The sequence below is a fragment of the Malaclemys terrapin genome, chromosome 5, assembly GCF_027887155.1.
Source record: "Malaclemys terrapin pileata isolate rMalTer1 chromosome 5, rMalTer1.hap1, whole genome shotgun sequence".
In the NCBI taxonomy this organism is placed as follows: Eukaryota; Metazoa; Chordata; order Testudines; family Emydidae; genus Malaclemys; species Malaclemys terrapin.
The window spans coordinates 94,298,139-94,442,317 of NC_071509.1; positions in this window are offsets into that span (position 1 = coordinate 94,298,139).

The following is a 144,179-nucleotide window of genomic DNA, read 5'->3' on the forward strand; positions in this document are numbered from 1 at the left end:
GTTATGCATTGATTCCAGACTACGTGCTACTGGCCTGGCCTGGTAAAGTGTCCTACCATGGAGGATGCAATAAGGTTGCCCTCCCCAGAAACCTTTTCCAAAGGCTTTGGGAGTACGTCCAGGAAAGCTTTATGGAGATGTCCCTGGAGGATTTCCGCTCCATCCCCAGACACGTTAACAGACTTTTCCAGTAGCTGTACTGGCCGTGGATGCCAGGGCAAATTAATTATTAAACATGCTTGCTTTTAAACCATATATAATATTTACAAAGGTACACTCACCAGAGGTCTCTTCTCCATCTGGCGGGTCCGGGAGGCAGCCTTGGGTGGGTTCGGGGGGTACTGACTCCAGGTCCATGGTGAGAAACAGTTCCTGGCTCTCGGGGAAAACGGTTTCTCCACTTGCTTGCTGTGAACTATCTTCAACCTTCTCCTCATTATCTTCTTCGTCCCCAAAACCCACATCCCTGTTGCGTGCTACACTATTGACGGAGTCAAAGCACAGGGTTGGAGTAGTTGTAGGGGCACCTCCTAGAATGGTGTGCAGCTCATCATAGAAGCGGCATCTCTGGAGCTCTGACCCAGAGTGGCCGTTTGCCTCTCTGGTTTTTTGGTAGGCTTGCCTCAGCTCCTTGAATTTCACACAGCACTGCTGTGGGTCCCTGTTATAGTCTCTGTCCTTCATGCCCTCCGACATTTTTTTCAAATGATAAGGGCATTTCATCTTTTGGAACGGAGTTCTGATAGCATGGATTCGTCTCCCCATACAGTGATCAGATCCCGTACCTCCCGTTCGGTCCATGCTGGAGCTCTTTTGTGATTCTGGAACTCCATCATGGTCACCTTTGCTGATGAGATCTGCACTCACCTGCAGATTTCCACACTAGCCAAACAGGAAATGAGATTCAAAAGTTTGCGGGCCTTTTCCTGTCTACCTGGCCAGTGCATCTGAGTTGAGAGTGCTGTCCAGAGCGGTCACAATGGAGCACTCTGGGATAGCTCCTAGAGACCAATACCATCAAATTGCGACCACACTACCCCAGATTAGACCCGGCAAGGTTGATTTCAGCACTAATCCCCTCATCGGGGGAGGAGTACAGAAATCGATTTTAAGAGCCCTTTAAGTAAAAAAAAAAAAACAGCTTTGTCATGTGGATGGGTGCTGGGTTAAATCAATGTAAGTCTGCTAAATTCGACCTAAACTCGGAGCGTAGACCAGGGCAGAGTCTGTTAGTTGATCTTCAGGGCACACGGAAAGGCCTCTCTGTTTTCTTGAGCTTTGTTTCAGAGTGTAGATTGAATAAATTTGATGAATTGAGCGTAGTTGTCAATTAATCTTTTGTATATATTTGTCAGGCACTTAGGGAAAAAGGATAGCTATATTTTAATAAAAGAAATAAAAACATAAATGAGACAGCAAGCTAAGATCTGTCTGTGCATAGATATTTATTGTTCAGATTGCTTTCCGTATCAGTAGCAGCCAAAGAAGTTGGGTATTCCCTTGTTTGAAAACAGACAAACAAGCCAGACTTTAGTTATATTTCTATTTCATAGGTTCTCTGCTAATTCTAACAGAATACTAATTATCTTAAGTGGATTTCACAGTTGACAGAGACCTTTGCCAGGAAGACAAGCTTGACATGGGCAATTGAAACTTAGCTAATGAAGAACAGTGAAGTCACCTTTGAGGAATGTTAATAAGTGCTTTGCTTTTTGTAAAAGGTACATCTTTTACATGTAAAGTAACCATAGTAATGTCAACATTTCATTCTGAGACTCCTCGGTTAATTCTGCAGAGGATTATCAAATTACCGTTAGGTTTTGCCGCTCTTTAATTATATTTATTCATACAGCATTCCATCTCTGAGGCTCTGTGGGCCAACCCTGATGTCAGACTGCTGCACACATAATTTGCCTATCACAGCTTAATCAAATAAGTCTTTATCCTATCAGTTGCAGTATTTCAGAATTTTTTTCTTACATTTGTTTTTAATACATTGGGTATATGCATTTTTTTGTCCAATTATTACGCATTTGCTTAGGAGTAGAGATGAGGTTGTAACAACTTGTTTTGTGTGGAATGGCTCTCTCTGAGTGTGAAAACATCTAATAGATTCAGAGATTCCACGGCCAGAAGGGACCATTGTGATCATCTAATCTGTACAACACAAGCCATAGAACTTGTAAATACTTGTAATAATATAAAGGGTGGCTCTCTTTTTTTAAGGTTACTGAAAATACAGATACAACCCTATAATCTCTGGCTTCCTAAATCATAGAGTAACTAAATGCTTGTTGTGCAGGGGCAAGCGTATCTCTACGAATAATACTTTCCTTGTTGTAGCAAAAGTTTCCTGTTTGTCATTAGAAGAACGTGTCTTAGTGTAGTCAGCAGTCTTGGGAGAAAAGTGAAGAACCACAAACCCAACTACCTTCTACGATACGGGTGTGTCTTGTGGTTCATCCAGATTTCATGTGGAATTAAGCTTCTGGTTACTTTTTTCACTTTATAGTGTCATAGTCATAGAATTTAAGGCTAGAAGGGACCAACGAATCATTTAGCCTGACCTCCTGTATATCATAGGGCAACAACATCACCCATCACTCCTCATTAAACCCAAAAACCAAAATTAGACCAAAGTATTACAGCCCTCAAGAGACTAAACAATTATTTGCCAGCCAGAGAACGGGAAGGACCAATGTACACCAATGTCCAAGCCCCTGTAATGGCAGATAATTGACTAAGTGAGATATACCCACATAATACCTATACTCCATGCTGCAGAGGAAAGGTAAAACCAAAACAAGATCACTGCCAATTTGACCTATGGGAAAATTCTTTTGTGACCTCACATGTGGTGATCAGTTAGACTCTGAGCATGTGAACAAGAACCAGCCAGCCAAGCACATGAGAGAGAGAGAATGCTCAGTGCCACCTCAGAGCACTGGCCCACCTCATCCAATGTCCCAACTCTAACCATGTCCACATCTGATGCTTCGTAAGTAGGTGACCAACATACCCAAGAATACAATGGTGATGGGGAATGTTTTTCCTGTACCCTGCAGGTCAGCGGCTGAAGTCCTGAAGCATGAGCTTTAGGAACATAAGATATTCCTATGTTCCTGAAAGGGACCCCATTATGCAAGCCCACTCATAAATTGCTTTATCTCTGTTAAAACTAATGAAGTGTTTGCTTCCACAACGGCTAATGTGATGCTGTTCCAGCACCTCATGTCTCTGATGATTAGAAAATCTGATTTCCAGCCTGAATTTGTTACTGGCCAGTTTATATCCATTTGTTCTTATGCCAACATTGTCCTTTAGCTTAAACAGCTCTTCACGCACCCCCTGATGGCTGTGTAGGCAGGAATCAGATCCTCTCTCAGTCTTCTTTTTGCTAGGCTAAACAAGCCAAGCTCTTCCAGTTTTCTCTTTTAAGATAGGCTCTCCATTCCCCTTCTCACCTGAGTAGCTCTTTTCTGCACTTGTTAACCTTTCTTCAACTTGGGTGATAAGAATTGTATACAGTATTCTAGATGAGGTCTTACCACTGCTTTGTACAACAGCTTTGACATTTCTGTGTCTACAGGAAATGCCTCACTTTATACATCTGTGGATTGTGTTCGCCTTTTTCGCAGCCACATAAAATTGGTGGCGCATTGTCATCCTGTGGTTGACCAACACACCCAGGGGTGTCTCCTCCTCTGTCGTTTCCCAGAGATGATCCCCTATCTTGTAGCAAGAATTCTTATTATTAGACCCTAAGTGTATGACCTTACACTTTGTACTATTGAATTTTATACCATTTCTGTTACTCCAGTGTTCAAGGTCATTCAGATCTTCTTTTATATTATTCCAATCCTCCCCTGTATGGACTATGCCACCCAGTTTTTAATAACCAACAAATCTGATTAGCACACTCCTACTTTTTGTCTCAAGGTCATTAATAAAAATATTAACTAACATTGGCCCCAAGACCAATCCCTGAGGAACTCTACTAGTTCTATTAAGACATACTGTATGCACACTGTTTAGCTAATACAGATTTTCAAAGACTTTTTAAAGGCTGAAAATGGTCTCTTTGCTCATTATTCAGAGGTTTTTTTTTTTTTTCTGAAAAGGCCAATCAGATAAGGATCTCTTTGAAGATAGCAGCAACTTTGAAATAGTCTCTCTCTCTTTTTGGATCATGTCCTACATGATAGCTTCAATTATTTACTATAGGGCAATGGTAAAAAAGTGTTAATTAGCAAAGATGAAAAAGACTGACTCAATGGGAGCTCTTGTTGTTAATGCCTGAGGTGACCAGTAATTTACAGCTTCTGATAGTTTGCATACATGGTGCACAGAATAAATTGGTCTTGGAAAAGCATTTGTTTGTTATATCTTTATTCATTGAATAAAATGATTTTTTTTTTTATTTTTACTTTTTTAATGTAGAGAATTTTGTGCTCATAAAAGGATTAGAATTGACAACCATCAAAACTGAAAAATACAGAACAGGTAAAGCATGGGCAGTGGAAGTACAAGGGCTTGTCTTCATGCACAACTGCAGTGCTTTAGTGAAGATGCTACTATATCAATGGAAGAGCTTTTTCTGTCAGCATAGTTAATCCACCTCTCTGAGATGTGGTAACTATGTCAACGGGAGAAGCTCTTCCATGGACATAGCACTGTCTACACAGGAGGTTAGGTCACTATAACTACATCACTCAGTGGTGTGAAAAATCCATGTCCCAGAGCAACATAGTTATACCTATATAGGTCTGTAGGGTAGACCTGGCCCAAGCTTTCCCCTACTGCCCTACCAAGATGCCTTACCCCTGACCCAGAGAGACCAGTTCTTGAGACAATTCCATTTAATGCCCTTAAATTCTGTGGGGACAACCAACAGTGGTACCAGTCAGTGTCAATTGTGATGGTGGTTTTTGTACTGTGGATAGGTGTCCACTGTCACAGCTTATTTTACATACTATAGAAATTGAATAGCCATCAAATGGGAATCACGAGTAGTCACTGCTGACCTGAGCTGTATTCAAACATGTGACCCATATTCAACAGTTGCTATACTCCACTACCAATTATCTGATCCTTCCATTCCTTTTCATGATAACATTTTTGCTAATCACCTTCATATACATATTTGTCTAATCTTTACACATAACAGGGAGTTTTGCCAATATAAAAGTAACAGAATAACATAAAATTCTCACATGGCTGAGACCTTTATACATATTTTTCATAGTGTTGTTTAAAAAAAAGTATGTGCTAGTCTGGATTCCAATGTCACCTTGCAAGTGGGTATGCACTGACCTGAGACGTGTCCTCGCCTCTATCACTGAATTGCACTTTTTATTTGTAACAATCACCCTTCTGTCCTGTTGAGGCAGCAGAGAGAAAAGGCATGCTAATTTGTGCTTCTTCATTCCTTTCAGGTGGCTGGATGCAGAATAGAATAGATAGATAGATTTTTCCCCACAAAAATGTTCTTAAATGACTTTCTTTTTCAATAAAATTGGGGGGGGAAACATTTTATTTCTTGGGGGGTTTCTCCTCTTTTTTTTTAAATGCTTTTGCCCTTTCCTCCCCTCCCCCTTCCATTTTTCAGTGGTAAAATAAAAAGGGGGGGGCAGAAAAGAGGAGAGAAAGGGGGGAATTAAAATAAAAAAAAAATGATCAGAACCAGACATTTTTGAAAGACAATGAATAAAGAAATAAATCTTCATTTTGAAGATTTAGGGGGAGGGGTAGCTCAGTGGTTTGAGCATTGGCTTGCTAAACCCTGGGTTGTGAATTCAATCCTTGAGGAGGCCACTTAGGGATCTGGGACAAAATCAGTACTTGGTCCTGCTAGTGAAGGCAGGGGGCTGGACTCGATGACCTTTCAAGGTCCCATCCAGTTCTAGGAGATAGGATATCTCCTTTTAAAAAAAAAACACCTTAGAAATAAAAATGATTTATTTTATTTTATTTATTTATGTAAAAATTCAAGTTGATTTCTCTCAGAGAAACCCTGTTTCTTCCCCTTTACCCCTACTGACTGGGGAACTAATAAGCAGTATCTGTTCACTGATCCCAGAAGACGTACTGTTTGTATGAGATCATATTGTAAGTATGTGTATTGGTTTTAGATAAAAACTGTGGGTATATGGCTATATGAAAAAGTATTCTACATTCACTGGTATGGACCCACCTTCCTCTATATGAACCAGCACAATGGCCAGCAATTGGAGAACATCCAATGCACCTCCTTAAAAGCTGTAGTCCCCTTGTCTGCTGTGGGAAGCATTGTGCTTTCCTTCACCTAAAACGTCCAGTGAGGGGTTCAACTCCACATTTACCCTGGAATGGACTGTGCCAAATAGGCACACCTGAGGCAGTAATGAAAAACCTCCCTCATCACCCCATCTCTTTCATCAGTTGTATTTATTACCCTAATGCCACTATATAGCCTGTTGGTGAGAGAAACAAGCTTTCAAGCTTACACAGAGCTCTTCTTCATTCTGTGTAAGCTCAAAAGCTTGTCTCTCTCAATAGTAAAAGTTGGTCCAGTAAAAAATATTAGCTCACCCAGTTTGTCTCTCTACTATCTGAGGACCAACGGAGCTACACCAACTTTGCATATCACTATATATTTTTCTCATTAACGCCACAGCATGCATGAAATTTAAACAGCAGCATCAGTTGCTCATACCTACCAGTAGGTACACTCACTTCAAGAACACACTCACTGCTTCCTTAATTCTTTAAGTTTAGATCTTGCAAGAATTTCAGATGTCCCTCAATTAACACCTTTTCACTTAGCCTGTTTTCCTTGTTTATTTGTTCATTTTGTTGTTGTTTTCTCTATTAATGAGGTACTAATTGATAGTCTCTGTGGTGTTTGTTGTGCTCCAAGCTTTTTTCATCTCCTGACTGAGCTTTGCCTAGCATGAGACAATGCCAATGAATAAAGTCAGCATGAGAATTAAACTAAAAAGAACTTAAAAAATAGTCAGGGACCAACAACTAAAGATGAAAGATTAACATGATGATACTGTTGTCAGGACTTCATTATCACTACTTTCCTAGTCAGAGACAATGTGTGAAAAGACAGAAGGGCTACAAATTTGACTGTCATTAGAGTGAAACTATATGCAGAGCTGGTAGCCCATTCTAAGTGACTGTGGGCTTCAGGACAATTGAGAGCCAATATTGTATTTCCTTAAGAACAGCCCTACTGGGTTAGACCAATGGTCCACATAGCCCAGTATCTTGTCTTCCAACAGTGGCTGGTGCCAGATGCTACAGACTGAATAAACAGAACAGGGCAATTATTGAGTGGTCCATCCCTTCTCCTCCAGTCACAGCTCCTGGCAGTCAGAGGGTTAGTGGATACTGAGAGCATGTCCTTGAATCCCCGACTATCTTGGCTAATAGCCATTGATGGTCCTATCCTCCATGAACTTATCTCATTTTTGTTAACTTCATTATAGTTTTGGCCTTCACAACATCCCCTGGCAATGAGTTCCACAGATTGACTGTGAATTGTGGAAGTACTTCCTTATGTTTGTTTTAAACATGCTGCCTATAAATTTCAATGGGTGACTGATAGTTGTGTTATTTACCTATTCACATAACACTTCCTTCTTCACTTTCTCCACACCATTCATGATTTTATAGACCCCCTTTAGTCATCTCTCTGCAAAGCTGAACAGTCCCAGTCTTTTTAATCTCTCCTCATATGGAAGCTGTTTCATGACCATAATAATTTTTGTTCTCCTTCTCTGTACTTTTGCAAATGCTAATTTATCTTTTTTGAGAGGGGGTAGCCAGAACTGCATGCAATATTCAAAGTGTGGGTGTACCGTGGCTTTACCTAGTGGTATTATTATATTTTCTGTCTTACTATCTGTCCTTCTCCTAATGGTTCCTAAGATTCTGTTTTTGACTTCTGCTGCAAGTGGAGCAGATATTTTCAAAGAACTATCCATGATGACTCCAAGATCTCTTTTTTGAGTGGTAACAGCTAATTTAGACCCCATTATTTTGTATGTATATTGGGGATTATGTTTTTCAGTGTGCATTACTTGGCATTTATCAACATTGAATTTCATCTGCCATTTTGTTGCCCCATCACCTAGTTTTGGGAGATCATTTTGTAACTCTTTGCAGTCAGCTTTGGACTTAAGTATCTTGAGTAATTTTGTATCATCTGAAATATGGCCACCTCACTGTTTACCCCTTTTACTAGATAATTTATGAATATGAACAGTTTTGTGTCCTATACTGATCTTTAGAGGATCCTGCTATTTACCTGTCTCCACTGTGAAAACTGACCCTTTCTTATTACCTTTTATTCCCTGTCTTTTACTCAGTTACTGATCTATGAGATGACCTTCCCTCTTATCCCATGACCTACTTTCCTATCATAATATACTAGTTGACAGTAGTCCACTATTTAGATTGACAGGCAAACTACTGTTAGTTTCTGTAACACATCTTCCTATCCTCCACAAATTTTGACTTTTAATGGTCTGGCATTGTTTAGTTTTATCATTTTAATCTGAAAGGAGCCTGTGTTCTAGAAAGGGATGCTTTTAACTTAACCTTTAATCCCTTATTCATGAACATGCAGATTTTAGTCTCCTAGTAACACTGCTTATGTTTTTTTCAATGTACACTAAAAATAGAAAGAAGTGATGATCCACCAAACTGTGGGCAGCTGCAAGCAGGGCAGTAGCTGCCAGATCTTTTGGGGGAGTGGCAGAAGGTGGCGATCCAGCTTATATCTCCCATCATGTTTCAATTGTTGTCACTCAGCATCTTGTACTTGAGGACAGCAAGCTCTAGATGATTAATGGGAGACATGGGTCCACTCTACACCCAAAGGGCAATGTCCTGCACCTGACAGTGATGGTGTCTAAAGTGCCACAGTGGGATATAAGCGCTATAATGGGATAATCCTACCATCACAAACTCCTCTTCCTCTTGGTGGTCTGCTGCATTCCTATGGATTGCAAGGGGACCAGTTTAAGATATACATTGCTGGGCTGCAGCAAGAGGGATTTGAGACTAATGGCATAATAACTGAAATGTATCATTGTTATGGGATAGTAGCAGATATAAGATTAAGTTTCTGACCAGGATCCACAAATGCATCTAAACCATTAGTGACTCTTGAGCTGTGCTTTGGGACTAAGAAAAATAAAACTAAGAAAGTAAACCTTTGCACTACTTTTATAAGCATGCTGTAAACTAGCTTTAGCATAACAATACTGCATGTGGAAGCTCACTATAAACTAAATTAACCAAAGCAAACCTACTCAAAAAACAAGGGACAGATCCTCAAGTAATATATATTGTCATGGCTCCATTGACTTCAAAGAGAAAACTTCAAAAGGCTCTGTTTTATCCAAGCTAGCTATGAACCAATCTAAATCTATAAAGAGCCACATCAATTTATGTGGTATTCTATTTACACAAAATCCCTCCCCGGGAAATAGGTCATATGGCGGAAGCTCCACAACAACCCTTCATTTGTTCCTGGTAGTGCCATATTGTAGCAAAATGCCAGATACAGCTTGTATCTCTGGTTTCTTGAGTGAAGTTCCAGGACTGGCCAGTGCCCACCTCCAATATTCTATGATCATTATGTTTTCTATCCCTTCCTAGGAACTGCAGTCATGGAGCAGAACAAAGCCAGTTTCTATAGTTGCTGTTTTCTGTTCTTGGCCCACTCCCATCTTCTAGGCTGTAAGACAACACACAAAATATAGCTATTCCCTTTGAGAAAAATGAATAAAAGTGGCGTTAACTCTTCTGATTGCACTGAGAGGGTTTAGACAATCAGGAAACCAGGATCGATAGCATGTAATTTGTGGGTGTCATAACTATAAAGGGAAGGGTAACAGCTGTCCTGTGTACAGTACTATAAAATCCCTCCTGGCCAGAGACTCCAAAATCCTTTTCCCTGTAAAGGGTTAAGAAGCTCAGGTAACTTGGCTGGCATCTGACCTAAAGGACCAATAAGGGAACAAGATACTTTCAAATCTTGGGGGGGAAGGCTTTTGTTTGTGTTCTTTGTTTTGGCAGTGTGTTCGCTCTCAGGACTGAGAGGGACCAGACATCAATCCAGGTTCTCCACATCTTTCTAAACAAGTCTCTCCTATTTCAAACTTGTAAGTAAATAGCCAGGCAAGGCGTGTTAGTTTTCCTTTGTTTTCTCAACTTGTAAATGTACCTTTTACTAGAGTGTTTATCTTTGTTTGCTGTACTTTGAACCTAAGACTAGAGGGGAGTCCTCTGAGCTCTTTAAGTTTGATTACCCTGTAAGGTTAATTTCCATACTGATTTTACAGAGATGATTTTTACCTTTTTCTTTAATTAAAAGCCTTCTTTTTAAGAACCTGATTGATTTTTCCTTGTTTTAAGATCCAAGGGGTTTGGATCTTGATTCACCAGGAGTTGGTGGGAGGAAGGAGGGGGGATGGTTAATTTCTCCTTGTTTTAGATCCCAGGGGGGTTGGAACTGTATTCACCAGGAGTTGGTGGGAGGAAGGAGGGGGAATGGTTAATTTCTCCTTGTTTTAAAATCCAAGGGGTTTGGATCTGTATTCACCAGGGAATTGGTGAAGGTTTTTCTAGGCTTCCCAGGAAGTGAATCCATTGAAATGGTGGCAGCGGAACCATAGCTAAGCTGGTAGTTAAGCTTAGAAGTTTTCATGCAGGCCCCTACATTTGTACCCTAAAGTTCAAAGTGGGGATACAGCCTTGACATGGTGGTAGAGCGGTGGGATCATTTTAAACCCAAAAGCCAGTGAGATTGTTTTTTTCATTCTAGCTGCTTGGAAAGCCGAGCTGGAGGTAGATAGATGCATATCTTATCTCTCTTTGCCTGAAGGCAGAGGTGTTAAGTTTTTTTTAACAAGGTCCTTTGTTAAGAGAAGTGTTCAAATGAGCAAACAAAAGACAGGGTAGAAGGAATTTACAAGCTGAATTGTTTTTTTTCTTTTTACCTCCTCAGGAGTAGCTAGTTAGAAAGTCCCTGTTAACTCAGCAGCAGCCAGAGCTGAGAGCTTTCCAGTTTCAGTCAACTGCAGAGGGGGTGACCCAGCACAAGAAAACAGGAAAATGACTACCAAAGAAGTAGCTAAAAAAATAGAACTGGCCAAACTAGAAGCAGAAGAAAATGAAAGAAAACATCAGAGACTGCTTCAATTAACAAAACTCGAGACACAGCAGAGAGAAAGAGAAGAAAAAGACAAAGAGGAGGCCCACAAGAGAGAGATGGAGCTGAAAGAAAAAGAGATGGAGCTGAAAGAAAAAGAAAGGAAGCATGAACTGGAAGTAGCAAAGGCTAAGCCGGATACAACAGCCCATCCCAACAACCCCTCTCCAGGTACCACTTCCCATCCCCGAAAATTCCCCACCTACAAAGCAGGCGATGATACTGAGGCCTTCTTAGAAAATTTTGAAAGGGTCTTCCTTGGATACAGCATCGCTGCAGACCAGTACATGGTAGAGCTGAGGCCGCAGCTCAGTGGACCCTTAGCAGAGGTGGCGGCTGAAATGCCTACGGAACACATGAACAATTATGAACTTTTTAAAAACAAGGCCAGACTCAGAATGGGGCTAACACCCGAGCATGCCCATCGGCGGTTCAGAGCCCTAAAGTGGAAACCCGATGTGTCATTTACCCGTCATGCCTACCACATTGACAAAAATTGTGATGCCTGGGTATCAGGAGCAAATGATAAATCTCTGGAAGATCTGGTTTCCCTAGTAAAAATGGAGCAGTTTTTAGAGGGTGTTCCTGAGGAAATATAAAGGTACATCCTAGATAGGAAGCCCAAAACTGTAACTGAGGCGGGGGAGATTGGAGCCAAATGGGTGGAGGTGGCAGAAAAGAAAAAAACTAGTAGCAGTTGGAGCGAATATCAGAAGGGGCAAGCCGAAACAAAACCTTACCACCGGGGACAACCCAAGGCCCCACCCACATCCCAAGGGAAACCCCAGACGCCTTCTCACCCCACCACACCAGTCTCCACCAACCAACATCGTCCCGGTGATACCTTAGCAGGGCGATGTTTTAAATGTAATGAACTGGGACATATAAAGGCTCACTGCCCCAAGAACCCCAACCAATTACAGTTCATTACACCCCAATCACACCAAAGATCCCCAAACCCAGATGCCTCTCTCATACCCTCGGAGCGAAGGGAAACCTTGAGAGTGGGCGGAAAGAAGGTTACCGCTTGGAGGGACACTGGGGCTCAAGTGTCAACTATCCACCAATCCCTAGTGGACCCCAAACTCATCAACCCGGAGGCTACAGTGACAATTCAACCCTTCGTGTCACAGTCTGTAACCTTGCCTACAGCCACGTTGCATGTCCAGTACAAGGGCTGGTCAGGAATGTGGACTTTTGCAGTCTATGACAATTATCCCATTCCCTTGCTGCTGGGGGAAGATTTGGCCAACCATGTGAAGCTAGCCAAGAGGGTGGGAATAGTCACCCGCAGCCAGGCTAAACAAGCTTTCACCCCCATCCCTGTTCCTGAGCCGTCCACCAGGGCCCCATCTGTGTTACCGGAGACCCAGACAAAGGTGGTGGAACTGGATCCCCTGCCAACGACTGCAACAGTCGTAGTGGATCCAATCCCAGAGACCCAGCCAAAGCCAGTCCCAGAACCGGAACTGGCAACGCAACCAGCACCAGAACCATTGCGAGCCCTGAGTTCAGCGCTTGCAAACCCGTCTACAACTCCAATGCCAGAGGGCACCAGAGAGCCTGACCTGGCGGAAGTAGCAGATAACCCTACCCAAGAGGCTCAGCCAGAGCCTGAGATACCACATAGTGCACCAGCGGACAGCGGTTCACAGTCAATGGAAACAGCCCCAGCACCTGCATCGCTTCCAGAGGGACCAAGCCCCAGTCCACAGTCCAAGGAGGAACTGATGTCTCCAGCATCAAGGGAACAGTTCCAGGCCGAGCAGGAAGCAGATGACAGCCTTCAGAAAGCTTGGGCGGCGGCGCGGAGCACCCCACCGCCTCTCAGCTCTTCTAACCAATCCCGGTTTGTTGTAGAACAAGGACTTTTATACAAGGAGACTCTTTCTGGTGGGCACCAGGAAGACTGGCATCCTCAAAGACAGTTGGTAGTTCCCACTAAGTATCGGGTAAAGCTCTTGAGCTTAGCCCATGATCATCCCAGTGGCCATTCTGGGGTGAACAGAACCAAAGACCAGTTGGGGAAGTCCTTCCACTGGGAGGGAATGGGCAAAGACGTTGCTAAATATGTCCAGTCTAGTGAGGTGTGCCAACGGGTGGGAAAGCCCCAAGACCAGGTTAAAGCCCCTGTCCAGCCACTACCCATAATTAAGGTCCCATTTCAGCGCGTAGCTGTGGATATTCTGGGTCCTTTCCCAAAGAAGACACCGAGAGGAAAGCAGTACGTACTGACTTTCATGGATTTTGCTACCCGATGGCCGGAAGCAGTACCCTTAAGCAACACCAGGGCTAAAAGTGTGTGTCAGGCATTAACAGACATTTTTGCCAGGGTAGGTTGGCCCTCCGACATCCTTACAGATTCGGGAACTAACTTCCTGGCAGGGACCATGGAAAACTTGTGGGAAGCTCATGGGGTGAATCACTTGGTTGCCACCCCTTACCACCATGAAACCAATGGCCTGGTGGAGAGGTTTAATGGAACTTTGGGGGCCATGATACGTAAATTTGTAAATGAACACTCCAATGATTGGGACCTAGTGTGGCAGCAGTTGCTTTTTGCCTACAGGGCTGTACCACATCCCAGTTTAGGGTTTTCACCATTTAACTTGTGTATGGCCGCGAGGTTAAGGGGACATTACAGTTGGTGAAGCAGCAATGGGAGGGGTTTATGCCTTCTCCAGGAACTAACATTCTAGACTTTGTAAGCAACCTACAAAGCACCCTCCGACACTCTTTAGCCCTTGCTAAAGAAAACCTAAAGAATGCTCAGGAAGAGCAAAAGGCCTGGTATGATAAACATTCCAGAGAACGGTCCTTCAAAGTAGGAGACCAAGTCATGGTCTTAAAGGCGCTCCAGGCCCATAAAATGGAAGCATCGTGGGAAGGACCATTCACGGTCCAGGAGCGCCTAGGAGCTGTTAACTATCTCATAGCCTCCCCCACCTCCAACATAAAGCCTAAGGTATACCATGTTAATTCTCTTAAGCCCTTTTATTCCAGAGAATTAAACGTTTGCCAGTTTACAGCCCAGGAAACAGATGACGCGGAGTGGCCTGAAGGTGTCTACTATGAAGGAAAAAAGGATGGTGGCGTGGAAGAGGTGAACCTCTCCATGACCCTTGGACGTCTGCAGCGACAGCAGATCAAGGAGCTGTGCACAAGCTTTGCACCAATTTTCTCAGCCACTCCAGGATGGACCGAATGGGCATACCACTCCATTGACACAGGTAATGCTCACCCTATTAGAACCCCACCTTACTGGGAGTCACCTCATGCCAAAACTGCTATACAAAGGGAGATCCAGGACATGCTACAGATGGGTATAATCTGCCCCTCTAAGAGTGCATGGGCATCTCCAGTGGTTCTAGTTCCCAAAGCAGATGGGGAAATACGCTTTTGCGTGGACTACCGTAAGCTAAATGCTATAACTCGTCCTGACAACTATCCAATGCCACATACAGATGAGCTATTGGAGAAATTGGGACATGCCCAATTCATCTCTACTTTGGACTTAACCAAGGGGGACTGGCAAGTACCACTGGATGAACCCGCTAAGGAAAGGTCAGCCTTCGTCACCCAAGCAGGGGTGTATGAATTCAATGTACTCCCTTTCGGGTTGCAAAATGCACCCGCCACCTTCCAAAGACTTGTAGATGGTCTCCTAGCAGGATTGGGAGAATCTGCAGTTGCCTACCTCGATGATGTGGCCATTTTTTCTGATTCATGGGCAGAGCACCTGGAAAAAGTTTTCGAGCGCATCCAGCAGGCAGGACTAACTGTTAAGGCTAAAAAGTGTCAAATAGGCCAAAACAGAGTGACTTACCTGGGGCACCAGGTGGGTCAAGGAACTATAAATCCCCTACAGGCCAAAGTGGATGCTATCCAAAAGTGGCCGGTTCCAAAGTCTAAGAAACAGGTCCAATCCTTCTTAGGCTTGGCTGGATATTATAGGCGATTTGTACCCCACTACAGCCAAATCGCCGCCCCGCTGACAGACCTAACCAGAAAGAAACAGCCAAATGCAGTTCAGTGGACTGATGAGTGCCAAAAGGCCTTTAACCAGCTTAAGGCAACACTCATGTCTGACCCTGTGCTAAGGGCCCCAGACTTTGACAAACCGTTCCTAGTAACCACAGATGCGTCCGAGCCAGGCGTGGGAACAGTTTTAATGCAGGAAGGACCGGATCAAGAATTCCATCCTGTCGTGTTTCTCAGTAAGAAACTGTCTGAGAGGGAAAGCCATTGGTCAATCAGCGAAAAAGAATGCTATGCCATTGTGTACGCGCTGGAAAAGCTACGCCCATATGTTTGGGGACGGCGTTTCCAACTACAAACAGACCATGCTGCGCTACAGTGGCTTCATACCGCCAAGGGAAATAACAAAAAACTTCTTCGGTGGAGTTTAGCTCTCAAAGATTTTGATTTTGAAATACAACACATTTCGGGAGCTTCTAACAAAGTGGCTGATGCACTCTCCCGGGAAAGTTTCCCAGAGTTAACTGCTTAACAATTGTTCTTGGAATGAAACATTGTTAGTTTTTATATAATCAGTAGTATGTCTAAAGGTACATGTGTCTTATTAACTCTGTTTTCTCCTAGAACTCCAGGAAGAAATCACAGCCAGTGTGGAACCGAACGTCCAACACTATCTGTGATATGGGGGGCGTGTCATAACTATAAAGGGAAGGGTAACAGCTGTCCTGTGTACAGTACTATAAAATCCCTCCTGGCCAGAGACTCCAAAATCCTTTTCCCTGTAAAGGGTTAAGAAGCTCAGGTAACTTGGCTGGCATCTGACCTAAAGGACCAATAAGGGGACAAGATACTTTCAAATCTTGGGGGGGAAGGCTTTTGTTTGTGTTCTTTGTTTTGGGAGTGTGTTTGCTCTCGGGACTGAGAGGGACCAGACATCAATCCAGGTTCTCCACATCTTTCTAAACAAGTCTCTCCTATTTCAAACTTGTAAGTAAATAGCCAGGCAAGGCGTGTTAGTTTTCCTTTGTTTTCTCAACTTGTAAATGTACCTTTTACTAGAGTGTTTATCTTTGTTTGCTGTACTTTGAACCTAAGACTAGAGGGGAGTCCTCTGAACTCTTTAAGTTTGATTACCCTGTAAGGTTAATTTCCATACTGATTTTACAGAGATGATTTTTACTTTTTTTCTTTAATTAAAAGCCTTCTTTTTAAGAACCTGATTGATTTTTCCTTGTTTTAAGATCCAAGGGGTTTGGATCTTGATTCACCAGGAGTTGGTGGGAGGAAGGAGGGGGGATGGTTAATTTCTCCTTGTTTTAGATCCCAGGGGGGGTTGGAACTGTATTCACCAGGAGTTGGTGGGAGGAAGGAGGGGGAATGGTTAATTTCTCCTTGTTTTAAAATCCAAGGGGTTTGGATCTGTATTCACCAGGGAATTGGTGAAGGTTTTTCAAGGCTTCCCAGGAAGGGAATCCATTGAAATGGTGGCAGCGGAACCAGAGCTAAGCTGGTAGTTAAGCTTAGAAGTTTTCATGCAGGCCCCTACATTTGTACCCTAAAGTTCAAAGTGGGGATACAGCCTTGACAGTGGGTAATCACATCTAATCAATCAAGGTAAAGTTTTGGAACTGTAAAATGTTATTTAATAAAGATATTTGTAAAAAATGCAGAATTTGAAAACAGTAAGAAAGAAAAACAAAGAAAACCCCATTTTGAGACAGAATGTGACACCCTCACATGTGTAGTCCTAATGAAGTGAATAGGATTATTTCTGGGAGTTACTCTTCACTAATGTGAGTAGGGGGTACACAGTCTAGCCCCTTGCTATGTGAATATTTTGTCCAGCTCTCTCTATTCTCATTCATTTTCTAGGCACAATCAAATCAGAATCTTTCCCCTGTATGTACATAGAGGTACTTTTAAAAATTGCTTCATGAACACAAAATGTTTGGGGAAAATGTTATGAATGAGGTTTATAATTAGAAAAATTGCTAAACAACTCTAATTGAGGTGACAACCTTGATCCACCAAGAGATACTGAAATGTGTTGATCCATATCTAAAAGTGCATGATGTATTTCAATGTAAAATAAAATGCAAAGAATTTTATGCAGGGTGTGTGTGTGCATGTGTGATTCACATAAAACATAAAACTAGGACAGCCAGGTCAGTCTTATGTGATCTGAATTACTCAACTAATGATAGTCTTATCCCCTGGTGGTCCTCTAGGCACTACCATTGAGAAATAAAGCTTGTGTAGTGAAATGTGAAGCATTGTGGGAAGCAATGTTTCCATTGCTTCTTTCTCCTCTAGTAAAACTATTTGTGCATCTCTCCCTTTGGAGGACACAAAGTTGATTGCTTAAAGTTGGTGATAAAGCCATAAATGCCTAGAGCAAAAAATTAAACAAACAAACAGGTCACTTTCTGGTACTATTCCACCTACATTTGACTTATGCTTGTAGTTATCTGAAAGTATGCACTTAGTATGCAAAGTAGGGATTTGGTTCTGGTGCAAGCTTGTAGCATTGAATAAAGACCAAGATTGCATTGCATAAAGATACTAAATGGGGTCTGATAAAGTGTTTTGCATGTAGAAAGGACTGCATATTTAATAATAGACACTTGAGAAAAAAAAAGTCTCATCCAGATCCAGCCTCAAAAAGGCTTCTATGCACAGCTCCAGCTAATATTCCAGCCAGCGGACCAAATTCAGTGATGAATCGTGGTCACATGCCACCTGAAGCACATTGCAGATAAACTAACAAGAAGATGTGGTACAAAGCAGCCTCAAAGCTGGCCTAGGTGGTCAGTGAGGGATTCCAATGGCACACTGGAATGCCTGGGTAGTGTATAGCAACTCTGCACTCTAGCAATCCCTGATGGCTATAATGGTACCTTGGGACCCTAGGTTACAGCATCTCTGAGGAGCATAAAGCTACCTTTATGACCACATCAACGGCAATTCCTGCCTGGATCAGTGTTACGAGTTTCATATGAATGAATTTATGGACTTTGTTAGTTTTAAGACTGTAACATTTTAACTCAGTTGTATAAATGTATCCCTATTGACCTTTAGGACTCTCATGTGGCACATTGTGTTCCAAGAGATTATTCAGTGATCAAAACTGTGGCAAAATTTCTATGTGGCTTGTGTAGGATATGTCTAATGATGAATTAATCACTGGAATGGAAATCGGTGGTTGCCTACAAACATGACTTGGTTACATTCAATATGGGCAAACAGGGAAGTTCCAAATTTTTATATAGTTGTATATGTATATGGTGCTTTCAGAAGGGCTAGTTTCTCAAAGTTGACCGAGAAAATGAGAGCAAAATTGATTACAAGGAAAATAGACAGAAAAATGTGAATGAAGACTGGGAGCTCTGGAGGAAGAGTTTATCAGATAGTCAAAAACATGATTCCACAGTTAAGAAACTTTGGCTAAAAAGCATTCTGGTTCAGTGGCAAAGTGAAGGCAGCAGTGAGAAACAAATAACAAATGTAAAAAGGGGAAATAGATATTAGATGTTGTGAAGTGTAGAAAATTGAATAGGAAACCTAAGACTTCAGGGAAAACATCCCAGGCTGGTACAGCAAAGGATGCTAAGAAAGAATTTAAGTATATTAGGATAAAAAGAAATCCTAGAAATGGTGTGAGCCCTTTACTAGATGGAGATGGAAAGAATCGTTAATGATTCATTAAATGCAGAAGCATTCACTAAATATTTCTCTTCTATATTTGAAAAGAAACAGGATGGTGTGTTTTGATCAGATGAGGATGAAATACTTTCCAGGCCATTAGCAAGTAATGAGGATGATGGACAATATGTACTGAGGAAGAACACTTCTAAATCAGTCCACCCAGTCAACTTGTACACAAGAGTCCTACAAGAGTAGGCTGAAGACATCTCTGGCCCACTGTTAATTTTTAATAAATCTTGGAATAGTAGGAAAATTCCAGAAGACTAAAGGAGTGAAAATGTTGTGCTACTATTCAAAAGGGGCAAGTGAGATGAGCCAGATTGGCCTGACATCAATATTAGGCAAAATAACAGAAGAGCTCATACAAGATTCAATTAATAAAAAGTAGGAATATAAATAATTCCAGTCAACATGGTTTTATAGCAAATTGGTTTATTTGACAAGATCTATTTCATTGTGATGAGATGACAAGTTTTGTTGATAAAGGTAATCAGATAGGTGTACTGTACTTGAACTTTTGTGAGGTGTTGATTTAGTACCACACACCTTCTCACTAAAAATATTAGCACTACACAATATCAGTACAGAACACATTAAATGGATTAAGAACTGGCTAACTGACAGATCTCAGAAAAGTAGTTGTCAATGGGTAATAACATGAAATGGGAGTGTTTCTAGGAGGGTTTACACGGCTAGGTCTGACATCATTTTCATCAATTACCCACTAGAAATAAATTGCCTAGGGAGGTTGTGGAATCTCTGTCATTGGAGATTTTAAAGAGGAGGTTAGACAAACACCTGTCAGGAATGGTCTAGTGTGATACAGCATGGCCAGAGGGTAGCAGGAGAGGGTTAGAGGGAAACCTTATTCCCTGTAGAGGGAAGAAAGTTTGCTATAGATTAATTAAAGCACCTGAAGCCAATTAAAGCACCTGAAGCCGTCACCTGATTTAAAAAAAACCCTGTTTCAATCAGACAGGGGAAGGAGTTGAAGCAGAGTGGATTGGTGTTGGAGCAGAGAACAGTTTGAAGGAGTAGAAACAGAGTGGATTGGTGTTGGAGCAGAGAGCAGTTTGAAGAGAAGCAGAGGGAAGTTTGGAGAAGTGCTGCGGTGGGCTAAGAAGACCAAGACCCTAGGTAAAGGGACACCTGGCTTGTGCAGAGGGAGGGCAGGAAGCCCCCACAAGCTGAAGGGCAGGAGAGGGAAGTAGCCCAGGGGAAGGAACCACTAGTTCACGTGGTTTACCACTATCCCTAGGGCCCTGGGCTGGGACCCGGAGTAGAGGGCGGGCCCGGGTCCCTCCCTCTCCACTCCCCTCTCTAGGACACTAGTGGGGCAGTTAATATCCCAGTTCCGGAGCAAAAAATGGCACCCTGAACCCCCCACCCCCAAGAAAAGAGAAAGTGCAAGATCCATCATAGTAGCGCCGGCAATTTGCTACACGTGGTGTGAGAAGTGGGATCTATGCGCTGGGAACTTAAACCAGGGTTAGCCAAAATCCTCCTGTCTGTAAGATGGATGACGTGGTCAAGGCCCTAATACAAGCCACCGCGGCCCAGCAGGAGGCTACCCGGGTCCAAGCAACTGCCCAACAGGAGGCAACTCGGATTCAGCAGGAGACTAATAATCTGTTGATGAGTCAGGCTGCCCAGGACCGAGCCCTGCTGCAAGAGCTGGTGAACCAGATGAAGGCCCTTATGGAGCTGAACCATAACTGCAAAGGGACCCAGACCATACGGGCCAGCCATTGCCTACAGAAAATGACACGGGAGGATGATGTGGAGGCATACCTCCTGGCTTCTGAAAGAGCAGTCCTGCGGGAGGCCTGGCACCGAGACCAGTGGTCTGGTATCCTTGCCCCGTTCCTGTGTGGGGAGGCCCAGAAGGTCTACTATGATATGGCCACAGATACTGCAGCAGATTACCCTTAGCTGAAGGCAGAGATCCTGGCCAGATCCGGAGTAACGACGGCGTTGGAGCCCAGAGGTTCCATGAGTGGCGGTATACGGAGGACAAGACACCCCGATTGCAATTGTTTGACCTGATCCACCTGACCCGGAAATGGCTGCGCCCTGAGGCCCTCAGCTCTGAGAAGATGATGGAGCTCCTGGTACTGGACCGGTATATGAGGGGGCTACCACCAGGCCTCCGGGCTTGGGTTGGCCAGAATGACCCCCTCCACCTATGATGAGTGGATCTCCCTCATGGAAAGACAACTGGCAGCCCGTGAACTGTTCCAGACCAGGCGGGGAGACAAGGCAATCTAGGAAGCCAACCCCAAACCCAAGGCCTCAGACCTTCGAACTACAGGAGAACTATAACGGGGAGGAAAGACACTGAGGAATAGCCCGAGGCCAAAAAGGGACCTGGGGGTTTGGGAAGAGAGGGCTGGGGCGGGGGGCGGCCAAATAGCCCCAGGTAGAGGGTGGCAACCGGAATAAGGGGGCGGTCTTACGAGTGTAGGGAATTGGGGCATATAGCAGCCCAATGCCCCAACAGGGAAGAGCCTATGCAGTGTAATCTGGGGATCACAGGGAGCAATGTGGCCTAATTGGCCTGGTAGGGGTCACAATGACCTCACATGGGTATACAAGATCAGTAAAAATGAATGGTATTGAGACCATAACATTAATAGATTCCAGGAGTGCTGTCATGCTGGTCCCGGGGAAGTTGGTGGGACAAGACCAAGTAATCCGGGCCAAAACCACAGGGGTAACATGCATTCATGGCACTGTAAATTACTACCCCACAATCCCAGTATGGATTGAGATCCAGGGGAATACTACCAGGGTGACTGCAGGGGTGGTCCCCAAGCTCCCCTACCCTGTCTTAATTGGTAAGGACTTCCCTGGATTTGAGAGCTTACTCCCCCCAATAGAGCCAGGGGAGGGTAGCAACCCCCGAGCTGAGACAGATGCACCTACAGATAACCTCACTTCAATGTTTGCCGAATTTGCCCCAGAGTTATTCACATCCCCCATGAAACCCCGAAAGTCTAGGCGGGATAGGAGGGCAGATAAAAGATTAGGGACCAGGATTCTAGCAGAGAACCAAAAAACCTCCCTTGTGGGTAGGCGAACACGTTCAGGAGGCCAGGAGATAATTCAGGTCAGTGAGGACTCGGAGGCGGTTCCTAGCCCAAGTAGGAGCAATCCAGGGGGCGGAGTAGAAATAGGCCCCCTAGAATTAGGTCAGATCAGTACCGTACGTGAGAATTTCGGGCAGGACCAAGCCAATGACCCGCTATATATGAATGTGAGGGAGGAGGTAGTGGAAGTAAATGGCGTACCCGTGGAAGGAAAAATCAAAGGACCAAAGCCATATTATGTGCTCAAACGCGATCTGTTGTACAGGATAGAGCAAATACGATGGGAAGAAGTAGAGCAACTCTTAGTCCCACAGAAACACACAAGGGCAGTATTAGAGTTAGCTCACAGTCATCTATTTGGGGGACATCTAGGAGTAGACAAGACCCTGGATAGATTCCTAAGAAGGTTTTATTGGCCAGGAATACGTGCAGACATCCAGCGCTATTGTGCCTCCTGCCCTGAATGCCAGTTGCATAGCCCCCGACCTTACTTGCGGGCCCCATTAGTACCTTTGCCTATTATTGAAATCCCTTTTGAGAGGATAGCCATGGACACAGTGGGACCATTGAAAAGATGGGCATGGGACCACCGAAACGTACTAGTCATCCTTGACTACACCATGTGGTATCCAGAAGCCATTCCTTTAAGAAACCCCACATCCAAGGCAATAGCAAAAGAACTACTCCAGGTTTTTGCCAGAGTGGGCATCCTTAAGATGACAGACCAAGGAACCCCTTTCATGTCAAAATTAATGAAGGACTTATGTACCCTACTCCACATCCAGGCCATACGGACCTGAGTCTACCATCCACAAACAGATGGACTGGTCGACCGGTTTAACCATACCCTTAAAAGTATCATCCAGAAGGTGGTAGCACAGGACGGAAAAGACTGGGATACCCTTCTACCGTATCTAATGTTTGCTATACAGGAAGTCCCCCAGGCATCCACTGGTTTCTCTCCCTTTGAACTACTATATGGATGCCGCCCACATGGAATATTAGATATCGCCAAGGAAGATTGGGAAGAACAACCTAACCCAGGAAAGAATGTCATTGAGAACGTAACACAGATGAGAGAGCGAATAACTCGAATAACCCCCATAGTACAAGAACATTTGGAAAACGCACAAGAGGCCTAGCGGACATATTACAACCATCGGGCGAAAGTATGGAGATTTCAGCTGGGGGAACAGGTGATGGTGCTAGATGCCGACAGGAGAAAGCAAACTCCTAGCCAGCTGGCATGGACCATATGAAATAGTGGAAGCCATTGGGGAGGTGGACTATAAGGTCAGACAACCAGACCGCTGAAAGCCAGAGCAAATCTACCACATCAACTTACTGAAGCCCTGGCATGACCGAGAGACGTGCCTGGTCATTCGGGAAGCTCCACCCCAGACAGATAACCCACGGGGGCAGGTGAAGATATCTCCAGAGGTAACCCCAGAACAATGAACAGAGGTCATTGATATGATCCAACGGAACCAGGACGTGTTCCACTATGTCCATGACCTGGCCGTATGACACTGGTCCAACATCATATTGTCACCAGTCCCAGAGTAAGGGTGACAATAACACCGTACCAAATACTGGAAGCTAAAAGGGAAGAAATTAGGACGGAAGTGAAGAAGATGCTGGAACTTGGGGTTATTGAAGAATCCCACAGTCAGTGGTCCAGCCCTATCAGCCTTGTCCCCAAGCCTGACGGCACCCTGAAGTTTTGCAATGACTTCCAGAATTTGAATGAAGTATCCCAATTCGATGCCTATCTGATACCACACATTGACGAGCTAGTTGATCAGTTAGGCAAGACCCGATACCTAACCACTCTGGATCTGACCAAAGGATATTAGCAAATTCCCCTGGCCGAGAATGCCTTCTCTACACCCGATGGCCTGTTCCAATACACTGTCCTCTCTTTCGGACTCCATGGGGCCCCTGCAACATTCCAACGACTTATGGATAAATTGCTGCAACCCCATGCCAAGTATGCCACTGCCTATCTAGACAAAATAGTCATCCATAGCCCTGACTGGGAAACGCACCTAGGAAAAGTAGAAGCAGTGCTAGATGCCCTGCGGAAGGCCGGCCTCACTGCCAATCCTCCCAAGTGCGTGATAAGACTAGCTGAGGCCAGATACCTTGGATATGTAGTAGGGAGAGGTTTGGTGAAACCCCAGTGGAACAAAGTGGAGGCAATACAAGGTTGGCCTTGACCAGTCTGTAAAAAGCAGCTCAGAGCATTTCTAAGGATAGTAGGATACTATCGGAGATTCATCCCGCATTTCACCACAAGAGCAGGGCCATTGACAGATCTGATAAAGGCTCGGGGCCCCGAGATAGTAAAGTGGACTGATGCGGCAGAAGAAGCATTTGCAGATTTAAGGACAGCCCTCTGCTGCCATGAAGTATTCATAGTCCCGGACTTCGAGAAGGAATTCATCCTAAAAAGAGATGCCTCGGAGGTAGGGCTAGGAGTCGTCCTTTCGCGGATGGTAGGGGAGGAGGAACACCCAATCTTGTACCTCAGCCGGAAACTCCGCCCCAGGGAACAAAAGTATGCTGTTGTTGAAAAGGAATGTCTGGCGGTAAAACGGGCTATGGAGACTCTCCGCTACTACCTACTGGGGTGGTGATTTACCCTCATGACAGACCATGCCCCATTCCAGTGGTTGCACAGAAACAAGGAGAGGAACGCAAGAGTGACTAGGTGGTTCCTATCCCTGCAGCCCTTCCATTTCCGGGTACAGCATAGGGCCGGAAGCCAACACGGCAACGCTGATGGTCTATCACGACAGCACTGCCTCTTGTCCCAAGTAGCCCAACCCCATGGTGTTGAGTGGGGGAGGGGGAATATGTGATACAGCATGGCCAGAGGGCAGCAGGAGAGGGTTAGAAGGGAGCCTTATTCCCTGTAGAGGGAAGAAAATTTGCTACAGATTAAAGCACCTGAAGCCAATTAAAGCACCTGCAGCCAGTCCCCTGATAAAACCCCCTTGCTTCAATCAGAAAGGGGAAGGAGTTGAAGCAGAGTGGATTGGTGTTGGAGCAGAGAGCAGTTTGAAGGGAAGCAGAGGAAAGTTTGGAGAAGTGCTGCGATGGGCAAAGAAGACCAAGACCCTAGGTAGAGGGACACCTGGCTTCTGCAGAGGGAGGGCAGGAAGCTCCCACAAGCTGAAGGGCAGGAGAGGGAAGTAGCCCAGGGGAAGGAACTGCTAGTTCAGGGGTCGGCAACCTCTGACATGTGGGTTGCCAGGGTAAGTACCCTGGTGGGCCAGGCCAATTTGTTTACCTGCTGCGTGGGTGGGTTCGGCCGATCGTGGCTCCCATTGGCCGCGGTTCGCCGATCCAGGCCAATGGGGACGGCGGGAAGCGGCGCGGGCCAAGGGATGTGCTGGCCGCGGCTTCCCGCCGCCCCCATTGGCTTGCAGCGGCAAACCGTGGCCAATGGGAGCCGCAATTGGCCGAACCCGCCGATGCAGCAGGTAAACAAACTGGCCCGGCCCGCCAGGGTGCTTACCTATGTGCCAGAGGTTGCCGACCCCTGCGCTAGTTCAAATGGTTTACCTCTATCCCTAGGGCCCCTGGGCTGGGATCCGGAGAAGAGGGCGGGCCCAGGTCCCTCCCTCTCCACTCCCCTCCTCTAGGACACAAGTGAGGCAGTTAATATCCCAGTTCAGGGGCAAGAAATGGCACCCTGAACCCTCCCCCAAGAAGAGAAAGCGTGAGACCCATCATAGTAGTGCTGGCAATTGCCACACTAGATAATACTTAGTCCTGCCACGAGTGCAGGGGTCTGGACTAGGTGACCTCTCGAGGTCCCTTCCAAGCCTTTGATTCTATGAAAAAATTGGAGAGGATGCAGAGAGTAGCCGTAAAAATGATTCAAAGACTGGAAAAAATGCTTTACATTGGGAGACTTAAAAAGATCAATCTGCTTAGTTTACAAAATGAAGATTTAGAGTTGACTTGATTAAATTGTATAATTGCCTTCATGGGAAGAAAATAGAGGGGTTTAAAGGGATATTTAAACTAGCATGGGAAGTGGGAAATTCTCCATTTGTGTCTTCAGATAAAGACTAGCTGCTATTCTGGAAGATATGTTTTAACCAAACAAGTAATTTGGCTCAATGCAGGGGAAACTGGGTGAAATTTAATGGCCCTCGATACACAGGAGGTCAGGCTAGATGGCCTAATAATCCCTTCTGGCCTTTAATTCTATAAATCTGTGTTTGCATCATTTAAATTTAAGTTGCATAATAGAGAATCATTTACTACCAGTAGCATTTTTATGTGTTAAAATTACATATTTTGCCCCATATGAATTTGTGTGTGATGTGCAAAAGGTGTTGCAGCAATTCCATAGCTCCCAGCTGTGAGAGAGCATAGGCTTGTAAAAAGGCTCTAAATAGGAAACAATGCATTTATTTATCTTGTCAGTATAGATTTTCTGTATTTATATACAAGCCTGTGGAGAATGTAAGAGTACTTCAGTGTCAAAATAAACTATGCTCAATGACAATTTTTATTGCTGTAAGCATTTAACAAGCATGGCCAAAAATTTCAGGATATAAGTGATATTTTCACTGTTTGAGCATTTCTTTCAAACTTACTATTGAAGGAGGATTTTATCTAAAGTGGATCAACATACAGCAGTCAAGTTGACTAGACCTATTTCCTATTATTCATTTTGAAAATAAATAGCCTAAATGTTACTGCTGTCTTATTTATTTAGCTTTTAATTGGATTACCAATTAACATGGCAATAGTTCCTTACGGCAGAGTGTCTATGTACAATCCATTTCAAGCAAGCTAAGTAGAAAAGGTGCAAAGAGTTAAATTTAACAATTAAATTGTAATATTCAAAATCAAAAGATAAAGATACTAAACATTTCAAAAATTCCATTTAGAAACAAACACAACAATAACTTTGTTCTTTACTGTAAAAAAAAATATTGGCTTAGTTTTTTCAAAATGACTGGTGGTATTGGGTTCCTCAATTTTTGGGTGCCCAATATAAGACACCTTTAAGGGGCCTGGTTTCAGAAAGTTCTGAGCACCCACCCACTGAAAAGCAGGTACCTATGTTTTCTAAATTAGTCATCCAAAAGTGGAGGCATCTAAAGTCACTAGTCACTTATAAAAATATTGTCTCTCTCCAATAGCGACTGAATCATTTGAACGTTGTCAGAAGGTGTATCGACTGTGCTTTAGCATACAGTGCAAAAAATAAAATGAAAAAGCAGTTGTCTGTGACACAGAACTTTAGATTCTGTCCATTAATTGATTCCACTATGACATTCATACATATTATATTTTTAAAGAAACAAATCCTAAAAGTTAGCAAGTACAGATGATTGATTCATAGTCTAGGGCCAGAATGGACTGCTGTGATCAGCTAGACTTACGGTCTGTGTAACAAAGTCTATAGAACATCCCCCAAATAATTCCTCTTTGAATTCCCAATTGGTATTAGAAATGACGGCCCCGGTTCTTATATCCTTACTCAGGAAAAACTCCAGTGATTTCACCAGAATTTCACTGGGGAGTTCTATGTGATTCAGGACTGCAGGTTCAGATCTGGATTTACATTTTAGCATGTTGTCTGGTCTAATGAATAGGACACCAATCACAAAACTTGGTTTACACTCCCATTTTACCATTGTTCCACCATCTGTAAGATTGGTATAATATGTGTAGGCATTTGTAAGATGTTTTGTAAAGGACTATGAATATATTTTATCTTATTAATATTATCTCATTTGCATTTCAGTACAGTAACTACAAAGGTGCAGTGTAACTCAACTTTGAAAGTCCATAAAGCAGTTACAAACTAATCACACACCCCAAAAGCATGTTCGCAATGAAAAGAGAAGTAACACCTAGTTTATGGTCTGTCTGATTTATTGATTTCTGATCTCTTCAAAATATCAGGACAATTAGGGAGAAAATGTTTCTCTTCCATGATCAGATATCAGTGCCAGGATACTACATAGCAGGCTCCTCTTTCCTAATCATCCACATCTATCACTACAGCTTTCTGAGTTCTCTGTCCTAAAGAGGGATGGCTTGTGAAATATTCCAACCTGTCTGGCTGCTGGCAAGTACTTCTTTAAAAAAAAAAAAAAATCCAACCACATTCTGCATCTGTCATATTGCACCATCACTCCAGAAACTCATTTTAAAATGAAAATTCTTGGGAATCATAATATAATAGGCAGTCAGCATTAGCCAAAATGTCTGCCTCTCCACAGAGTAGAGTATGAGTGATTGGAATTTACTTCAGTATTGTAAGTTTAAATTTGTAGTGAATACTGTTTCAAATATTAGATGAAGGGTCAAGCTGCTTTGTTCCCCAGAGTGTGTCTTTGTTTACACGCAGAGGAGAAAGCATAGAGGTGCTCCAAACAGAAGTTATATTTTGTATGATGTAGTCTGACTCTGGGGCCTAATCCTCCATAGGTGCAAATCAGTGGGGCTCCAATGCAGTCAGGGGTCAAAACAATCTACATAAGTTGAAGATGTGGCCCTTTAAATAAATAATCAGGCTCCCTTAAGTTAAATTAACACAAACAAGTAAAAGGTTCCTATTACTGGAATTACCTCTCCAGAAAGTGATACTGTATATGTCACTTCTGAAAATAAATATCTGACACTCAGGAATATAAATATCACTTGATTCTCACGCATAAGTAAGTTATTTCATAGATACAAGTGGCTATACAATTGGGTATATGCCCTATTTGACCCATTTCTAATAATAAGAAAGGTGACTCTGGATTCAGTTGTGCTATGACATTGCGCTAGACACGCTTTATGGTTTGGACACCTTTGTTGTGTGAAATCCAGTTTAAACAAAGAATTATTGAGTTTCTGTCAAGAAAATTGCTTACATGGTAATACACTTATTGACTTAATCAGAAAATGCAAAATGACTGTGCTTTATAACACTTAGTGCATCATTAGACTCAGTATATCCCTTCTGACATATTAACCTTGCTACAATTATGGCAATATACAAATGTCATGATTTTTTTTTTAAGGGCTATGAAGTTGAACAACTTAAAGTTGGCTTTCAGTGGACTCCTACATTGGGTTTTGTTGGAGCTGATTTAGGAACTGTGGACAACTTTATTTGTGTTCCAATATATTTTTTTTAAATGTCTGGGCTCCTCTTCATTGTTTCCCTGGCGTTTTCTCCACCTGTCTTCCTAGGAGCTCCAATTTCCATTAGGCTAGAGATTCCTAAGTATGAACTACACACCTAAAATTTCAAAGTTGCTTTAAATTTCTTCTTCTACCAGGTTTCTCCAAAGTCATATTAACAAATTACATCTTTTGCCCTGTCAGAATTCTGGCATTTGTTGAGGCATCTTTTGCCAGTAAATGTAACCCCCCAGAACTTGATATTATTGTGTGTAATTTTAGACCTGATATTATTGCAGTTAGCTATTTTATGTGTTTAGCTATTTCTAGTTGAAAATTAAATACCATATAGGTAGAAATGTTAGATTTTGAGAGGCAAGGCCAAATAGCTGCATGTTTGCAGTTATGTTAATTAGAATGGGAGGATGGGATAAAGTGTTACTGTACCATTCCTAAAATTGCCTAAAAAACCCAAAACACTTAAAAAACCCCAAATAGTGTTCAGCAAGTTTTCCTTGTGATTGAAAACTGTTGTAATTTTCTTTTCTTGCTGAATAAAGGATTGTTTTCCTCAGATCTACATATATTGAGACAGATTCCTCTACCCTTTGGGAGAAGATCACTGTACTTTTTACACAGATGGAATAGTATAAGGCATTCAGAGTGCAGCCCAGGATCAAGACCATTTGTCTTTACGCTACAGACATTTACTGTCTGATTTTCAAAAACGGCATCCAATTTTCTTTCATAAATAATGTAGGTGCAAATATTTATAGGTGCATATTATTGTATTTAGATATGATTATGTGGTTTTAAAATTTGGTAGCTATCTAACTGCTGTAATCTGAACCCACAATGTTTTGAACTGGCAAAGTTATACCTTCAATTTTCAGGTGCAACATCAGAAGCCAACCAGAAGATCTTTGAAAAAAAAAAATCAGGAACCTTCTACTTTTGACACTTGCAATTATGGATAGGAAAACAAAGTTGGGATAAAATAAGAACCAACACAACAATCTTCTCATGAAGAAGAAATGAAAGAGTACACCAGTGCATATTCATACATTCAGATTATAAAGCCACAAGGAACCATTGTCACCATCTGATTTGACCTCATGTATAACACCTACCATATAACATCCCTGAATTTGTTCCTGTTTGAAGTAGAGAATATCTTTTAGAAAATCATCCAATCTTGATTTAATAATCTCTGGTAATGGAGAATTCACCACAAACCTTGCTAAGTAGTTTACCCTCATTGTTACCTTCACCAGGGCCTCCCAGAGGATTCAGGGGGCCTGAGGCAAAGCGGGGGAGCTGTGGCGCTTGTACTCACCCGGTGGCGGTCCGGGTCTTGGGCGGCATTTCGGTGGCAGGGGGCCCTTCAGTCGCTCCATGTCTTCGGCAGCAATGAAGGGCCCCCCGCCGCCGAAATGCCGCCAAAGACCCGGACCACCGCCAGGCTAGGGCTTGCAGGGCATTTTGGCGGCGGGGTGCCTTTCAGTCGCTACGCATCTTCAGCAGCACTGAAGGGCCTCCCGCCGCCAAAATGCCACTGAAGACCAGGACCGCCGCCGGGCTAGGGCTCGCGGGGCCCCTGTGGGGCCCGGGGCCTGGGGCAGATTGCCCCATTTGCCCCCCCTTCTGGGTGACCCTGACCTTCTTTGCTAAATTGTGTATTATTTCTAGTCTGAATTTGTCTAGCTCCATTTCCATCCATTGGATCTTGTTATACCTCAGTCTGCTAGACTAACGAGCCCTCTGTTATCAAATTTCTCTTCCACATGTAGGAGCTTAAACTATGATCATGCCATCCATTAGCCTTCTCTTGTTAAGCTAAACAGATTGAGCTCCTGGAGTCTATCACTATGAGGCACTTTTCCCAGCCTTTTAATCATTCTCATGGGTTTTCTTTGAACTCTCTCCAATTTGTCAACTCTTCAAAAAAGGATGTTAACTCTAGAACTGAACAGAGCATTCTAGCAGTGGTTGTATCAGGGGAAATCTACTTCTGCTTCCCCTTCCATAAGGGTGATCATTTCATCTATAGAAATACCTTGTTTCAACAAGCAGGCTGGAAAAAGTAGGCATAAAACACTGTAGGTCCAACATTTCCTGGGTATAGTAGCGTATGGAAAGTTGAAACTTGAAGGCCACATTCTACTTTCACTAGTTGCTTTTTGGCACCAGTACCAAAATGCAGAGGTAATGTAACCTCCCTATTTCTCAATATTTCCCTGAATATGCATCCATAGATCACATTAATCCACATAGGTCACAGCATCACAGTGGGAGCTCACGTTCAGCTGATTAGGTCAGGCTAATGGACACAGACGCTTTTCTAATTCCCTGTGTCTGACTAACAGCCTATTACTGTCTATGCCTGTTACTACACAGTGGGTCTGAGCTGAGCAATCATGGAATGGATTTCTGATTACACTCCAGAGTCAAGTCTCATCATAACACTCAACAGAACCTGAACCTGACCATAATTCAGAATTGTTCAATTAACTTGTTTTTTCCCCCAAAATTCTGTGTTTCAATTGGAAAATGAAGCAAAACTACAGAAATACTGTGAGAGCAGTGCTCTTGAAGTACTTTTGGTAATGCAAGAAATCTCAAGAGAAAGCTAGAACCTATCAGATTTACAGGACAAGGAAAGATAAACAAGAACAGAGTAAAAAGTGAATTTGCGAGTACTCTCTTAAAGGTTGTGTAGGTGGGAATAGTTTCTTCCCTCTCACCACCCAAAATAATGAGATCTTGTTTTTACCACCAATACTCTATTTTCTACTGGGGAAATAAAGTGAAACACCATGAATGAATTAAAGATTCACTTATTAATCTTAGCATTTGTGTTTCTTTCCGTTTTTTTTCTCTTTTCCATTCCTTTGCCGTTTTCTCTCTATAATTCCTGCCCCTCTTTGTTGTTCCCCAAAGTTCTCTTTTCTTCACGCACTACCATGTCTGCCAAACTGAGTCCCTCTTATATGCATATCACTGATAATCCATGCCAGCTGCTGCATGGGACATGAAATGCGGATCCTCAGCCTGGTGCCAATATCCTTGCAACTGCTGTCTGTACTCTGGAAAAACTTGCTTGGCATGAACTCTCCAGGTAGTAGGCCATTCCCATAACACCTGCTCTCTTGGATGGGGTCACTAACATCTTTTTCCCCACTGCAGATTTCCTTTACTAACATGGGAACTGCCTAAGTTTCTAGTGTGGGGTATTTCTTCTTGTGACTGATGAACTTAATTCAAGAGCAGGAAGGTCTCCTAATCAGTTTGGGCAAATAATATATCCCTTCCTCACTTTAGCTCACTCTGTAAGTATAATAGTTTAAATAAGATTATAATGATGGACAATTAGCACAATGGGACTGGGGTTCTAGGCATCAATAATAATTAATAACTAGACACAATAAAGAAAGAAGCAACCATCTGAAAGTAGTAATATACTCTTTAGGAAGCGAAATTCAAAAAATGTAACTGAGCAGATATCATAATAGACATAGTGCCCATTATTTAAGCCTTGTGAACAACAATACTGTACACTTAATTTCATTAAACCAAGAATAATGAAAGAAAATTAGCTGACCTTCATATTTCGAGAAGAATGCAATAACTGCATTAATCTTAAGAAGCATTCGTAATTCACCATGGTGATGATAATAGTGTTACATCACTCCTCTTTACAGTACTTGGTCTAAAAGTATATATGTATTTATCCATTATTAAAAACACTTGATATTTATAACATTATATATGCAAATACATTTGTAGCAAAAGTGCTAAACTTAAAATCAATACATTTGTTGATGTTGAAATAAATAACTTTGATAAGAAGGATTTTACATAAGGACATTGCAGGAGATTCTCAAAAAATCTGCATAGGTTCTTTGTAATGTCTCACATGAAACAGTCCTAGAGTGGGCATGAAAGGTGCCTTCATATCACTTTTGCATCTTGGGATTTGGGGCTACTCAGCCCTTGACAGAAGTTACAGTCGTCTCAGGGATTGCTTTACATTCGGATCAATTATGGGATGCTCTCTCACCCCGGTTAGCTAATTTACAAGATTTGATTACAATGTCTTTCACCCCGACACACTTCCTCACATTGTTATGTCAGAAGATGTGGTTCAGGGTGGTTATATTGGTCCTTTTGCATTCAGAAAAAACTTTCCCCAAGTTCCTTCCGTGACCTCCTCCCCTCTGCCCCCTGCCCCTCCCCCCCCCAGCACAATCAGGAAGTCCAAATTCTACTGGTTTACAAAGGGCAACTTGGAATAAGAAGAGGACTGTTTATTTCCATTTTAAGATTTCTGCTAAGAAATCATGTATACAGAAAAAAAGATTAAAAAGCATTACTTCATGGTATATTTTAGTTGCTGTTTTAAGTGATTTTACTCATATTTTGGTTTATGTTAATTGCCTACTTATCACATTCTAATCAGCTAATTGTGAGTAATTATTACATCTAATTGACCAACAGCTACTGTATCTTGTTTTGTTAATTAAATACTTGTTTAGAAAAACATTTAATTTGATAACTTTTTTTTCCTGGCAAGCAAGTCAATATAACTATTATTATTCTGTCTGTATAAGGCAGTGCATGCAAAGCTGCTAAGAAGATTATGTAGAACACCTTATATCTGTCATAAAAGGGCTCAAATGGAGCTTATGTTATTGTTAAATGGCTTGTAAAAAGAATCTGAAATACAGTTTATGTTATGATATGTAAAGCTTTCCAGTACAGGAAAAACTCAAGGAAGTAGGATAGTTTCTACTGTAGCTAATATGTTAGGAATCACATTTTTAGTTAGCATTCAGCTTATGCAAACCATAAATGTGCACATTACTGGAATCTAAAAAATAGTGTCAGCGATGCTATATGGCAGTGAAACATGGTCGCTGACAAAGACTGAAGAACATCAACTGTCTGTCACACAGAGGGCAATGGAACGAACATTTTTGGACATTTCTCTCCGTGATCGCATCCCCAATGAAATAATTAGACAGCAGCCTGGAGTCCGAGATGTTGTTGTCGAAAGCAGGCTCAGCAAAATGCGGTGGGCGGGACACGTGGCCCGACTCAGTGACAACAGATGGACTGCAGCTATATCTGAGTGGTATCTGCAAAAACTGAAACGGCCACATGGTCAGCCTCCAAAGAGGTGGGATGATTTCTTAACAAGGAGATATGGACAAACATGGCGAAGGATGGCCAGAGCGAGAGAAGATTGGAAGACGTGTTGTGATCGGCTCAGTCTTAACTGATGAAGGACGTACAGTCTACGCAGTCTATGCAGTGTCAAATAATTAAAGGCCTGAATTCTTTATTCATTATGTGCAGCTAATAATCTTTGTTATCCTGTAGCAAAGCTTTACCTTTAGGAATATCAGGGTTTTCTGGTCATTTGGAAAGATGGACTGAGTCCTGAGTGATTTCATTCAAATCAGTGGGATCACTCTGGGTTCACAACATGACAAGAGAGAAAAGAGTTTGTCACTGTATATTCAGAGTTCTGTACAGACATCATTGTAGAAACAGTATATCTCCACCTTGTTTTCATCTATATGGATATATAGAAACATCCACTGCAAAATGTCACAGAAGTGGATTAATAATGATTCGATCTGTTTTAGCTTCACTACATTTTCACATGGGGACCTTGCAGGTTTTTTACCTTCCTTCGCAGCATGGGGTATGGGTCACTTGCAGGTTTAAACTAGTGTAAATGGTGGATTGTCTGCCTGCAATGTAAAGGAGGTCAGCCTAGATGATCCTGATGGTCCATTCTGACCTTAAAGTCTATGAGTCTAGGAATAAAAATTAAGAACAACAAGACCCTACCCATATGAATTATTATTACTACCAGCACTTATGTTCTTTCACATTACTAACATACTAGTGTGGAGTAGAAAGAAAAATGTTGTACATTGGAAGGTTCTTTGAATCAATGTCCTTTCTATCCATAATCTGGACTATGCTATGAAACATTGTGATTAAAATAGCACTAAATACCCATGCCAGCATTTCTTCTTTCAGTTCTACTTTTCTGAATTGTGTGAGCTGCTACTGAATACATGATGGCTGCCATATTATCTTACAGACTTTGTACTGCACTTATCAAATTTCATTTAATGAGATTTAGTCCTTAGACTTGTCAAAACTGTGCACTAGACAATAATTAACTCACAACACCATATTGTAATGTACTTAATCATTTTATATATGGTGAAATCAAATGATGGCCCTTTACAGTAAGACAGTGGCAGTACTGGAATTAGAACTCAGAACTTTCTGGCTCCTAGCCTTTATCCCCATGTTCAGTCAGCTATAGGACTCATTACCTCATTTTATGGCAATTGCTGAAGAGTGGAGGATCTATGAGCCCTTCTATTACGCAACACAATTTCCAAAAGTTTCAGCTCTCATATATTTCCATGATCCATTTCTTTTTTACCGAACATTTTCTTTACAGGGATGTTGTCGCTATGTGTATATAATGCCTGTTAGTAACCAGGGGAGTTATGCCAATGAGCATGCATGATAGGCTGTGGTGTACAAAAAAAAAAAAAAAAGTAGAAGGATGGATTTCCAGTCCTATTCTTGTTATAACAAGTAAAATCCTGCCTTAGTTTCTTGATATTTATCTATGAAGTTAATCTTTATACTGAACAAACAAGGACATTTCTTCCTCAGACAAATTTATATAAACAAATATAATACAACAGGAAATATAGAACTGGAGACATTCTGCACAAGGTTGCCAAGATTTAAGTCCTGTGATCTGTAATATAATAAAATATAGCCCCTTTCTACTCCACATGTGACCATTGGTAAAGTGACGATGTGTTTCATTCATAATAAGCTTACTAATGTAGTGTGGGGCATGATCTACAGTGAAAAATTAGATTGACCTAGCTAATTCACTTAGGACTATGAAAAATGTCATACCTTGTGCAAAATAGATAGTTCTATCTAATCCCCACTGTAGATGCAGCTGGGTTGATGGAAGAATTCGTCTGTCAACCTAGCTATCTCCTCTCAGAGAGATAGATTACCTACATCAATGGAAAGCCCCATTCCATCAATGTAGGAAGTGTCTATGTTAGAGCAGCACTGCAGCCATGCAGCTGTAGCCACATTAGTGTAGACATGTCCTGAGAGGCCACATTTTGCATATCCTGTGACTCAATTCTGCTGTATTTGACTTCTAAATGTATCAATACCTCTGAATACAGGAATACATTTTCTGACATTCAGAATACCATGCTTATAATGCACATTCAATGGCAATGTCCCAATTTTTTTAGAAAACATCCAGACAAGGTATTATCAGGTTCTCATCCTCCCACCCTCCCCATAAGATAATTCTCAAATTCATATTGTGCCCTAGAAGAGAGAGATCAGTGGAATACTGGACTCCACAGAGCATAGTCTGAGAATCACAGAGTTTATTAGGAGTAATTATTAATTGCTTACTATTTACCATCATTTTAATAATGTGATATACAGGGATGCCTTTTCTCCCCTATGTGTGATACATGACTAGATCAATTGCTAGCACTTGGTAGAGGGTACTTCTGTATGTTTTCACGTCAGCTTTGCTGAGTAAGGGCAACCTGTGTATCTAGGTTATATGTGGTCTTTTGAATCAGTCCAAGTTGTAGAGATTTTGTTTTTTAACCTTTCAGGAAATTGGGCTATTGTTTTGAATTTATTTATCTCATTTGTCTTGGAGATTTCTAAGAATTTTTAGTTATTGTGGTCTAGTCTTATTCCTAAGGACGGGGATCATGGAGTTGGAGGGTCTGAGAAGGGACTTAAGAAGGGTAATAAGCCCTCTGTTAGCTCTGTCTCAGGGCAGGTCTATACTACGGGTTAAGTCGACCTAAGTTACGCAACTCCAGTTACATGGACTCTACATGTAGAGTCGACGTAGCTTAGGTTGACTTATTGCGGGGCCTACACCAGGCTGGGTCAATGGAAGAAACTCTCCCATCAACTTACCTTATGCTTCTCGTTCCTGTGGAGTACTGGAGTCGACGGGAGAGCGATCTGCAGTCAATTTATAGGGTCTTCACTAGACCCGCTAAATCAACCCCCAGTGGATCCATTGCCACAGCATTGATCCATGGGAAGTTTAGACATGTCCTCAGTTTCAAAACCCATTCTAGTTGCACAGGATTGTTCATTCTTTCTAAGTAAAGAAGAAAAATAGTTACCAAAGAAGTTTACTATAAAGGCATAAACAACACTTTAACCCCTCTGCTTTTTAGTAATTTATTTCTGAGTCATTCTTTTTTCTATCACCGTTATAACAACCACACTTCAAAAACTCATCTTTCCTTCTGGTGAGTAATTTCCTAAAGGATTAGTGTAAATTCTTCTCTGTCTAGATTGTCTATCATAAACATATTCTGTATACATGATGGACAGTAGCAAAAACCTGTAACACTGGGGTTTGGATTCTTTTCTCTGTTATATCCCACAGCTTGAGCCCACTAAAGTCAATGGAAACCCCATGTCAGGCCTCATGTCAGGACAAACCCAGGTTCTATTATGTCCCTTGTATCTCATGGCTTCTGAAATACATCAGTCCTCCATATTCCCAGCATAAATATTATTTCATCCCCAACAAAGCAAGGCAAAGGAGGCAACTCTTGCCAATGCCAGTTTCCTAACCCATCACCTCCCAACCCCTCAATCCAAATTTGGATCTCATTTTGATCTTTTGGATCATTGCTGCTTCCTTTCTAAGGCTCCATCTTGCTCTAAACAGCAGGAAAGGAGGTAACTTTGGGACTGAAAGGTAGAAAAGGGGAGGTAATGCAGGATTTTGTGTGACATCTAGAGGAGCTGCTACTACAATTGGACAATAATAGCTGGAGCCACTGAAAAATATGAAGAATAGGCTGCAGGTAGATGGGAGGACCGGCAGTGTAAAGGGGATTGTTTTCTGGCCATGTTCTCCATTTGCATCAGCTCCAAAAGTGGGGACTCCTCTTTGAGGGCATGTTAAGAACATAAGAATAGCCATATGGATCAGACCAAAGGTCCATCTAGTCCAGTATCCTGTCTTCTGACAGTGGCAAATGCCAGGTGCCCCAGAGGGAATGAACAGAACAGGTAATCATCTAGTGATCTATCCCTGTCACCCATTCCCAGCATCTGGCAAACAGAGTCTAGGGCCACCATCCCTGCCCATCTTGGCTAATAGCTATTGATGGACCTATCCTCCATGAATTTATCTAGTTTTTTTTTTAACCCTGTTATAGTCTTGGCCTTCACATCTTCTGGCAAGGAGTTCCACAGGTTGACAGTGTATTATGTGAAAAAATACTGCCTTTTATTTGTTTTAAACCTGCTGCCTATTAATTTCATTTGGTGACCCCCAGTTCTTGTGTTATGAAAAGAAGTAAATAACACTTCCTTATTTACTTTCTCCACATCAGTCATGATTTTATAGACCTCTATCATATCTCCACTTACTCATCTCTTTTCCAAGTTGTAAAGTCCCAGCTTATTAATCTCTCCTCCTACGGCAGCCATTCCATACCCCTAATAATTTTTGTTGCCCTTTTCTGAACCTTTTCCAATTCCAATATATTTTTTTTGAGATGGGGCGATGACATCTGCATGCAGTATTCAAGATGGGGGCATACCATGGATTTATATAGGGGCAATATGATATTTTCTGTCTTATTATCCATCGCTTTCTTAATGATTCCCAACATTTTGTTCGCTTTTCAGAAAACTATCCACAATGACTCTAAGATCTGTGTATTGAGTGGTAACAGCTAATTTAGACCCCATCATTTTATATGTATAGGTGGGATTATGTTTTCAATGTGCATTACTTTGCGTTGGTCAACACTGATGGGGATGGGGAGAAGAACAGAAGCTTTCCTTGTTTTTGGCTGATCATCTTCACCTCCTCTACCCTGTTTCCTGGCAACCAAAATAGGTACAGTTCTTCCCCTGAGGATTCTGGGCCCTTCAAAGACAAGGAGACAGTAGGAAAGGGATTTTGGGTTTAGTGTTCCATTTAGGGTTCAATGTTCCAGTTAGGGATATAGGGTTCCCCAACTGGAGTGTATTCCTCCGGATGGGTTTCTTCTACCAGATTTCTTTTCTTCTCACTCCCTTCCCAGGAGCCAGTTTCCACCTGTAGGACTGTAGTCTGGAGACCTATGTGAACTCTTTTTCCACAGCTTAATGAGAGGATCTCCACCACTGTGTCCCTTCCCCAAGGACCCTGATATTTTGTGGGGGGCTCTTACTGTCAACTCCAAGTCCTCATTCAGGACATGCCCTCAGAGAGCTCTACTCTACACCACCCAGCCTACAGGATCAGCCACTGCAGCACTTCTCTAGAGAGGACTCCTTTTGTCTCCTCTTCCTGCTAAGCAACTTTCCCTTTATACCATCCCATCTATAAGCTTAGCTGCTTCATTACTAAATAGTTAAAGGGGCATCATTTGGAGCACCTGGTTGCTCCCACGTGTAGCTCACAGAATCATTATGGGCCAGTTAGGCCCTAATTCACCTAAAGCCCCATTAGCCTGATAAGAGGGGTGTTTTCAAATCCAAAATTAAAACTGAGGGAGTATGTGTGAACCCACATGAACAGAAACCAAAAAAAAAAAAAAAAAAAAGTGTATTAACACATGAAAAGCAAAATACCTGTTTGGCCTTTTTAGATAAGAAGATGGTTGCATAAGCTGTAGATCTTTTGTTGTACCTGTGTTTATTAGTGAATACTACCTATTTTTACATCCAATTCAGTTATCCTTAATTTTTATTCTGCTGGTATTTCTTACCTTTTCAAGACATGCATACTACTAGCTGAAACCACCTAGAAATTGATTCACAGGTCTCTCCCATCTACTTAGCCAAGGATCTACAACTAAGTTAAAACTACACCTTAACCTTAGTAAGGTCTCATGCTACAGAAATACACATTTTAAGCATAAAATGGAGTTTTATAAATATAATAGTAGTAGTTTTAACCTCAGTAAACACCAGATTTCCCACCTGTTCAATTGAGCAGAGGATGTATTTTGCAAAATAAGGCTGAAAAACTGGTTAGTAATGTGGATCTGGGACTTCAAATCAACATTCATGAATATTTGAATTTAGCTCAAAAATATCAAAATGAGCTTGCTTTTCTGCTCAGGGCATCGGTATGTCTGAAGCTGCATACCATACAGAAGCAGTGCTGGAAAGTGGAGGGAAAAATGCTTTAAAATGTGAATAGCAGTTGTTTTTTGGATTTGCTGTAAGTATCTAAAGTCAAATCAGTTGGGGCCTTATTTTTTAGGCATCGCTCACTTGGGAATTCACTTAATGTTATTTTTTCTCTCAAATTGCTGCAGAAAGATTATTCTTTTCAAAATTTCCTATACATATGGAACAGAATGGAGAACATTGAACCTTGCCAGACCTGAGTCTCATCTGGAGTAGATCAGTCTTTATGTTTTGGTCAGATTATCGTTGTATGAGCCATCCCTCCACAGTATGTTATGAATAATAACAAGCAATGCAAGTATTATCTGCTGTCCCTGCTCCAGCAATGGACAGATATCAGAATCTTAGTAAAGGAGTCACTTGATCCCAAGGTAGCAGCAAGAATTAAATGTGGTCACTATGGGATAACACCTATAAAACCAAATAAATCTCCAGAAGAGTAGAAATAACTTATTTCTGAGTGTATTAAAAATAAACAATAAGCAAAATACTAATAACAGAGAAAGAGACTACAGACCCAGATTTAAATTATGGTTATTTCAAAACCAAACTTGTAGCATTACAAGATAATTCATGCGGAATTTATATTTCAGATATAAACCCAAACTAAGATTTGATGGGAAATATATAGTAAAATTTACTCTAAATAGAGCCTCACAGAATAACTCTGCTCCTCCCAACATCATGGGTCTCAAACCCAAATAAAATCCTAGTGCACTGGTGCACTCACCATCATCTTAACTGATACTGTGCAGAAAACCCTTCAGCACCATATCTATGAATCACTTCAGCATGATATAAAGAACCATTTCTCAAATGAGAGCTATAACAGACAGTAGCCAATTATTTAAATTTATTATTAATTTATTGTGTGGTGTTATTGTTAACTAGCATGTTATGCTATATATAATCATTGTATGTTAAATAGAGTTAAATTGTAGGATTATAGAATTATAAGATTGATTAGTAGTTAGAAGGGATAATTATGTATTAGGTACCTAAATAAGCAAGGCTGAAATGCAAGGCCTACAGGCTGAGGCCTGTTAGATTTTAGCTTAGCCATACTAGGCCATAGGTTTAAGAAATGCTTGACATAAGTGACCAAAAATGACCCTATGCCACAAGATTACAGGAGAAGATGTACCAATGGGTCATACAGTGAAAAATTAACAGTAAAATAACTTTTTGCTTAAAAAGATATCTGGTAGTCAAACTTTTCTAACATATGCCCTAACTGTAGAGTGCACTATGTGCATAAATGCTAATGAGGTATAGTCAGAATTACATTATAAAAAGAGAATGCCCAGATTAGGAAAATTCAACTCCCTATAGGAAACTCAAGCAGGAACCCTCCCTTTACTGATGATGAGGGACCCATCAAACACTAACACTATCTAGGAGGATGTGAGTATAACTATATTTATAACTTGTGAGTATAACTATATTTATAACTTGTGCCAAGGTCTTTATAGAATTTCTATATGCTTGGGTAATCATAACTTTACCTGTAACTTTAATAAAATGTGTAAAACAGACTATACCTTGTACTTGTAAATGTATGTATGGTTACTATCCTTGGTCTTTATGTGGTCCTAGAGACTCTAAATCTGAAGCAGGTAACAGAGGTGACTTCACTCTGTTGACCTTGAAATTGTATCCACCAGAACCAAACCCACATGTAATACCACATTACTAAATTAACTTTAAATAAAATAAAGGTTACAAGATCCTTATCTTATATGTATCAAGCACAGAGTGGGACACATAACACATACTGACCAATGATTTACAAACACTGGTATTTGAAAAATACATTCCCTCTCAAATTTAACTCCCACTACAGGATCTTTCTGAGATGAGGTAAAACAAGTAAACTTCATGCCCTACGATTGTCCTTTTTGCTCCTGCTTCTTGTTCAACTTGTACGAGGTTAAACTTTATGCAGAAGACAGAACAGTTTGAACACGTGCTTGGTGGGGAGGAGATAGACATCAAAGGAAGTAAATGGATGTGACAAACAAAATGGGATAGTTCATTTGTAAAATGGATCTCACTAGAAGTTAGGAAAATGTAGTTATTACGTGTAATTGACTTACTGGCATGTGAGATTTAGATCTTTCTGGGGAGTGAATACATTTATTCAGGACTCATGCATATTTAGCACAAATTCCATTATTACCCAAGCTAGCATTTAATTACTTACCATCACATTAAAGGCCAAATTTTGACTTTGGATTCATGTGAAGAGCTTCCAATGCCTTCAATGAGAGCTACATATATGTATCAAAGGCTGGAATTTGTCCATAAGAGAAGATTATTTTCTTTCAAGAAATGAAATAATATTTCAGTAATATAGTACTGCAAGCTATTCTTGTGCACTTTAAATAAATAGAGTAGGAGGCTGTTTTAACATATTTCTGCTATTTAAAAAAATCATTAAACTTATAATTATAGTTGATGCATAAAGGATGTTTTAATAGCATAAACATATTCCTAGAAAGGCAATCAGTAGGGTTTTTTTTTTTTTTTTTTTTTAAACTAAGAATGTAAGGTCTTCTTTTTTTTCCTACTGGAAAAGAATCAAATTTGTCCTTTGTCCCATCTTGGCATTTCTTCCACACTTGTTATAATAGATAGATTGATAGATAGATAGATAGATCTCTAGCTTTTCTATACCAAACTGCCATAGACTGGAGCATTTTTTAAATGAAGCCAAATTTCAGTACCATCACATTTGCACATTTACCCCGAGGCATAATTATTCTAATATACAATTTTCCTCCTGTCATGTCAAGTCATGTCAGTGGGTCTTTTTCCTTTCAACAACCATCATAGGATTTTTCATATGTGTATGATAAATAAAAATCATATATTGTTCCCATGGAAATCTATAGCAAAACTTCCATTGAGTTCTACTGGGGTCTAGATAATTAAGGCCTGATCCTATTTGCTTGCTAGCAGTTAATCTAAGATCAATGGAATTGCTTGTCAGACAACCACAATATGGCCCCAATGGTTAAATGTTGCAAAGAACTGAAATGGTTGGCCAGATCTTGAGCTTCTGTTTAAGAGAAGTTGGCATAGCTCCAGACTCCGAGATGTATTGGTGGCCTCAAGCCACCTTTATGTTCTCCTGACCCTGTGGTGATCTGAACTGCACTAGTCTCCCTGGCCCAGCAAAGAACAATCTGTTGGCTGCTTTGTGTAAGCTACATATGGATCCAAGGGGTCATTTCAGCAGCCAGGGATCACCAAAGTGTCGAGATGCCTTGGCAATACATCCTTTGTTCTGGCAGAGCAGCTCAAAACTGCCCTAATGCAGCTGGGGATCTGGTATTACACATTTAAATAGGCTATTGATAGAACTGTATGAAGCTGTCACTCATGTGTTAAATCAAAATACATCAACCTGTCATACTACGGGGGGGAAGTGACTGATTATTTTCCAAACACCCATTTTGAAAGTTTTGCAAAGGATAAGCATCATATCTAGAATTACTTGTAAGATGCTGCAACAGCAAGTTTTTATTGAATAAAATAAAGTTGAATTTGTCAGATTTGCCAATAATGGAAAGGTGTATACTTTCTCAGATTCAACCTACTAGCAATATTGTTGATTAGGATGGCAGATGGTGGCAGAAAAAACTAATTGAGACTCAATCAAATGAAATGACTGACTTTTCAAAGAAATGGTATTCAATTATTGATCATGTACAGTGTGGTCAGAAATTTGACAGGTAAACATTGGCACTAACCACCTGAGGGCTATTGCAAGTTTTCAATATACTGTAAGTTTTTTGCCCTCAAATAACATTTTCTATGAGTGACAGAAACTAGGATCAAGTTCTGTAGCATTTTGCAGAACCCATACAAATTGCATTCCCTTCCCGCTCTGTGTCTGTGATATACTTACTCTGAACATTCTGACTGCACCAGAATTAAAATTGTGTATGCCTAGAACTCAGTTAGTTGTAATTCTCAAGATTTATGTAGCCTATTTCATCTGTATTTAAATGAACTCCTGCAGTAAGTATCTGTCTTTAAAAATATGACAACTCACATCTATGAATATCCTTTAAATTCTTCATAATCAATTTTCTGTATTTCTAAACTTTTTCTGTGCTATCAACCACATCAAAACCATCACTTCTGGGACATATGTGTAAAGAGGAAATATAACTTCCTGTAAAGCTTTCTACAGTGAACAACTAGAATATCAAACACTCTACCAGACTGTTCAGGATGTAATTGGTGTACATGATCAGTGATTTAACAGCAAGAACCTGAAAAAGAAAAGAGGGAGAAAATCAAGCAAACAATAGTAGCACACCAAAACCCACTCTTCCTTTGACCCCAAAGAAACTCTTTGGTAATATTTAGTCATAGGACAGGGAGTGTCATGATTCGTCCTTCTAGTACACCCTACTGGGCTCTGGCCAGACGTTCAATCCAAATGTCACAGTACAAATGTAGGTCCTTCTCTTCTTAAAAATAGCCTGAAATACATTGCTTCTTTCTAATCCTTTTGAAGCAGCAGTGGGAAAAATCTAGCATGGATTTTATTTGCCAGTCTTGTGGCTTTGGTGATAGACTCTTGCCAATGGGCATATGGGGCAAAATTCATTCTTTTTATAACTCCACATAAATTCAGAGGAGTTCAGATTTTTGGTTCTGTGCTTGGAAGCCCTGCAAAGCACAAGTTTGGAAAACAGCGCAGATTGCAAGACCTACTGAGACTCTAACCTGGATTTTAGCAAATGTAGAATGTTAGAGTCTAGGAGTGAGAGGTAATACTCTACTTATCCATCTGTTTTGAAGTCTAAATAAAGAATTGGATTTTCTTAATGTTTGGACTGATTCTTCTTGTAAATTAGCTACCTTTACTTAAACACTCTAAAAATCCAAACATAATTTTATTTACCCGATGCTGGGCAAAATTGGAGAGAAAGTTTTGTGACCTGAATATAAAAGAAGGCTCTGTTGCTTTATATCTCTCATTCATCTCTAGATTTGGTATCTTTCATTATTTAATTTCAAAACAAACAAACCAAACTTTATTAAGTAATAATTATTAGGTTGCTAAATGTCACTCTAAAAAAAGGGGAACCATTACATATTTAATTAAAAATTTCCTCCAACTAACATTTAAACTATGGAAAATAACAACTAAGTTTAAACATGCATGCTAATAGTTAATATGCTCCATAAACTGAAATTTTATGTTGGACCAACACCCAAACAAACTTAACTCTGCTCTGTAGCGGCACCACCCTCCAGTCTTCTACTATTAGTTTCCTCCATACTTAGGGCCTGACTTTATAAGCCATAACTTGAGTACTATTGGTTTTCTAAAACCTGCATTTTTCAAATCACGGGGGTGGGCAAACCTTTTGGCCCAAGGACCACATCGGGTAACAGAAATTGTATGGTGGGCCATGAATGCTCACGAAATTGGGGTTGGGGTGGGGGAGGAGGGGTAGTTTGGAGTGGAGGAGGGGGCTCTGGGCTGGGACCGAGGGGTTTAGAGGTGGGAGGGGGGGATAAGGCTGGAGCTGGGGTGCGGGAAGGGGTGCAGGTTCCGGCTTGGGGTGCGGGCTCTGGGGTTGGGCTGGGTATGAGAGGTTTGGGGTGCAGGAGTGTGCTCCAGGCTGGGATCGAGTGGTTTGGAGAGCGGGAGGGGGATCAAGGCTGGGGTAGGGGGTTGGGGCACTGGGAGAGGCTCAGGGGGTACAGGCTCTGAGCATCACATACCTCAAGCAGCTCCTGGAAGCAATGGCATGTCCCTTCTTTGGCTCCTATGCGGAGGCGCAGCCAGGCGGCTCTGCACGCTGTCCCATCTGCAAGCACCGCCCTTGCAGCTCCCATTGGAGTGTGTAGGAGCCAGAGCAGGGCTACGCAGCGGCTTCTGGGAGCCGTGTGGTGTGGCCCCAACCTTGCAACCCATAGGTCATTTTCTAGACCTTTAATTATTTTTATTGCTCTACTCTGGACTTTCTCCAATTTGTTTACATCTTTCCTGAAATGTGGCATCCAGAACTGACACAATATTCCAGTTGAGGCTTAACCAGCGTGAAGTAGAGCGGAAAAATTACTTCTTGTGTCTTACTTACAACACTCCTGCTAATACAACACAGAAAGATGTTTGCTTTTTTTGCAATAGTGTTACACTGTTGATTCATATTTAGTTTGTGATCCACTATGCCCCTCAGATTACTTTCTGCAGTACTCCTTCCTAGGCAGTCATTTCCCATTTCCCAATTGACTGTTCCTTCCTAAGTGGAAGACTTTGCATTTGTCCCTTACTGAATTTCATCCTGTTTACTTCAGACCATTTCTGCAGTTTGTCCAGATCACTTTGAATGTTAATCCTATCCTCCAAAGCACTTGCAACTCCTCCCAACTTGGTATAGTCCACAAACTTTATAAGTGTACTCTCTATGCCATTATCTAAATCATTGACAAAGATATTGAACAGAACTGGACCCAGAACTGATCCATGCGGGACCCTGCTCGATATGCCCCTCCAGCTTGACAGCGAACCACTGATAACTACTCTCTGAGAATGGTTTTCCAACCAGTTATGCACCCACCTTATAGTAGCTCAGTCTAGGTTGTATTTTCCTAGTTTGTTTATGAGCAGGTCATGAGAGACAGTATCAAAAAGAGATTTACCACATCTACCACTTCCCCCCATCCACAAGACTTGTTAGCCTGTCAAAGAAAGCTATTAGGTTGGTTTGACCCAATTTATTTATGACAAATCCATGCTGACTGTTACTTATCACGTTATTATCTTCATGTTGTTCACAAACTGATTGTTTAATTATTTGCTTCATTATTTACTGTATACTGAGCCTGAATGCCTCAATTGAAACCTTAGGGAAAGATTATCACCTACTGTGAATTAGCATAGCTCCATTAACTTCAATGGATATAAACTAGGGTGACCAGATGTCCCAATTTTATAGGGACAGACCTGATTTTTGGGTCTTTTTTTATATAGGCTCCTATTACCCCCCACTCCCTGTCCCGATTTTTCACATTTGCTGTCTGGTCACCGTACTCTAAACTGATTTGATAAGGAACTGTCCCTAGATTTTAAATTCCTTGGGGCCAACACCATGATTGTCTCTGTGTATTGTACAACACAGAGCACATTGTGGGCATATAACACATAGTAAAAACATGAATGCTTAAAAGTAAGCATTTAGATCCATTCCTCACATCAGCCATACCATCATGGGCTCGTTCACCTGCACATCTACCAATGTGATATATGCCATCATGTGCCAGCAATGCCCCTCTGCCATGTACATTGGCCAAACCGGACAGTCTCTATGCAAAAGAATTAATGGACACAAATCTGACATCAGGAATCATAACACTCAAAAACCAGTAGGAGAACACTTTAATCTGTCTGGTCATTCAATGACAGACCTGCGGGTGGCAATTTTGCAACAGCAAAGCTTCAAAAACAGACTATAACGAGAAACTGCTGAGCTGGAATTGATATGCAAACTAGATACAATCAACTTAGGATTGCATAGGGACTGGGAATGGCTGAGCCATTACAAACATTGAATCTATCTCCCCTTGTAAGTATTCTCACATTTCTTATCATACTGTCTGTACTGGGCTATCTTGATTATCACTTCAAAAGTTTTTTTCTCTTACTTAATTGGCCTCTCAGAGTTGGTAAGACAACTCCCACCTTTTCATGGTCTCTGTATGTGTATATATATCTCCTCAATATATGTTCCACTCTATGCATCCAAAGAAGTGGGCTGTAGCCCACGAAAGCTTATGCTCAAATAAATTTGTTAGTCTCTAAAGTGCCACAAGTACTCCTGTTCTTTTTTGTGGATACAGACTAACAAGTCTGCTACTCTGAAACTTGTCTAATATGGATATTTTTCTTATCTTACATCTTTCTATATTTAATGCATCTGACATAATGCGCCTGGGCATCTATTTGAATGCTAGGTAATTTTAATTGATTATTGCACATGTCTCAAGAAGGTATTATGATTCTCTTCCTTGGGATAATATAATCTATAGTTATGTAGATTTGCAGGGTTAGCTTGACTGAAAGTACCTATTAAAAACTGCCAAATAAAAACTTAAGATCAGTTCCTAGAAGTGATTGTTAAATCAATAGGATGTGTAACCCATTGTTCTGTTTGATATGAGCCTTGAGCATTCTGTCAACAGACGATTATGCTATGAAACATAATTAAAACAAGATAAAATCAATGACATATATGTCTTGAAAGCTGGAAAGATATTTTTAATGATTATTGAAGTGTTTCATTTATCTTCTGATAAGATCATTTCCTAGGAAAATCTGATAAGGCATAACCCACTACCTTCTATTTTTCTTATTATAAAAACATTTTAAAAGAACTGTTTGTTAATATAGAATTCGCTATGAAATCACTATGAAATATATATCAGTGAAAAAATCCGTGTTCTAGGATTCCTTAGTTAACTACTGTGCTGGAAAAGGATTTAATACTAGGGAGGAGGGTGAGAGAGAAATGGCAGTGTAAAGGTTCGAGATGAACTGGCCATGAACAAGAGAGATTAAATGGCCAGTACTGCAAGGAGAGATCAGAAGGGAAAGGCGCCTCCTCATCATAACCTTCCCTCTCAGAAGTTCCCACTTTTCACCAGCGGAAGTTGCTATAAGCAAGATGGGAGAAACAATGGCTGAGTAACCCATGTTACACATACCATGGACAGGGAGTTAAACTTCTCCTAAATATTCAACTTCAAATGGATATTTTAAAAAAAATTTAAACCCAAATACCACCTTTCTATTGAAATCAGAGGGACATTTCAGCGTGACAAAGGGGGACAGAATCTCGTTATGAATTCTAGATCCTAAAACAAACCCACCTGAAACAATACAAAAGAAAAGTTTTCTCAGTTCTTTGCAGACAAAACTAACTAGCATTTCAGAGCTCTAGTTTGCTCACTGAGGAGATAGAAGAGGTTTGTAATATTTTCCTTTATTGCAAAAGAATAAAGTATGCAGAAAAGTCTCAAGAAATGGAAAAGTTTGTCAAAGAAAGAGACGGAACAATACTAACGGCTCTGTTGATTTTATAAGAAGATTTTCAACTGGATCAATAACATAACATCAACGTAAATAAAATAAAACAAAAACACTGCCCCCCTCTAAAAGACAGTAAAAAACCTGACTCCTAGATTGAAAATAAGTTTGATGAATTTTCAAGGACACTTTTTTTACTTTTTTACTAAGAATTTCACTATACCTAATTATGATTTACTCTTCGAAACATCAGGATTTAGTAATGGACTTATATTAAATACAGAATACATAAGTATATGAGTGCCTAGATATTTTTATCTACTTTGCTACAGGTGAAAATGTAACTGTTCTAAATATTGCATCTCTATTTATGAGGGAATAGATGCCTGTACAGTGGTTAACAAATGCAATGGTTAATTCTATCAAAGGTCATGAACAAAGAAATCTAACCATGAGACTGCTAAAGTATAATTAATCCTTTAGTGAAAATGTCTCAGATTGAGCATATATAGTTATGGGGAAGCAAAGAAAAGAAAATCAAGTTTTATATCAAACCGAGTATCAGGATTTCTACTAGAGGTGTCTGAGAAAAAACTGGTAGAAAAAAATAGTAAAGAAAAAATCTGAACTGGCAGACAGAGAGATTTATCAGTAAGAAATTTATTTTCAGATTTTAAACAGAGAGTTCCAGACTCACTTTTTCTACTAAAAGATGGAAAGCAGTCCAAAGTGCTGGCCCATACAAGGATCCATAGCCCACCTAAGTCTGTATGGCCAAATCCTGCTGCCATTCGAGAACAATGCAAATTTTCCACTTACTTCAGTGGGGCCAGCATTTGGCTCTTCAATGGGATTTAAGTGGGAGCATTATGTCTGACAGTGTTCCAGCTAGCATGCTATTGTTACTCACTATTCTGGGCTGACACAATCTAGCCCTTAGTTTAATTTCCTTCTTTGCAGAAAAGAAGGGTGGGTCAGTTGTCCAAGTATAGAAATGAGTTTCAGGATAACTGGGATCTATTCCCAGCTGTTCCAAAGAGTTACTGTGTCACCATAGGCAATATACATTACCTCTCTATGACTCAGTTTTACTATCTCTCAAGTTGTAATAATATTAATAATACTTACTTCCATGGGTGTGTGGGCTTAATTCATTAATATATTTAAGGTACTTTGGGATCATGTGACAGAAGATGCTCTATAGCTGCATGTGTTCTATTACTTTAGTGAAAACACACTGTACCTGATTCTCCTCTCAATTACACCCTTTTTATATAAGTATAATTTCATCATTTTCCATAAAATTACTCCAGATTTGCACTCGTAACAGAGCAGAATCAGTGCTATTGTTTGTCAGTTCCACATGGTGTTTCCTTCCTACATAACTTTGCTTATGGAGAAATAAGTCAAAAAAAAAAAAAAAAAGACAGGAACATCATCGTTTTTTTTTTTTACTCTAATAATAAGGGAGAATCATTTGGCTATAGAAGAATCAACTTTGCATAAGACGTCTGTCCAATCTGACCTTTCTGACGTATGTTTAAAATTGTACTCTGTGCAAAAAAAAAAAAAAATCTTTCAGTGATCCACATTAGTCCTAGCCTTTCAACTGTATCAGAGCAGTGAATAATATACATTTTGCGAAGCTGGGGGAGTGAAATAGAACTAGCAAATGTCTTATAGTTTCCTGATTTCCTTCATCCATTTATATTACACTGATAGCCAAACCTACTGGCTGAAAAATATAGAGGATCATGCACAAATTGTGGCAGGTATTCAACCTGCAAATTTCAGAGCTGTCAAGGTTGAGCATTTCAATCAGTTTTGACATCTCTTGGCATGTCTTTTCAGATTCTGCTTTCTAAAAATAATACCCTTACTTGGGTGTTATTTCTGGTACACATTTTTAACATAGAGAAAGGCTGGTTTTAATTTCTTGCCATGTCTTTTCTCCCCCCCCCCCCCCTTATTTTCAAAACAAATGTAAGCTCAGTTAATCTACAGTATTTAAATAATCTTTAGGTCTCGATGAGAACATTCATGCTGTATTTTAAACTGATTAATTTTCACACAAAACATTCTGTCTGAGATACTAAAGTGGCATCACCTTTTCTCATTTGGGTTTCCTCTCAGCACCGTGAATGGAGTGGCATGTGGTGCAGCATCACCCCAGAAAGAATGAAGTGTGAATTCTGAGAATTCATTCCCTGCTCTCCCTCTTGCTTCTGGAGGAGTGGAGGTGGGGAAAAAGGAAGAGAGGTGTAGCTTGCATCTACCCTTGCTCAGTTCCACTGGCCAACACATTTGGGGAGAGCGGGGGGAGTCATCCCTCTCCCTACCTTCACCATTCCCACCCCACAGGCTTGGAGTGAGCATTAGCAGCCATGAAGAGGCTACTCCATTCCCTATGGCTGAAGTCATGCTGGGCTTACCCAGAGTGCAACAATGAAGGTATGTGGGAGGAAGTGGGACATTATTCCCTTTAATCCCCTGCATGGACACACACAGTCCAGTGGCAATCTAGCCTTTAAATTAGTAGATTTGAATATCTGAATATATTCAGAATTCTACATTATAGGGGTAGTAGAAAACATTGATTCCCTGAAGTCTTTTTTAACATAGTACCTCCTCCTTGTTCAGGCACATATGTCAAACTGTCCTAAGGCTTTTCAGTCTTCCTTCGAGGAATTGTCCTAATGAGGGAAATAACAGTCTTCAGTCCCTCAGTGAAGGTGGAATATCTATGGCTTGAAATATTTTTGAAATGTTCTCTTACTGTTATGCCAAATGTTCTGCTGCAACTGAAGTGCTCATACTGAAAGAAAGAAAGAAAGAAAGAAAGAAAGAAAGAAAGAAAGAAAGAAAGAAAGAAAGAAAGAAAGAAAGAAAGAAAATTTCTATCTGTTTACTTGTTTTTTTTGTGTTTTTTACTTTCCAGAGCCTCTTCCATTTGATGCAGGTTGGATGTTTTGATCCAGGATGGATAAACTGATTTAAATGTAATGTAGAAATTAAATTAAAAAAAAATTAAATCAGGATACAAAATGTTTTATTTTAATACAGAGAAATTCGAACTGTGAAAGAACCCGATGGCAAAGTAATAGATTCATAAATTTTAAGCACAGATGGGACTATTATGATGATCTAGTTTTAACACCTGCATAACACAGGCCATATAATTTCACCATGTGATTCCTTCATCAAACCCACTACTTTTGGTTGAAGTAAAGCATATCCACTAGAAAGAAACACTGTCTTGATTAAAAAACATCAAATGACAAAGTCTACCACACTCCTGCTTCATTCACCAGTCCTGCCAGTGCTTGCAGAGAGGACTTAATTGAGGTAACAGTCAATTGTGTTGTAGCAGTTCTGGCCTTGATATCTATTGTGTCTGTAGCAACTTTCTCCAGCAGGTCCTCACAAGCAACCATCTTGTTCAATGCCTGTGAAGCCTCTGTTCTCCTTGGTTTTTGGCTACTTGTAGAGCTCCCAGAAGACAAATCTTTGCCTCCTGACATTCCAGAGATCTTAGGGTACTTTTTTCTTTATTGGGGCTCCGGTGTTGGTCAACAGCCCTGGACTCTGAATGGAAATGGTTATTAGCAAATGGCTCTGAAGCTTAAGGGATCTGCTCCTCTATGCCACACAGAGGTTCCTGGAGTCATGATTTTGCATTTATTAAAACACATGTTGTCCAAGAGAGCCCAACTTACCATGTGATCCAGTGAACTTTACGGAATTGACCTGTCCAGATCAATATTTACTTCATTAATTTTGTGTCATCTACAAACTTTATCAGCAATGATTTCATATTTTCTTTCAGTGTGGTGGTCTGTAGAAAGCTTTACAGACCAATTAACTCCATAGGACCAAATCCTGCTCCCATTGAGGACAATGCAAATGTTGCCATAGATTTCAGAGGAACCAGATCATTGATAAAAATACTAGATAACATTGAACAAGAACAGATCCTGTGGAACTCCACTTGAAATACCTCTATTAGAAGATGATTCCCCATTTACAATTGCTTTTTCAGCTCTATTCAGTCTACTAGATACTATCTATTTGGCTGAATGTGAGGGAAAATAAGAAGGTTACTTATTTCTATATTGCCTTTGCTGACCCACAATCCTCCCAAGGTATAGAAGAATTCAGATCAATACAATTAGCAGATGCATGGACATTAAATATGGATCCAAATGACCCAAACTGTGGTATTTCTCATCAGTTGCTCTATCTCAATATAGTGTATTTAAAGAAACACAACAAAGAAGGTACGGGATATGTGGTTCTACAGAAACGTCTTCTGAGAACTCTTGCTACTGGTTAGTAGAGTTGGTAGGGAAATATTTGTTTGCAAAAAAAAATGCTCTACATTTTTGATTGAAATTGATGAAAAAAATTGACCAGCTCTATCGATCAGCAATTTTCCTTTCTTTCTCATGAAATTGCCTCTACAGAATCTCACTATCAGGGATTAGCAACCAGAAGAAATTAAATAGAATGGAGGATAGCCTGCCTTTCTGAAACAAACATCCAACCTAGAGTGGCAGACATACAAATTTAAAGAACACACTTTACAAAGACAACCATCAGGAAATACCTCTGGTACAATATCTTCTTAATTCTCCTTTTCTTGGAACACTAACCTACTCACAACAGAGCTGGGTACAAAGCTTAGTCTTCTTTAACAATCTACTTTAACAGTCTTTGAAGGTAATGGCTATTAGTAAAGCCATTGTAAGGAACAGATTATATTAATCAAAGGAAATTAATGAAAGCAATGTTCAGAGGTTTCGTTTGTTTTTTGGTTTTGTTCTTGCTTTTTTTTTTGAAAGGGCTATTAAGTCCAAATATCAAAGACAATGGGTGAAATTTCAGTTCTATTAAAGTCAATGGGAGTTTTGCCATGGACTTTAGTGGGTCCAGGATTTCACCCAATGAGTCCACACAAAGATTATAAGAATTATTCCATGGTCTTGTCTAAATAAAATTTCTCAGGACTTTTAGGAGAAGACAAAAGGGGAGGGAAGGCATATGTGAGGTTCTTTCCTTGGTGAAAACTAAAACATTAGTTATTGATTTTGAGTTCCTGTCAGGTTTTGAAAAAAAATCGTAATTGTTATTGTCTCTCTTCACAAATGAGTCTACCTCTGGTAAATGAGTTTGCTGCTGAGGTCTTTGGAAACAATTTATGTAGTTGTCTGCCATGCTTTATGCCAGGCAGAGTACTGATGGGAACACTTCATTCTGGATACATCCATTCCATAGACTAATAGCCTCTGACGAAGGGAGGAAACTGGTTCCTCCAAAGATTTAGGTAGAAAATTGCACTGTTTTAATCTGAAGTGATCTGCACTGATTTCTCCATGGTGTATGTGAGATTTAGGAGATTGTGCAGAAAAGGCATCTCCTAAATTAGGATCAGCCTGAGCCTTGGCTCTCACTTGCTTGTAGCCCAGGTTGTAAATGCTGCACAGATTTAATTTCTAGGGAAAGTGGTCCTCACCTAACCATTTTAAAGATTGCAATGGTATCTTGATCTATTATTTATACATGTTATTGCATAAAGCATGAACTCTGAATTCCAAGTGCTTCTCAGTGCCCATCTTCATGAAGCCTATGTGACAATTTACCAATCAGCATTGCTGATAAATTCTAAACTACTCTAAACTCAATGGTTCAAAAGCAATTTTTTTCAAAATATTTTTGGGCAAAAAATGGCCTTTAAACCAAAATGTAATTTTTCACATACATTTGTTTTCATGATTTTTTGAAAAAGCTGAAACCAAAAGTATTTCTATAAAAATACCAGTTTTCAAAAACCAAAATCAGAAAAGATTTTGGTATTGGGTTTTGGAAAACCAAATATTAACTGGTTTCTGGTCTGTCATGTGAATGTCGTCATGTGACATTTTGAAAGCAAGTTTTTGCAGTTTTCTTTAAATTTTCCAATTCTCTCTCCTCAAAACTTAGCAGAACTATGAAGAATTATTTTTTTTTTAAATAGCTACAATAGCTTTTTAGTAGTTCTTGTTTTTTTCCTAACCAAACTACAAGAAGATTAATCAAATTGCTCAAAAGCTAGGTCTATGATGGCTCCAGCGGGTGCAAGAGGAAAGTGAGCAGGATAGGCCTTTTATAATTGTGGTTATGAATGTACATCCTCTTACAATTTACCATTTTGAATGTGTCTGTGCCTCACAATATGTCTTGTTCCTTTTCCACATAGGATCCGCACAGGCAATCTCATGAGGGAGAAGTTATTTATACTGAGATCAACTGTGTTATACTTTGTAATAGTTTCTCAAGGGAAGTTGTGAAAGCCCTATTATTTAGAAAGGGTGGAGATATCACTTGAGCATAAACTGTATATGGAAGTCCTGAACTGGTTTGTGATGTGAACTTTTATCAGGTTTGGGTGTTTTCTAATCCAGGATATTGGTTTAAGAACATCCATAAAACACGGAAAAATCTTGGGTAAAAAATAAACTAGATGATTTAACAGATCTTCCGCTTACTTCAATAGGGACAGGATTTAACCAGTATATTTTGTTTTGTTTGTCCCATTTATCTATGTCATTGTGCTCATATTTATACCATAAACCCTTACTATTTTTAATGGGGCAAATACACACACACACACACACACACACACACATATGTATACACCCAGATACCTAATCCAGTGAATCTCTTTTTCCATTCTGTGAAATAAAATCACTCACTGGACACTGTCTTGTAGGCAGAATATTTGCCTAAGAGGCGGAATGGTAGAGAGGATAATAAAAGGGTTCTTTTCAGTAAATGGACAGATTAACTGTGAAGACCCTGATTTAAATTTCAGTGTTCAGGCTTTCATGATACCACATTGTAACTATCTGTAAAATAGAACTGATTAATTAGCCTTGCTCCCAACAATGATTTTTTATTTTCTATTTTAATGTTGTGGGAAGGTAGAAAATAGGAGAAGCTTGGAGGATTTAATTATGTGGATTAGAGAGGGAAAGCTTTTCTTTTTATAAACTGGCATGTTAGGGGGAGAAGACTTTTTTTATTTGAACCAGATCCAGTGGAATTCATGTACTGGAGTGATGCCAGGTGAAATATTTCCTTTTCCCACAGCCTCACTTACAGCAGGTGCAGCAACAAGCAAAGAAAGATCTATTCTTCTCCATGGTTTCCATTTCTGTTTATATGGCCTTTCCTCTAACCCCCTACCCTTCTCACTCACAAGCTCCTTAGAAATAATCATTGTTATAAATGCAAAGCTTATAATCAGACTTCATAAACTTTCACTGATTTGATATTCTGTCTTTGCATGAGGAGGTTTAGAAAGATACATTATATAGAGCAGATGCAATTCTAAATGTCATTCACTGGATCTGATGCCATGAATATTCTGGTTCTAACTCTGTTCACATCCAATTTCCATGAGATGAAATCACTAATTAGACTGAATCCTGCCTAATGACAGTTGGATTCCCTCAAGCTTGGGTCTCATTTTCCCAGGTTTTATTCCCAGGGTTTCCTTTCTCATATCTTTCCCATATACATATATCTATGTACCAATATTAATAGCAATATAATATCTCTCGCTCTCTTTCTAGGAAGTGTGTGGGTGTGGAAATATTATATACTATATATGTATCTATATTTCTACACATATATTAACATACAATGACAATAACTGTGGAATGGCTTGTCTGCTAGTCATCCCAAAATCAATGTCTCCTGGCTATCTTCAAATGTTCAGAAGAAAATTGCTGGCTGTTGGCAATTCATCTGCTTTACTACCAGCAGTTCATCTGCTCTAGAAATTGTATATATGGCACTTTGAGAAGTTAATTTTAATATAAACCAAAGGACCTAGGGTTAATTCAATGTAGTGCTCTACATGTAAGCAATATCAATTTCGGGTATGCAGACTAACTCTTAACTATTCAAGCAATTTTAGAAATTCTACTCCTTGACTTGGGGGTGTCCAAGCATAACCCATACTTCCTCCCCAGAGATTACACACACATAATGTATCAACAGCACATGTGGCCTCTGCCACTTCTATAATGAGTGACAATTCTGGCTCTCAGTGATGTAATCTGAGGTTACCAGGACATATTAATCCTTTGATCCTCACTTCAGTTATGAACAATGAGACTGAGAACACATGTAGAAGATTGAGGTCAGCTGAAACCAGATTTTTTATAGTCACTCTCTTGACATTTTCATAGCACCATATAAGGTTTTATCTGCATTTTCATCAGACACACTAGTTTGCTTTGGGGAACTAACAATGTGACTTGGCCATTTACATGTGTTTGGAAGAAGTATTTGACATATATGCTCTCAGACCACATATCTGGACATTCTACACATTTTCCAAAGGAGGTGAAAATATCCACTTAGTCATTTTTTAATTGTAAAAACACCCCATACAAAACCAAAAACATTTACTCGTATAAGGATGTAGAAGGAAGAAAGGGTCGATATTTATATAATTAAAAACAGCTGTCACTTTTATTTTCTTATCAAAATAACATTTGGCAGGGGATTTGCTGTTTGTATGTAATCCCTTTGGCAGGTTAGAATCAGGAGGTTTAAAAAATAAAGGAAATATTAACTGTTTTACTTTTAAAAGTACCTGCTGAGCGCATTCACTAAATATTCTCCATAAGGAATTATGTTATACATACTTCTTTACTTTGTTTATAAAACAATTCTAATTGTGCAAGTATATGGCAGACCATAACAGCTTCAAAGGAGTAACTGCTGTCTATGGGGTAAATAACATGCATTTTAGAATTTGTATGGATATCTTTTAATCTGAAATGGCTATTAAGTTCCACTGGGTATATAATCAGGGAAGTGGGATGAAATGGAATGGTGTAACAAGAAGAAGCTCAAACTGGCACATGGCACATCCTTGTTTTTATTAAAAAGCAACAGAGGGTCCTGTGGCACCTTTAAGACTAACAGAAGTATTGGGAGCATAAGCTTTCATGGGTAAGAACCTCACTTCTTCAGATGCAAGTCCTTGTTTTTATTGTTTCTCCATAAGGTGTTTGGATAATAAGACATTAGCTCATATTTGCTTTTTCCTTGGTGCACTCTGCATAGAGTGAGGCTGAAATAGTCCAGGGAAATGATATTAAAAGCCAAATTACAGTAGGAAATCACAAATAACAGTTTGTTGCAGTTAAAAAATTAAATGCAAATGCAAAACATTCCTCTGGGGCCCTGATTCAGTATGCTTCTTTAGTACATACCTAATTTTAAGCACGAGTAGTCCCACTGAAGTCAAAAGTAAAGTTAAGTATGTGTTTAATACCTTATTAGAGAGGTGAGAGAGCTGTCTATTTTGTAAAGAAAAAGCTGAGACTGACCATTTCATGTCTCTTAGGACCTATTACAGCAGAATAATTTCATCATTTAGAAGTTTAGGTGCCTAGGTGAACATGCATGTATTTAGACTCATAGACTGTAGTCTGACCTCCTGTACATTGCAGGCCACAGAACCTGGCCTACCCACTCTTGTAATAGACCCATAACCTCTGGCTGAGTTACTGAAGTCCTCAAATCATGATTTAAAGACTTCAAGTTACAGAGAATCCACCATTTACACTAGTGTAAATCGTGCACCATGCTGCAGAGGAAGGTGAAAAACCCCCAGAGTCTCTGCCAGTCTGATCTGGGACAAAACTTCTTCCCAATCCCAACTCTGGCAATCAGTTGAACCCTGAGCATGTCAGCAAGATGTACCAGCCAGACAAAAGGTGCACATGCCTACATATATGTGTATGCACACATAAGCATACTTTCCCAAAACAGGCCAAATCAAATGATACCCAAAAATATTCTAAATTACTAATGTATTTTAATTTTCAGGACCCAGAAGAGGCAAGGAAATAAAATATCCACTGTTTCTATTTCTCTGGGCATTTCTCAAAGATTCCTTTTCTTTCTCTCTCGCTCTCTCTTTTTTTGCGGGGGGGGGGGGCGAGGGTGTAGAAATTTTAAAATAAAAATAAGTTATATTTGCATTAAAAGTAAAATATCATTGGAAATCTCAAAAATACAATTCTAAAGTGTGGAAGAAAATAAAAATCTCCTTTAATTAAAACTGAACTATTTTGCTGATTTTTTAAAATAACTGACAGAAATGTAGATTTTATTTATTTAATAGGATACTTAGAGACAGATACTCATTCTTTATTCCCCTGGGAAGTGTTTTATTATTTGCTTCCTTTTTCTTGCCTGCTTGCTGTGTGTAATTTAAGACTGATGCCTCCCTGTGGGAAACAAAACTTGATCAGAGAACAGCCTGCACTGCCACCTAAACAAATTATGTTTTAGTCACTGCTGATGTTGGCTCTGTCATAATGGAAATGTATAATTAATGCCTTTTCTTCACCGGCTTTGGAAACAGAACTACCTGAAACTGATTCAAGAGAGGGAGTTAACACTGCATCCTCTCCCTTTCTAGCCATTAACACAATGGATCACCAAGGACATCACTTACTAAAAATGAATGATTGGATCTTTGATAACTATAGCTAGTTACTCAGTCTGTAGTTGAGACACTAAATAATAGAAGCTGCTGTGCAATAAGAATTTGGCCAGGAAATAAGAGAGGAGGGGAAATTCACAAACACATAGGTGAAATCGTATGTTTCTCCTTTTAGAGGAGCATGAAAAAGATTAAACCATTTTCCATTAACTTCCTGCAGAGTTGCAAGCAGCGATAATAGACATGTGTTAATTTCAGTATTGCATACTGTTATGAAGCAGCATTCTAGAGTGTCTTTTACCTGCACCATAACTCCACATATTCCCAGTCAGCAGCCTTTTTTTTTTTTTGGTTCATAGCAGGGGCTAAACATCTCATATTATGATGGCAAATAGAATCCATCCTCTCACCTCTGGGATGCTGTGTAGCTTTAGACTATTTATACTTTCATCTAAAATTCTAAATGATGAAATTATTCTGCTGTAATAGGTCCTAAGTGGCAGGAAATGGACAGTCTCAGCTTTTTCTTTACAAAATAGACAGCTCTCTCACCTCTCTTAGCCACTGCCCTGCATGAAAAGCAATCCGTGCTCAGCACAATGAAAGTCAGCATGACCAGTTTTTAGCACTGAAATAACCTCTGATTTCTACAAAGGCAGTAATATACCACATAAAACCAAAAGCCACACAGTAAATTTACAGCTGGATGAGTTTACACGTGGTAAATAACATACCATATTCCTATTTATGTTGTGCCTTCCGTATGCATGGTGCTGTACAGAAGAAAGGGGAGAAAATGGATTCTAGTGCCAAAGAGTTTGTAATCTAAAGTAGAGGGTTAACAGAATAATAATGGATCAAGGGCTGGGTGGAGGGAGAAGTTTGTAGATAGGGTGCAAATTGACAAACAATAGGAAAACAGAGTCAGATTGCTGTTATAGTGAAGTTAAATTGCTTCTGTAAGCTGTGGTTATGTTTTGTTTTCGTTTCTTCCTCTCCCCGACTCAGACAGGTGTAGATATGGTACTTTTTATTTTTATAGCTGTTTCTATCTAAGGATCTCAAAGCCTTTTTGCACATTAATGAATTTTAACCTTACATTGCCCCAATGAAGTATGTAATTATTATTTCTGTTTTACAAGGGATGAAACTGAGTCACAGCATGAATAGATGTCTTGTTCAAAATCATGCGGGAATGTCTGTGGAAGACCTAGGAAATAGAATTCAAAGGCCAGATCCTCAACTGATGTAAATTGGTACAGTTCCATTGGAGGCAAGGGAGTTTTACTGATTTACATCAGCTTTGAATCTTGCCCCAAATGTCCTGACTTGCAGTCCTGTACCTTAACCACACAGCTGTCTTGACTCTCAAATGCAAAATAGGCAGGTATAGTTACAGAAGATGGGACAGGTCATAGACACTTTGACCCTGGCATTTATAACTAAAAATAGACAATACAACAAAAATCAAGTTAATATAGCAGTTAACCTTGCAACAGCAATTTTTGCTAAAGATCAACTGGAGAAATTGTCAAAAAATAAAATACCCTTTACATGTTCAAATATAAAAACTGGACCTGAAAATTTCAAACATAACTCACTGCAGGCATCAGTTTAAGACAGTGGTGGGCAATCTGCGGCCTGAGGGTCACACGGGTCCCATCAGGGTAAGCTGATTGCAGGCCATGAGTCATTGTGCTGATGCTGACCATCCGCAGGAATGCCCCTCCTCCCCCCCCCAACCTAGTGGCCATGGTTCCCGGCCAATGGGAGCTGCAGGAAGCAGTGGGTGGCCAACACGTCCCTGCAGCTGGCTGCTTCCTGCAGTTCCCATTGGCTGGGAATGGCAAACCACGGCCACTGGGAGCTGCGGAAGTCTGTGTTTGTGGACAGAAACTTCAGCAAATGTCTCGCAGACCGCAATCAATACCCTGATTTAAGAGGTGAATGAATCAGCTCAGAAGAATCATAAAATAAGCACAAACCTTTTTGCATTCTCAAAAATCAACCCTTTTTTTTTGCATTCCCACATCTAAACATCAGGTGTTATTATCAGGATTTTTAAATGGAAATTTTCCCTCTATTCCACTCCTTTTTCCCACACCTATCCAACCCCCAACTTATGCATCAGGAGCTTCCGGAGAAGCAGTACAAAGCTGGGGGAGAAATAATATTTTATGCCTGCTGTACACTCCTTTCCACTGGCTAAACAGTCTAGCTTGCACAGAGGCCATATGACAACAATAAATTCCCTCCCTCCACCCGCTGTACAACCCCTCATCTTACACACAGCGAGGGACCTCTCAAAATCTGGCTGTTAGTACCTTAAAGCATCTTCAATAATATTTATAGGATTTGGGCTGATGTGGCTTGGCAAAGGTACTTCATAGGTTGCCTGGGTAGGATGAATTTTCAGTTCATCTAGTGTACCACTGAAACAGTGATATCAATTGCCATTTGAATTTTTTTATAACCAGAAATGCTTAAAAAGGTGCTTCCATTAAACAACTATTTCTCTGCTCAACACCTGTGCTGTTAAATTATGGGAGCTCACCATCTTTTTTCCCAGTGACATCCGTATACACTGCACTTTCAGGAAGATGGGCAAGACACTAGAAATTCTGTATGTGCAGAAAGGCTATAAGATTCCATGTGTCCTTTTCCTGCTACAGTGCAGGAGCAGCAGAGTGGTGAGAAATAGATAGACTGCCACAGACTGATGGCCTTAGAGATAATAAGAACATAAGGCATATTTAAGGACAGGAAAAGGCCACCTAGCCCATCATGCTTTCCTTTTTCAAATTTTTCCCTGCTTTTTCATACGACGGCACAATCATCTCCTCTAGAAACATTCGGCACCAGTAAATAGACATGTAAATACAGACAAACACTGAAAGAAAATGGCTGACCAGAGATGGGAATTTCTGCTTGTTTGTAATGACTCCATGGCTATGAGAGACTTCACATACGCCAGCACATTGAAGATGCCTGTGTATCAAAGCAATCAGTGGGGATAGAACTCAGACCCTTGTGCTTTAAAAACATAGGCACTGACTACTGAGCACATTCAAAAAACAAAACAAAACAGAAGTGGAAAACAAAAAGAAGCAGTGAGGCGAAATGATGGGGTGATGAGGTTTACTCGTCACCATTAGAAAAAGTGGCAAGCATTCTAGGAGGTATATATATAAATTGACTGGCAGCTGTGTTAAAAGGTCATAAAGTCTCTCTCAATATATTGAGTACTACATTGTGTAAACTACAAAAAATATTACAGACCGGAAAGAAAGAAAGAAAGAAAGAAAGAAAGAAAAAAGGCCAAGTTTCTGTCTGAATGGTTCCAGTTATTGGTGAATGCACAATACCCCTGGGTGTCCATATTTTTCAGAAACCCTATTACTTGGAATTCTGTTTGCTAAACTAAACAGTCTGACATGGAATTTCTCACACACATCACTGCAGGCAGACGGCATGTACAAATCCCTTTGAGGTCTTCATAATGCTGTAAACAGATCTCCCTGTATTAACCTCCCTCTCACACAGCTATTTTTATTCGTCTCCTTAGTTTTTAGACACTAAGGGTATAATTTAATTTTAATTGTTTTGTTTTCATGTCTGATGGCTGCAGACTCCAAAGAAGAAATATTATCAGGCCCGGGCACATCAAGTGATACTGTAATGATGCAGTGCAACCTGAAGGTAAGCAACAATGATTTGAGCATCATCATTTAACATGTTGATTCACTGAATATATTTAAAAGTATAATTCAGTAATCCATGTAACATTAAACTACCTTACAGAATGTCTTAGGAGAGATCTTAAGATACTGGTCCTCTTACACAGCATACAACAAGGAAGAACACATAAAGGTAGGGAGTATTATAATACATTTATCATTTATACAGCTTGTGAGGTTAGGACCCCTAGCTTTCTTATGATGGTCCCACTTGAGTGGTGAAATGATAAATGTATTACACTATTTCTTTGACTGCACAGCTATGCACTGTTAGAACAGCCTTATAGTTACTCATTTCTGGAAAAAGACAGAAGCTGCAAAATGTTATAGTGAATTCTTTATATATCAAGTTCCATCCTCCTCATTGTATATATTATGCTACTAGCTGTGCACCTACATTGTATATCATTATGTGAATTCAGGTGCTTTTGTATCCATATGCATTGCCATAAGGGGCTTTCAGAAAGTCTGATTCTCATATCACTTTTGTCAGCACAAATCAGGAGTAACTCCACTAAAGGCAATGAAGTAAAAATGGTGTTAGCGACAGGATGATCAAGACCAGAGTTTTTATGTTAAGATGACACCACATAAACATTGTCAGATTAATGGATTATTTCACTCCATTAGCAGCAGAGCAAAGGGGGGGGGGGAGGGGGCAGAAAGACACTAAGACTCACAGCAGTTATCCCATAGGACCAATACTAACAAGAGTATCTTCCATCCTCCTATCCCTGCTGCTACTGGCAACGGGCGTGCCTTTCTTGAGGGTGATTTTCCACACTGGTCACAAGAGAGCGGGGAAACCTACTGTGTCTGGCAGTAACTGAGTCAGCGAGGTAGGTAAGGGAGTTGCAGAAATTTTCCACTATTCTACTCCCTTAAGCATGGGAGTTCCCAATACAATATGCTTTAATAGGTAGCTTCCGAATGTGACTCATGACTATCTCTTTACACGGGGGGCTAGATTTTTAATGTTATGCAGTGGAAAATATGTGTGCAGTTCCTATTATTGTTATTCTTCTTATAATAATACTTTCCATCTATACAACATCTTGAAAAAAAAAACTCTTAAGGCACTTTCACAAAATTAATAAATTAAGTCTCACAGTATCCTTATAAAGGTACAATGTCCATTTTGCAGACTAGTAAACATATCCATGATTTGTGCACGATCAAATAGGAAGCCTGGGGCTGAGAAAGAAACAGACATCAGATTCCCCGGTACTTTGTCTTGCACATTTGCTGCAAGACTGTTTTCATTTAAATCTCTTATAATGCCAGCAGTCTTGCATTGGGTTGGCAATTAAGTAGATATCACATTTAAGTAGACTTTGTCACACAACCCACGCAATACATTTAAAAAAAATTATTTCAACTCAATTTCTAATTGTGCTTAGTGAGAAACTGGAATGCTACACTGAAATCCAGGAGAATAAGTTAGAGCTGTAGCTATTTGGGTTAGCATGGAAATCAGTTTAAGTCACCTGCATCTTCAGTTCAGTCCCTTACCTAGGTACATTAGATGGATCCTGTCATATGTAGCAATTACAGCTAAGCTCCCCTGTCCTAATGAGCTTTGGCAGTGCCATCCCAGGACCACACTTATTATTATTATTATTAATGTATTTATTATTACAGTAGCGCCCAAAGTCTTCAGTCAGAACCAGAGCCCTCTCATAACAGGTACAACTTAAGGCCACCAGGACTCTAAACATTCTCTCATTCACACTGGTGCTGCCCAAGAAAGAGGTGCAGGCATCAGGTGCAAGTGTTGCAAGAGAACTAGACTCAGCAGAACCTGCAGCCATCTTGTATACTTAGCTACCATAAGCTGGAAACGAGGACATCACAGGAAAAATCTGGCTTTGGCTTAGGCAGACAGAACAAAAACATCTGCATGGCTGCAGTGTTACTAACAGGATAGATAAAGTAAAAGGACAAATTTCACGAGAAGGGGATGGGGAAGTATGAATAGTTAACATTAGTCTGGATGACTGTGCTTGTAAGTTTCTTGCTGAAGTTGCTTTTCTGATAAGTAGAATAATAAATTATTATTTGCTGTTGCTAGAGCTATTGTTAGCCTATTAGGGGACATTATGAGTTATGTGCTTGGTCCAGAGAAAACCTATAAAAAGTTTAGTTAGAGAGTGTACTTTGCAGAAGTTTGGATTTTCTATGAGCAAGGAGACTGGCATTAAACTCCCCATTGGCTAGGAGAAATGCTGCTACCAGAACCCCAGAGCTGAATCACTTGACACCACCTCAGACTTTGGGTAGCTATATTTATTTTGGTGCTCTAGACTATTGGTAATTTTGATGTGTTCTTTGTACTCAATAAAAACAAGGATTTTTGAGTGGAAGCACTCTTGTGTGTACTGATCATTTATCAGATGAAGGTGCTGTGTGCCCCACTGATTTATTTCCTTACATAGCCTAGAAAACAGAGACTAGTTACGATAGCTTTGGGTTCAGATAATCCAGGGTAACGCAAGAGAGCGGAAAATCAATTTTGGAATATATGCCCGGATGTCACTGCAGTCTAGTGCTACCAGAACCTACCCATTACCACCCCTGTACTCAACTATTCCTCTTTCAATACCTCTCAGTCAGTCTCCCAACATCACAGATTCTGGAACTGCTGACGTTATAGGGGCTCTTCTGGCTGTGAAAATGCCACTTTTTGGTGCTGCCAGTATTATGTATCCTCAAAGACCTGTCTCTAGGAGGGATACTGATGAGGTCAACTAGACCTTTTCCCTCTTTTCTGGGCAGGTTATCTAATATTCCTGCTGTGTCCCACATTCCTGCCTGAGTTTATCCTGTATGATCAAGAAAGTAAATGCAATTTAGCAGAAGCCATTATCATTTGCTGTCTTTGAAAGTGAGTTTGAATTTTAATTGAGAGCTCTGATACCAATTGGAAAAGTCAGGACAAAAAAATTATTTTAGTCTAAATTCTGCTTTTGTCTAGTTCTAGCAGTGGGCTAATACCTTAATAACTTCTGTGGTTTCTCCAGTTATTGGTACTTAGACATTATTTTATATTTTGGATAATATGCTAATTTTAAAAGGAAAATCTTATGTGATATTACAATTCTATTGCAGTATCAGAAATTATAGAAACATAGGAATTACCATGCTGGGATTTCCTTGAATTATTTTTAAATTTTCTCCCTTTCAATTTCATTTAATGTGTCCTAGCTCTTGTACTACGAAAAATGATGAACAGCACTGCCTAATCTACTTTTTCTAGGTCATTCCTTTCAAGTGTAACTCCACTCTCTTCAACAGAGTGCATGACAAGGCTATTTTCTGTGTATGTGGTGTTCAGTGATCAGTCTGACTAAGATGCTTGCAAGAAATCTGGTATAGTCTGTGTCTGGTACCAATTGGCTGTGCATAACAAGAAGAACTTCACAGTGCTCTGCCCAGACTATCTGTCTGGGAAGCTCAGCCCTTAAAGGCACAGCCCCTGATACCACAGGGTAATCCTAATAGAGTGCCATATATTCCTGAAATTCCCCCACTTAATGGAAAATTATCCTTTATATTTTAAAAATAATTATATCCTATTTTTACATGGAGAAAAATTGTTATACTGAAGTCAGAGATGTTGCATCAATTGTTTCACTCGTCTCCGGATTCAGTAAACAAACATGAACACCTGCAAATGGACATGAAGCTAGCACTGCTAAATTTAGCCTACTAGTTTATAAGAAAATTTAACTATAAGGAAAAATAGTTTGGTTTGAATGTGAGCTCTTTCAGACTTCAGGACCTGCAGATTAAGCAGACTGGATCTCATACAAAATTATGTGAAACCCTTACAAAACGAAATTGAAAGCATTAATATAGTTCTGGTTCCAGCAAATATTAGAAGACTGGATATATTTTCTGGGAACCTGTGGGTAGCAGCAGATGGTGAACATTTCCCTGGCAAGTCATATCTAGACTAATCATCACACACTGTCTCAAGGTTTACATTGTTATAAACCTCTCTTTTGTTTCTCATCTGCTGCATATGGAACTTATGGTTCTCTTTCTCCCCTCATGCTCTTTTTATACCATTGCTACTTTTCCAGCTTTAGTGATTTTACCTTTGATTTTCACTGGTGTGAGACAAGAAGCAGACTCTATATAAGCAGTACAAAAACATTGACTCTGATACTTATACTGTACACACCAGGGAAAATCAGGAGTAACTTTGTGGTATTTAATGCAGCTGTATAGGTGAAAAATCAGTATAATTAATATCAGAGTCATGCCCACAGTGTGGAGATGTTGTTATTATTGTTGTTTTTAAATAGAACAGGTATCTATTTAAGAGGACTCTGCTTGTTTAATAAATTGTTTCTGAAATAACAATTGTGCCCACAGGAATGGTGATATGCAAGATGACACAGCCTACATCAAAGATCTATGATTGGGAATTGGGTAAAGTGCAATGATTTGGTTATATGAAGTCTGACAGGATAGCTCAGAATATTTGTATTCACAAGATTCCCAATTAAGGGAAACAAATTCATTGCTGGTGAAGCAGTACACAAGTCAATGGAGTTGGACTAGAAATGAATAGGCCGAGTGTCCTTGGTCAGTTTGGCTAAGGGTCAGATAGGAATCTTAGCTTTTAGACAAGTATTCAGAGTGACCTGATCCTCTGAACCCTTTGAGGTTTATTTATGACTAGTTACTAAATAGTATTTAGGAGGTATTTGTATACACTAACTTGAGGATGAATGAGTCTCTAAAGAAAAAGACACTCATGGAGGTATTTATTTCTAATCTAGTCAAACTGGAAAGGCTGTAAGTGGCACATTTTGCTGTAGATGTGGGCATCACCATTGCTACCAGTGCTACAAGACAGAAAAATGAAAATAACATGGAGCAACTCTGACAAATATTTATTTATTATGATTCAGCTTCTCGTTTTAGCTTCTACCTGATTAGCAGGTCAGGACCAACCAGAACTGCACAGTGTAGAATGGCAGGTCTTGGATAGGGAACACTCATGGTTCTTGGAACTGCCACTTTTTATACATCTACTACATTTGTACTTTAAACAGAAGAATGTCACATGCTCCTTTTGTCTAATGTAGATAAAAATCAGAATTCTTCAGCTTCTGTTTTTGATAGTATAATTGGAAACTCTGACATTATATGACAGTGATGCAAGTTTAACAGCAAGTAGGAAAGGAGTAGAGGGAATAGGAAAAAATAGAAGACAAAAAAGATGAGTATCTGTCCCAGATTAGCTATTTAGACAATTCCACCAAGACAGAGCTTTGGCATATTGTTAGGAAATAAATAGAAAGTGTTAACATAGTTTAAGCAGATACAGCAGGGCTCTAATGTAGACAACATATTGAAACTGGTATAATCCATGTTATTGCATGTACATTGATGAATCATTTCTAATTTTCTATCTATTAAAATATAACACGTATATTATAAAGCTCAAGTATTTTGTTAAAAATGTATGTATTTGAATGCCTTTAGCAGAGGACTTCTCTTCTTTCTCTGTCTCCCACTGAGAACTTCCTTGGGCCCTCCCAAGGACCCATATCACAGTGACCTTTCTTGGTGAGTTCTTTCAGATCACACCAATGTTGCTCCCAGGATAGCTCAGCAACAAAGATACAATGAATAGTGACAGGAGGTACTCCCCTAGGAAGTGAATATGCTGCTTCAGTAGCACTCCCAGCTTCTGCTGACCCTAGTGAGAGTCCAGCCTGGAGCACTGGCTGGCTTGTGTAGTAATTTTCAGTACTGTAAGAAAATGCAAAAAGGGACTACAAATAAATTAATATTTGCTGAGACAGAGGACTCAGTCTTGCCCTGTGTTTAATCCCCTTTGTACTACTCAACTGCACTAGCAACTTAAAACTGTTTTTTTCTTCTTGCCTTCCTCTGCAATATGGGGTGTGGATCACTTGCTAGGATGTGTTGTCTTGAGGACTAAAATGCTTTGGTTTAACTGAAGTTTGTTGAGCTCAGTGTATGGGGCATTGGGTGGAATTTGATGGCCTGTTATATTCAGGAGGTCAGATGAGGTGATGTAATGGTTTCTTCCGGCCTTAAGCTCTGTTGGGGGCGGGGGAAAGAAGAGGGAACCACCTAAGGACTTAGACCTCTCAGGATTCCCCCAGCATTGAGTTTTATGCCACCTACTCCCCTTCCAGGATAAAGAGGGTGTCCTGGAGTGACAGGGGTGGGGTTGAGTGAACAGCTGATCCAAGGCTGGAGGAATGGCTATAGAGAGATGTTTCTGACAGTAGAAATAAGAGCAGACTTGTGGCTGCTCTACTTCAGGCCAGAAGCCAAACTGGCCAAACTGGATTGTATGGAGCAGAAAGTAAGTATACCATGACCTCTGCCTCCCCGCACTAATCAGGTAAACTGAGCTCAGCTGCACATGAGAATTGAGCCACAAATTAGTACCATGGCCTAGTTCTACTTGCATTTACAGAAGTGAATTTCTCATTGAGTTCAATTGGAGACGATCCATGTACAGTAACTCCTCACTTAATGTCATCCCGGTTAATGTTGTTTTGTTGTTATGTTGCTGATCAATTAGGGAACATGCTCATTTAAAGTTGTGCAATGCTCCCTTATAATGCTGTTTGGCAGCCGCCTGCTTTGACCACTGCTTGCAGGAAGAGCAGCCCATTGGAGCTAGCTAGTGGGGGCTTGGAACCAGGGTGGACCAGCATCCCCCGTATCAGCTCCCCTAAGTTCCCCGTGTGGCAGCTGCCCAGAAGGTTATCAATTGCTGGGCAGTTCAGCTGTCCCTCCCCCACTGCGTATGCTGCTCCTGCCCTCTGCCTTTGAACTGCTCCCGGGTGCCTCCTACTTGCTGTTCAGGGGGGTGCTAATGTCAGGGTGTCCATCTCCCCCTGCTCTTGCCCCCCCTCCTGTACCTCATCTCCACAGAGCAGACGGAGACATGACAGGGCTCAGGATGGAGGGAGCTTACTGAGGGCAGCTGCTGTCTCAACTTGCTGATCTTCTTAAAAAGCTACTTAAAGGGGCACTGCACATCTCTCTCTCTCACACACAGTGTGTGTCTCTGTCTCTCTCTCCCTCCCTCCCTCCCCCTCTCTCTCACACACTCACTCTCACTCACACACACACAGTGTCTCTCTCTCTCACACACACACAGAGTGTGTGTCTCTGTCTCTCTCTGCCATACTGTGTCTCCTCCCTCCATTGTCTTCTCCCTCTATTGCCTTGTGAGGCTACATTAACAACGTGTTAACTCATTAGGGCTCAGCCGAGTGTTAGTTCATCATTTAGCAGTAAGGCATTCCCTGGGAAATATCCCACATTCTGACTCCTCCACCTCAACCAAGCTTGACACTCATCATTGCTGTGTACAGTATTACATTATTTGTTTAAAACTTATACTGTGTGTGTGTGTGTGTATATATATATATATATAGTCTTGTCTGGCAAAAAAAAATTCCTTGAAACCTAACCCCCCCACACTCCAATTTACATTAATTCTTATGGGGAAATTGGATTTGCTTAACATTGTTTCACTTAACTTAGCATTTTTCCAGGAACATAACTACTATGTTAAGCGAGGAGTTACTGTAACTGCAGGTGGAATTTGGCCCCATCATTTCAGTGTGAGAAAAGATGCAAATCTCTCTGAAAGTGGTACTATGGGAAGCACAATACTTTAGAGAATGATTGTGCTTCTCCTCTGTGAAAATCAATTCTGCTCAGAATTAGGAAACAGACAATTGTGCCACTGTCTCACTTTCCTGACTTAGTTTAAGTCTATCTGTATGAGAATAAATTAAAACTATTGAGAATTGTTGTTTAATACAAAAGCAGGCTCAGAATTACAAAGGAGAGGGTGTGATACATGTTTGTTGCAGCTTAGACAGGACTCCAGGAACAATTTAAAAAGTAGGAATTGTTTTTTCAAGTGAACAGGCACACGTGCTTGATTTTAAAATCAGGCTGATGCAGACATTGACATGTGTTGTGCCTTCATACTTGGACTCTGGCATTTCCAAACAAACCCAAGGTAGTAAGATATCATGTCATAATATATTTTCTAATTTTGCACAGAATAAGGATTTCACACATGGGTGACACAGCCACCTGAGTAAGAGGTACCTGCCAATATTCTGAAACACAAACACATTTCACTGAGACAAGTAGTTTATTACCATTTTCTAGGTGGAATTATGTGCAATAAGGTTTTGGGCCAGAAGAGGTCTGTCCATCTGTGATATTCATAGTTCTGGCAAATTTAGAATGTACTTACTTCTTCCACAGTATTTGTTTATGTAGGAGTAATTTAAGCATGTCTCAATGGGGTAGAAGCCCATGTCATGATCTGTTCAAGACATATTGTTAAGGAAGCTGATATAGCCACTGACTAGAATTTACACTTCAGTGTTGTTATATCTGCCTATCTATGCTATTTGTGATAGTTCTAAAGCACTTTCATTATCATATATAATCACTGATGGCCAGATCCTCAGCTCTGTTAAGGAGTTGAATTGTTCCTGCAGAGCAAAGAGGTCATAAAGACAGTTTAATCAGCCTCCTGGGGATTGTTTCAGTGCAGAGGAATCCCCAGGTGGTATAGGCTAGGTTTACAAACCCCAAGCCACACCCTTTATGACCCAATGGTATAGGTAGCATGACCAGAAAACTGCTGTATTCCAGCAATCCCCAAATGCCAAATTAATCCCTTGGGGGGCTATTGCAGCCAAGTGCAATTTACAATAGCCCCGAGGTCCCTAGCTGGTCCTAAGATGGGGGAGGGAGAAAAATAAAGGTGAAAAGCCACCTTTCCTTCTCTCCCCATCATATAAAGGGTACTGCTCCTATCAGTGGAAGATTGGTCACTAAATTTCATCTAATCCTATCACAATGCTGAACAGGAAATTAATCACAAGATTTGGGGCTTCATGAAACTATTACAACTAAAGAAAAGGTACTCAGGGCATTTGGTTATGGGAGTTGTTGAAATGCCCAGTTTTAGCCCCTTTCCTCTAATTTATTTAGTAACTGTACCATACAATGTTCATTCACTTGTTCAGTCCTCTTTAGGATCCCTTCCAGCATATTTCCTCTTTAAGCTTTCTCTTCCAGAAGGATTATGTAATAACCAATAATTTCCAGAATCAGCATTATGTTATGCAGTCAGCAATGGCATGGCAGATACTAAGCAGGAGAAAAGATGGCCAGAGCCACATGTAACATCCTGTGGATCAACCAGTGGCCAGGAGAAGAGCAAAGGGATCATTATCCATGTTAACTGTGGAAATGCACTTAGTTGGACAAATGGGAAAGGGATTTGTCCCATCAGCATGACTCCACAATCATTGTCTGCCATACATGGCTTACTTGGGCCCCTATTTCCAGTTCCTGTGGGAGCTCACCCCAGAGTGAGGTTGCTTGATTTGTCCGTGTCCCTGACTCACACTGGCCCTTTTCATCTGGATTGCCGACATTTCTGCCCTCCCATTCTTTCCTTTGAGGACCATATCCTCAACAGTATTTGATTTCAGTGGAAGTTGGGAGCCTATATACCTTTGTGGCTCTGGGTCTGAGTCCTCACTGACTTCCTCTGTCAACTAAGGATTGTCCTTTGTCCAGGGCCGGCTCTGGCTTTTTTGCCGCCCTAGGCAAAAAAGCCACCCGCCGCCCCGCCCCCCCCCCTCAGCGTGGCAGGGGAGGGCGCTGAGCAATCCCCGACCGGCCGGAGCGCCGGGGGGAGGGCGGAGAGCCTGCCGCGGCTCTGCTCTCCCCAGCGGCCAGAGCACCGGGAGGAGGGCGGGGAGCCCGGCCGGGGCTCTCCGCTCTCCCCGGCGGCCAGAGCTCCGGGAGCAGGGCCGCTCTCCCCGGAGGCCAGAGCGCCGGGGGAAGGCAGAGAGCCCCTGGCGGCCAGAGAGCCGGGAGGAGGGCGGAGAGCCCAGCCAGGGCTCTCCACTTTCCCCGGCGGCCAGAGTGCCAAGGGGAGGGCGGAGAGCCCCCGGCGGCCGGAGCGCCGCGGGGAGGGCGGTGAGCCCAGTCGCGGCCCCGCTCTCGGGCAGGAGCGCCCCGCCGCGCCGCCCCCCTCCAAGCGCCGCCCCAAGCACATGCTTGGTGGGCTGGTGCCTGGAGCCGGCCCTGCCTTTGTCAATGTTGTCCAATACCTTTATATAGACATTGTGCTTACTTCTGGTCCTTCCCTTTTTTGTTGAACACAGACCAGTGGGCACCCTTTTAGGGGAGAATCACATATAGCTTATTCTCTTATATTTTATCTATTTTCTCTCCACGTTATTTTTCACACTGCCCTTTATCTTTACCAGGACCTCTTTTTTTTTTAAGCTTAACTCCTTATATAAATAACACATGAAATAATAGCAAAAATACAAGTGCAATATTTGTGATAATAAGCTAATGAAAGTCTGAGTATTACAGTATCACAGTGATGAGTATTTGTATTGTAATGGTTGTAAATATTACATTGAAAAAAATTAGAAAAAAATAACAGCTAAAGATCTACTGAGCTTTGTTCCCACAGTGATTTTTTTTTCTTTTAGCTTTGTTATTATGTTGAATGTGTACTTGACCTACCCTGCTTAAACTGAGCTCCAAAGTTATCCAGCTCTCCAGCCCTGCAGGCTTCCTGACTTCAGTGATGAATGGTATTAGCTATCCTAAATCGGCTTACCTACCACCCAAGAATTATTACCCAGAATAGAAGTTTTCCAACTAAGATTTATTTTGATCAATGGATGGAAAAAGCTTTGGGATTTGGGACCCCTTGATCACTGTGCAACAGTAGCATACCTGCTAACTGAAGCAATGAGGAAAAATAAATAACCATAAAAAAATAGTCAATGGAGACCAAGCCAGCCATTTGAATTTTTCAGGCATAGCACCTTAGAAGGAAAAGAATGGCTGAAAGAAATTGAAGAAAAACAAGTTCAATGCATCTTGCAAATCCAAATAGACAAGATTAGAAGCTAAACATTACATTTATTACAAGCACACCAATGTTTTTGAAAGTGTTTAATGTGAAAGGGATTGCTAACAAATAGGAAACAGGTGAGCTAAAATCAGTAAAATATAAATATCTCCTAAATAATTTCTCAGACATGTAGCTGAGACATTCTTTAGGATATATTTATAATGTATTGAAGGAGTATTTTAGACATTTTCCAGAGTACTAGCTGATCCAGTAGAAATGGTTTTAAAGTAACTATTTAACATGGTTATTTCCTAGTCATTCCTTTCCAAATACGTGGGTTTTTTTTTTTTTTTTGGTTTGTTTTTTTTTAAATGGGAATAAAAGAAGAAAGCACAATCTGCTAAAATGACCTGATAGAATGAAAATAAAATTTCACTATCATGCCTTGGTTAACTAATGATGAGTGGGACTGGCTTCTTCACATCACTGGGTTTTGTATTTGAAAAGTCACTTATTCAGTTTCTGGGTTAGAAAGTTGTCAGTCATCCTATGATGTTATTAATTATAATTGTTTGTGATTTTTTTTTACAGCATCCCAAAGTGTGATAGATTTTTAAGATGACCTTAGCTTACAATCTAGTTTTTAAAGATGGCACAAATCAGGGTAAGAAACAAAAGGGGGAGGGAGATGGGATGAGGATGATAAGGTTACAGGAAGATATCAGGTGTCCTTCATCTGCTGGTGGCTGACACACAAAATAACACAAGCATTGACTTTGAAGGAAGACAATGCCTTAAGGAGACTTTTGTGGTAAACCATGTCACCCTCTTTTTGCATCCCTCCACTCGTTCCTTCTCTATTGTATCAAACATAAATTACTTGTGTTCACTTTCAAAGCTGTTCTCTGTCAGTCAAAAGATTGGCTAAAACCTCCGGCCGCCCCATGATGCCAGCCATTATCGCTCATTTGTTAATTTTTTTAAAAAGCACCTTCACGCTTTCTCCCATGCTGCCCCTCATGGTTCAGATATACCCCCTGTAAACATCTACAAAACTAAATCATAAACCTCTTTCAAATGCCTTCTTAAAACTCCCCTGCCATGAAGCCTAAAAAAAACTTTTCAACAATTAGGCTGCTGGTGTGCTGAGACTACTTCCTATCATGCTGACCAATATAGTGTCATTGTTGCTTTTAATTCCCCTGTCTCTGTCTGGATCCATCTGTTGTCTCTTGTCTTATATTTAGATCATCAGCTCTTTGGAGCAGGGATTGTCTTTTTGTTCTGTGTTTGTACTGCATCTCACGCAACATCCTGATCCGTCAATGGGGATCCTAGATACTATGATAATACCAATAATAATAAATAATAATAACCATGTAAATGGGTTACTGGAAAAGAGGTTAAGAATGTTAAAAGTTGGTATCCTGAATGATCCAAAACCAAAATGTGTTTTCATCCTTTCCAAACCTTGTGTGAAGATCCTAGAGAGACAAACTGATGTTCTCTGGTTCTTCTGTCTTTGTTACATGAACATGGATAAATTACAGTTGCAGTAATACTGCATTAGAAGTAGAAAAAGCAAAGAAAACAGGCTTCTGTAAGTGAGAGATATAGCAGCTTGCTTTACATTTAACATTTGCATGACACTTCAGAGCCTGATTTCCCTTGCTCAGAGTAAAAGCAAAGGTACAGTAAAATATAGTGCACTTAAACTCTTCCAAATGCCCTAGAGAGATCTTGAGCATGAAGAAAAGTTACATTGTTAGTGTTTTGATTAATATTGTTTTTTAGATCTATTTTCAGCTTAGATTTAAGTTTCAGAGATGCATCCACACTCTCACTTTTCCTTCTCCTGAGGGCCACTAGCAATCACATAGGCAGAAGCACATCACCTGGATATGAAGAACTGCAGGGTTAAGCCACATCAGACAGCTTCTTCCCCCACTACTTCGGGGATCAGCAATGGCTGGGCTGGACAGCCTGTGAGATGCAGCAAGAGGGCAGGTGAGGCCAGCACACCAGGCTCCTAACAGCAGGAAAAGGAGAACCTTATTGAGCTTTGAAAATCCTGATTGAGCAGCCTGCCACTTAACCATGCCCTTAGAAACCTTTAGAAATGCTCAGCCTCCAGAGCACTCAGAGGTCCAGGCACTGCTAGGAAGTGGTGCCAGAAACCTCCTCAGTTTTCAGATAAATACTGATTCCCATTTGGAGCATGCAGTGGGAAACTTGCACTTGAGCAATCTTTATAAAATTCCAGCATGTTTTTTCAGTCTTGAAGAATAAGAGCAATAAAAATAATCTAAAGTTGGTGCACTCCTAATCACAGAATCAGTGTTCTTGGTTGTGTAAGATTTCTTTTCTTATTATGATTATTTAATATTTATAATATGGTAGCACCTAGAGGCCCCAAACAGGATCCAACACCCAATGTGCTAGGTGCTGACCTCACCCAGACAGCTCATTCCAGTGTGCTAAAAATGTTCATGTTTGTACAGCGGTGCTTAATCTCTTTGTGCAAGATACTGTTATGAGTTGGGAGGTGAACATGATGTACAGTCTGAACCTGAAAATGAAACAAAGTATCTGTCACCAAGGCCAGTTCTCGAAAGAGAGAAAATAAACATTCATCACCTTCATCACCTAATTTAACTCAGGAAAAGTTGGCACAGTTAGCTGAAAAATAAAGGAATATGTAAAGAACTGTTATAATAGTTGAATATAAAACCCTTTTACATTTGCAGAATGTAATGCACATTGAATTGTTGATATTAAATATGTACATATTTGAATTCAATTATTATTGAGAATCTTTTCGTACTTGTATCAGTTTAATCAGACTCCATATTTAAAGGGCACTGGAAAGTTAAAACTGGAATCCGAGAGCAACCTTTATCTTTTCTGTAAGTCTGGTTATACAGAGATATTTCATTAAGGTGGTTGAAGTGAAACTTAGTCGTCTTGTACAAAAGAAAGTGGTCGTTTATGTAATCCAAATTTATGAGAGGCTGGACCTTATGAGAGGTTGAGCATCCCAGTGTTACGGTTAGCATAGGATCACACTACGCCTGGATGAACTTGGGGTAAAGTTCTGCATTGGTGAGACAGTATTCACCTCTGTTCCCAGCATGCATTTTGTGCTTTTCCCTTACTTGGGCCACACAGGTATAGTAGGGTAGACACTTTCCACACTTCCTAACATTGCACACCCATATAAAGGCTAGGCACAATCTGGCCCTTAAAGAGAGATTTCTTAGAAACAAAAATTATGAGAGGAGTTCTTAAGATTTATGCATGATCAATTGTGAACACCTTAATCAGACTCAAACCCCATCCCCTACTCTAATTCTAGTCTGGATTCTAATACACTCCATTTGACACATCTCTACTGTGCATCTATACATTTGTGCCATTGTTAGTTATCCACCATCCCAACTGCAAGTACACCTCTACCCCGATATAATGCGACCTGATATAACATGAATTTGGATATAACGCACTAAAGCAGCGTTCCGGAGGGGTGGGAGGGCTGCACACTCTGGCAGATCAAAGCAAGTTCGATATAACGCGGTTTCACCTATAATGTGGTAAGATGTTTTGGCTCCCGAGGACAGTGTTATATTGGGGTAGAGGTGTAGTTGGCACATTATGACAGTGTTAGAAGAGACAGCAAAATTGGCAATGAAGTGGGACAAGCACAGTTTGAAAAAAAGTTACTTTATTTATATTTGATGTTTTCCAAATTTTGAGTCTAAAGAGGACTAGTGAATGGGCATAGTGAGATGGCAGAAGCTGGAAGAAAACTTTGTTGTTAATTAAAAGGGAAAGATGGGCTGAGCAAAAAGCAGAAAGGAAATTAAATAGCTAAGGGTCAAATCCAATTCTGTGTATAGTCCAGCTATAGATAATGAGAGCAGGGCAAAACAAACATTTTTGGAGTTTGCAAATTTTCTGTTGAAAAAGACATACTTTTTTCATAAATATTTTCATGACAAAAATGTTCCCATTTCAACTAAGTCTGCTTGCAAGTAAGACAAAGAAAGTGAAGCCCAAAGTGGCCAAATGAGGATTTAAATTATGGAAGCAATGGAAGATAGACTTTCTGAGCAGGAGCTGTCATGCTAATACCAGTGAGTGATGTCACCACAATTTTGGGGGGCCAATTTTGCAATCTTAACTCGTGACATTTAGCCCTACATCTCACGCATTTTATAGAGGAACAAACTGACAGTACCGATAGTTCTATAATATTCATTAGATCAGCCATTTGGATTGGATGAGGACACAAATAGGAGGCCTTCTTGAGCTACTTAGAAACTTTATCATCTAAAAAGAAATCCCACTGTGATTCACTGAACTGATTTTATAAGGCCAGTGGGATTATTTGTGTAAGTCAACAGTCAAAGTCAACTAGAGATCTCTGCAGCCAAATATTTTAGGACTTTTGGGTGCAAGGTAGCTGGGACTGTTGATTTAAAAAATATTTATCCTTAGTTGATGTTGTTTAATATCCTCAGTTGCTAATGGACTGGAAAGTACTTCATCATCCTCATGTGAAATGAGTGAAATCATCCTGCTTCTTTTCAAATACAAATCAGAAATATTTATTGAACTCTTCTGCTTTTTCTGAATTATTATTAACAATTTAACCATTTTTATCCAATAATGGGTCATTGCTAGGATTTATGACGTTCCTAATATACTTTTAAAACTGCATCTTTTTAGCCCTGCAAGCCATGTATTTTTCCTGATGTCTTTATCATCCCTTATCAATTTTCTATACTTCATAACTTCTCATTTATATTGATTGATGCTATTTCCCCTTTTTTCCCCATTTGTTATGTGTTGCTTTTTTATTTCTAATTGCTGCCTTCACTTCACCACTGAACCAGGTTTGGCTTTTAAGCAAAGTTGACCTCTTTCTTGATTGTGGATTCTTTCCTTATTGGCCATCAAATATAGATTCTTCTTCAAGGAATCCCAATTTTCATTCATATTCTTCTAATTTATTTTCCTCCAATCAATTTCACTCATAATTTTCCTCAGCTTTGAGAAATCAGCCATTTTGAAGCACATTTTTAATATGTATTACTGGGTGGGACATATTTCCTATATTGAATATAATCAAGTCATAATCACTAGTCAGACTCAAACAGGTGTCCTTTTTACTATTATAGTGTTTGGGGAAGCTTGTCCTCTTTTCATATCCATGCATCATGGAGAGAGAATGGATGAAGGGTCTCCTCCCTATCTCTCTCTCATTTTCTGTCTCACGTGAATGGCCCTGTTCAAGTCAATGGGAAATTCAATTGGCTATTACAGCATGTTCAGGTACCAAAATTTTGAGTGACCCTCACTTTTTTCACAGATAACAAGTGGGCTGATTTCCCTCAGGGTATAAGAGCAGGTAGGCTATTTCAGCAACTATCACTCTCCAGACATAATATATATATGAACATTTCTTATACTAAAATGACCTAGCACTTATGAAAGTATAAGGCAGGAAATTGAGAAAGCTAGTTTTCTATAGCAAGCAGACAGCAGTGTGAGCTCTGATTGCATTGTACAAATAGACTTCATTTAATTTCTATCAGATTTCCTCAGATTCCAATTGCTCATTCTGCTGTTCAGTTTTTGTGAGTCATGCCATACACTGTATTTATAGGTGCTCTTTTCAGAAAATGCCAAAACTAATGATCTTTTGGATGGTATAATTATCAACAGGGAAATTGTTCCAGGTATACAGTAGGTGTGGTATGAAAAGTAGTGTATTGCATTAAATTCATGACTTTTTCCAATACTACAGATAGTGGTAAAACTAGGATATAAAATAAACACTTATTGCTTACAACTTTCATTTTAAATATGGTAAAAGTGAAATCAGTAGAATTTGCTAATATCATTATATGATCAATTTGCCAAAGGTGGAAGAGTGGCAAATGGTAGGATTCTGCAATCTTTACTCACATTGGGTAGTACTTTACTCTGAGCCAGATATTGATGTCCTTATTCTGCAGTAGGTAGGAGTGGTCAGAAGGAGTCCACTCTGCCTCACTACACCACCTAGTGGCTGAAAGTCAAGCAACAGGGAATTAGCATGATCGGAGAAAAAGCAGTCTATGGCCCAGCTCTCTGGCTGGGGCTGACAGAAAACAAATGTAGGCTGTCCGGCATAAGGTGGGTAGGCTGCCAACACAGGTGTGGGTTGGCAGTGCGGGTAGGAGGACCCAGGCCCACCCAACTTCACCAGGTCCCAGCCCAGAGCCCTAATAGTGGTGGGAAATCCTGCCACTCAGCAGGGATCCTGCAGAAAAACACTGACTGTGGCTTCATCAAACACAACAAGACTAATGGCTGTTTTCCCTTGTCTATTTAATACCCCTACCTGGTCAGAGGGCTTTGTTACTCATGGGACTTCGGGCTCCTCGGGGTTCCAGCAGCTGCTTGGGGTATTTGCTGGGCAGCAGCTCCTCTGGATACTTTCCAGGTGACAGCTTTTCTGGATGTTCCTCCAGAGGGAGGGGTTAATAGAACTCAGTCCCGGGGCCAGCACCATCCAACTCCTTCCCTGGCTCCCCTCTACTGAGCTGGAGGCCTAGCCTCTTATACTTCCTGTTCCATCTCTCCATTTCTGGTACAAGGGGTGGGCCCGGGCTGGCTCCACCTACCAGGGGAAGGGAGTAGTTCCTCCCTGTCTGCATCAGAGGGAGGCCACTCCGCTTTGCTACAACTCACAATGACCACAGGTATCCCCATTGAGGTCAATGGGACTATTTTTGGAATAAAGAACTGCTCAATTTGAGTAAGAGGATTGCTATCTGGCACTCTAAAAGTAGCCCTATTGATTTCAGAAGACAAGATTGTGCTTTTAGTGATTACTCAGTATATGAGTGGCAGGATCTGGCACAAAATTAAAGCCAGATCCTGAGAGGTACTAAGACGATGAAAGTCCCATTGAACTAAATAGAAGTTGCAGGTTCTCAGCAGGTTTCAGTATTTGGCCCTTAGTCTGTCTCTGAAGACATAACTCACCTAGATTCTCAAACTAGTTCATGTGTTGTGTATTTTTTCTAAGAGCCAATGATCTTTTGCTGTCTCTGGATTTTAGTTCCCCTTAAAAGTGGGGAAAACATTAGGATAAAGATGGGAAAGAGAAGAAAAGAAGACAAAGAGAGATCACAATATTTTAATTTGGGAGAGAAATATATTAACTAAAGACTACTGTTATGTTGAGTCCCTAGAGGTTGGACAGACACTAGGACAGATTTAATAGTGTAGTTGCCAGCTAGTAATTATTACATTCATATTTGGAAGAAAGAAAGAAAGAAAGAAATCAGAGTATCCTTTTTACTTCATGAGGCTGTGATTGGTAAAGCTTCTTTTATTTGTTTCTGTCAGTTTTCATTAAGTCATTGTTGAAGAAAAAGCAAACAATTTGCTGTATTCACTTCATAAATATAATTATAAACTTGCCAGAGCCAGGTTAGCCACAAATTAACATGACAGCACCATTCACCTTTACAGAGATTATTTATGAACTAACTTCAACAGTATATAGCTACCAATAGGACCAGGTGTTGAAGTATAAGCCAGTATACCAGTTGCCATAGTGACAGTGAGGCCACAAGCATGGTCTAAAAGATATGATAAACTGCAGACATCTTGTAACTCAGCAAGCTAGCAAAGTTTAGTATTTAAAAAAAAATATTGGGTACATCTGCATATGTATCCTCCCTCTAGGGAAAAGAAGAGTATATTCTATTTGGGCTACATGTAAAGGTTACCTAATATATTACACAGGTTTTCTTACCTCTATGAAAACTGCATTTCTCCCAAACTCTATTTGATGACCAAGGGATTTTTCCCCACAAGTACCTGTTCACATTTTTGGCAAAACACCTTCCACGTATTAGACTTATCAAATATCCACAAGATGATTGTTCCCTGTATCTGTGGAGTTAGCAACACATCCCTATTTGTGGTAACACTGGATTTTAAATAATTTAAATTGTTTCACCTTTTTAGATCTTTGAGCTGCCATGGAAACTGGCAGCAGATTTTCCAAATAAATATTACAGCGTAAACTCATTTTATCCATCAGTTTGCACTTCCAAACACAACAACAAAAATGCAAATAAAAGAGAGGGAGAGAGAGAATCTGTTTGTTTTGTTCCATTTAGTATAATGGGTACCTTTGCAATTCCAGCACAGATTTCTGCATGGACTATTGGCACATACATAGATTTACACACACAAAAAGTGTAGACTTCTGGTGTTGTGAGAGGTCAGGAAGAGGACATAGATGCTGTTAACAGTACTAAAGAGTCAACCAGAGGAATCATAAGACTAATCCCTGGACTACAGTACAACGTTTGTCAATATAACTATGTTGCTCAGGGGTGTGGAAAATCCACACCCCCTGAGAGAGGTAGTTATATCAACCTAACCTCTGGTGTAGACAGCACTATGTCGATGGGAGGGCTTCTCCCATCAACATAGCTAGAGCCTCTCAGGGCATTGGAGTACCTATGCTGATGGGAGAACCTCTCCCTTTGGTGTAGGTAGCATCTTCACTAAGCAGTACAGTAGCACAGCTGCATCAGTGCAGCTGCACCACTACAGTACTGTAAGTGTAGACAAGCCCTAAATAATGAGGAGGAAATAAATAATAATAAATAATAATAATGATAAAGTCTATCCCCTTGCAATGGCTTAATATGGATCACCGGCAAAATAGGCAACCACTATAAAAGCAAACTGTCCTGAAGTTATGTTTGCTACAATGGATTCACATAAAGAGTTCTGGAACATCTCTAAAATTGAATTGCATCCTTTAAGAGCTCCCACTATTATACATGCCTTGAAAGTTCATTATTTTCTTTCCCAGTGATCATTCCTCTTCTTCCCTTTTACATCATATGGCATGAATACAAAATTTAATAAAAATGGTCAGAATGTACATCACCCTTTCCATCTGGACATACTTCTGAAGTCTAGTCTTATCAGCCTAATTATTCTGGGCCTGAGCATCCTATCCATTGCTAGAAGTGGGAGGGGGGAATGCAAGTTGATCAAAACACCTTCCTGTGAAATACAAAGGGTATACTATGACACTGCCGTCAAGTGTTAAAACAAGCACTTCCCAGTGAGCACAGGATGCACGAAGTGAGATTGGTTATGAAAAACAGAATCACAATCAAAGTGAATATATTTCAGTGCACAGCAAAACATACATACATAAAGCACAATGTGATTCTGATACAGACTGCTTTAAAGTAGCCCTTTTCAAATCAACTGTAAAGTGAGATGTTGTACCTTCTGCAGTGTGCACAGCAGGCATATGCTGAGCGGAAAGTTCAGAGCTCCTAACATTGATCACCATTTGTACTATTGTGATTCCAGGGTATGCAGAGACAAGAATGACTATGTTACAAGCCTGAACCAATGACTGGCAAATGCATGGCTGTATAGGCAATGACTAATGGGTGGAATGGAGCACAGACCTATATTTGTTGAGCTGTTATTTGCTGAGTGATTATTTTCCTGGCTGTAATAGGACTATTGTGGACACTCTGAGACAATTTGCAATGCATCCAAACACTGATCCGGATGGAGGTCACTCTGTTACTATCATCTACTAGTTAGTATATAGCTCTGTACTAATTTCCCTTTACTATCCTGTACAAGTGTAGTTTTTCCCAGCCATCCTGATGTTCTGCTCCACTAAAGTGCAGCAGAGCCTACCATAACTGTGCACTAGGTGTGATGACCTAGCCCCTTAGAAGGTAGCAACTGCAACATTTGTTTAGTACTGGTTGGCCAAATAGCACTGGTGGTGCCTTTTACAAGCCTGTTGAATTGTCCCCACTTCAATTGTTGCTGCTGACATTCATCCCTTACACTGTACAGCTTGCTGTCATCTATGGCAAGCTGCCATCACACTTCTCTTTATTGAGGTTCCAAAGTATCGTAATGTGCTGTTAATCACAGACAGTTCAACAATACAGTTTCTGTACTGTGCCTTTACTGGCACCTCACCTGTTACCCAAATGGAAGTTAAATTACTAGCATTAGTTACTGGCAAACACAATCTTGCAGATCGTTGGACTACTAGATGCTCTTTTGTCACTATCTCTTACCTTTACTCGTCCATAAAATATTTAGGTAACCACAAACACTGTTGTTTCTGCATGACAAGTTCTGAGCATTCTTTGGAGAGATACTATGGTGTTCATTACAGTTAGCATTTGCTTTTTCTTTCTTGCTTACTTTACAAATTAGCCATTTTTCTCTCTTCTGCACTGACAGATAGAAGTCTGAATCTATTAACAGAAACAAACAGACCAAAACCCCCATATTTTATAAAGGTTGGAGAAGCCTAAGGGATTGTAGTGTGTTTAGCCCTGGCAGCATTTGGCATGCAAATGAGCCAACCAGAAAATCATTGAGACCACACTCAGCCACTAGAATTCAGAAGAACAGCCTTGGAAGACCCAGCACATAAAAGGCCGATGGTTGAAAAGCTTTGATTCTTTTATTTTATATCAGACCCAGACATGCAAACTATTTTTCACCACATTAGAACAGAAGGGGATTGTTAAGGTTACAGGAAATTTTTATTTGCAAAGATACAACAAAATAAACATTTATGGGCAGAATGACAATTTTGTTTGTCTTTTTTGAAAATTTGCAAAATGAGTATTGCTGCTTTCACTGTCTCTGCACATTCTCCCAGATTTTTTAAAAATATATTGACAATAAGCATATCTTGGCAATAATTGATTTACATAATTCAAAGAGGTATTTCAATAAAATTATTTCTCTCTGAGATACTGTGTAGCTGATAAAATGTTACGAGAGATGGACTCATGTTTTGAAAATTATGCATTTTATTTCAACATAATATTACTTTTAATTGAACAATTAATAATAATGTTGCTTTTCAAAAAGTTTTCAAAAGTTCAAAATAAAGTAAATAATTTTCCATAAAAAAAGTTGATTCTTTTGATGGGCTTCTCTCTAACATTCGATTTCAGCATTGTCACATAAAATAAAAATTTCTCTGGCTTTATTAGCTGTCACTTATTTTGGCTATAGAATGACAGTCAGTTAGGAACATATTTTACTTCCATGTAGCTTTTATAATGATAGGAATGCAGACTGCTGAGACATCTGTGACCCATTATGGGGGAAAAATACTTCCGCTAAATTGGTGCTGATGTCAAAAAGGCACAGTAGGCTTAATCCCAACTTTCCCATTCAAATTCTCCCTAAAAAATTCTAAGATATATATGTGTTATATAATTACAACAGATAAATAAAAATAAAATACAAACCTCTACATAAGCCTTATCTTTCAATTTCTCAGTGTGTCCTGCCTGCTTTGTATTTACCATTTATACTTCAAGCTTTCCAAGACAGGGACTGTATTTTTTTTTTCTGTATTGAAAATCAGTGTCTTCTTTCTGATATTCTGCAAGCAGAAAAAGAAGGTAGATTTATAAGGTAAATTATTCATTGTAAAATATAAGAGGGTTCTTTGACAGGGTTACTGGCCTAGTGGATAGGGTGCAAGCTGTAGATGAGTTATATCTTGATTTGAGTGAGGGTTTTGACACAGTCCCACATGACATTCTCATAAGCAAACTAGGGAAATGTGATCTAGATGACATTACTATAAGGTGGGTGCACAATTGGTCTCAAAGAGTAGTTATCAATGGTTTGCTGTTAATTGAGATGGCATATCTAGTGGGGTCCCGCAGGGTTCTATACTATTTTATATTTTCATTAATGACTTGGGCAATAGAGTGGAGAGTATGTTTATGAAATTTGTGTATGACACCAAGATGGGAGGGGTTGCAAGCACTTTTGAGGACAGGATTGGAATTCAAAATGCCCTTGATAAACTGGTGAATTGGTCTGAATTCCACAGGATGAAATTCAATAAAGAAAGAGAAAAGTACTACACTTGGGAAGGAAACATCAAATGCACAAATATGCAATGGGGAATAACTGGCTAGGCAATACAAATGAAGAAAATTATCTGGGGGTTCTAGTGGATCACAAATTCCATATAAGCCAACAATGTGATGCAGTACTGAAAAAAGGGCTAATATTCTGGCGTGTTTTAATGGAGTGTCCTATGTAAGACATGGGAGGTAAGGGTACCTCTCTTCTTGGCACTAAGCCCCTGCTGGAGTACTATGTTCTGGCAGAAGCTTCCTGTGAATGGGGGGTGAGGGGGCCCGGGGAAAAGGAGGGGGAGTGAGGGGAGTTACTGAGATTGAAGGAGTAGACAGTTGTCTCCAGGCTGGGAAGGAGAGTCTCAGGGATTCCTAACAGTTTACTGGCCCAATCCTGGGCTCCACAGTGGCTGCTCCAGCTCCCCTAGTTTCCATTTTCCGCTCCCCATGGCCCAATCCTAGGTGCTTAGACAGCTCGCCTCCTTTGAGTCCTACTCTTGCACCACCCCAGGCATGCGGAGCCCCAACAATAATTCCATTGTGGGAATACTAGCCCTCTTGCTCTCTCCTCCACCCTCCAGTTTTGCCAACCCAGTTCTGGGAGCCATACATTAGGAAAGATTTGTAAAAATTGGAGAGAGTCCAGAGGAGAGCAACAAAAATGTATGCTTAGTCTTGAGAAAAGAGGAGTGAGGGGGATCTGATAACAGTCTTAAAATATGTAAACGGCTGTTATAAAGCAGATGGTGATCAGTTGTTCTCCATGTTCACTGAAGGTAGGACAAAAAGTAATGGACTTAACCTGCACCAAGGGAGATTTAGGTTTGATATTAGGAAAAACTTTCAAACTACATGGATAGTTATGCACTATAGTAAGCTTCCAAGGGAGGTTGTGGAATCACCATCACTGAAGAATTTTAAGAACCAGTTAGACAAACAGCTGTCAGGTATAGTCTAGGTATATTTGGTCCTGCCTCAGTGCAGAGAGCTGGACTAGATGATCTCTCAAAGTCCCTTCCAGCCCATGATTCTCTTAGTTCTAAAATTAGCACAGTAATGTTATGTCACACATCTGCCATCTGAACACAATGGCTATGGTCTCAATTTTCAAGGAAAATGAATATAGGTCAAGCTCAGCTACTGCACCCATCAGAATTTGTGAGATGGTTGGATAAACACAATCTCTTGCTCTGAAAACAGGAGAAAATAAGTTTGGCCCATTCTGATCACATGGGCTAGGCTCACCCAATGAGGGATACAGCAGGAGTTTCATGTGGTTTGACCTACTCTTCTGAAGTTTTCCAGTGTGCATGGTTCCAACTTAAAATGCAGCAGTAAAGTGCATATTCTCAATATTTATGAATCTGACTAGAGCAAAATAGTTTGCATCCATAGTCTTTAAAATTTTGGAAACACACATGCACAATAGAGTAAAATGCAGCAGTTTCACAAATGCAGGTTGAAACTAAAGTAAAGCTAACTTTGAATACATACATAGGTAAAGCTTATACTTTATATGGTTTTCTTTCTTACCCACTTTTTCTTAGTCAGAGAATTTTACTTCCTTTGGGGTAAGTTCATATACAGTTTAGATGTTCATCTGAAATGACCATCTTAAGTTTGGAAAGTTCATTCACTACTACTTGGGCATGTTTTTCTAAACAGAAACAATAAATATTTGATATTGCTTTGGTTTGCTCTGTGTTCTGGAGACTGACATTTTAAAACATAAAAATACTTCAGTATAGAGACTTAAAATTAATTATAAGGTGCCATGCATTAAACAAATAAAAACTAGTAAGCCATTCAAATCAAATACTATCAAACAGAACATGAAGATCAAGAGGAAAGGAATTGCTCAAGAATTGTAAGAACACAAATATTTTGTTCCACAGAAGGGGAGAATACTTAGTAAAAAAATGTTTCCATACTATTATCTTTTGTACTGTCAAGAATCTCCATAATCCAAAGGAGGGAATCTCCTAAAAAAAAAAAAAAAATCTCAACAAGCACATTGTAGCTTCCTTCTCTTTGAGTAGGCTGATAAGGTAAACTTGGGTGCTTCAGAGAGCTGTAAGAAGAAAAGACAAAATAAAGACTCAGGGTTATACATTAATCTCCAGGAAAATTTTCATTAAAATGCAATAAAAGCAAACAATAAAAATATGTGATATCATAAAAATTAGATGAACTCAAAGTGTTTATCCCAGCATTGCTGCTGGAATATTAGAGTAGCAGATCTTCATTTAAACTCAGGTTATTACATATACACATTCAATAGCCTATTTCAATCATACCATGTGAGCTGATTGGAGAGTTGTCAGTTCACCCTGAAATGTCAGCTCAACTTGCTAACTAATTTTAAAAGGATAAGAAAGAAGTGTGAACGGATTAGCATCATCTTTTTTAAAATGCATTGAATGCTAATAAAACCTAATGATGGGGGAATTTCAAAATGTCCAAATGTTAAGTTTAGATAAGCATACAGCCAGTTTGCATCTTATCCCAAGTTTGACCAAATGTTTTGAATTTTCAGGTGTAAGCACCACAACTAGAAGCCTTGGAGGGATAGAACTCTCTGTACCCTATACATGGGAAAAGAGGGCAGGGAAACAGCTCTGACCAGCCTCATTTACATGTGCTTATCAATAGTTTCACATACTGTGTTTTGTCACAGTAGTTGGAATTTATATGTGTTCTGATTGTATAAATGATAATAGATTGCTACTGTTAATGCACTCATGAAAGACATAGAAATAGCACAAAATAAGCCCTGGAATAAGTGCATAAATCTGAGTTTGCAGATAGTGGACTCTGGTTTGGGAACAGAATTCAAATCCAATAGGGAAGGGTAGAGGATTCTCTTCTAAAGAACAGGAGTTTTATCCCAGGAAGCAGGGGACTCTGGGTTCATCAAGATTTTTTCCTGTCTGGTAGCTCCCATTATATCACTCCTTGGTAAGTAGAACCAGATCACCTGGTCCCTTGAGGTCTTCCTTTGACCAGCTGAAGAAGGCTTTTACTACTGATCCCATCCTTGTCCATCTAGACCCTACCAAGCCTATGAATCAAACTTCCCTATAAGAACTGTGTAAATCCCAACAAGTGGGACACTTTTGCCTTCTATTCCAGAAAATTAAATTGAGCCAAGTGGAACTAAGACATCTGGGACATGGAGCCGATTGCAATTAATGTGGCTTTTGAGGAATGGCATCATCTCCTTGAAGGAGCCCAATTTCCAGTTCAGGTCCTTATGAACCACAACAATCTGGAGTATCTTTGTATAGCCCAAAACCTAAACCAGGGCCAAATCTGCCGGTTGCTTTTCTTCACACAATTTGATTTCAAAGTGACATACCACCTATATATGAGAAATAGGAAGGCAGATGCCCTGGTCTGCATGGAGAATTTGCTGAGTTATGATACAATGTTCAGTCATCCTTAAGCCATCCAGTTTAGCCCTTGGAAGAGTGAACAGGGTCCTACTATCACTCATTCAGTCCCCGCTGCCTTGCGATCCCTTCACCACCCAGACTTGCCAGACCTTGAGTGTTATAGACACCCAGCCTGATTCAGAGTTTCGGTTACAGGATGGAATTCTCTACCACCAAGACCACATTTATATTTCAGACAACTACCTTAGACTCCAGGTTCTTGAATTATGGCATGATTCCTGGCTCACTGGTCATTTTGACCAAATTAAAACTGGGAACCTGGTTTTACAAAATGTCTGGTGGCCAGATGTGCACTCATGAATTAAGAAATGCATTGACTCCTGTAAGATGTGTTCCTGGACCAAGAACCCTAGAAAAAGGGTATTCAGTCTCCTTCAGCTTCTACTTATCCCACCTCAGGCTGATCTACTGTGTCCCCGGATTTCATAGGACTCCGTTCCCAAGGATGTACAGTTGTGTTAGTTGCCATCAATTTTCTGAGCAAGATGTCACAGTTTATTCCCTCTTGCATGGTTCCCACTTCCCTGGAGTCTGTCTACCTCTTTCTTGAACACATCTTCTGACTCCACAGACAACTGTGTTGGATGGAGGCACACAGTTTGTTTCCTGTTTCTGGTGAGAGCTCTCCAAACTCTTGAAGATAGAACTCTTCGTCTTCTTTGCATATCATTCACAGACTAATAGGCAGACAGACCGGGTGACCCAGATGCTAGAACAGTACCTCTGGCTATTCCTGAATTACCACCAAGATTACTGGGTCTCCCTGATCCCATATGCCAAATTGGCTTGTAACAATGTAATGCATGCCTACACTCAGCAAAGCCTGTTTTATGCCAATTATGGCTTCAACCGTCACTTCCACCCAGAACTGCCTACAAGTTCCTCAATTCCTTCAGCAGAGGACCTCGCCACCCATTTACATTAGATCAACTAGAGCTCATAGAACATCTAGAAGCTGCTAAAAAACTCTATAAGCAGAATGCAGATAAGGCCCATTAAGGCACACTTAACCTAGCTGTCAGAGACAAGGTCTGGGTGTGAACTTGAAACCTCCAGTCTCTTCAGCCTATGGCTAAGTTAGATCACCAATACATGGGACTATTCTAAATCATTGAGCAGGTTAATACATTCTGGCTTCATCTGCCTGAGCAAATGAAATTCCACCCCATGTTCCATGTTTCCTTCCTAAAACCCTATCATGAGAACCCTCTTGGGCTAATCCAACCCACTGCTATCACTCTTCAGGGTCCAGGGACAAGTGGAATACCTCATCCATCAGATTCTCAACTCTATATGAGTTTGGGGAAAGCTCCACTACTTGGTGGAGGGTTATGGTCCTGATGACCGGTTGTGAGAAACAGCAAAAAATATCCATGCCCACAAGCTGGTGTGAGGATTTCACTGAGCTCGTAGCAGGAAGCCAGGTGCAGGGGACACTAGAAGGCACTCTTGAGAAGGGTGATATTATCAGTAATGAGGGATTACAGCTGCACCTGCCCAGCCTCTGGGCAGTCTATGTGCACAGCTGAGCTACAAGCTGAGCCTCCTGACTGACTCCTCTGCCTGACAGGCCAAGGAAGTCAGCAAGCCTGTTTTTAAGCCGAATTTCAACAACTGATATCTGGCTGCTCAACGCATACACTGGCAGCTGTGATCTCTCCTGTGCCCGCCTTGTTCCTCGCTTTGCTCCAGCCCTGATCCTGCCTTGTTCCCCGTCTTGCTTGTCTCCTGCCCAGTCTGATCCAGCCCTTCTCCCCTGTTTGGTTCCTGACTCTGGTTCTGACTCTTGGGTTTGACTCCTGGTTCCTGACTCTGGCTCTGATCTTTGGCACTTCTTCTGACCTCTGATTCTGCTTTTGTTTTAAGGCTTGCAATTTGCTTTGGGCGTAGGTTTGAGTTGCTGCTTGGTTTAGGATTTATGCTTTTAATTGCTTAATTTTAGTTATGAAGTATATATATATTTTCTTTAAATTTTTTTATTGCTTAGTTTTCTAATAATTGGGGGTAGATTTACCTGATATTTTTTGGGGCTAATTGGGGTGGACAGAGGAATGCTAAATTTTTGGGGAGGTTTTAGATTTATTGTGGCTGAGAGTAGGCACATTTTTAATTATGCAATTTTGATATATAACATTCATAGTATTAAGCAAACCAAACATAAAATAACAAGGGCAAAACAAATAGATGGTGTGTATTTTGCAGGGCTTTTTTTAATTTTTATTAAAACTGATAGATTTTTGTTATTAATTTAATTATTAATTTATTTTTTGTATTAGGTGATTAGGCTGACACTGCAGGATTGTTGGGGGAAGATAAGGAAAACATACTATATGACTAAATTTTAAAGCTTTATTAATAAAATAATAAAACAACAACAGAGTACTGGGAACACTTTTATATTACTTAGGGAAAAAACATTAATGCTTTAAGTTTTAAGCTATTTTTATATTAATAGGTTTCAGAGTAGCAGCCGCGTTAGTCTGTATCCGCAAAAGGAACAGGAGTACTTGTGGCACCTTAGAGATTAACAATTTTTTTTTTTATATTAATGTATGTTTTATGTATGCCAGACCTCTCACATCCTGGTTCATGACAATGTCAGACCGACAGGCCTATAATTACCTGGATCATCACTTGGGATGTGATGCTGGCCACACTCCAGATACGTGCATTGGTTTAGCTGATTTAATGTATGTGAACATACATATTGGCTTATTATGTTTCTTTTGTTGGATTTTCTCCTTCCCCCCCAAAAAGAGGTACTTGTGATGCCATGTTCCCAGGACTCCCAAGTGTTTGTGATTAGGGAAGACACACCTAGGTCTGGTCTATACTACCCGCCTGAATCGGTGGGTAGAAATCGACCTCTCGGGGATCGATTTATCGCATCCCAACGGGACGCGACAATCGATCCCCAAATCGGCGCTCTAACTCCACCAGCGGAGGTGGTAGTAAGCGCCGCCGACAAAAAGCGGCAGAAGTCGATTTTGCCGCCGTCCTCACAACGGGGTAAGTCGGCTGCAATACGTTGAATTCAGCTACGCTATTCACGTAGCTGAATTTGCGTATCTTAAATCGACTCCCCGCTGTAGTGTAGATGTACCCCTAGAAACATGACCAGACTAAGGAGGTTATATTTTAATTTTCTAGAGTCAGAAGTTGGAATAAGGCTCTGGGAAGGGGCTTCTTAGACAGAGTGAACCTGGCCCTTGTTGATGCTATTGGCACACTGCCACACCTTGATCCTCACTGTTTACCTACTCCTATTCTTTTTCTCCTTCCTCACAGTCTCATCCTTTTCTTACACCTGACTTCCCCCTCCTTTCCTCAACTCCAACTCTCATATTTCCCTCACAGAGTGAACTAGATTCTAATTAATTAGCAGTCCAGGAATTCAGCAGGTATATCCTGGATCCGATGGACCTTCCGATTCTGTATCTGCAATTTTGCAAGTGCAAATAGTAGGCAATCATGGAACATAAAACTAGGAGATACTTTTTATTACAGACTAGGGGGCACATGCTGCCCTCTAAGCAGGTTTATTCATGTGCGGGATTAGGAGAGTACAGAAGAATACTTTTCTCAGGGGAGAATTTGCTTCTGAACAGAACAGGAACGAGGTTCATCCCCTCAAGCCCACAGATCTTAGGACTGCTGGACAAAGCTGGGTTGTCCATGCTACCCACATTCTAAACAGTCATAACTCTTGGGCTGATTCCACTTGAAAAATGGAAATCCTTTTATATATGATGGGAGTATGCCATGGAGAGCCACTCCTCATCCCAGCTTTGTTCCAAATCCCAAACCTATGGAGTTCTTCCAGTCATATGAATTAGTAGTTTTGGGACCTGCAGGGTGTCTTAGGGTCCATCTACACTGCACACTTACTTAATTGTGGCATGTAGAGTACATACCTTGCATGCCCACCTACCACGGGTATAAATAGCAGTATAGACAGTGCTAGAGCCTTTCTCCACTACAGAAACCTGCTGAAGCCTTTTCCTGATGCAAGGTCAGACTCCAGCAGCAAGGAGGCAGCAGGGAAAGGCTCTGGCAGCTCTCCATTGCAGAGTCTTTCCACAGCACAGGGAAAGGCTACTACAGTGGGGAAAGGTTCTGGCAGGGGTTAGGTAGAAGAGCCTTTCCTTGCTGCCTCTCCACACCAGAACTATTTATTACCATGTGTAGCTATACACTTCAGTGGGGATACAGCCTGCTTTTCACTTCAATGTGTACTTATACATACCCTGCATGCTACTGCCATTGGCATGCAGTGTAGACATAGTCTGAGAGACAGGCAGAAGTATGCAATGGATTTGATGTTTCCCTCCTACCCAGACCTGGGAACATTTGGACATATATTGCTATCCACCAGTATGTGTAGGGAAGAATAGAAATTATTTTGCAATTTTATAATGCAAATTCTATTGCATAGTGAAACAGTAAAAGTAGTTTTAAAATGCTATTAAAATAAATACAAGTTCCTAATTATGTCTTCAAATACTAATAATTTATCCTATAATATTTCTTAGAAGGAAACCTGGTAAAAATAATTCTCAGATTGCAACCAAGCATGGAAAGTGTCAGACTAAAAGAGGCATTTTTGTCACAGTAATATGAACAATTACAAAATAAGGATTTTGGAGAGGACCCTTCTCAATCCTAACCATAGCAATGCACATGTGACAGGGTCGTCTATCATATGAGTAACCTAGACAAAAATTAAGGCTCTGATCTTTCTAAGACTTATGCAAGAACTTAAATTTATGAGCTGTGAGCAGTTGTGTTGGATGAGATTATCAACTGATGTACATCAACATACATGGACAAGTTCCATTGACTTTAGTGTACGTAGGCCACTCTATACCAGCTAAGGATCTAGTCCAGGCACTTCACAGGAATATTCACAGTAGATAAAGTTAAACACTTTATTTAAAGTTAAACACTATATTTTTACAGGATTGGGGCCTCAAACCTACTTTAGCACCCCTTTTCGTTTCAGCTCCAACTGAATTCTGTATTAGTATTTGACCTCTGAACTGTAACAGTTGATTTTTTTCATGAAATTATACTTAGAAGAATCAAGTTGGCAAATTTAGTAAAAGCTGAATACTGAAACTATTAATATAATTCCCATAAACTTAATTAATTTGCTAATTAAAACAATAAAAACCTGTCTGAATAATTATACATATAACAATAAATGAAAAGCTTTATCACATGGAATATTTTCACATGATTTATATGTGATGTCTTCTTGGCTATATTATTGTATGATGTTTGGTTAACAAAAGATACACATTTATCCTAAACTTCACAAACAGCTGTATTTTAATTTATGGGAATTATGATTAAAGGTGATCTGAACAAACAGTAGAAAAATTGGACTGGTAATTAGGAGAAGCAAGGAAGTATGGATAGGGATTAAGGATAAATAAAATTAAGTAATTTTCTGTTAGGTGTCAGAAAGGTTCTTAAAGAGAATTTTAAATGAGTTAAATTTGCTTTTGTGAAAATGCAGTATTATTATATGGATTAATGGTCCATTAATGTCTATCATTTATAATAAAGTTTACTACTTGAAGTTATGTAAGATATTACATTTTATATATTATCATGAAGATTTTTGGGAAAACTGTGATATTGAGCTGCAGACATGAATAGGGGCAGTGCAGAGTTGCACTGTCCCATAGGGAACCTGGGAACAACTTGGGTCTCATGGGGGTACAATCCTGCCTTGAGGTTCCCTGTATGCTTGACTGAAACTCAAAGTACACCATCCTTTGGGATGATGCAGTCTTGCTCCTGCATCATGGCCATCCTGCTTTAAAAGCCAGTAGACAAAATGGAATTGGGGTGGAGGGGGCATGGATTAATCTCCTCCCCACTGCTGAAGATTCACCAAGACAGCAGTCCCTGAACTTCCCTGATTGACCTGTGACAGGACATTGTGTGGGTTATAAAAGGAGTAGGGGTCCTTACGTACTTCCACTGAGTGCCTGACTATGGACTCATAATCATCTGCCCCTCATATTATTCACATTCTGTATTGTCCCTGTTAATACATTTTGCACAGTATATATGCATATATTTTGCATTAGTATAGAGCAGACAGGACAAAATATATACAGAATACAGTATACCTTAAATAGACTAAAGCTATTGGAACTGATTAATTTCATGATATGGATGTGACCTGATAAATTCCCAGTGGTGACTGTTGCAGGTGATAATTTGTAAAACACAGACAGAAATACAAATTAAAGATTGTTGAACCTCCAAAGGTTAAGACTTTGGGTTTGGTCATAGAGTCATAGATTTCTAAAGCCAGAAGGATCATTAAATCACTACTTGACCTCCTGTGTAAAATAGCCCTTAGAATTTTATCCAGTTATCCCTGTACCGAGTCCAAGAATTTGCATTTGACATGTTCAGATGATCATTTAAAAACTGTAATCTTATTTAAATTATTTTGACCTCATGACTCTGCAAAACAGGGTTGGAAATTTCATAGCCATGAAATTCAATTTCAAGTTCTTGAATTTTCACCTTGGCTACCTTTGAATCTAATCTTAAGTAAGCATTTACCAGTTATGTGATAAAGTCAGAGATTTCATGGTACTCATATTTTGGGCCTAATCCCATATGCTCCCAGTGAATAGAACTCCCTTTGATTTCAAAATGATACACATTTGTGAAGCACTTAGCTATTTGTTTGCATAAATCTTCTGAGTCTGTTTCTCTGTTGTCATTTCCCCTTTGGTCAGGATCTGACTCATGACACTAGATTAGCCACAAGATTTTTTTTTTCATTTGCCTCTTTTTCTTGTCTTTACACTGGCAGTTTCCTATGCAGCTGTTGTGGCTTGCTGTCAATGTACTAGAGCTCACATTTCAAGACACCTTTCAAAATAGTTTCTGTTCCGAAAAACTAATACCACTTGTTATTATTCCAGTTTTTATTATGTATGTATGTATATATTTCTTTTAAACTGAATAAATGTAAGACTTTAGGAATATGTTGGATACTACTATTACCTGTTGTACTGCTGCCATAGTAACACATTAGGGACAAGATCCTTGGCCCTTTTTTCACTGGTTTGTGCAGTGCAGGCGCACTGAGGCTTCTCCCTGTGGAAAGGAAGCTTGGAATGACTTATGCTACACTGTCCTGGCCCCTTATTGAAGTTGACATGACAAGAAAAGGATATGGGTGTTTGAGGTGTCATTAGGCCCTAGCAATCTCTAGCTGTTGAAAAGCTTCTTATGGCTGTGAGCAGCTGAGCTCTCAGGCTTCGCTTATCTACATGAGGAATCAGACCAGTTTTTGACTGGCCGTGGTATCAGAAGAGTGTAGTGGTGGTTTAGAGCCACCCTGAATCACAAAAAGCACTGTTCAGCTAAGGCATAAGATTTGATCTTTAATTTGTGAAAACTAGACAGGTGGTGAAATTACCTACTGCTTAAAAAAAAAAAAAAGATTGAAAGTAATGTTGAAATGTCTTTAGTTGCTGTCTATAAAATAATGTAAAAGAACCCAAATACAATAGTGAATTTCAGTGAATGCAATATTTCTGGCTTTTTAATCACATATGACCATATATTTTTGTTTTAAATGGAAAAAAATAAGACTGTAGACTCGATCGTTGTATCCTGAAAGAAAATTCATAGGTTGCGTGCAGTGCGTTGGGGAAGGGGGGAAACTCATCTCTACATGCTGTAGCAAACTGCAGTTCTTACAGGCCCCAGCAGAGCGTACATGGGGAGAAGGAAGCTGGAAAAAGGTAGTAGGGTTACTAGTAGCTGTGGACCCATTTATGATGGGTTCCCAGCATGCACTTTTAATTTGATTTAGACCCAACTTATAACAATTTAGCTTAAGTTGATTACTTCCCAAATTAAACAACATCAGTGTAAACTTGGGCTAAATTAATATCACAATGTCCCTAGAGCGTTTGCCATAGTTCAAACAAATACAACTGAAATCTAGTTAAACAGGTGCAACTTTTTTAAGCAGACATGACCTCAGATACTATAGTAATGGGCAGCAGTAAGAATTTACACTGACAGATAGATGATAAATTGACTTAACATGCACCTATTCTATTCCGTTTTCTTGTGTGTGCTAGGAGACCGAGGCCTTAATCCTATTCACAGTGAAGTTATTTGCAAAACTCTCACTACCACCAGCAAAGGCAGGATTGGGCCTGTGCTGTTGATATTTTGTGGGTTGAAGTGTGTGTGCACATGTGTGTGCACACAGACAGAATTCACACATATGCTGTATTATTTAGACCATTATTGTCTGAAATTTAGCTGTGTTCCAATTACGTTAGAAGACTGCACTAGATCACCAGCAACTGGGTTATTGCCCATGGTGCTGGTTTCCTAGACAGGCTGCAGATCTAGTCTATTTCCTCTTCTCCTACAGCTCTGGACTTGTGAAAACCACAGTTCCTTGTCCAGCACACCAGAGGAAGCAATTCCAGTAAATCACCATCATGTGCAGCAGTTTCTCCCAATTTCAAACAGCTTCCCCATGTTCTAATGTGGCAGGGAGACTGCATAAGAATCAGCTCCATTTCAGCTCCAGGACCCTTTCTTCCCTTCTGCTAGTTACTATAATAACTGCTCTTCAGGCTTTCATCCCCCCTGTTATTCTCCCATTGAGGAGAACATCATATCTTCTGTCCCCAGGTCCTCTCCTCACCACTACCTGTGAGAGGCTAAAAAAAAGGTGTGGGTAACAGTGGGTTGCTCTGTAGGATCAGGGGTTGTCTAATGTCTGGCTATAAACAGTATGGACAGGAGATAACAGTACGGAGAGGAGTAGAATTGTTTCAATCTGTGGTAGATATTCACAGCAATAACTTCTCATGCCCTTAGGATTTTAGGAGTAAATCTACAGTACAGAATATCAAGCCAATTGTTCCCTTTGCTGAGCATGGATTTCTTGGCACTTTAATTAATTCTCCCTCAGCTTGAGCATGGCTGTGTTTGAGGCATACTTGTTCTTGAAGTGCCAGGGCATATAACTGCTACCATGAAACAAAGAATAATGGACTGTTGGAAACAGTAGGCCTGAAAATGCTGGAAAATGGACAGGTAGAAATTTAGTGAGACAGGAAAATTTAACTTCAACCCCACATCTGGCAGCAGCTGTCATCACAAAAATATAGATACATTTTTATTCCCACTCATTTCCCAAAGAATCCCAAAGCTTTTGCAAGGTTGAAAAATGACAGTTTGCAGTTTTAGTTTTCACCTGGAGTTGTATTTTAAAATTATGTCTAGTTATATTTTCATTTGATGGTTTAGGGACATTTGTGGGCAGAGGGAAAAAAGGAAAATCATAGTTTTCATTTGCCTTTGCTTTTGAAAAGCTGGTTTATGTACTATACCTGACAAAAGAAAGAACAATTAAAGCATGACAATAAAAAAAAGTGTATAGGGGAGGCAGATAAAACTTTGTCTGGTCAGAAGTGCTGGGTTTCCTATTCATTCCCCAGACTCCCTGCTATCTGCCTCTTTAAATGCCTGAAACTGCAAGATGCTGAGCACACTCCGGAAATCTCTAATAGGATTTAAGGGCTATGAGTAGCTTCTAGGAGGTTCTCTCTGCTTTGCAGGATTGTACTTCAAGGGCTAAATCCTGGAAATCCTGGTCCTACTGAAGTCATATGCATTTTTGCCATTGCACATAAGGAAAAGATTTTGACCAAAATTTTCAAACTTGAATGCCTGGAATTTAGCAGGTAAATCCATGTTTAGGTACTTGATAGTTCTGAAAATCAGACCACTCTGGGCATTGAATATTTTGCCCTTTATCTTTTTCCTCACTTCCAATTCCATTTGTAGACCCAGAGAAGATTCCTTGTTAGCAACTACCTATGACCAATATCTTTTTCACCCTGCTCCCCACCCGACTCCAACTAAACCCAGTTGTCCTTTCCACCTCATCACAGACTTTTCCCAAAAATACAAGTTTACCATCCTCCTCCTGGCTATATATCTTTAATGAAATCTCCACTGTTTAAACAGATACTTCTGCTTCAGTTAGAGGCCATCATACTTGCCTGGATTCTTCGCTATATTTTCACACTCAGTGATGCTTTCCACTGAATCACTTGGGGAAGACCAACAGCGCATAGCATCAAACCAGCAATGGTGGTGAACTACTTTAAAAAAATGTAGATGTTTCTCAGATAAGGCTCCGTTCATGTGGGGTTTATCCAAACCTTTCAAAATATTAATATAAGAAGTTTGCCAATCCTTAATTTTTATATTGACAAACTCATCTGGTCTCTTCTCCTGCATTCACTGTCCCAGCAAGGGTGCAGATGAACTCTTGATTTAAGAGAGAGACAGTGACAGTTGCCAATCAGCACATTTTGTGCTTCTCATCCTATCTGATTTATTTCCTAATAGACAAACAAATCTCTAGCTTGTCTGCTTCTTTATTCTTGTGTTTTTTCCTGTTGCTGCTTCCATATTTTCTTGTCTCTGTTTTAATCTCACTTGGTTAAAGCTGTTGCAGTCTTATTCACATACTGCATAGTACATATGCACTGCAGTGGTTGGTGTTCAAAAGCTATTTGTTATTTTCAACATTTTAACATACTGTTTTATAACTGCATGCTGTCAAGAACTGTATTTCATGTTATTAGATTTTATGTCTAAAGAAAGAGACCTTGTATTATTATTTAATAAAGTGATGATAATAGTATTGCCTTTTTTCTCAAATGGTTACAAAGCACTTTATAAACTTAAATTTTACAAACAATACATAAGGATCACTTCACCTAGTACTGAAATACAGCAACCTCTAGGGTGTGACACAACAGCCGCTCAACAGTGTAGAGTGACACTACAACATTTTATCTCTAATCCAGAAGATTATACACCTCTACCCATATATAACAATGTCCTCAGGAGCCAAAAAAATCTTACCGTGTTATAGGTGAAACCGCATTATATCGAACTTGCTTTGATCTGCCGGAGTGCGCAGCCCTGCTCCCTCCCCCTCCCCCTCCCCCCCCCCCGGAGCACTGCTTTACCGCTTTATATTCGAATTCATGTTATATCGGGTCGCGTTATATCAAGGTAGAGGTGTACTGTATTGGGGCACTGGTTCTGCATTGACTCAGCAGGAAGACTACCATTCACAGAACACACCTCAACAGTTCCTGAAGCACCTATCGCAGATGTTACTTGAAGGTTGGCTGTACAGATATAGATTCAGTCTGACCCTATTTACCATGTGAGAGCTTTCTAAAAAAAAACATAGCAAAGTCCAAAACAACAGCACTGCCACTCACTCTGCAGGACCTGAAGTCTTTCTCAGCAGACTGTGACATTTTCTTATTCTGAATAAGAAGGGACAAGATAAGCAAAGTGTAGCTCTGTGTCCTGTCCTCTAAAGACTACATTAAGCCTTTTCTTTGTTCCTCCCTCCCCCGCTATAAACTGGGCATATATATCAAATTTTGCAAAGTGATTTGATCTATGAATGAAAACTCTATGAGAGAATGAAGTATTATCAGTGATTTATTATGATTATTATTACAAAACATAGCCGTGTGGGGGAGGAGGAGGTGCACTGCCTCAGTATCAGGGAGAGGAGGCATTATTTAAAACAGTATTAGCTGCACCACAACCTGCTCCTGTGCTCCCCAACATGTTCAGACAAACTGTAGCTATTTACTGAGAAAGTGTACTGCGGGGTTTGAAGAAAGGGTTCCCTGTGCCATCTGAGTTTACTAGCGCACCTGTGCAGAGGCAGGCATGCTTTGGTCTTGTGTGTTATGCTCTCATCTGAATAAGAAGGGTTGGTTTGCATGCTTAACTCCTATTAGTTTTAGAGGATTCCCTCCCAAACAACTCCTTCAGTATCTAGAAGGCAACAGAAGAGCCCAAAATACTTCTTTAAGTCTGCATGCAGGAATTCACACTGACCTCTAACTGAGTCATGTGTGCAGATCAAGGGCACTATATGGCCCTAAATTCGTCTGAATCATGTTTTTGTGGAAGAAGTATTGGCCCTTTTCTTATCTCTTGGAAACACTGGCCCAAAGTCCTTCCTGTTACACAAGTCCAATCTCACATTGATTTCAGTGGGTTTCACTGGCATAACTGAAAACAGAATTTGGCCCATAATCTCTGACTTTATCATATAACTGGTAAATGCTTACTTAAGATTAGATTCAAAGGTAGCCAAGGTGAAAATTCAAGAACTTGAGACACTTTTTATTTATACCAAGGTCCCCTGGTTCTAAAGCCTTCCTTTGGAAGAAACTGTATTTTATACACAGTGACACAGTTTATCTTAAAGGACCTGAATAAAATTACAGATTAGTACTTGCGCCCTCCTTTTGGAAGGAAAAGTAAAATAAAATAAAATAATTTTTTTTTTGTAGTGCAATGCACCTTCCCTTGTTTTAATTTCTTATTTCATAAACTTAAATAAGGACACATATTACTTCTTTGAAGATTAGATTATGTAGTAAGTCTCTCATCTGATACATGTTTTTTTCCTGATGATAAGAAAGGTATACATAGGGCCTGATTCTGATATCCCTTACACTAGTTTTATATTGCTCTAAATACATTGGACTAGCTCCTCAGGTCTGCTCTAGTCCCTCTGTGCCACTTCAGGACCAGACTGTCCTAGACCTGAGTGGTTTGGGAATCAAAGTGTTTCTTGCAGCTTGAGGTACTGAATCTGGAGAATGAGCAGAGGCAGTCTGGGCTGACAAATCAGTTTACAAATTGGACCACTGTGACAGCAATGACTTTGCATGCTCTGCAATGATTGAGACGAAGCTTATTGGACCACCATTGTCCCATAGCCTGTCAAATTTAGCTCTTTTGGTCACTGGTGCTCTAGCCTCCTTCCCTTAGTTTCAGTGAGATTTTTGAGTATCTAAGGATCAGCCCCAAGGAGTTTTAATTGGTGGGTAGAATTCTGACTCTACTGAAGTAAATGGAAGTATTGCCATTAACTTCTGTGGGGCCAGAAAGTCATCCTTTTCCCCAAAAATAGTCTTCATAGTCAAAATATCTGCTCTCTGTGCATGTTTGAGTCAGAGCTGATCGCTTGACTTGCAGAAAAAATTTTTTACTTCTGGCAGCTAAGGAAGACCATTAAGGTTTTTGTTCAGCCTTGTACATCTTCAACAAAATTATCATCTAAATTCCAGCTGCAGGTTTTTTTTTAATTGATGGTGCTACAAAAAAGGAGAAAGAGTATAACTACATTTTCAGACCGAAGTGAGACTTTGCAGCACTGGCAACTGCAGAGAGAGAAATATTATTTAAGAATCATAATAATAATATGATTTTATTTAGAAAGTAAACCAGCTACTCCATGCAAAGCAACTGAGCAATTTTGGATAAGGAAGTGGTTGAGAGAGTACATGTGGGTGTGACATATGGCCAAAAAGGATTAAGCATCCTGCAGGATAAATAACCCAAATTTAACCTTTAGGGACATATTGGTAGATAATGTTTGTGTTTTGTGTGTTTGATTACATTGTTAACCTTTTACAATATATATATGTCCCTGTCTATGCTGTATTCTGTTAATTCAGAGATGAGATCAAAAGGAAATCTTAACATTTAAATGAATAGTAAGTGTAAAAATATAATTAGGAAGGCCAAAAAAGAATTTGAAGAACAGCTAGCCAAAGACTCAAAAAGTAATAGCAATTTTTTTAGTACATCAGAAGCAGGAAGACTGCTAAATAACCAATGGGACCACTGGACAGTCGAGATGATAAGGCCATTGCAGAGAAATTAAATGAATTATTTGCATCCGTCTTCACGGTTGAGGATGTGAGGGAGATTCCCAAACCTGAGCCATTCTTTTTAGGTGACAAATCTGAGGAACTGTCCCAGATTGAGGTGTCATTAGAGGAGGTTTTGGAAAAAATGATAAACCAAACAGTAATAAGTCACCAGGACCAGATGGTATTCACGCAAGAGTTCTGAAGGAACTCAAATGGGAAATTGCAGGACTACTAACTGTAGTCTGTAACCTATCATTTAAATCAGCTTCTGTACCAAATGAGTGGAGGATAGCTAATGTGACGCAATTTTTTTAAAAGGGCTCCAGAGGTGACGCTGGCAATTACAGGCCGGTAAGCCTGACTTCAGTACCAGGCAAACTGGTTGAAACTATAGTAAAAAACAAAATTGTCAGAAAGATAGATGAACATAATTTGTTGGGCAAGAGTTAACATGATTTTTGGAAAGGGAAATCATGCTTCACCAATCTACTAGAATTCTTTGAGGGGTCAACAAGCATGTGAACAAGGGGGATCCAGTGGATATAGTGTATTTAGATTTTTAGAAAGTCTTTGACAAGTTCCCTCACCAAAGACTCTTAAGCAAAGTAAGCTGTCATGGGATAAGAGGGAAGGTTCTCTCATAGATTGGTAACTGGTTAAAAGATAGGGAACAGAGGGCAGGAATAAATTATCTGGAAAAAGGAGAAAACAGTGAGGTGGCAAAGTTTGCAGATGATACAACACTACCAAGATAGTTAAGTCCAAAGCAGACTACAAACAGCTACAAAAGGATCTCTCCAAACTGGGTGACTGGGCAACAAAATGGTAGATGAAATTCAATGTTGATAAATGCAAAGTAATTCACACTGGAAAACATAATCCCAACTATACATATAAAATGATGGGGTGTAAATTAGCTGTTACCACTCAAGAAAGAGATCTTGGAGTCATTGTGGATAGTTCTCTGAAAACATCCACTCAATGTGCAGTGGCAGTCAAAAAAGCAAACAGAATGTTGGGAATCATTAGGAAAGGGATAGATAATAAGGCAGAAAAGATCATATTGCCCCTATATAAATCCATGGTACGCCCACATAGATTCATAGATTATAGAACTGGAAGGGACCTCGAGAGGTCATCGAGCCCAGTCCCCTGCCCGCATGGCAGGACCAAATACTGTCTAGACCATCCCTGATAGACATTTATCTAACCTACTCTTAAATATCTCCAGAGACGGAGATTCCACAACCTCCCTAGGCAATTTGTTCCAGTGTTTAACCACCCTGACAGTTAGGAACTTTTTCCTAATGTCCAACCTAGACCTCCCTTGCTGCAGTTTAAACCCATTGTTTCTGGTTCTATCCTTAGAGGCTAAGGTGAACAAGTTCTCTCCCTCCTCCTTATGACACCCTTTTAGATACCTGAAAACTGCTATCATGTCCCCTCTCAGTCTTCTCTTTTCCAAACTAAACAAACCCAGTTCTTTCAGCCTTCCTTCATAGGTCATGTTCTCAAGACCTTTAATCATTCTTGTTGCTCTTCTTTGGACCCTTTCCAATTTCTCCACATCTTTTTTAAAATGCGGCGCCCAGAACTGGACACAATACTCCAGCTGAGGCCTAACCAGAGCAGAGTAGAGCGGAAGAATGACTTCTCGTGTCTTGCTCACAACACACCTGTTAATGCATCCCAGAATCATGTTTGCTTTTTTTGCAACAGCATCACACTGTTGACTCATATTTAGCTTGTGGTCCACTATAACCCCTAGATCCCTTTCTGCCGTACTCCTTCCTAGACAGTCTTTTCCCATTCTGTATGTGTGAAATTGATTTTTCCTTCCTAAGTGGAGCACTTTGCATTTGTCTTTGTTAAACTTCATCCTGTTTAACTCAGACCATTTCTCCAATTTGTCCAGATCATTTTGAATTATGACCCTGTCCTCCAAAGTAGTTGCAATCCCTCCCAGTTTGGTATCATCTGCAAACTTAATAAGCGTACTTTCTATGCCAATATCTAAGTCGTTGATGAAGATATTGAACAGAGCCGGTCCCAAAACAGACCCCTGCGGTACCCCACTCGTTACGCCTTTCCAGCAGGATTGGGAACCATTAATAACAACTCTCTGAGTACGGTTATCCAGCCAGTTATGCACCCACCTTATAGTAGCCCCATCTAATTTGTATTTACCTAGTTTATCGATAAGAATATTATGCGAGACAGTATCAAATGCCTTACTAAAGTCTAGGTATACCACATCCACCGCTTCACCCTTATCCACAAGGCTCGTTATCCTATCAAAGAAAGCTATCAGATTGGTTTGACATGATTTGTTCTTCACAAATCCATGCTGGCTGTTCCCTATCACCTTACCACCTTCCAAGTGTTTGCAGATGATTTCCTTAATTACTTGCTCCATTATCTTCCCTGGCACAGAAGTTAAACTAACTGGTCTGTAGTTACCTGGGTTGTTTTTATTTCCCTTTTTATAGATGGGCACTATGTTTGCCCTTTTCCAGATTTCTGGAATCTCTCCCGTCTCCCATGACTTTCCAAAGATAATAGCTAGAGGCTCAGATACCTCCTCTATTAGCTCCTTGAGTATTCTAGGATGCATTTCATCAGGCCCAGGTGACTTGCAGGCATCTAACTTTTCTAAGTGATTTTTAACTTGTTCTTTTTTTTATTTTATCTGCTAAACCTACCCCCTTCCCATTAGTATTCACTATGTTAGGCATTCCTTCAGACTTCTCGGTGAAGACCGAAACAAAGAAGTCATTAAGCATCTCTGCCATTTCCAAGTTTCCTGTTACTGTTTCTCCCTCTTCACTAAGCAGTGGGCCTACCCTGTCTTTGGTCTTCCTCTTGCTTCTAATGTATTGATAAAAAGTCTTCTTGTTTCCTTTTATTCCCGTAGCTAGTTTGAGCTCATTTTGTGCCTTTACCTTTCTAATCTTGCCCCTGCATTCCTGTGTTGTTTGCCTATATTCATCCTTTGTAATCTGTCCTAGTTTCCATTTTTTATATGACTCCTTTTTATTTTTTAGATCGTGCAAGATCTCGTGGTTTAGCCAAGGTGGTCTTTTGCCACATTTTCTATCTTTCCTAACCAGTGGAATAGCTTGCTTTTGGGCCCTTAATAGTGTCCCTTTGAAAAACTGCCAACTCTCCTCAGTTGTTTTTCCCCTCAGTCTTGATTCCCATGGGACCTTACCTATCAGCTCTCTGAGCTTCCCAAAATCTGCCTTCCTGAAATCCATTGTCTCTATTTTGCTGTTCTCCCTTCTACCCTTCCTTAGAATTGCAAACTCTATGATTTCATGATCACTTTCACCCAGGCTGCCTTCTACTTTCACATTCTCAACGAGTTCCTCCCTATTTGTTAAAATCAAGTCTAGAACAGCTTCCCCCCAGTAGCTTTTTCAACCTTCTGAAATAAAAAGTTGTCTCCAATGCAGTCCAAGAATTTGTTGGATAGTCTGTGCCCCGCTGTGTTATTTTCCCAACATATATCCGGATAGTTGAAGTCCCCCACCACCACCAAATCTTGGGCTTTGGAGGATTTTGTTAGTTGCTTGAAAAAAGCCTCATCCACCTCTTCCACCTGGTTAGGTGGCCTGTAGTAGACTCCTAGCATGACATCACCCTTGTTTTTTGCCCCTTTAAGCCTAACCCAGAGACTCTCAACACTTCCGTCTCCTATGTCCATCTCTACCTCAGTCCAAGTGTGTACATTTTTAATATATAAGGCAACACCTCCTCCCTTTTTCCCCTGTCTATCCTTCCTGAGCAAGCTGTACCCATCCACACCAACATTCCAATCATGTGTATTATCCCACCAAGTTTCAGTGATGCCAACAATTTCATAGTTGTATTTATTTATTAGCACTTCCAGTTCTTCCTGCTTATTCCCCATACTTCTCGCATTTGTATATAGGCATCTAAGATACTGGTTTGATCTTTCCTCCCAGTTTTGTCCTGACTCTCCTTTCTCTCTGCCAATATAGCCCACACTCCCTCTTGTTTCCGACCCATCTCCCCGGTCTCCATGTTCCCCACTTACCTCTGGGCTTTGCTCACCTGTCCACGTCGAACCTAGTTTAAAGCCCTCCTCACTAGGTTAGCCAGTCTGTGTCCGAATAGGGTCTTTCCTCTCCTCGAAAGGTGAACGCCATCTCTGCCTAGCAGTCCTTCCTGGAATAGCATCCCGTGGTCTAGGAAGCCAAAGCCCTCCTGGCGACACCATCTTCGCAGCCAGGCATTCACCTCCATGATGCATCTGTCTCTGCCCGGGCCCCTACCTTTGACAGGAAGAATTGAAGAGAATACCACCTGCGCTCCAAACTCCTTCACCCGTACTCCCAGAGCCCTGTAGTCACTCTTGATCTGCTCAGTGTCACACCGCGCAGTATCATTTGTGCCCACATGGATGAGTAGCATGGGGTAGTAGTCAGAGGGCTGGATAATCCTCGACAATGCCTCCGTAACGTCTCGGATACGGGCCCCCGGCAGGCAGCATACCTCCCGAGATGAAATGTCAGGGCGACAGATGGGCGCCTCCGTCCCCCTCAGCAGAGAGTCTCCGACCACCACTACCCTACGTTTCATATTCGCAGTGGTGGCAGCAGACTTTCCAGCCTTAGGGGTACGAGGCTTCTCCTCCTTTACTGTAGGGAGTGATTCCTTCTTTCCTGTATCAAGAAGAGCATAATGGTTACCTATAACCACAGCAGTGCAAGTGCAATCTTGAACATTGCATGCAGATGTGGTAGCTCAATCTCAAAAAAGATATATTGGAATTGGAAAAGGTTCAGAAAAGGGCAACAAAAATGATTAGGGGTATGGAATGGCTGCCATATGAGGAGAGATTAATAAGACTAGGGACTTTTCAGCTTGGAAAAGAGACGACTAAGGGGGATATGATAGAGGTCTATAAAATCATGACTGGCATGGAGAAAGTAAATCAGGAAGTGTTATTTAGTCCTTCTCATAACAGAAGAACTAGAGGTCACCAAATGAAATTAATAGGCAGCAGGTTTAAAACAAACAAAAGGAAGTATTTTTTTCACACAACAGTCAACCCATGGAACTCCTTGCCAGAGGATGTTGTGAAGGCCAAGACTATAACAGGGTTCAAAAAAGAACAAGATAAATTAATGGAGGGTAGGTCCATCAATGGCTATTAGCCAGGATGGTTAGGGATGGTGTCTCTAGCCTCTGTTTGCCAGAAGCTGGGAATGGGTGACAGGGGATGGATCACTTGATGATTACTTCTTCTGTTCATTCCCTCTGAGGTATCTGGCATTTGCCATTGTCAGCAGACAGAATACTGGTCTAGACAGACCTTTGGTCTGACCCAGTATGGCTGTTCTTATGTTCTTAATTGTAAATACAGTGATATCATTGTATTCATTTCTCTTTGAAATCTATAGCAAATCACCTCTGAATGGTAGGAAAAAAGCAATTGCCTTATGTTAATTCCCGTAGCTAATTACTGATGATGCTTAGGAAACAGGTCTATTTCGAAGTCTCCATGATTGCCTATTGTTTGCCTAAGGACACTGGGCTGTCAAGAGAAGGCCTGGAACTGTATAAAAAGTCCTTGGGTCCTGATCATTTTTATCTCAAATCTGCTTGATGCTTTATGCAGGGGAAGCTTGAGTCATAAGTCTGAGATCTCCAGTCCCATCTGGATCACCCTGAATATGAACATTGGACTATAACCTATGGACTAATTCTGAAAGAACTCTTTGCAACTACTAAGCTCACCATATCTACTATGGATCTGATCTCAGAACTATACTCATGTCTGTATGTATACTGATCTTTTAACCAATACTCTCTCTTTTCTTTTAAAATATATTTTAGTTTAGTTAATAAGAATTGGCTGTAGCGTGTATTTGGGTAAGATCTGGAATATTCATTAACATGGGAAGTAATGTGTCCAATCCTTTGGGATTGGTAGAACTTTCTTATATGATGAATAAGATTTTCAGTAATCATCATCACATTTGACTTGGGTGACTGGGAGGAGGCCTAAGACTAGGTTGCTTCAAAGGAACTGTGTTTTTATCTTCTGGGTAACCAATAAGGTATTATAGAATCTGTTTTATGCTGGCTTGGTAAATCTATGTTTTGGAATATCCACCAGCTTCGGGGATTGTCTGCTCCATTCTTTGCAGTTTACCCTAATTGAGTAACCTCAGTGTGGCTCCCCTGGGATCCCGCTGACAGTGGGCTATTATTTTTACAATCACTTTCCAAAATAAAACAATGCTTGAAGGCCAAGTGGTGCTGGTGGTGGGGAGGAGGGAGCAGGGCCGGCTCCAGGCACCAGTGTAGAAAGCAGGTACCTGGGGCGGCCAATGAAGAGGGGGGCGGCACATCTGGCCATTCGGTGGCAATTCGGCGGCGGGGCAGTCAGTCCCTATCCGAGGGAAGGACCTGCCGCCAAATTGCTGTTGTAGAATGAAGCGGCGGTAGAACTGCCGCTGATCGCTGCTTTTTTTTTTTTTTTTTTTGTCATGCTTGGGGCAGCAAAAATGCTAGAGCCGGCCCTGGGAGGGAGCATAACAGGGAACAAGTAAAATCAAGCCCACGGATAAGGGATAACTCATAGCTACCTTTTTATTCTTTTTGAATTTTTGCCTTGTAATTTTTGGGGAAAAGTACATGCCCTGGGAGTTAGAGTTGTGCAGATGTACTGCATAAACAGTGTTGTTTGGAAACATTATTCTTTTGTAAGCCATAGTGCCACTGGGGAAAGAGCACACCCTTTGATAAAGTATCCAGTGCTCCAATGCTGTCCAGAATACAAAGGTATCAGAGCTGTGGATCCACCCTGCTCACACATGCTCCTTAAGGGCCCTAGCAATTTTATTGTTGCACCCCAGGGCAGGCTACCAAATTCTAGCTGCCTTAAGTCCTGTCCATAATTTTGCTCTTGATAGGGAGAATATGAATAAATTGGCCTTTGGAATCCACAAAATCTATTGCTTTTTCCCATCTATCCTCTATCCATGTATTGGTCCCTCAGAAGTTTAAATGCACATGTGTAAACCCAGCAACAGGCTTGGAATTTAAGTGAGAGAGAGAACTTCTGTGTCACTTTTATACTGATTCCCAGGAAATCCCCCAGACTCTCAGCAAACCATGTCATATACCTGGGGCAGATTTTGACTCAAATTATTCGTTTCCCTTTTGATAATTTAGATCTGTGTTAAACCTTTTTTTCCGTCTATTTGAGCAGCATGATAAAAGCCAGATAGTTTTATTGTTTTTAATATTTGAGCTGTGCATTTTTTAAATTATTCCTGAAAACACTCCCCAAAATACACCCTATCTCCACTAGCAATATTAAATTTGCTGCACCATTATAGAGGACTATTTGCTGCCAACGCTTTTAAATTGAGTAACTGTCTCTTTCTAACTCTGCTACTGTTGGCCAACTTATGTTCATATTGCTTTGCTACCATCTGTGCTAATAACTGAATCCTTCATGTTTAAAATGTATATTGCAAGGTCTCACTTCAATTCCGTGTTCACTCCTTATAGTGGTCTACCCTGATTTGGATGTTTACATTCATTGGGTTGAGGAGTTTCAATGACAGGAAAAAGAGTAGAACATCTGGAGGCTTTGTAGTACATTCATTTTTTAATTACTACTGATAGTTTCTTACTCTCTAAAAAAACTATCCTCAGACAAGTCTTTACTCTTCAGGTATCTATGTGGTTGAGTAAAGTGGCTAGTAGGAGATACTCTTATGTCCTTTGGTAGGGTAATGTTAGGAATTTCTGGCATGAGCAAATATAGCCTTGATGACAAAGGTCTCACCTAAAGTACTGACTGCTGGAATTTAATAAAAATCCATGGGGCCAAAGATGCAAGTTTTCACAAGTGTTCTTTTCATTTCAAAAGGAAATTCCGAGACATTCACAAGATCTTATTCTGGTCCTTACACAAGACCCAGCTCTTTTTCCAGCAGGCACTATAAGAAATTACTAAAAAAGAGTTTATAGTTCAGAGCTGATTTGAGTACATGAGTTGAGGACCCCTATAGTCCTGTATTTTTAATTAGATTGATTGTGGCCCACAGTCACACATGTTTGCATGGAAAACCTCATACTAAATGAAAAACCTAGGATTAGCTGTGCCAACTAATCTGTACACCAGATAAGTCATACAGATAAACCATACCTTTTTGTCACAAAATGGATTGCAAACATTTGTTTTCCAGTTAAATGAAGAAGCAAGAAAATGTAACATGTTTAAGTAGGGATTGATAGGGAAATTACCAGAGAAAATTAAGGTAAATTAGTAATTAATTAGGGAGTAATTATGAGTAATTAAGTAAACTAAGGACCTTAGAATGTACATCATATTATGTGCTAGTTAAAACAATGGTTTTATCTCTAAATGTACAGTCATTAAGAATTCTTGTAATGCTCAATGACATATTTTAGTTTCTGAAATATGGAAGTTTGTCTCTTTTGGGTGGGTCTCATTCCAAAACAGTCTCTCTGTGTTGGGTGGCAGTGGGATGGGAAAAAAAAAGTTTTATTATGGAATATCGCTAGTAAATGTTCAACACCACAAAAGTGATGACATATATTGAAGAGAGGGTGAGTCAACATGCTGCAAGGACTCCTACTAGTCACTGGTACAATATTTTGTTATTTTCACTAGCAATTTTGTCTGGAAGTAGAAAATGCTAACACACAAGAATATTTGTGCTTGGTTTGTATTTCAGACAAGGTTCAAGCAAGTTCTAAACTGGTTCATCCATCCATACTGTCAGGGGAGTACTCAGTGGTTTGACAGAAAACTCAATGACCAGGGTTCAGAGGTATCAGAACAGAACAGAAATACCAATCCCACTTACTGGTCTCCAAACACTACTAATAAAAGAAGAAATAGGTTTTGTTATTCACCAGTCTCCAGGGTTTGGAGTCACTCAGATATAAGATTTACTTCTTGTATACATTATTTAATACTTTACAGTTCAACCCAGGTACAACTAGAACAGACATTACACACAGTTCAGAGAGTGCATGCATATTATAGATTTAGTCACTCAACTTCCTTTTCTACCAAGTTCTTGGCCTTCTGCAAAGTGCCATGCACTGTCCAAATTGGGGGGGTGGGGAGGGAAGGGGGACATATTCAATTTTCAGGATCTGTATAGTGTAGTACTCAAAACATTACAGAATTACCCAGTTTCCCTCATCGGTGTGACAAAATGAGAATTTTCTCTAATATTTTGGAAGCCTATGTGTGCCTCAATTTCATCTATATACTGTATAGTTACCTAAGGGAGCTCTATTTGCTCTCGGGACAGGCTAAGAAACTGGTGTGAATGACACCCAGATGTCAGGGCTATGTGGGTCTTAGGTCCCAAATCAAGGGCACTCTTGAGAAGACAATGGTGAATCCAATTGCCTGGACATGGAAACCTAGCAGCCAATGAGCCAGAGAGATATGTACTTCCCCACCTCTCAGCAGGGAGACTGAGTTACATCTCCACAGCTAGAGAACAAAGGACTGTGAGGTGGAAGTTAAGCATTGGCTCTCGAAAGCAGTTGGGGGACACACCTGGAAGTCTGACAAAGGAGGTCAGATAGATGGGGAGACAGAGCTTGAACAATGGGGTTGGTTCAGCTTGATTGGGTTCTGGCTACCCAGAATAGTCTATGGTGTAAACTTTATTTAAACTCTGCTAACCAAGGATTTCTTACATTGTGTTTCAGTCAACTAATAAACTATACTGTTTGACAACGCTGACTGATTGTCACTGCAGATGCTGGCAAAGGTGAATTTCTTCCCAAGATTGTACAAGTTTCCCGCAGGAGTCTGTCTCAGTCAGATTCACTGAACAAAACTCACGTTGTGACGCAGGAGGCCTGAAGGCCCAGAGGTCCAGACTAAGGAGGTGATGCAGCCACATGGTTTATCCTGGGGGAAGAGTGGGACCCTAAGGGGTCTGGCACACTGAAGGGGTCCCCCAGAGACTGTTCCAAAGCTGGAACCATAGCATCGATCCTGTGGATCCACAACAATTTGGTATGACATTTAGCATAGGTGCCAACTTTCCTTGGCGCTGGTGGGTGCTCGTGCGCCCCGGACCCTGCCCTGACTCCACCCCTTCCCTGCCCCTATTTGACCACTCCCCAAATCCCCGCCCCAGCCCTGCCTCTTCCCCGAGCGCGCCATGTTCCTCCTCCTCCCCCTCCCTCCCACCACCTGCCGCGCGAAATAGCTGTTTCACAGTGCAAGCTCTAGGAGGGAGGAAGGGAGAGAGGGAGTGGGGAGAAGCAGGATGCGAAGGCGTGCTCAGGAGAGGAGGCGGAGGTGGAGCTGAGTTGGGGCGGGGAGCTGCCGGTGGGTGCAGCACCCACCATTTTTTTCCTGTGGGTGCTCCAGCTCTGGAGCATGCACGGAATTGGCGCTTATGACATTTAGCATCATTAGCTTTCTTAACTGCTGTCCCCAGAAGATGACAAGACCTTCTGGGAGCATATAGTCACAAAGGAAAATCTTGACTGAAAGGGGGAAACACCATTTAATCTGTAGCAAAATTCGTCCCTTCCCAGGGGAAGAGTCTCTGTGTCTCTCTAACCTAGCCTACAATTGAGATCTGGGGACTGATGGCAGGTAACTTTACTGAACGTGTATCAACGGGAGGTCACCAATGTGAATATATGGGAAATTGGTTCTTCCCAGGAATTTGGGAAGGGGCAATAGGCCAAAGTTATTGGGATCTGCTATAGAAAGTATCTCTGTTGCTGACAGCATGAAGCATTTATGTTAGCCATTAACTTCTAGCTCTTTCACAGAGTTAGGGAAAAGAAGGAAAGGAAAGTCCTCAGCAGCACTTTAAAAGGGGTGAGTGTTTTCAGTACTGCCATGTGATTTCTCTTTTTAAAAGATGCCTAACCATGAGAGGATAGAGTACATTGCACACAGGTAGTCTTAAATTTGCTCACTGACTCTAGAAACTGTAGTCACTGCAGCCACCCGTTGAAGTACAGTCATCTCCTGCATAAAGGTGACAACTATTTAGCAGGGCATAGTAGAATTGCATGGTATGTTAGGACAGGAAGTGAAGAATAATATATTCAGTTGTAACGGCTGTACCCGGAAATTTAGGCAGGCAGAATATAATTACCCAAGTGGGGGTTGAATGCAATTTCACTGGGTGAACTGCAGACTATGTCCACATAACTGTTTATTTTTTTTATTTCAAATGATCCAAACCTCATTAAACAAAGTGTTACATTTGGAAATAGAGTGAATATCTTTCATTTTCCCTACTGATGAATGCAAATAATTAATTTAACAAACAATGGCAATTTGCATAATTTATACTTAGCATTATCAGACAATGAACACATTTAAAAAATTAGTTTAAAAGGATGTTGTGCCCACTAATCGCCCCCCTGAATATCTTTGTATGACCCTTTAAAAGAAAAAAATTCTGCTTAATTTTTTAACATTATTCTGCTTCTTCCTATATTCTTACAATAAAAAAAGAAAGACATTGGGCAGATAGAGAATATTAGTCATAACATTCACGTTATTCAAGTGTTCTTATTAAAGTAAAAATATAAGACTGGTATGTAGCTGAACTGCCAGGAAGAGCTAGAACTGATCTAACTCAATGTCTTGTTAATAAAATACTTTATAGGTAAAATACCAGAAGTGGTGGCCATTTGTTTGTTTATGTTATTCTTTTGTTTCAAAAGAGTGACTTGAATGACTGTGTCAGTCAGATACTATTGCCCAGAGTCATATAAGTACCTAGGTAGACAGATAAACAAATAGACACACCATCAAACATTAGATTAGGTTATAATGCAAACTACCAGAGAGAATAGCATGAGAGGGCTTCGGTCTCTGAAATGGAATTGTCAGTCCACTGAACTATAGACTACCTCAGAACTTCAGACAAAGAGGACATATTATAGCATTTGCTTTTGGTGAGAGAGGATTTGCTATTGAATGAATATAGAAGATATTAAACACTAGCTTTTTTAGTATTTTAAGACCTGTGATTTTAACAATAAATTTTGTTAATACATACAGCCAGACAGTGAGCTTTTGTTGTGTTGTTCAGAGGAAAAAAAATATTTAATATTGAATTAATCACACAAAACTCCAAAGGTTTGATCCTGTGGCTTACTCATTAAATCTCTGGGAACTCAAGTTTTTTTTTTTTTTCACACTGATGCTTAATTTTTTTAAACTTAAGCATCTGGAAGATTTGTTTATTTGTTTAAGTTTTCAGTTAAAAACAATCTCATTCAAAGTATGATTATTCAGAGAGGTATCCCTGCATTTAATGATATGTAGAGATTGGAGCTACAGTGTTAAGATCCAGCAATATGCATGCTTGCCACCTGTCTATTATTTGGAAGAAAGGTTATTAGTTGCAAGAATTGTGAGTAAAAAGAAGAACAGGAGTACTTGTGGCACCTTAGAGACTAACAAATTTATTAGAGCATAAGCTTTCGTGGACTAACACGGCTGTTACTCTGAAGAATTGTGAGTGAATTTCTCAACTTGCTTTTTATTAGCTTACTATGCTCTATTTGCGCTTAGGTTGGTATAGGAGCAGGGCTTAACTTGATAATCTCAGGAACAGAGATCCCATATTATTTATACTAAAACTACTAAGATCCTGAGGGAAAAGTCCTAACATTTACAAAACAAGGGATTCTTACCCACTCACATTTTATGTTTTATTGTTTGGTTGGTCATTTAGAACACTTATCAAATCCTTGACATTTAGAGGCAGGATTTTCTACAGATCAACTGGGTAGCGGTTCCAAGCTGTAAATAATGTACCTATAATGGTAACATGCTTTGTCAGCTCAGTGCTGACTCACAAATTAATGTCTCCAAACTAACCTGTTTCTATCATCCAATCCCATATTTCAACCTCTCGCAACAATTCTATCTGGATGACTTGGCATCATTAACAGAGTCAAAAATGTGCTCCTGGGACTAAATCCTCAGCTGATGTTAATTTGCAGTTTCTGATTTGTATTAGCTGAGGATCTGGGTCCTGATTTCCCCCCCCAAATTTCTCTCTCATTTGAAGGCAGTAAGTAAGATCTGAGGGTGTCCCCCGTTTGTCCTGGACCCCACGGAGATGCACCCTCCTTGATTTGTTTCAGTGGTAGCCGTGTTAGTCTGTATCAAAAAACAAAACAAAACAAACCAGCAAACAAACAAACAAAAATGAGGAGTCCTTGTGGCACCTTAGAGACTAACAATTTGCAACTCTCAAATCCTACCAATATATGGAGACATATACCTGTAATCATAGCAAAACTCATGACCGTACCCAGTATCCTCCCTCCATCATCCTTACCACACTCATTCTGAAACCAGTGAAAAGGTTATGGGAAAGGAGGCCTGGAAATGGTCTTCTACTACAAGGAGTTCTTGCAGCCTATCTACAAGCAAAGTAGCCCCCGCCCTTGGGCATTAACCTGTTTGCATTTGTCTCCACCAGCAGAATGCCAAAAATAAAGCCATTAGTCTGGCTAATGAGCTGTGGGAGAAAAAAAAAGCTTCCTGGACCGAATTATGGTGATGATTTTCACCCTGCATATAAACTTATAAAAATGATCAATATAAATGCCTCAGCTTGTGAAAACAATTAGATGACGAGAAGGAAGAAGTAGAAGCAGGCAAGGTGTATGTAGTAAGGTGTAAGACAGGGTAGGTGTAGACTTTCTGGCACTATCCAACAGGTCACTGTGGGAACAGGGAGAGGGATCCTACTTCTCACCCCCAGGATTTGAGCTGTATTTTGTCTGAATGTATTAATGCTTGAATTAAAGTTAAAATGTAATGCCTATATAAACTATAACTTAAATTTCCCTGATAAAAATGCAAAAGCTTATTAGAAAAATTCCCATTAGAAAAATTTCCATTCTAATCCAGAGCACTGAAATGAAATAATTGATTTCATAATGTTTAAAATTTAATTAAAACTAAAACTTACAAAATAAATTAGAAAGGCATAAATATTTTGTGTTAAGAATACCAAAGGATTATTCTCATAAGGCACGATGTCAGAAACTCTGCTTCTGTGGAGAGGCATAGCAATGTGTTTTGAGGTATCCTCAGTCCTATCTTCAGTTCATGATCAAAGGCACTTGATAAATAAATGTTGCAAAACAGTCACTACATTAAAGATGAACAGAATTTTTTTAGATGAGCCAAAGTTATTACAATTAAAAACTGCCAAATGCCCCAAAACACACTAATGAGGGCATTTCAACTTAAAAAAATATTTTAACTTGCCTGTTTGTTTTCCACATTCTGCACAGCAGATAATTCACAGTTGCAGAAACTGTGTTCTCTAGATGTTCCAGCATTCACTTTTGTTGACATTTGCTTCCTCTATCACCAATACTAGAGACATCTGTCTATAAGAGTAATGAAAATACTTTTTTACATAATAGGTACTCTGTTTGTGAAGTTTTCAATTATCTTATTTTATATTCACATTTATAGATATGAAATATCAAACCAATTATTTTAAGTAAAAATGATCTAATTGACATATATTATTACAATCTTTATATCCATAGGAGAACAAAATATTGATCCATTTTACAAGACAGTGAAAGGAAAATCTAGAGGCACTTCAAGTTTTGTTTTGTTTTTAAAGCTGACACCTAAACTTTACTAATAGTTCTTTAAGCCCATCCTCTTATGCACTTGAGTAACTTTATGAGTAACTTTATGTAAATAAGAAGTCCCAATTAGTTTGTAATGCAGCTGTTCACGTGAATAAAGTTAAGCATATGTGTAACTGTTTGCAGAATCAGGGCCTTAGTAATGAAAAGCTGTGGTAAATGGTCCCTGCCATTTTAGAGACTACTTTTTGAATATGTGGTCCTTTGAAAGATATGTACTTCATGTTCATTATCCAGTTCTTTGTAAAGTTCTTGCTATTTTAAAAATACAAAATTCTGATCTGGACCCATACTAAGAAGCCTACAAAATTAGGGTAGGTTTTGTGTTTGGGTGTTACTCAGGTCCTTCACAAGCCTATTACAAAATAAAATAACCATTAACAAAATACATTCCATATCTTCCATTGATGTATGCTGTGTAGTTGTAGCCCTGTCACTCCCAGGATATTACAGACAAGATGGGTGAGCAAGAAGAGCTCTGTGTGCATTGAAAGCTTATCTCTTTCATCAACAGAAGTTGGTCCAAAACGAGATATTACCTCACTCATCTTGTCTCTGTAACAAAATAAGTCAGCTCCCACTGATACCAACAAGGAAATTCTATTCTATTCTATTCTATTCTATTCTATTCTATTGTATTCTGGCAGTGCCACCTTTGGTTAAGGTGCCTTAAATTTCACATTATGAGGCCCTGTTTTCTGTTGCTTATAACTTTGTCAAATTTTAACTGTGCAAACTGAATTTTTACATGTTGGGCATCTGCTTCAGACTGAATATTTTTAGAAAATTTCTGCAAAAATGGTCCCAAGAATGAGATTAGGGAAATATATTTTGTTTTAACCAGGTTAGAAAAAAATCTTATACCCTTTTCACACTAGCACCACTAATTTCAGAGCACGTGTGATAAATGAAAAGGGGTTGGGGGTAGCTCCCTTTTATGGACCCAGCCAGCCAGTTAGCTATAAAATCCCTCTCAGTAGCTGTTCTCTAGTTGCTTTACCTGTAAAGGGTTAAAAAGTATCACTGCGATGCATAGGTAAAAGGAAGTGAGTGGGCACCTAGCCAAAAAAGCCAATGGGAAGGCTAGAACTTTTTAAAATTGAAACAAGACTTCCCTTTTGTCTGTCTGTGTTGTTCTCCCAGAGAGCAGAGACAGGGCTGGAACTATACTGTAAAAGTTTGTGCCAAGTCTGAAAAATCATCAAATCATACCTAGAAATTACTCATTTGAAATCCCAGATATGTAACTAGACCAGGAAATGTCTAGGAAGATGGGATTAGGTTTATCTCTTTTATTTCTTTATGGCTTGTGGACTCCTCTGTGCTAACCCCAGGTGCTTTTGTTTTGGTTGTAACCTTTAAACTGGACCTCAAGAGAGCTATCTTGATGCTTAATACTTGTAATTGTTTTTTTTTTTAATCTAGAAAAAAGCCTAAGTTTCAGATGTATTGTCTTTCTTTTGTTTTAAATAAAATTTTACATTTTTTAAAGAACAGGATTGGATTATTGTGTCCTAAGAGGTTTGTGTATTGTTTAATTAGCTGGTGGCAACAGCTGATTTCCTTTGTTTTATTTCTAAGCTCTTCCCCGGAGGCGGTGTGGAAGGGCTTGAGGGTACCCCACAGGAAGGAATTCCCAAGCGTGCCTTACTGGATTCCAAAGGGGGGTTTTGCACTTGAGTGGTGGCAGCATCTACCCATCCAAGGTCAGAGAGAAACTGTAACCTTGGAAATTTAATACAAGCCTGGAATAGCCAGTATTAATTTTTAGAATCCTTGCGGGCCCCCATCCTCTGCACTCGAAGTGCCAGAGTGGGGAATCAGCCGTGACAGCAGGGGTTTGAAATTTGACAGGGAGGGTTGTCTTTATATCAGGGACATGCATTTTGAGGGCCCCCTGAAAAAAAAACAACACCGAAATTTGGTCAAGTTATATGTCTTTGAAAACTCTCAGTTCACATATAATCAGACTGGTTAGAGTTTGGCAGTTAAATTCTCTGAAGATTCCATCTCAACTGAGCATGATTCAGCCCAGGGCTACAGAGCTGAGCAAGACTTTATCTGCAATTACTTCTCTTCACTACTGTATGACTTTCCCCAAAAATATTATCGAAAACCTAATTGGAAATCGTTATTGAAAAATTACATTTATCAAAACTGGGGTTTGTTAACTGAAATTTATTATAACATTTAGTATCACTTTCAATAAAAAGGGCATAGACTTTTTCATGAAAAATAAAATATTGCAAATGTTGATAATTTTAATGAAAATTTTAACTTTGGGGGAAAAATTAAACTTTTTGTTCACAGCTTTTTGTAAATAAGAATAAATAATAAGAATAATTATACGTATTTTGGTGTTCTGTTCCATTTGACTCATGATCTAAAGGGAAGGGTTGTGGGTTGGAATTGTTCTTTCCACATGTTGTTGCCTGGGGAAATTTCCTGTAATTGAAAGATGGGTCTTTTATACTTCTCATGACTGACCACTTCCCCTTGATTAACAGTTCTTAAGGGTTCTGTTAGTCAAGGGACTTTGATTCAGGTGGGCCACATATGTAAAGTGTTCCATCCTCTATTGCTATTTATATTGCAGAGGCCCCAAACAGTAATCATAAGAACGGCCATATTGGCCCCATTGTGATAGGCACTGGACAAACACAGTAAATAGACCTTTGTTGTCCTAAACAGCTATGCTTAGTGCATCCCCAGTGTAATCCCAATGATCCAATCAGCTACAGTATATGACAATTAGATGGGCATTCACATGCCGCTCTTAGGAAGAGGACAGATTTGGGCATCTACAGAAAGCTGAATTTGGAATGGGGAGGTAATTACAGCAGGGAAAAATGAAACTTTTTTCAGCCAAATATGCAGATTTGGCCACACTGAAAACTTTAGCAAAGTTGTGTTGATTTCAGTGAATTGTTCAAATTGAAAGAAAAAATACAAAGTCAAACCATTTTCTAAATGAAATGCTTTGATTTTTCAGTTTGAAATGATTTTTCAATTTGAAATTGGTTCTTCAAGAAATTTAGAATGGTGTATCAGACAACTTTTGTGTGTGGAATGTTCATAGTAATCAAACAAAGCAGACACGTCAGACTTCCCATACAGTTCAATCTCACTGAAATGCCTGTCTATATTTCAATATTATCTCTATGTTTAATGGTTATTTTTGCTGATAGTCTTCATAACTGAAATTTTCTCCGTCAGCAGTGTCTCATGACTAATAATTATACGACAGAGAATTCTAAAAACCATTGTGCTTTAACTTCAAAGTGGCTACCCTTTTCTATCATTCTTATTGTTATGAAAACTTATGAGCTTCCCTTAGCAATATATCCATTTTTAAACTGGCTACCATCTCCCATTTTTGCCAAAGGGGGTGAAGTCAAGACACCTCAGGAAAGATGGTATCTCCTGACAGCATTAAATGTTCCACCCTGTAGTCACACGATGATGGGAAAGATGAAAAAAAAAAAATCAAATGTGTGTTTAAAAATCAGTTTCTTCTAATCTGGGACCACAACCATTACTATACACAATTCATAATTTTCTTGTTATTTTCTGTCACAAGTTAAAATTGTGTGGATGCCCTAACTCTTCGTTTCCATACCCCGCTGCTTGTAAGTTTAACCTTAACTGAATTTCCTGGGTTTGAAATGCTTGTTTTGGGGAAATCACATCTCTATAATATTTTTACTCTTAAATTAGCAAAATGTTCTCAACCTTAACTCCACTTTAATGTTATTTTTTAATCTGTAAATATATTATTATAATGTGATATAATGAAAATAAAAATACATTTAGTCACAATAATGAACAAATGGAATATTACGGTTAGGTCTCCCTTCCATTAACATTAAAGTATTGTAATATGGGGTGAAGTGTTAAAAAAGTCAAAAGATACTTTTTTTTAAATTAAAAGGGAAAATAAATTTTTCACCCTTAAAAAGGTGTATTTTTTTTTTCAAATGCTGGAACAAATTAATATTTGGGCAGAGACTAACCATGGCAAACTTCACCCACCAAAGGAAAAATTTCCTAAAGTTTTAAGTGATGAAAAAGGGAGTTGGAATAGGAACAATAATGTAGCCTTAGCCATAGTGGTTATTGCCATATCTGCCTTAATTGTCATTTGTAATAGTAATAGTAAATAGTTATCCAGTTACTCATTCCAACTGCTCTCATTTGTAGTAGGAATTTTCTGATAAATAGTCATTTATCCCAAAATTTGTGAACCTTTTGGGATTTGTGAACTTGCTGACGGATACCTGGCAATTGTCTAAATACTCATAAGTAACAAATAAAATGATCCTCTTGAATCATTGTGAACCCAAAATAAAAAACAAAAGAAAACAAAAAAATCACAACTATATATATATATAGTGACAAATTCAGACCTTACAGCTGTAAGACAATGGTGAAAGGCATGTATATCTGCGCTAGAATGGTGAAGGCCTCCTTCCCTAGGAACTGAAAAGAGGTTACCTGCATGATTTAGAGACACCTGAATACAATTAAGGGCTTTAGAAACCGCTCTTCTGGTGAGAGAGTAACTGGAGAAATAAGTTGCAGCAGGGTTAATGGCAGCAAGGAGAAAATGATTCCCTAGGTGGAAGGCTCCTCTTCCTTACAGGGGAAACAACCATGTTAACTTCTGTATGGGGAAGGACTGGCAACTAGAAGTCAGCATAATAAGGCAATGTCCCAAGGGAAATGTTTCTTTTGTGTTGTGAGTTTGTTTGTTTGTATGTTTTGCTTAAGAGAACTACTTGGGCCAACCATGAGCCCCACCTTGTAAATACTGAAAAATAAAACAAAATGAATAATTAAAAACCTTGAGAGTAGAACTGACTTACTCCAAGCATCCCACCACCAGAGAGAGAAACACTGAGGCCAATGAGGCAAAAGAAGTGCTTTGCCACAATATATTTGGGGTCCTTTTTTTCATTTTTTACAAGTCAACCAATGCTAATAATAATAGATAAGAATATGGAAAGCTCATTGTCTGTGAAATATGAACAATTATCTCAAGGATATGGCTGGGAAGAATTTAAGCCCACTTTAACCTATGTAAATTAATTTACCACTTCCCTGTACAGTTTAGTTAGTGATGAATATGCCTCAAAAGAGAAATGCAAAATCTTGCTTTAGAGCTGCTGCCTCAGTATGAACTTCTCAGAATTACTATCTGGTAAAGGAGCGATCTCAAGCTGCTTTGTAAAGTTCAGCTACACAACTATAATGCTCTTGTGTTTCTCCTGAACATCTGTAGGTTTCTATGACACCTTATTCCTGTGAGGCCAGTAGTCTATATTTCTTATTGCTGCAGACTAGTAAAGATTATGCAAACAATTAAATATACATTTCCAGAAGTTACATGGGGTTTTATCCTTATGGTTTCTGTTGATTTTAACAGAACCATGTGGCTAAAAACCTACACTGAAAATTAAGAGCCAGTTTGTGACCTTCTTATTCTAGTTGATGAGCAGGTACTCTCATGAGTCTTCCCACTGAAGTCCCATGGAAGTTAGTCAGGTGAATAGTTACACACCAGTGGGAGTAACTAGCCTTAAGGAGTTGGAAAAATTACATCCAGGGTCTTATAGCTTTTGTTCACATAGAAGAAATTACGCAACCCTTCTCCCAACCCACACAATTATTAATGCATTGAAGATATGTTCAAATCTCAATCGAATATACAGCTATTTTACTCTATTTCTACATTCAATCCTACCTCATTATAAACATGACCTTAATTAACCTCTTAGCAAAATGGAGTTCATTGCCTCTCAAGGACAATCTCATTGAAAAACTATGTTGCACTGTCACTCAAAAGCTAAAGTAATGCTGCTTTATAAAGGGATTTGTAGTAATAACCCTTGAATATTAATAGCTTCTTATGCCATGCTGCTTATACAAACATATTAATGTAAACTTCATTCATGGCTTGCATAAAAGAAAAATAAAAGTGTTTGGGGGGGGGGAAGAAAAAGAAAGGAAGAAGCAAATACAAAAGAGACAAAATACTCTTTAAAGTTCCTTTAGCAAAATGTATATTTCTTAATAATGCTATGGTAATACTACATCACGTTTGTTAAAAGTATGATTAAATGTAGCCTTAGAATTATATATGGTAGTTTAATTTCACAAGCTAGGATTCAGAGCTCTCACTAAGGAAATTGGGAGGTTATCCATCTACTATACTGACTGCACCACACTGAATTCTTAAAAAAAAAAAGATTTTTCCCCCCCCAGCTCAAACAGTTATATGTGCATCAAACAACTGGGCCAGCTCCTCAGCTGATGTCAATCACCATAGCCCATTGATTTCAGAAAAGACATGCTGATTTACACCAGCTGAAGATCTGGGCCATATACTGATCTATTGTCAAACAAGCTCTGTATTAGCATTTTATTGCAAACTTGACACAATATAATTTAGCAGCACTTAAACTTTCTTAATTCAGCTTTTTTAAAGGCAGTAAGTCTATTTCTTATGAAAATAATTGAGAGCACTTGAGACTAAATTGTTTTGTTTGCCCACAGTCTAAAGGTAGAGGCTGAAGAGTTAATAATAGGCTTTTCTCACACCAATGTGTGTCAGCCTTCACTTTGAAGGACCACTGCATAAGGCCATAATTGCTGCTCACAGCATTTAACGGCTGAACAAAGGTTATGAATTGGTTTAACAATGAATATATGCATACTCAGGACATATATCTGGCTGAAGCTGTAAGTATTCCAACTGGTATTTTGCCAAATGGTATTTGAATGTTAATGGGTTTTGTATGAAAAATTGCAAACACCAACTGTTTTATAGTTGTACAGTACATTTATTATCCTGGCATTAAGTACTTTTTATCCCCTTGATTTTGAATATGGCATTTTTATATAGCATTATTGAAAAGCAAGGGGATTTGAGGCAACATTTATATACTGGGGAACCAAAAATGCAAGCTACCATTTACAGATGTATTAGTATGCCAACGTTTCCAGTATTCGGCTCTGAATCTGAGCTTCTAAATAACCTCAGATTTTCATCCAATTTTGCTGCAGTGATCTGATCATCTGGGTAAAGGGTGCTTATCACCTTGAAAGTGGCTCGCCATACCACATGATTCGGTCCTATCATGTGTGTGCTCCTTACACAATTTATTTTATTTATTACTGCTATCTGTGCTCAAGTACTGATCTGATTTTATTTAATCTTTATCAAGTCAATATTGTGCTCATGAGAAGTGATGTGCTAATATGCAGAGACAAGGTGCACCCAGGGCAGTGACAGTGCAAGCTATCTTTATGTCTGGAGGGATCAGCTGATGAGTGGCAGCCTAGCAGACTAGCAGTTTTCAGTGAATACTAAGGATTAGATTGTGGCATGTAGCCACACCCCTGTGCAGTGTGGAGATGCCATGCCCCAGGGAGAACTTAAAGAAGGATAGTCTCAGTAAATACAATGCTCATGCCAGTCTGCCTGGGCAGCTAGCTCTATGGATCAGTGCAGGGAAGGACTGACATACCTCCTCATCATTCTGTCCTGCCTGAGGAGATTTGCATCCCCCATGGGAGGAGAATGGAGGGAGTAATTATTATGCCCAAGTCTTGTGCAATACTCAGTAGGGCAGGGAAAGCACCTTTTACCCCCATGAATCCATGTAAAGATCAGAGGCAATCTAGCCCTAAATCCTCTACTCTGTCATCAGGGATTGAAATTACTTCTTATTATGATATTGAAGGTTTCTATTATGTGCAAGTTTGTTCTCTCCCCCGCTCCCCACACTCTCAGGTCCATAGACCATCCACCAGTTTCTGCCATTTATTTCAGTCTTGTGCTGATCTGCTCAGGCTTTTGAGTGTCTCCTTGCTGGATTAGGCTTTTTTCTCCATTGTTCTGCATAATGTTTCTCTAGGTTGCCCTCTTTTTCCTTTTTTGAGATATTATCCATGTTATCATTATCCATATTATCACTTTATGTGGAAGTTACATTGATGGCTCCCTTACAGTGTTTCCTAAATATGACAATCATTGTTTTCTTATCATATCTGATGTTTTAGATTGGCTAGTTCTACTTAAAATTTCTGATGTTGCAAAAAAAAAAAAAAAAACCACTTTCCAATGGCCTCTGAAGATCTGCAGGCATTTACTTTGGAATGAGATGGTCTTCTTATCAATTTCTGTTTTAGAGTTCCATGACTTTACTCCATCAAGAAGGACAGACGTGATGCTGGTGTTAAAAATTTATATTTCTGTATCAGTTTCAATCATGCTAATTTTCCAAATCATTTCAAGTTTATGAAAGTTGTTTGCTGCTTTTTATATTTGTTGCTTGGCATTTAGCAGGTTTCACCATCGCTGCATCACTCCCTAGAGGGAGATAAATAATTTACTTCTTCTAGTGTTTCTTTGTCCACTCTAATGGTTATTTTGGGGACTTTGATAACCATATATTTGTCTTCACCTTCTTGCTGAACAAGACAACTTGTTTTGCTATACCTTTGCTTACATTAAGCAAGTTTGTTCAGTAGGAACTAAAGATCACCAACTCATTTCCTGAAGGCTACCAAATAACCATTTGATGTTAACTTTTGGTTGTGATTGATGAAATAGAATGGATTCAAACAGATACCCTGTAAGTGAAAGTGCACGCAATACTATGCCTACTTGCCTAGTTGAATTGTTAAACTCTTCAGACAAATAATTTAGCAGAACTACAATCACTTTAGTAGAGAACTGCACAATGATCATGACAAGAAATAGCATGTTGGAAGCATTACATGCTATACATTATTAGAAAACACAAGACTTTCAAGGAAAATCTCTTCCAATTTTCCTAAGTGTTCAGAGCAGCTTGGCAGAATTATTTAGAATAAAGTTGTAATTTTACCTACAGTGTGAAATTACCAGCTGTCAGAGCAGGACTTTTTAAAGTCACTGTTGAATGAATTTGTTTTAGTCATATCATCAGTGACCTTGAATGCTTTTCAGACCAGAAATACTTCTTTTCTGAGTCATCTACACACTCACACACACACACACACACAGAGCTTTTATCAACCTCTTTGCGACATGGAATTGGCTTAAGTCCAGCATTTTTTTTTAAAAAATTGTAGTTTCCAAAGGATTTTGTGTTGGCATCTTTTGGTATGTATTGCAGATTATTTTTTTTCCTCACTGATATTTACTTCATTGGATTTCATCTTGGGGGACATGATCTGCTGAGTACTACATTGCTACAATGTCTAGTTATAGTACAGATTGGCCTCTATTGATATATTCTGGCATGTGATGAAGTTCAGGACCACAGATCTGAGTAATTTATGTACCTGACTCAAGATTTATCATCTTTACAGTCTTCATATGCCATTCTAGAATACATACAATTTTGTTTCTCTGTAATAAATAATCTTTTGGATCTAGGTTTCAATTTTTCAAACATGTCAGAGTACTTAGCAATGCTTAAAAGGTAAAATTTCAGTACATGGGATGTAAAACTTTTTGTTGTTGTTGATTGCACCCTTCTGGAATATTTAATCCAGCAGGAAAGCAGAATGCAATGAAGGAGGTGGGATATGGTGGGGTTTTGTTTATTTGTTTTTTCCATCAAGATAAATTATGAAAATTTATTAATGATAGTTACATCTTCTGTGAATATTTTCAGATGAGCTTTAATGTGTCTCATCTAAACACTTTATAGTGATTTGAATATATCATTATTATTAAAAATAAAGCCAAAAATAATAATAAATATAAAAAACCCTAATATAGATGTGGTCAGGTAGTAGACATATAATGCAGGTTTTCCATTTTCATGCAGTGTTAGGACAGAAGAACATTATGTTTATGAATTGGCAGCTTCTTTGTGAAAGTAAGTTGTCTCATTGTTTTCTGCAAAGCCTGTCCTATTTTATTCTCAGAGGTTTACAAATCAGTAGAAACATGTGCTTTCATGTGCTATATTATGAGTGACTTATCTCTGGGGCACATCTGTTTAAAAGCCATTTGGTCCTTTTTGAGTAAACAAAGTAAAACAAATTACTTTTTAAAATAAAAGTTTCTTTGCATGGATTTTTAAAAATCTGTATATTTAATTTTGTTGTTTTACATGTGGCAAGTCAATTACAAGCTTTGGATTTTGAGAAAACAAGAAACTGACAAATTATTTCATTTCCAAAGATGAAGAAGGGTATTTCCACTCTAACTAAATTTGCATTTAATACTTGGAGGAAGGTGGGGAAGTCAGATGTTGAAGCAGCCGTATTTGCTTTCTGAGGACAGTAGTTAATCAGAGCAGAAAGATTTGTATTATTACTGCATGGTTACTGAGAAAGGCATACCTCTTCTATATGATTTGCTAATAAAGTTGATTAGTTAATCACAGTACTAGGATCTGCATACTTTTCAGTTATCAAGAAATAACAGTACATCCATTAATCCAGTCCCACTTAGAGTGCAAAGATTTGCATAACTGAAAACTGAATTCATACATGTGGATATATACCTCCTAGCACTCTGGCTGAAACAATTCAATTTCTGTATAACATTATCTGAACAGTTGTACATTGTTTACAGTACAAAATATTACCACTATGGCAGTTTAATGAGTTACTTTGCCACGGTAACTGAAGCGTAGGAGACTGAAATCTCTATTGCAATGCCATGGGCATCATGGCAAGGCAAACTCATTTCATTTGCCCGAAGGGTATATGACAATGACACTTTTTATTTACTGGTGAATTCAAGAGGTTTGATTTGGATATACATCTAAAAGTGTCGATGTTAATCCACATGATCTGAACTTGTTGAATCTCCCAATATTTTCTCTACTCTCTCCCTTCCCCTCCCTTAACAGTCTTCTGGCTACCTGAGTTGATTTTTGATTGTTGAAATATAACAAGTTAAAAAAGTATGGATTGGATGAATGGACTATAAGGTGGATAGAAAGCTGGCTAGATGGTTGGGCTCAATGGGTAATGATCAACGGTTTGATATCTAGTTGGCAGCCGGTATCAAGCGGGGTGCCCAGGGGTTGGTCCTGGGGCTGGTTTTGTTCAACATCTTTATTAATGATCTGGATGATGGGCTAGATTGCACCCTCAGCAAGTTCGCAGATGACACTAAGCTGGGGGGAGAGGTAAATATGCTGGAGGGTAGGGATAGGGTCCAGAATAACCTAGACAAATTGGAGGATTGGGCCAAAAGAAATCTGATGAGGTTCAACAAAGACAAGTGCACAGTCCTGCACTTAAGACAGAAAAATTCCATGCACCGCTACAGGCTAGGGACTGACTGGCTAGGCAGCAGTTCTGCAGAAATGGACCTGGGAATTACAGTGGATGAGAGCCTGGATATGAGTCAGAAGTGTGTCCTTGTTGCCAATAAGGCTAATGGCATATTGGGCTGCAGTAATAGGAGCATTGCCAGCAGATTGAAGGAAGTGATTATTCCCCTCTATTCGGCACTGGTGAGGCCACATCTGGAGTATTATGTCCAGTTGTGGGCCCCTCACTCCAGAAAGAACGTGGACAAATTGGAGAGAGGCCATCTGAGGGCAACAAAAATGATCAGGGGGCTGGGGCATATGCCTTACGAGGAAAGGCTGAGGGAACTGGGCTTGTTTAGTCTGCAGAAGAGAAGAGTGAGGGGGGATTTGATAGCAGCCTTCAACTACCCGATGGAGCTCGGCTGTTCTCAGTGGTGGCATATGACAGAACAAGGAGTAATGGTCTCAAGTTGCAGTGGGGGAGGTCTAGGTTGGATATTAGGAAACACTATTTCACTAGGAGCGTGGTGAAGCACTGGAATGGGTTACCTAGGGAGGTGGTGGACTCTCCATCCTTAGAGGTTTTTAAGGCCCGGTTTGACAAAGCCCTGGCTGGGATGATTTAGTTGGTGTTGGTCCTGCTTTGAGCAGGGGGTTGGACCTCCTGAGGTCTCTTCCAACCATAATCTTCTATGATTGTATGATTAACCTACCCTGATTTCATCTGTGCTTTGGATTTTTTTTTTCTTTACAAATCTTTCACATGATCTTTGTAATGAAGCATTCTGTGATCAAATTTCAGGGAAAATGACAGCTGACAGAAAAAAAATGACACAGTTTTGCTGCTTATGACTGAGTGTTTTCTAAGATGACAGCAGGGAAGATGGCAGGGTAAAAAGAAAATGCATGAAGGAGAGTGGAAGTAGCAGATCTGAGCTACTGGGCTAACACGCTCCTCAAATGTGTCTTTGTCCCCTTCTAGTGGTTGGGCAACATGTAGAGGTTTATGGGCCTGCGTCAACATTCTAGCTATAGCACAAGTAACAAAAGCTCATGCTTTTACATTAAGAGGTGCAAGGCCAAACCAGGAAATGATGATGACCCATATGGGGATAAGAATTGTGGATTTCAGAAGCTCCAAATGAGTTTTTCTGGCCAACTGGTATCTGTCTTTGTTGCTGGTCAACAGAGGACTTCTGCCTTCTTCTATTCATAGCTAATAGATATAGGGCAAAAATAGGTTTTAAAAAAGTACTCAGTTTTGGATGACTCATCTTAATACATCACAAAGAGACCTGATTACCAGAGGATGGGAACTCAAGGCCTTTCTGGAAATCAAGTCCATTTATGGTGTGTCAAGTTGGGCAATGAAAAATGTAGGCATCCAAAATCATTAGTTGCTTTTAAAAAATCTTGGCAGCTCAAAGTAGTAGAAAGGGTTTATACTTTGAAGCTTGTGGTCCTTAATTAGCCCCCACACTGTTGACCAATCAGGGGTGCTCTCACATTGGAATAAATCAGAGGATTCTTTACTCTTGGGAATGACAAAAGAGACAAAAGAGAAAGCTGGATTAGAGGAGAAAAGCAAAGAAATTATAGAAGAAAATTACACCTTTCTTTTCCTAAATCTATTTATTTAAAAAAAAAATCTAAATTAAATTATCAGTGTGATGTTGAAAATATTCATTATTCATCTAAATTTTAAAAACTTTCTAAATGTAATGTAAAGACAATTCCCACAACTTACTTTGATATTTCAAGAAAGGACACCAGACCAGCAACTTTCAAATTGTTCTCCTAAAATGAGCAATATCATTTTCCCATTTCTTATCTTACTCATTGTGTTTAAGTTGAAGAAAAATCCATCTAAATTATGCAATTCACATTCAGCTAATTTAACTGTAAGTTAGTTGGTAAAACTCCCAAGATTTATACATACAGTACTATACACCATTACTGCACAAAACCTTGCAAAGTGTTTTCATTTCTGGAAAGATATTTCACATTTCTTTTGAAAAGATGGGTGTAGTTGAAAACTTTTAACATTTAATTGATCCTGCTGAAATTTTTCATGTTCATATTTTCCACAGATTGCTGTGCTTGCTCTAATACAGTAAATAGTAATGAAATTGAAGTACAATTGTGTTCCACTTTGCTCTTAGTTATTTTTTTTTTATTGTTGCAACAGAATAGGAAGAAGAATTAATCTACTTCATTTCATGCAAATGGGGGCCCTTGGTCATGATTTCATTTTGTTCTTTGTTTTTGTTTCTTTGTTTTGTTTTGTTTTTGTTTTTTGGAAGTGCTTTAACATTGTGGAAGGAAATCTTTCTGGAGGTATGAAACTAGAACTAATGAAGTGAGGAATCAAGTTTAAAAGTGTTTGTTTACATACCTCCACATACACAGATATGAGTCTTCTCTCAAATAGGGTCATCATTTTGATGGTTTAGACAAGGTTGTGAAATAACCTTCCTCCTTCCCCCGGGATGTGGAATTCAAAGTATTTGACATTTTAAAATTTCAAAGCAGTACAACCACATGGACCCCTACACACACTGAACTTCATCAGCATCAAACTCAAGAAAGACGCAAAAGGCCTTTTTTTTTTTTTTTTTTTTTAATTAAAGAACTAAAGCTAGACACTTAACTGTGGTGGTAGAGGTATGTACTCATGCTATATAAAACCAGAGTGAATAGCACAGCCCTCATTAAAGTACATAAGATGATTTTGCTGGTTCGTTACCAGCTTCAGTAACAGCTGAAAATTGTGACAAATAAAACCAAACATGACATTTTGGGACAGGCTTGTGATTTTTTATTTATTTATTTGCCAGCATGTCCTTACAAATGTAATCAATTCTTATCTCTAATGATTTCACTGTTGTATGCAAGGCTGGTTCAAGGACATCGGGAAGGTTTGGTGACATGATTCTTTAGGATACACTCCAGACTTAACTGACTTGTCTTAAGTAGAAAGTGTAGATAAGTGTTTAGAGAGGGTTATCAAGTCCTCCAACTTCCTGCTGTAGAAGTGAAACCCAGCTACTTGTTCCTTTCAACCACAGAGATCACTGAACATTGGTTTTGCAGCCAACTGAAAATACCAATTGCTTTCCACAGATTTTTTTTTTAATTCATATTTTTTAAAAGATTCCGGGGGGAGGGGGGAAGTGCTTTCTGGCAGTGCATAGAAGTTGTAAAGATGAATGACAGCCAGAGACTTAATCTAAAACCAAGGAAGACAATGTAAAGATGACCATTGATGTCAATCGGCTTTGAATCAGGCCCAGTCAGAAGATTTGCCTGTCCCCATCCCTAGTAGTGGGGAATCCACATGTAGCATAGAGTTCAGTAGAGGGTATATCCCAGTGAGCAAATGTGACCATCACAAACTGCTGTAATGGGCCTGAGGAGAGAGCTGGCACAATTTAGAGCAGTCCTGAGCCTGTTCTAACTTGTGTTGGAGCCTGAACTGGTCCGTGGCCAGCACCGGGATCAGGGAAAGGAAACTAAATGTGACTTCTATCATGCAAACCAAACACCGCCTCCTGCCTACATTCTCAAGGCTATGCTGAGTATAGTTCATTAGGACCTGAATATTGGGCCCTACAAGTGCATTAAGTTATTCTACTGGTATTCAGTTGCCTGGGTCTTTAAAATTCTTCTGCAAGTATAAAATATTGCACATATAAAAGCTATTTTCAGTCTCATTAATATAATCAAGGCAGCCAATTCATACTTTCAAAGAAAGATCTAATAATTGACTCATAAAAAAGTTATGCTATTAATGTGGGTTTTCTACTTGTTAAATACCACACTTCCATCTGGGATACACAGCCACCTAGTGACTAATTTATATCAATTGCAACAGTTATGTGATGTCTACTGTTAATTACATTTCATCTTCTCCATTTTATAAATATTCTGAAACAGATGTCAAGGATGCACCAAGCCGTCTGTAATTGGTAGGTATGAAATGTATATCCCTGTTATTGACTGGATTAAGTGTATGTGTGTGATTCCTACGGTATAAGTATTAGGCATTATATAATCAACAGCATAAACATGAATACACAACCCCCCACACAGTTGACTACATGAAGAATCTTCATAAAAAATCCAAGATATCCACTAGGGAAATTAGACCAACCTGATTTGTTCTCTTAATTTTTTATATGTTTAATTAAATGATCAAATAAACACTGACTATACAAATGGGCAAATTGCTTCATGTTTTATATGGAACTATCTGATCCTTCACCCAAAACATGAATCGAAATGTTTGGAGAGTTTAAAAAAGTCTGTTCAACTATTCTGTGTGTATATTGTGTGGGAGCATGAACCTTTGTTTTTTCCTACTTTGCACACTTCTGCAGCTGCAGGTTTGCCCAGGTTTACAAATACCTAAATATTAAGGTTCCCAGAATGTAAGGATTACATTAAAAAAAAAATACAGAATTCATAATTTGGTTTTGTTCAGTATTGGGATGAAATGGAGACTTTTAAAAAAACCTTCTGAAAAACCAGAATGAGCCACCTCAAAAATAAATAGTAGCTTAGTGCTTTCACCTGGGATATAGACTATTGAATATTCTGGGTGGGGACTTTCTGAATCTCTTCTGTTGATCTCTTTGCATAACTAACTAATATTCATGGGGTCAGAAAAACAGGGAGACAAAAACACTGATTCTACAGCTCAGTAATTAAGGTACTTAATTGTATATGGTTCAAGTCCCTGCTCCAAGTCATCCCATGTGAGTGTCCTAACAACTGGACTATTGGTTATTCTGGCATCCTTCTCTAACTTGGACCAGAAATTCCAACCTGGACTTGAGAATCCCAACAAAAGTTTCATTTAAATCGCTACATTTCTGCTAATGACCGCACCACACTTTTAAGTGGGGGACTTGTCTGGCTGGTGGAATGAAGGGAACAGTGCCTTATCTCTGGGGAGAGGAGAAAGAGATGTCAAACTACTGCGAAAAGGGACAAGGGGCAACACTGACTCATACCCTAGGGAGGATGTCCAGTGCAAGTATTGCATACGGAAAGTATACAGTGACAGGATAAATGGCTTGGAAAAGGACTTAAAAAGGACGTGTCGGTTAAAGGAATGGAATGGGGGGACTCCTATGATTGGCACGTCAGGGAGCCAATCCCCCTTTCTTATAGCCCACCTTAACCTTCCTATGTGTGGGAGAGAATGGTAAGGTCTCAGTGTTGGCTGTGGACCTTGATGGGGAAAAAAAAGGGGGAGGGGGCTTCCATCAGAAATTAAAGAATGAACATGGGGTTACCTGCATTTTTATCTGCCGGGTAGATCCAGACATCTAATAATAAAGTTGTGGCCTGATTAAAACCATGTGTAATGTTTCCGGATAATAGATTTGGTTTTAATAAATCATCATTTTCTAACAAGATAATTTTGTGGAAAAATTCCCAACTAGTTCTACTAAATAATACAGTGCAAAATAAACAAAATATAAACCAACCATTCATGTGGTATTTATAATCCAGTTAATTCCAATCAGGAGATAAGGTACATTTGAGATGTATCTGGAGATGAATTACAAACTTTGTCAGACTTTTCTAAATAGCTTCTAAAACTGCATATAAAACAGCATGTGTGAGGGAAAATAACTATTTGCTTGTGCAAATTAGGTAACCATAGAATTATAGAATCATAGGACTGGAAGGGACTTCGAGAAGTTATGTAGTCCAGTCCCCTGCACTCATTGCAGGACTAAGTATTATCTAGACCATCCCTGACAGGCATTTGTCTAACCCGTTCTTAAAAATCTTCAATGATGGAGATTCCACCATCTCCCTAGGCAATTTACTTAACCACCCTGACAGTTAGGAAGTTTTTCCTACTATCCAAACTAAACCTCCTTTGCTGCAATTTAAGCCAATTGCTTCTTGTACTATCCTCAGTGGTTAAGAAAAACAAATATTCTCCCTCCTCCTTGTAAAAACCTTTTATATACTTGTACTTGTAATTGTGAATTCAATAACAATACTCAACTTTCATAGTGCTTTACCCTTTGCAAAAATTAAACCACTAACTTAAAAAAAAATGAAAATAAAAATAAAACACAATTGCCTGCCTGTTTTAAAAACATAGTTAATGTGACTCCAGGCACAATTTGGGTATTTGAATGGAAGATGCATAACTAGTCATTTGTGCACAGAGATAACAAATTGCACCACAGTATTATGAAAAATCCCAGAACCATCATTATTCTCACGAATTAAAGTACATGGGACTACTGTGAGTATTACACTGTCCTCTATCTGCTAAAACTGGAGGGAGAGCCCTTCTCTTATTTTTTCCATGTCCCGAAGAAGCTCATCTCCCCCTGGACTCTGCCTACCTCTACCTCCTCAATTGCTGACAAAGAGAGAACTCCCCAAGCAGGCAAATTTGAAGTGAGAGCAACAGGTACAGCTGTTGCCTGGCTGACTCTCAGCCATCTTACCATTAGTAACACAGCAGTAATAAATAAGGGAAGAAGGAGTGTCACTTACATGCTTTTTATCTGTGACATTTTGACCTTTTCCCAGATTCCTCTTCCCTCCATTTGGAGAGGAGAAGACGGGGACCTCTCATTACTGACTCTTAAGAGGAAAAGGAAACCCTATCATTACCATCTCCAAGATCACAGGGGGGAAAATGGCCTGTGAATGCCTTCTTTGATCCTGACTCTCCCTACTGTTTGGAGGTTTGCACATTTCTAGTAGTGATCCAAGGAACTGGCTCACATCACTTATATTTTGGCAGCTCTATTATCACCTGCCTAGGGAAAAGATTCAATTCCGCAGCACTGTGACTTTTTATATTGAATTTATTAATTAATGTTGAGTTTATTTTGTTTCAGCATGAGCTTAATTTATTCATCCACAGTGACAATGGGGAAGAAAGCTTTGAGAGGCTTAATATAAACCTGAGTTTCCTACTATTCCGAGAAACAATTTGTTTCAATTCTACATTTTCAGACTTCTGTTCTACAAAATATATATAATTAAGCTCTGCCAAGGACTATGAAAGTAGATTATAATCCAACAGAACTAATTATGTTTGATCTTTATTTGCGGTGTGATTTGTATAATAAAAAGAGATGGGAGTGGAACCAGCAGTCCCAGAGAATGAGTGTTCCCTGACAGAAGAAATAGCTGAAAAAGCATAATATCTTGTTTATCATATGTAAGTGGGTGTTTTCCATTGTGTTTCCCATGTGAAAAGCTATTTTTGTCACTGGCAGGGTAGCTATCAATGAGTCAATATCAAACTGGAACCTCCTGCAGGTATATTTTTACATTACAACTCAGCTATAACTGATATTTGCAATAAGAGAATAAAGCTTCCTGTTTTTTCATTATGTAATTGTGTCACTTGGAAAACCCAGGCAGTTTCCTACCATCTCCAGGGACTTTGCTTTGGGAGATGAAGGAGGTGACACATCTTCACTCTGGGATTCACCAGTGCCTGTTACAGGTGAAAAAAATATTACTTCAGAAATTGTTCCAAGTAAACTAACAGACAGGAGGAGTCCTTTACCTATCTAAAACAGCTACAGTATTCCTTAGACAATACAGATCACCTATCACCAGTCACAGGTAAATTCATGAGAGTCTAGTTTTTTGTTTTGTTTCTTCAAAATGCATTCAGTCAATGCCCCATCTCTCTGGAAAATCTGTAGCCTACCTGCTTTGAAAATTCTCATTATTCAATAAAACCTAATTATCATTAATACCTGATGTAATATATATCCCTTTGCCATTGTGCTAAATGGCAAAGACAGTACCTTTGAGAGGAGAAGACATTACCTTTTTGCCTTGGGATTAGGCCATATACCTCTCAGAATGGCAGAAAGCTAAGGAGCAACTGAAAGGAAATCAAACACACAAAAACAAATGAATAAAAGGGATATTGCCAAACAAAGTTTAAAATCTATAATAATATTGCCATAGACTGTCAGAAGGATTACTCTTCCAGGCACAGGTTATACAGAAAATACAGAAAGGCATCAGCCACAAAATCTGGATACTATTTTTTAAGAACCTAAAGTTCTGTGATGTCAGGATGCTGGATGATTTTGTCTAGGCCATTATAGGGTTAAGTCACAAGATAACATCAGGATTCTGATTTGTATTGTTTTGGTTTGAACCCATCCCTAGAAGCAAATAACAGTCTTGGTACCATAATGCTCTTCTCCTTTGAATGAATAACTCGGCATTGTATAAATGAGCATCGTGTTACAGAAGTTCCATCTTTCAGATAAATTGCAAAAACAATTGCCCTGACCACTTGTGATTATTAAAGATCACTCTGCATAAGAGTAGATGATGTTCTGGACTAATCCCATTTCAGGTAATTACATTGTTTTTCTTTATTCCTCTGATGATTCTCTTCATTCTAGAATGTATTTTTTTGTCCTAAAGTGTTTGAATTTTCATCTGTGAGATGGCTGTATTTAGTTGTTTAAGGGTGAAGTGAACCATACATATAGTTCAAAAAGTACTTGATCCTGCACCATTGAAGTCAACGAGAGATTTACTATTGACTTTAATGGAATTAGAATCAAGCTGTAATATAAAATAAAATGCTACTGAAACAATTTAAGCATGTTATGCTGTTTGTACTTTTAGAGAGTCAGGCATCTCATATAAGAAAGGAAGTTAACTTGCTAACTAGTTAAGTTTCCAGGTATGACCTTATAATTTATGAGCACAAGTGAACATTGCTTGGCTCTACATATGATATATACAAAGCATTTTTAATGCATTGTTGTTCAATGTTTGACATAGGAATGATTCTAATTGGAGAATACTGTTTAAACCTGATGTGTTGAGCATTCTATCTTTCTAAAAGTTAAATGCATTAACTGTTCCTAATTAAGCTATTTTCCTTTTAAGTTTTTATCCAGAGAATTATGTGAAGGATGGCAGTACTGATGAAGATTAATTGGACAAAAACTATCTTTGTGTCACAGCTGCGAACAAGGCTATTCTGCTGATTACAGCATGAAAATCACAATCTTTAAAAGGATAAGAAAGGAAGGGTTGGGCCTAGTCATTGCATGAATGGCATATCTCAAGGAAAACCCAGGTGCTGAAAGGGTTTTTTGTGAATCTTTAGATATAATGGCATTCTTCCACTTGAGCTAATGCTGTACTGATAACTGGGGATTATGAGTGTTGTCAATTAATTTCTTCTGTATTGATATTGTCATTGGGTTATTTGATTTGGTCTTTGGAACTGATGGGTCTTATTTAGTGTATTTTTAAGTGTTTCTCAAGGGAGTGCAGAGCATTGGATAGGAACACTTTTATTATAGTTGTAAAACTACAAATAAATAAATGAACACATTGCAATACATTATGCTAAGGGCAATGCAGACTTTCACATGAGATAAAAAAACAAAGTCTAACCATCTGTGGTCATGAAAGATGTCATAGAATTCTTTGCAAGGCTAGGGATGCTTCCCAAATCAAAATCAATTTTAATAAAATTTGAGCTGGAAAAAAGTAATTATTCCCTTCACTTGCTTCAAAACTGATTGCCGATGCACAATCACTACTACATCTGTGACCTCCATATCTCTGGTTATATGACGTGACTCTAATAAGGATAAAGACTATGAATAAGTTCAAACCAACATTATGGAGTTATCATCAGGCCAATCAGCATTAGCTTCCTTCACAAAATAAATGCTTAGTCACTGTTAATTCAGATTTGAACAGGCAATATATTTATAGTGCTAAATCCAATTCACACTGAAATCAATGAAATTATTTCTGATTTACACCCATATAAGTGAGAATAGGATCACAAACATAAAATTCTCAGTAATCCATATGCACACAGTTTCAGACCAGTAAATAGTTTGTTTCTATACCTCATGCAAAGTACCCCCTCTCTCTCTCTTCTCTGTATTCGCCTTTAAAAAATTCTTGGATAAGATTATAATGATATAGTTTTATAATTGTTGGTATCCCACTTTGTATGTTAATGATCTAGATCTTCAGCTGCCCTGAATCCCATAGGAACATGTTCCTGTGTGTCCCCTCTGAAATTAGAGATGTGGGAATCAGAATATTTCCTGAAAATTGCCAGGTGATATTTCTGTAGCCATGTCTTTGCATGTGTTTCTATGGCACTTAACTCACTGAGGTTCTGATTCTGAATGGGCTCTCTGAGCACTACTGCAATATAAATATTGAATAATAATATACCACAGGCACCTGAAGGCATGTGACCTGATGATTGGATCTCTGTCTGGAACATTTCTCTCCCGGTTGGGAGCTACACAAGGTTGGAATACCTCCATTGAAGTCTATTGCCCTGGAATGGTGAAAAGAAGATAATGGATCTATGACTTTCCACAGGCTTGAAGGGATTAAATATCATAGCTGGTGATTTGCTGGAATCATTTCCATCCTCAACCTACATACATCCACATCACATTTAGCACTAAATGGTTCCCTTAGCAGTCTCAGAGAAGCCAATGATCAAACTGCCATGCAGAATAAAATACCCTTATTCTTGTAAATTATCAGCGGGTAGCCATGTTAGTCTATATCTACAAAAACAACAAGGAGTCTGGTGGCACCTTAAAGACTAACAGATTTATTTGGGCATAAGCTTTCATGGGTAAAAACCTAACTTCTTCGGATGCATAGAGTGAAAGTTACAGATGCAGGCATTATATACTGACACATGGAGAGCAGGGAGTTACTTTGCAAGTGGAGAACCAGTGTTGACAGGGCCAATTCCATCAGGGTGGGTGTAGTCCACTCCCAATAATGGATGAGGAGGTGTCAATTCCAGGAGAGGAAAAACTGCTTCTGTAATGAGCCAGCCACTCCCAGTTCCTATTCAAGACCAGATTAATGGTGTTAAATTTGCAAATGAATGTTAGTTCTGCTGTTTATCTTTGAAGTCTGTTTCTGAATTTTTTTTGTTCAATGATAGTAACTTTTAAATCTGCAATCGAATGACCAGGGAGATTGAAATGTTCACTTACTGGCTTTTGTATGTTACCATTCCTGATGTCAGATTTGTGTCCATTTATTCTTGTGCGGAGGGACTGTCTGGTTTGGCCAATGTACATGGCAGAGGGGCATTGCTGGCACCTGATGGCATATATAACATTAGTGGAAGTGCAGGTGAATGAGCCCTTGATGGTGTGGCTGATGTGGTTGGGTCCTCTGATGGTGTCGCCAGAGTAGATAGGGGGACAGAGTAGGCAACGAGGTTTGCTACAGGGATTGGCTCCTGGGTTGGTGTTTCTGTGGTGTGGTGTGTAATTGCTGGTGAGTATTTGCTTCAGGTTGGGGGGTTGTCTGTAAGCGAGGACTGGCCTGCCTCCCAAGGTCTGTGAGAGTGAAGGATCATTTTCCAGGATAGGTTGTCGATCGTGGATAACGCGCTGGACAGGTTTTAGCTGGGGGCTGTATGTGATGGCCAGTGGTGTTCTGTTATTGTCCTTGTTGGGCCTGTCCTGTAGTAGGTGTAAATGTATTCTTGTAAATGTTCTTCTTAATCCAGATATGTGGCAGGACGGCAGGGCTATTGTCAATGTCAATCCTGTGCTGTAATGTCGTATGGATAGAATCAGATTACTTTTGATGTCAAAAATACAGATGCTTTGGTGGGACATTTGTGATAGCAATTTTATTTCAAAACATATATATATATGTATACACACACACACACACACACACACACACACACACATATATATGTCAATGTATATAACTCAGTTCAGGTACATGGCACATTGGCAAAGCAGCAGTTGAAATCTTATATCAGTTGCAAGTTCCCTGCTTGGCCCATCTCCCATGATGATGCACCATGGTCTCCTCTTTTGGAGACATTGTGAGAGCCCCTGGCGTATAAAGGGATATGTCGGCTGGCCAGAGAGAACAACCATACAGTAGAATGGGGATGAGAGGCAACCAAACTACAACTCCCATGGGACACTGTGGTAGCATGTTTTTAAAGGGTTTTCACAAGAAATTGAATTTTCCACATAGAATAGATACAATTCACACACATACAAACAAAATTTCTTCAAAACCCAATTTTCTATTAACAAATAGTTTTAACATAAGATTTTCAACCAGACCAATGAAGAAAGATTTGTTTAAGAATATAAACTTTTGGGTCCTTTTCCAAAGTCAATTGAACCTTATGAGGATGTCCTACCTGTAACATAAAAAATGTTTCTCATTAATATTGATCATGAATATATGTTAACATCCACAGAATCCCCTTTAACTGTCTGTCTCTGTTACCATTGGGAATAGCATACCCCTGTTATACAAAAAAAAAAAAAGACCTCTCTATTCCTGGTCCATATGAGATAGTAAAGAGAAAGAACCAACATTTCCAAAGAGTTACACAGTGTTCAGCCATGTGATGCTCATCATTTTTACTTGTACACTGAAAATACCTCCAGCTCCACTTCGAAAATTTACTTCTATGGATATGATTTACATATGCTGACTCCTAACTTTTTTCCATGCAAACAGTATAACTACTCTGCACAAGGATTCACAAGGATTCTTATGATTTGATATTAGTTAGTGGTTCAACACAAAGTTATGATATATTCCAAAATGTTTTACCACTAGATCATTATTTACTAATGGGCTCTAGGGTTGCAATAGAACATAACCTCCAAGGCACCAAGATTAATATTTAATCTGACATTTCTGGCCTTTAATATTTTATTACAACCAGGCTGTTTCCCATGGTCCTGAAAATACTAAATTCCATTAATGATAATCATGAGCCTCATTGGATTCGGTTTTTAACAACTGGCAGCCATACAACTTCTGGAAATTAAAATAAAATAATCATTAGCATAAGAATTTATAAAATAGAAGATGTTATTTTGAGTTTCAGCCCAACTCCTTTATTTACTAATTCCCCTCCAAGCTCCATAAATATGATTATATCTAGAAGGTGGCTGGGATCTGAATCCCTGTTGCAATCTATTATTCTGTATGGAAAGGGTCATGAGAACTTATTTTCATTGCCCATAAAATCATTAACAAATGGCAGCATCCTGGACAACTGATTGTCTACAGCCAGCTCAAATTAATGCAGGTGAGCCAATTGTTACAATGTGATGACTCTTTCACTGGACTAAGTAAAATTAATTGTGGGTTGTAGTCTATTTCCTAATGGGAATGTGCAAACTTCATAGCAACAGATGCTGAACTAAGTGCATTGTCAGCTCCAGATGTCATTCATCCAAGTCAGGGCTGATGCAAAGAATCTTCCACTGCTATTCCTTGCAGTTCTTGTCGTGTGAATAGAAGACTTCCATTTATAGTGTTTTCATTTGGGTACTGTTAACGAACAGTCATTGTTGTCATCATCATCACTCCCATAACTGCCTTTGTCATAGTAACGTGGTTGAAGTAGGAGATGCCCAAGATTTTACGGAAGTATCTCATCTCTACTACCTGATTCTCTGTTCAAGTACTGCCATAAGGGTTCATGTCTCGCACGAATACATAAAAATGGAAATGACCAATACATGCAGAAGTTTCCGTTTGTATTCCAGGGAGATGTTCGTATTACTCCAAATTAGCTTTAGCTTTGCCACTGCTGCTGTTATTTGTGCAGTTCTTGCCATAATTTCTGCCTTTGATCCTTCATCAGTGATGATTGCCCTCAAATACTTGAACTGTTTCACTGTCTCCAGCTCTTGTCCACTGCCAGTGATATATGAGCTGATCCCATCATACTTGTTTGTTATCAGCTTGATTTTCTCTGCACTGATTTCCATGCCATATTTTGAAGAGGTTTCATCCAATTGTTTGGCAAGTTCATCTTCGCTGTCTGCCAGGCCGCCAATGTCATCAGCGAACCGAAGAATTCGAAGCACCACCGGCCCCGCATGTCCCGATTTTCCCGGACATGTCCGGCTTTTGGGGATTTCCCCCTGGACGGGGATTTGGAGCCCAAAAAGCCGGACATGTCCGGGAAAATCCGGATGTATGGTAACCCTACTAACTAAGGAACCAACCCATGCAACAAACCTCGATGCCAACTCTGCCCACATATCTACACCAGAAACACCATCACAGGACCTAACCAGATCAGCTACAACATCACCAGCTCATTCACCTGCATGTCCACCAATGTTATATATGCCATCATGTGCCAGCAATGCCCCTCTGCTATGTACATTGGCCAAACTGGACAGTCACTACGCAAGAGGATAAATGGACACATGTCAGATATCAGGAATGGCAATATACAAAAACCTGTAGGAGAACACTTCAACCTCCCTGGCCACACAATAACAGATGTAAAGGTAGCCATCTTACAGCAAAAAAGCTTCAGGAC